The following is a 119,470-nucleotide window of genomic DNA, read 5'->3' as shown; positions in this document are numbered from 1 at the left end:
TGGGCCTTGGTGGTTCTGTGAAAGCTGTGATTTTCTCTTCTGCTTGGAGGTAAGTTTCAGCTTGCAGGTATAAGGTGAGACAGGATTTCAGAGCTTTTCAGTTCAATGTCTCATTCAGGGCAGCCTAACGTATGGCCCAGCCCATTCAGGTGCAGATATTCACCAGTTACATAAAGAAAAAGTGTTGTGAGTTCCTAGGAAAGATAGCTATGAGGAATGTCACCACCATCCGTCTGGTTGGTAGCCTCCTCAGTGTCTGTGTCTAAGAGAGTTTTTAGGACAGCCAGGATTTTTCATGAATCATTATGTGATGGTCCATGGGTCAGTGTAGAGTATGCAGAAAGGTTTACACCTATGGCATATGTCAAGCTTACTATACATATGTATCAAACTCAGGCATTTGACAGGACAGAGTCCAGTCTGTATTTCCTTCATGGCAGGCAGTGTATTTTATTGTAACAGAAAAGTTGGAAATGTCATTTAAGCTTTCTTTTTCCTCACACGTGTATCTACTGTTGACACTGAACCGTGGCCTGCGTGTGTGCTTCTGTGAGGAAAGAAGCTCTCAACCCTTTTATCCCATTTGCCTTTTTATCAGAGTGTATCCAGCTATTTCTTCAGCTAAATGCACTTGTTGCGTTTCCCCCAAATACTGGCAGAGTCCCCAGGCCGATAAAAGAAAACAGCACTCACAGCACTTAGGATGGCTTCCCAGAAGTTTAGGGACTCAGAGCACAAAATGCCTGGCACTTGAAATGCTTTGCAGTATTAGATACCCAGCATGCTATGGCTGCCTCTTTTTCCTTTGACTTGTGCCCCAAACCATCAATGATTTCTGTGGTTTTACTTCTAGCTGACCCTGGGACAAAAAGAAGAAAACCAGACCCTCGCCCTGGCGCTTTACCGCTCCACGCATCTGTTAAGCCGAGTCCTTCTGAGTCATACTGTGAAATCCAGATAGTCAGCTGTGGAGAACTAATTTCTTCCCCTTTCATGTAGAAGTGCCCTTGTGAGGATGCCATGGGACACTTCACACTTCCAAAGGCTAGTGCTTCCATCCGTCCTACTCGAAGGTACATAGCAGAGGCCAGGTTCCTCTGACGGATGCAAAAGTGTTCTCAGCCGGGTAACCTTACTGGCTGAAAAAGCTACTATGAGCAGTGGCACTTTGTTTCAAGTGCTCAGAAAAATACCATATTAAAAGTCAGAGGAAGATTGGAGTTTTTGTTGCTGAAGAGGTCTCAAAGGACTGACACAAATTGTTGCTTTATTTTTCTAAAACTCTTGCCAGTTTACTCCCTTCCCTGCACTCTCTGTCCCACCAAAGGATGGATGCTTTTGATGGCTGAGTTGTTATTCATCACTTCTACATAGCACTCATATCTTTGTTTCATAGTTCCTGTAGGGAGTCAAATCCAAAGCAGTTAAATTGGATTATGTGGTAGCAAACCATGTTTGTTGCACTTAGAAGAGAAAAAAAGGAGAATTACAAAAAATAATTATGTCCTTGCTACTTCATGATCTTTTCATCTTGAAGAAGCAAAAAAGAGCAAGTGAGAAGCACTTACTGGAACAAGGCAAGGGCCGGGTAGCCTTCATTTAAACAGCTGTCCAAGTCGACCAAGGAAATCTTGTCATGTTTCCTCTTGCCCCCTGATGGAAGCCATTCAATTCTGAAGGTGTTTCAGAGCCTTCTCTCAAAGTTAAACAGGCAAAATACTTCAGTGTTAAACAGCTATACTCTTTGCCATCAGCTTCTCAGAACAGAAAATTGCAACACTTTCACAGCACTGCCTTTTCTTGAACGTGAATGCCCTCATGAGTGTCATCTTCTTCGGCCTGTGTTGCATGCAGCACAGCAAAGCTAAGCTCTCCTTGGCAGGGACTGTCAATGAAACCCCGATGCCCATGAAGGCAATGACAGGCTTTGCTACTGGTGTCAACAAGTCCAGGATTTTATCCTATTTCCTTCTTACATAAGGCCCACTGGTACTAAAACAAATGTTAAAGAAGCTGTGGATCAATAGCTGGATCAGATTTTGTTCTAAAGGTACTAAAATATAACTTTTAGAGCCTATGTTTCTCCTTTTTCTTCAGATTAGTTTTTTCTTTTTTAAATAATTAATGTAAAATAAGTCTATATATTATAGTTTGCATATACATGGTCTAAAATGAGGCTATAGGTTTAGAATACCATAATGTTTTATGAATATGCAATCTGGTTCTCTTAGCTGGAATAGTCTTTGGCAAGACATTATTTCAGACATAGCTTGAACTCATAATACTCACCAAGCCCTTCTTGCTACTTACTTTGAAAAATACTGTTCAAGTGAGGGCCAGGTAATTTAAGCAATCCTTATCAGAGGACTAGCTAGATATAAAACCTCCAAGTTTTCAGTACATGAGTTAGTGACAGCTGGAATATCCCAAACAAGAAGAAATGCAAGCTTCATAGGAAACTTTTGCCATTATCTTAGCCAGTGGCCTTCTGGGACCAAATGCATTCTATTTATTTGCCCTAAGTTTTTGTGTCATTTGGTCTGCAAGCCAAATGCATTTGTGTTGCCTCTGTTCTAACCAAGATGCCTCTAACCACAAAAAGGAGTTGTGAAATTAGAAAGGACAGCTTTGGCTCTTCCTTGAAGCCTAAATTGTGGTCTTGAATAAATTACTGTGATGCTTAAAAGCATATGAAGTAACTCTGTGAGCCAGAAAGAAGAAAGGAAAATAAAGTATTCTCCTTCCTGGAAGTCTCCTAGCTCAGTAATAGGCTGAGCTGCAATATCTGTTGGCCATTTAGGTGCTAGTCCCATTAGATGAAGATTCTAACCAACTGAGCTCAATCTGAGATCACTAAGGTCTGGAGCTAGAAAAGCACCCCAGTACTTGAGCCCAGCCATTGATCAGTGAATAAAGGCACTGAGTTTTACCCTCTGCCCTCCCTGTGGTGTATGTAATTCATTCGCCAGGCCAGCAAGCTGGTTGATCTCAGCTGTTTTAAAAGGATACTACCGTCTTAAAGGGTTTAAATATAGAACATCTGGTGTTTAAAAAGAGGTGAGTGAATAACCATTTCAGGATTGCTTCTTATTCACAACAGCACTCTGACTTAAAAACCATTAGAAAGTAAGCAGTTTCTCCCTTTAATTTTTAATCTCCAGGTCATTGGCTTTAGGAAGGCAGGCTACGCCTATTCTTTCTGAAGTTGCTGGGAATGAGGCCACAGGCTCTCAGTGAAAGAAGAGCTGAGTCTGAAGAATTAAGTTCTTTCATATCTAATTCATAGCAGCTTGCTATTGATGAGACATGGATCTTAATGTGATTCTCCACCTCTCCCAGAAAATGGATCTGAATGGTTTGACTAGCACAGATGATGAATTTAATCGTATGCTATGGATAATGTAATTGTTGTGGATTTAATCTTTTTATCCTTTTGCCTGCATGTTGATCCTCATTATTAATTTTAATCCGTGGCAAAAGGATATGTGTGTTTATGACTTTTCCCAGAACACTGACATACATTTTTTCACCAGTAATTAATTTCTCTCTGCAGACTCAGTCTAATTATATCCAGCCTGAGCTCACCCTATTCATTGTGATCTAGAGTACCAGGAAACTCCTTTGGGGAAGTCTGAGATGTGGACTGGGCTTTATTCCTCGCCACAGCACTAACTTACTGAGTGATCTGATGTGAGGAGTCCCCAAAAGGGAAGATGAGCAATATGGATAGGAGTGGGTTACTCAGCTTAAGGGTCCCATCCTGAAGCCCATCACTGATTTGAAGGCAATCTTCATAGAAAACTAGTAGATTAAATAATTCTAAAATTGTGAATCATTAGTTTCTCCTCTGTCTTCAGAAAGGTTGTAACACAGGGAGCTAGAAATATCAGGAAAGGTGTGGCAAATTGATCTGCCCAAAGAAAGTTTGAGGAGGACAATTTCCTGAATTTACTGTAAGGGTAAGTTAGAGAACAGGATGAATTCAGTCCATGGCAAGAGAGAGAAGGTGCTCAGCATGTGCATATCTTTTTTTCCCTCAAGGACAGTGCCTGTCTTTAAGATTAGGAGCTGAATTCTGCAGGATATGCTAAGGAAGGCTAAATAGTTTCAGAAAATAGCTGAGATACTAAAGTCGTTACAGAAGATCTTAAAGGATGGTTATAGTCTAGAACCACATTCACTTGTCTTGTGCTCATCTTTTGCCACATAGTCTAATCCTTTCCTTCTTAGAATAAAGTATGTGTATTTCTTCATTTATAAAGCTAATGAGGTAAAAAAGTTGACCATGGCTGACCCACTGGCAGCAGTGGGAATGCTTTTCCACATTTAATGGTGAACTTAACAGTAAACAATAGATTAGACATAAATGTCATATATCTCAATATGCCTCGAAGGGCCCAAGGCTCTGTAGGATACTCTTCCAATTACCTGCATGGGGGGTCTGGCTCTGACAGTATGAGTAAATTGTAAACTGGTAAAACAACACAGTTCTCGTTTTCCTCATGAAGCTTCCCCTCGTGCATTTAACTGAAGACTGCTAGCAACAAGCAAATGGAGAGAAGACTTGAGTCCTCAGGAGGACGCTTAAATAACTGTGCCTTTATGTAAGGTATGGAAGAAGTTTAGGAATGCAATAAAATACTTAAAATTGCAAATGCCGTTCAAAATAAATGATAGTGATGATGATGCATTATTTAAACATTGCAGAAATGAAGGAGGAAAGACTCAAAGCCTTGGAAACTTTTACTGCTAACACAAAATATAGGCAACTAGGAATGCCTTCGTCTTATGTCCCAGTTACCATTCTTTCCTTTCTAATCATATTTCCCTATTTAAAAGAAAAAAAAAAGTTTCTGCCAGTCACAATGTCTTAGATGCTCGCAAAGGGCAAGACGGCCTAAAAGCAGAACAGTCAGTTATAACGGGGAAATACTGCAAGTGCCTACACGAGTCCTGTCGAATGCACTGCAGCTCAGCCTTTAAGATAAGCCAGACAACGCCACCATGGAGTTTGACACAGCGGTGGTAAGCTGGTGTAGTTTGGATTTTTTTGCAGGTAAGGGAAGAGATTGATTAGAAAAGCTGTATGAGCAAGTGATGCTAAAAACCAGAAGCCAGAAACTTTCAAATTCTGTAAGAACAAAATTCAGTTACGGATAGATCGCAGACCTCCCTTGTGGTCACCACAGCTGAATGAAGAGCAAGATGAATGTACATTCTGCCCAGAGAAATATATGTTAAAGTTTAATTAAAAGATATATCTGCAGATAGGCCAGGTGATGGGATAGGGGTTGAAAAAAAAATATGTGGTGATGTCTAGTCAGTTATCATTTTTTTTGGTGAAGTTATCTTCTTCCTGGGTTTACTTTGGAAGTAGTAGCTGTTGCTATCAATTTCCTTTCACTGGCAAAAGTGTGTGTAATATTTTCCAGCAGTTTCTCCCATATGGATAAATGGTTTACAATTCTTTTAAACTCAGAAATGACTGGTATCCCTCACCAGACAGATCATACGCTCTGTTAACAGTTTCAGAGGTGGTGGTGTTCCTCTCCATATTATAAAGACCAGCTGAGTCTATCAAACATCTGTTTTCTGCTTTATGATAGATATGTGATGATGTCATTAACCATAAAGGACAGTAAAATGCATAGTGTATTTCAGATGAGTGGGAACCTACCTCTTCAGCCAAAAAAAGTAGCTATGGGACACTAAGCTAATAAAATTTTTCTCACAATTAATCCATATAAGCACCATAATTCTGCATATCTTTCCAAACTGATATTTTTTTCAGATTTGTGCAGTGTGTTCGTACTAGAGGATATTAGAAATTTCCAAGGACTCCGTTATTTCTGGGATGTAGCTTTATGAAGTCACACGCAGCTTCTGCACCATGGGGCCATGGGGTCTGCTTGGAATGCAGATACCTTTGGGCAGCGTAATCACAGAAAGAAATATCTGACTCACTGCATTGCGTTCTTCCCCCCACCCCACGCCCTTTGGCTCTATGCTGTTGCTTGAGTTCAAGAACTGCTACTTTTTACCAGAGGTCAAAAAAAGTTGAAAGGTTTTAATTCAGATTCCTTTTGGATGCCTTGTGAGAAAACTGAGCTATTATTGCCCAGAGAGCAAAGCTAGTCGTCTGTCCAAAACATTGTCAAGGTTTGGTTGAAGATCTGTCGATACCCAAATCAATCCAAAGAGGATAGTTATTTTTCTCCTTTCCGTAAGCAGAAGAAAATGTTCAAAGCTCTTCTTCCAGTGGTCTCTAATCTCTGCAATCTGTAAACCTAAACAAATACATTCTTACAAACACCACATATGCTACCTGGTAGCCTGTGTACCAGCTTCATACGGCTGCAGATTATTTTAGAAAGTCTTACAGGTAACAGAGATCCACAGACTTTCCCAAATTGATTGTACCTGAAGCTAGGCCTGTGCAGAGAGACAGAAGTGATGAAAATTTTAAGTTTTAGTTTCAACCCTAAAAATAAAAAAAAAAAAAAAGAAAGAGAGAGAGAGAGACATGATTTGTCCTCTAAGCCAGGGGGAATTCATTAGATTCTTTTATCATTCATGCCTTTCTCACCTGATTTCACCCAGAGAAGTCTGGCATAACTAGTTATGGGCATAACTAAGATAGCTACATCTGAGAATTTTGGGAAAAGATAGTTGCAGCTCTTGCACTGCCTTACTGTTACAGAAAGTTTCTTTCAGTAATAAATATTTGGGCAGCAAATGAGCCCAGGATGAGAAACTTGCAACAGGAGGAAAGCAGCCTACTTCCATGAACTGAAGAATTAGCTAATCAAGTTTAAAAAGAGGCAATAATTTTAATTGAATGAAAAGGTACTGAGCATACTGTCATAGCATATTATCAGACAGTCAGCTTTGGATCACATACACACGCATGCGTGCACACACATGCACACAGAGAGGACTGGAACAGAGTCAAGCCTCAGCTATTCAGCAATACCATGATATCAAGACATGATACACAACTTGAAGAAAGCAAAGCCACAAGAAATACAAATGTATATAATGAGACTTTATAATTTTGGGGGATTTAATGTGCTTACATTTGCAAAAAGTCATTTTATGATTCATCTTATTTTCTATTGTAAAGGAAAAAGGCAGAGCTCCGTTTTCTTAAAATTGACTGTCTGACTACCCAGGGTGGATTATCTGATCACAAATGAGTTAACTCTATAATCTCCCTCATTAGGGCTGCTTAATTTCTTTATAAAAACTGATCATTTCTACCTTTCTAGTCATATGAAAATATCAAATATTTTCTCATAAGCACAGCAAATATTTTTCATTTAGTCTAGAGATCACAGCCGGTGATGTTTAAAGAATTGTACAGACTTACTTATGGCATGTATGGATAGCATATTAACTGTGGGTTGAACAGTAAACCACTCATACTGCTGGTTGCTGTAGGATTCAGTTATAGGAGCCCCACTGTCTGAAATGAGCATCTGTGGACCTATGGTGCTAAAAGAGCAGCAGTAAGTGATAGAAAAAGAAAACTACTGAAATTACTTGTGCAACTCTTCAGCAGGGTTCATCCTTCAGAGCCTCCCTCAGAGCTGCACTTGGCTTTGTGGACCTAGTTCCTACCTGCTAAAATTCCTTTTCAGCCAAAAACTGCTAAGAAATGCAATACTCTAAAACACTAAAATAATGTACGCAAATGCTTGTAAGCTGTCCATACGGGGTCACAGTGCTACTTCTCAGACTGCAGCTCTGCTGAGTACTAGCACTAATAATGATTTATGTGGTGCCACTGAGCCGTGTGACACTTCACAAACATGTCAGAAGACTGATTCCATCGTAAAGTCGGAAAAACTTCCTCGGTTTCACAAGTGGAGGTGGCGGGCCTCCAGGGGAGAGCAGTTCACCTGGAGGGTAGGTGCAGATCTGCTTGAGGACAAGACTCCACCAGCCAAGCTTTAATTTCACCTGGAATGAGACAAAAAGAATTTCAAGGATTTTCCTAGAACTAAAAGATTTTTCCATATGTCTATCTTAACTGAGCACTGAGAAATATAACATACAATCCTTTCAGTTGAAGAAGCAGGTCCAGTTATGAGAATAAAATCCATTAGCAGTGCAAAGTTGCTCAGCTTCCTTGTATCTCTGGCTGTAAACATTTTAGATGAACAGTGTGGAGAGCAAGCTGAGCCTGACAGGACTAATGACAGGAGTTTGGTAGAGGATGGGCCTTGGTCAGAGTAACAAGAAAGAGAACTACTTACAGAAAAACCAAACCAAAGTCTTCCACTTTTCTGAACACAGAGACTGGAAGTAACAGCAAAAGCCCTGGCAAAGGCTAAAGAGCTTATTACAAACATTTGTCTGCAAAAAAGAAATTTACTCAATACTACTGGCAAAGTACACACACACACACACACACACACACACACACTGCATTCAAGGTCAATATTATGCGTTTAATGTAACTACAGAACTAGTTAGACTGCAACTTTTTGTGCCTATAAAATGTTTGAAATTCATTCAGCTGGAAATTAACGGATAAAAGTTAAAGCATTAAAGAGAAACTTGATAAAATACTGAACAAGTCAATTTGGTTTTGGCTGACCTTTATTTTAGTAAAACATTTTCAAAATGAGAAGGTGTTTCAAATAACAAAATCAATCTTTTTTTTTGCTAAAAAACTCTATCTTCTTCATTTGGGCATTGTTTTTATCTGTTTTGGAAGGCAGGAAATTTAATGCAAATCAGTGCAAAAAAAAATCATTAAATCAGAATTCTGTGCTCTTTAACAGAAAACTGTTCTTCTGAAAGCTTTCCAGTTAATGCTTTACAGCAATTGTGAGAACCTTGTTAATTCAGACAACAAAAATAGCTGTTTTGGGAGGACAATACATGATGTGTAGATGCTGCTAAAGCAGCTCTGCATTCCCTCTGCCTCTCTGCGGCGGGGCCCTCTCCAGCCCCGCAGGTGTCCTGGAGCTGCCTTCAGTCAGGGCTGATCCAGCCCTGTGCTGGATCTGGCTCGTAGGTCCCGTGCGGTTCCCCGCCTTGACTCCTGCCATGGTCATTCCCCCTCTTTCCAGCCAGGGTGGTCTTTCCTCTCCCTCTTCTTTACTGGAAATGTTTTGCTTGGAAGGGAGAGATAATCCTTTTTCACACACAGATCCCTTCTCCTTTCCCAGGAAGTTTGTTCCTGAAATTTGCTTCCGTGATCCTGGTATTTGTGAATATTATAGATAAATAAAACACTGCTAAGGTTAAACCCAGGAAGAGCAGCAGCAGGGTTCCTAGGCTGTAATCATTCCCTTGCATGGATGTCATCTACTCCAGAGCGCCGCTCCTGCCCCTTTGGGCCCCTCAGTAAATCAGTGGGTCTCAGGGGCAGCCCAGGTCCCTGTCACTGCAATGAGGTACCTCTGCAGCGATGTCTCTTTCTTGCTCTAAGCCAGTGCCTGGCTCTCCCAACACCTGCAGAAACCCTTCCAGGCAGGTACGGCAGTGAACAAGGTGCGATGAAGCTCCTCTTCACAGCTCTTTGCTGCCTGCTGCGGGGGTAAAGCCACCCTCGGTCTGATTTGCCCGTTGACATGGTGCCACGGCTATAGGAAGCCCCAGACAGAAGCGCTCTGTGATACAGGGCTGTCCGAACTGCGAAGGGATGAGCAGCCGCACCGGATGTCAGTGTCAACAGGAAAAGCAGAAACACAGTGTGGAAAAGCATAACCAAGCACTCTGATTTATCAGAAGCCAGAAAATTATTTTCATTGCTGCCCCCTTTACACAGTCACTCCAGGGGTCCACTGGCGAGGAGATTCTCGTGTGAGTCACCTTCGCTTCTACTTTAAAGAACTGCCTGTGAGACGTTATAAAAGGTGAATTTTTGATATTTGTGTCATTCAACTAGCCATCTGTCTGCCTTGAATATGATACCTTTACACTTCTATTCCTCGGTGCTGAGAGTTTTAAAATTAATGTAGCTGTGACTCAGGCACTGCAATATAGGCACTAACTTCCATGCTGGCAGAAGCAAACTAGAGCTTCTATTTTTTCCTGTCCTCTTGACATCTGCAAACATTTTTTCAGACATAGTGAATTTTGGTCTCAAAGTGTAGTAACCATTACCTCTGACCGGAAACAGCTTCTGATAAATCCAGCTCAGTGAAAGGGCAACCAGTATTTTTTACAATTTATCTGGGGGAACTTTATGTTAAATCTGAAAACTATTGGAAACTATTAAAACTGAAGAAAGAGAGAGAGAAGAACTGCTCTTCAATCACCCTCTTGATGCTTTAAAAGTTATTTTTCTTCCTCCTCTTCTCTTGCAGGAGATTTAGAAAATTTGTAAGAATCAAAACTTTTTCCAGAGTTTGGATTTGCAATAGAAAATGAATATTTCTCACAGCAACCATACTGTTATGTAAAAAAAAGGAAATACTATTGTCTAAGAGGCATTTTTTAGAGCAAAAGTTCAGCATTGCTGAAAGTGTATAGTTTCAAGATGAAATGAAAATAACCATTGTATAGGGGGAAAGAAGTCTATCCAATTGATTGCAGTTATCTGAAACAGCAAAAGAAACAGTAAGGAGTATTGAACCATCTATATATATATGTACATGTATATATATGTATACATGGTAAATACTTTAATTACTGACACAGTGGTGTAATTTCTTTCTTAAAACTATCCTTTTACCACAGAACTCAAAAATGACTCGTATGATACAACATTTTTTAAAAGGCTCTAGAAAAAGTTACAGGTAACTTCCTCTGATGTTTTTGTAAAGAATGAAATTAATATATACGTATATAAGCATAATGTGAAATGCTCAAAAAGCAGATGGATCTGGCTTCGTTTAAATTGAATTTTCAAAACATATTTGACAAGATGCCCCACAGAAGTTAAGAAAAATTAAGAAGACTGGGCAGCTCTGGGGTTGGAGTAAAGGTCCTTATGTCGTTATAAACTTGGATGCAGCAGGAATGTGATATACATACACTGTGAAAAGTACTGTTTAAAAGTTTCTTAATCTGAATCTTGATCTGAAAAGGAGGTAAAAATCAAGGCAACAATATTTGCTGATAGTATGAGGTTATTCTGGGTGCTTAAACATTTCTACTACTACTTCTGCTTTGAAGAACTGCCGATACACTTTACAAGGCTGAATAGACAGGGCCTTAAATGGCAGGAGAAATTCAGTGTAGATAAAGTGATATTCACAGTGAAACCCAATCCTATCTTCACATATAAAATGATGGGCTCTTAGCTGGCTACTACCCCTTAGGACTGAGATTTATTGGTTATAACACCTAGCTCTGAAATGTCAACTCAGTGCTTCAAGGAGCATCAGAAAGCCAGTCAAATGTAAGAAATTATCACAAGGAAGTAGAAACCAAGATAATGTTAGCATATCCTTGCAGAAAACTGATTCAGCCTTCAGTGGGCTGCGTATCTGCTCTACTCTCTGTTTCTCCTCATGTCAAAAAGGATACAGGAGTCCTAGGGAATGATTCAGAGGGGAAATATGGTAAAAAATAGCACCAAACAATGAAGAACTCCTCAGTCTTAAAAAGAGAAGGAAGTGAAAAAGGTGTAAAAAACGAGTGGCAGGAAGAGAAGATGTAGTATCAGCCGGTTTCTTTTTTGCCTTATAAGAACTTGGGGGGAATCTGGTGGCACCCTTGGGGGTGGTGGCAGCTTTGAGTGAAGCTGATTCATCCCGCTGGCTACTTAAGCCTACCTGTGGCACAATGTTTTGAAAGTTAAAAAGTTTGCACGAGTTAAAAATGTGACTGGGCAAATTCACAGATGAAATGTGTCAAAGCCGTTCGATGAGAACACGCGCCCCCAGAAATCCCCGAGCCGCAGACTGGGGTGTGTGTGCCTTACGGAAAAGTACCACGGCTCGCTTTGCCTGTCCTTATACTCCTCCCTGGGTATCTGCTTTGGCCATTCTCAGCAAGAGGTTATCAGACTGAACTGAATTTTGTAATAATTCAGTCTTGCTGTCCTTTTTGGTCTTCTCTTTAGTGTTCAAACAATATTTATGTTCTTGTATAATACTGCTGCACGATAACAAAGCAACTTTTCCTCCAGATTGAAGTAAGTCTTTCAATTAGTGGTACATTTAAGAGTCACTTTGCCTTTGTAACAGTCAGTCGCTGCTGAGCATTGCACATTTTTTGCAAGCCCTGCGGGTAACCCTACTCGGTGACTGCATCCCGTGATGCACAGGCGCCATCTAGTCAGCTTCCCAAAAAGCTGCTCATCTAGCTGCATGCAAAGCATCGACGGACAGACCAATGCCCCTAAAACAAAGGGATGAAAGATACTTCTTACTTACTCCTCCAGACTATTATGCATCTACAGCTTTTTTCCCTCCCTGTATAAAAGGTCTGGGAAGTATATTCTGCAAATATTCACAACCACATCATAGTCACATTCTAGCTAATGGTGTTTAGATTTTTTTTTTCTTAATTTTGTCTACTTTATGTTTTCTGAATATGTGTGAAAATACAGGATGATTCTTTTCCTCAGTAACAGGACAAAGTTCAGCTGTGTCCAGCGAGCATCCTCTTCTTCATTGTCTTTCTTGAACTTCTGTTGTACTCGTAGGTCACATCAGGCCAGTTCTTCATTATCCCTAGGCTTCTGTTCATTCCTTTATTTAATATCTCCTCTATAAAGTCAGAGTTTTGTTTAAGTCTTTGACCCTACTTAAGACAAAAGGATGAGGGTTGCCTGACATTCAGCACTGTCCTGGTCTCTCTGCATGCTATTAGAGGCTGAACACTAGTAGAAACACCCTCAAGACTTTTCCCTTCCAGCTTTCAAAACTCTCTCTCAGCTCAAACTTTCTGTTTGAGGTTATGATAATTTATTATGCATTCTTTTGTAGGCTTTTTTCAGCTGTAGCAGAGACTGTTGGTCTAGACATAGGTGTACCATTGGTGAGCATCCATAAACTGAAAGGAATTCAAACAGCTCAGAGTTTTATATGGCTTTTTGCTCACAGAAGTCTTTTGAATCTTCAGGAAATACATGTGGGAAGTTCAGCACTGTGTATAAATATAAGTGTATTTGTGTGTGTGTGTGTGTGTGTATAATTCTTAATTCTTGTTAGTGTTGTGAGAGAGAAATCTTAAACATGGAAGAGTCTCACAGAATCTGTTCATCAAGACGCACTCCTTAGCACTGTGTGGTTATCTGGGCTCTACCCTGCAAAATCTCTTGATTTGGAGCAGAAAGAGATTGATTGTCAAGTTCTTCATCCACATTTCATTCATACCAACTTTTGGAAACTATCATACATGCTGAGGGTGCTAACATGTTAGTGAGAGACCGCTCTGCACAAGTGTTAAATTGCACTATCTTGCCTCACGGCTATATCAGTTTGTTTGCCTCGCTACCTGCAGAGCCCTGGTTGACAGCAACCTTAGTTACTGAAATGCTGTTGTGGAAATAAATGATACAGAACTGGAGACAAACAAAATAACTTCTTCCAAACCAATCCCATAGCCAATCAGTTATCCATTATTTCTAGGAACTCTTTCGGACCTTTTATGGAAAAGGTCCCTAGCAGGAGCTTCAGTTGTCAGATGAAAATGAGCAGCAACACACAGAGAAGTTGACCTACTACACTCAGGAAGAACATACTGCTCTCAGGAAAATAAGTCTCTGGTACCTCTTGAAAATTGCACAGATATGTCTTCTGTGTTAAAGCAAAGGAATATAGGTCTTACATGGATCATAGAATCACAGAATCATAGAATCAGTAAGGTTGGAAGGGACCTCTGGAGATCATCTAGTCCAACCTCCCTGCTCAGCAGGGTCACCTAGAGCATGTTAGACAGGGTTGCATCCAGGCAGGCCTTGAAGATCTCCAGAGAAGGAGACTCTACGACCTCTCCAGGCAACCTGTTCCAGTGCTCTGCCACTCTCACAGGGAAGAAATTCTCCCTCATGCTCAGGCAGAACTTCCTGTGCTTCAATTTCTGCCCGTTGCCTCTTGTCCTGTCACTAATAGATGCTATTCTATGAAAAATGAATTTTGTCTGTCATAATAACACCTTTCACTCAATGATTGAAAGGGAAACTGCTAAAGAAGGCATTCACACTACATAGGGTTCATTAAAATCCATCATAATTTGATATGCTTTATTGTATATTGTTATTATACTTTTCCTCCTTTTAAACATGATCTGGAAATTAGTATTCTCTATTTTGAGCCACAGAAATGTTGCTGGAAGAGAGATAACCCTTATGCTACCTCTTCATTTTGCCTCTGAGGACCATCCCCCAAACTGAAGAACAGAAGACACTGGAAGCTTTAAATGACTCTCCAAATTCATTTGAAATAATTTAAGCTCCCACCAGAATTTAGACAAGTCGTTGAGCTGCAGCATTCTCACCGTGCTTGTTTCCTGCAGCCCAGGGTACCGTATGGATCCCAGGGTACCTTCCTTTTTTTGTATGGCTGCATAGCAATTGATTGACAAACATTTGCATTTACAAAATCTGTTTCAGAGCTGGGCATGGAACTTGCCAAGGTACTGGCACTTTTCACTGCAAGTTTTCTCCTCAGTAAAATTCAGCACGATACAAGTTCTTCTCTTTTTTCATTCTTTGACTCTTCTAAATATCTAAAGCACTTGTGAGTATTCATTAGCTGAGAAGACACTGAGGTCAGGAAATGAGAAGTCTCTGTAACTGAGACTTGGCAAGTGAAACAAAGAAGGATGGCTTGTTTGACTACAAATCTCAAAGCTTGAATCTATTATTAATTTCATGCTTATATTCCAAAAGAATAGTTAAAAATACATTATTTTGCATAATTTTCTTGTTTTCTTCTGCTCCAGTAGAGAATGCAGTTTTTCAACCCTTTTTTGCAGGAAAACATCTCTTTTTCTCAGGCAGATTAAAATATTGCAGTTGCCTGGGTTTTCATAAGTCCCTAATTAGTATAATTGCTTTTGAGAGAAGTATTTAATTTTTTGAAGTATTTGTCTTGAAATATTTATCATGCTGCTCATCCAAGAAAAAGCCTGAAAAGGGGAAAACTCTATTTCATTGAATTAAGATAGTACAAGGAAGGAGCAAAAGCAAAGAAATCTGACAGTTTTTGATGCTTCAGTGAACTCTAAGGAAACAAACGAATCAATTAAGAGCCGGGCGAACACAAACTTATTTTTCTTTACCACTCAGTGTTTTTCACCTAGAAAAAATATCGGTCTGAGGTGAGTGGCAGCACTGTTAGATCTTCTAAGCTCTCCTCTGAGCTTTCTGCTAAGTTCAAGTGGATATTGGACTGACCAGTGTCACTAAGACATCCAGTCTAGACTGGGCCTCTGAGACTTATCATCAAATGCTAGGGATCTTAAGTCCCATATGAAACAGGAATTCCTGTATTCCACAATCAGGTCCATATCCTTCCTACAAAACACATAGGACACACTTTTTCCTGTGTGTTATGGCAATTGGTTATTTTTCCCTGGCTCAGAGATCTGAGGGAGCAGTTTGCAGGAGCAGATAAATCACAATAAGCAGGAAGTCTTATTTGGAACACCTCTTGTGGACAAAATGGTTCTGCACTGTATGTGCAGTAAATATGACCAGAACTGCAGACCCTGCTGTTCAGTACCATGCTTTTAAACTGGAGGAACCTGGGTATAACTGAGGAGAAAGCTTTACTTCACTTAGCAGGGTTCAATCCAAAAATATCAGCTCATGAGTGCTGAAGCTCTGTAAGACTGACTCATATTGTTATATGGGATCTCCTCCTTCCACAGGGAGCAGACTTATACTCTTCCCAAGGGGTGCTTGCTTGCAGTTTTCATCTCTGATTCAACATTTTTACATGTAAAAATCACCAATAACCCATCTATCTGTTTTCCAAGCTGATAGGGTGGCTTCTGATAACGAGCATCGTGACTCTGGCACTGGTTTCAGCATGTCTCAGCCGCTGTTACTCCCCAGTTAGCTTTCTTCAGCTGAAGTTCTGGAAAATTTACTTGAAAAGGGAACAGGAAGTTTTTGAAACCAAGGCCAAAGAGCATGCAACCAAGCTGGCAGAAAGAAATGTGAACTGCTTTTTTGAATCCACGGAGCCAACACCATTTCCGACTCCCAGCAGCGAGGACTGGCAGAAGATTTTGTTGCTGTATGCCTTCAGTGCCAAAGAGCAGCATTACAGCATGATACACAAGTACGCCAACGCTAAAGGCGACAGTGCCTGATTCAGTCTAGGAGATCAAAACTGCCCCGTTTTAAGGTTTGTGGATGAAACAAATGCAAGTGAGTGAGAGTGTTAATGACACAGATCCCTTGTAATGGTGGCAATCTCTTAACCTTAGTGATGCAAACACAGGGTCTCATTCTGTGCTCTTATTGAAATTAATGCAAATCATATGTAAAAGCTGGTAGTCATAAAGCTCACGAGGATGGGTTTGTTTTTAAATAAACTTTATTACTTCTTTACTTAAGTGCATTTAAATAAATATATAATTCATAATGGGAGTTTTTATATAAAGTTGTTCATTAAGAAAGAGACATGTATATAAGATAATAAACATTCACAGCAAAGATATCAGTACGGACTTTTCAAATTATTATCAAATACCTGAAAAGCATTTGGCAGCTGGGGTGATAAATGCATAGCTTCATACCTGGTGATATCTATAAGATAAAAAGGGAAGGAAATTTTGATCAGAGTTCAACTTAGTTTTTTAGATATGACTTAACATATATTTGACTTGAAAACATATTTTTCAGTGGAGCTTAGAAAATGTTCCAAACTAAAATATTTACTTTTTGTCAATCAGCTTTTCAAGGAACGGACCATGCCTTTTCAAATCTGGGAAACGATTTGCATTTTAGAACTACCTGCACATTTAATAAGGTGTTCTTTGGAAATAGTAAGAAATATTTTAGCTTATCATTGCTTATCATTTGGAATAGATAAGCAAAAAGATTCCAGACATTTTGCTTCTATGTATTCAGCAGCTTGCAACAGTGAAACTAAAAACTTCCTCTGTGGTAAATTCTCTTTTTGCAACATGCCTTCTGAACTAGCTCTACTGCTCAACTGCTCATTTCCTGTAACCCCAAAACTCTTCAAAGGGAAAAAAAAAAAAAAAAAAAAAAAAAAAAAAAAAAAAAAAAAGTAGGCATTTGAATGCTTTATTTAAGGAAAAGCAAACCAATATTAAAATTTGTGTGTCTGATTTATGTTGTTTTCTCATCTTACCTGACAAAAGCTTTTTAATACATAAACCATATTACACATAGGATTTTGGCCTGGCAACAATTCTTAACTTACCCCTGGATTTCCCTACTAAATAAACTATTTAACTTGCTCCAAAATGGAGCCTAATTCCAGATTAAAGTGTCTTGAGAAGTTAGGCTCATGCAAAAAATGGCAGTGTAGGTGAGGTTTATAGTAACAAATATTTCTAGCACAGCTACACATTTAAGGACACTACGTATCAGCAATCCATATTAGTAAACAATAGAAACTTAAGAAGGAGTGGACATTTCCTGCAATAGAACATCTAATTGTAAGAAATGAACATATTAGTTCGAATGAAAAATGGTAAATTTCAGTTTCTCTTTGAAATGCTTTCTTTAGAGAGCATTTTAGAGATGAGTCATAGATTGTGGTGTTAGGGCTCGCCTTCCAGTCTTTCTCTTCCAGAAAATCTTTTCCTTCAAAAAAGCAAACTCTCACTTGAAAATTATTCAGAGGGAATCCCATGAAGGTGTTTGTTATGGTCATTTTCTAAGAAGGATGTAAGAGAAGAGCCTATTTTATCTAGCTGGATATAATTAGCTTGGATGCTCCATTCTTACAATAAACTGAAACTATAGCATATATAAAGAAAAAAAAGTTTAGTACTATTTGTAGAAAAGAATGAAAAAAAAAGCATTTGTTTTGTCATGGAGTTGCTGTCTTGCTCAGTTTTCCTTTTCTTCCCAGAAGCTAGAGGTTAATAGAGTAACAAGCACCCGGGTTGTTTTCCCTGTCTCCAGGAAGCCCTGTTCACTTAGAAATGGCCCTTTTTGCCTCTCGTACTCAGGAGTTCGTTTGTTCATTGACCCCCAGAAGAAAAAAATAAATCTGCTCCGGAATGTCACACATTGGGAGAATACAATGTCCTGGCCCCGCTGGAATCAGTAGCAAAACGTTCCTTGACTCCGTGTGGGCGGGCTTTACCTTAGAAATATAATAAAAATCGCTCCGGAGAGACTGCAAGCACCAGTGAGCAAGCCATGCCTTACTTCACCCCCCTGAGGAGAAGCTGCAGTTCAAGCACTGTCAGAATTCACATTACTCAGCTCTACCTGGGAGGGGTTTGGCCACCTCCTGCTCGGAGCTGCAGCCACCAGGATGTCATTGCCAAAGCTGCCTTGGCTTTCCAGGAAAGGCACAGGCCTGACACTGCTAATCAACATAAATGAGCAGAGGCTTCAGAAGGTGCTATGGTGCATATTTCAACTTACCCACAATGACAGCAGTCTGTTTTCCACAGATAAAATGACTTTTAAATGACTTCTAGTAGAAGGAGAAAAATCGTACAGAGTAATCAGTAATTTGACTGGAAGAGACTTGCATTGTTCATATGAAAATAAATAAAAGAATCAAATCAGATTAGATTTTTAAATCAGATTCTAAACAAAATGACCTACAGGAAAAATAATTGCGTGGTGTGGTTTTGCTGTAAAGTGCGGCATTCAAAAATGTTATCAAATGATTTGATATGTCCTAAGGCAGTAAGAATAATGTTAACACATACATAAAGAAAACCTCTTCTGTCTATACCCTATTCAACTTTTGCTCTTCGTTTTAGTCCTTGCTGTGAAGAACACACATGGGGATGTATTATGTAACACTTAATTGGGGGAATAACGAAAGAGTTTGCTATCCGGCTTTCTCGTCACTCTTCTTTATTTCCGAGTGATTACAAATGCACAAGAAAACACCTGCCGAAGAGGACTGCCGAGGAAGTTGGTGAGCTCTCCGTTCGCTGGTGAGTGAGGCAGCTGCTCCAGACGTCTTCGCTCAGGGAGCAAGGTTTCAGGAACGACGGTTCGTTTCAGCTGGTTCTCTCTGACCAGTGATAGGAACAATTTCCATGGAGGAAGCTCTCTCTGCTGGATCACAAGGTGAAGGGGAAGGGGATCGCAGCTTTGTCGAGGACACCTCGCTTTCGTCTGTTCTGGGGAGCTCATCAGGCCATGCTCAAGCTCAACCAAAAGCTTGTGATTAGTTAGAGCGTGACAACACTGGCAGGGGATTTTTCTCTTTCTGTTTTGAAATATCCTTGTAGAAATTAAAACTGCTTCTCATGTGGGGAAGTGCAGCTTCCTGTCCCATGTCTGGTGCTACACAGCTCTGGCTGTGTGCTGTATGAAAGTGTAGAAAAAGTCCTTACAGATTGCAATGCAAGGATCAGGTAAGTCTTCGCGGAAGGAAAAGCTGTCAGGTTTTGCATGGCTTTGGCTTATTGGATGACTTCTCCCTCCTAATGATGTGGTCTTTCATGAACCTGCCCAGGGGCACATTATGTGAATGTACTACGATTTGATTAAAAAAAAAGGCGGGGGGGAACTAACACATCATCTTTGGAGACTCCTCAGAAGATCAAATTACTACCTTAAGAGGACTTTTGGGTAAGTTATATAGAGATACATGCCCATTTATGTATGAAGATATGAATACATATGTATATTACTTTTGTATGCAGTCATGTTTGATTTTTTTCCCACCATTATCCAACACTCATATCTTCTCCAAGTAATTACATTTATAATGAAAGAAATTTTTAAATGGAAACTTCAGCACACTTCAGAGTGCTCTGTTGCCTCTTTTGGTCCCTTACCTGACTGTTAGCCATCTTCAAAAGCTGGTCTGAAAGGTTTACATTGAAGAGAAGAAGTAATATGAAATAGACTTCTAGGAACATGCTACTAAATAAACCAAGCAGAAAAACGTATGTGTATAGCTTAGCTAATATCATCGACTAATGGTAATGTAGCTTGTGTCACTATTTTTTCTAACATTTATTGTCATTTTTCTGAGAACATCTCCTCTAACTTCCCCGTCCTTTGGCAGGCATCTATAGCATGAGCTGGAGTCCAGACGCAGTTCCAGAGGACACATTGTCTCCCAGGAGCAAACTGAGTAGCTTTCTGCAAGACACTCCTCTCCTGCAATTTTACTTTTTTACACTATTTACTTAAAGAGAGCAAGTAGTCTGAATGTTGCTAGGCTTTGCCTAAATCATACTCCGTTATATTATAGAATTCTGTAATTATTATTACAGCAGGTGTGCACAAAAATAAGGGCTACATATAATTATTATGTATTGTAAATACATATTACTTGTGAAATACATTTTCAAGTGTGTGAGAATCTCTGCCTTTTATAGTTTCCCCATAAATAAAAAAAAAACAGAGAGATTTTGCTGTGATGTTCTATACAGAGGTAAATGCTGCCTTTTCTCAAATGCAGGCTTTAATGGGTGGGTAATACCCTTCTGGTGACATGTTACCTAACATTTATTCATTTCTGCTTTTGAATACAGCAGACAAGCTGATCCAGTGTCAAGTGAAAATTAAAAAAAAATAATAATAAAAAGAAGAAGAAGAAGAAGAAGAAGAAGAAGAAGAAGAAGAAGAAGAAGAAGAAGAAAATGTCAGTGCATTGAGCATATCTGCCCAGCACAAAGGAGGGTGGCAGAGAGTCAAGGAGTGTCAGTTTGTCAGGACCAGATGCACAAAGGCAAAATGAGCACAAACCAGCCCCTAGTCTCACCCAGCAGCCTGATGTTGCTTCTTGGCCTGATCTCAGATCTATGCTAGCTTGACTGGCCCAGACATTTCTGCTTTGTGTTCACTTACATAGAGGAAGTATATCATTCAAAACTTACCACATCTAAGTAAAAGTAAAGATTTTACTGTGCTGTTTAATCTAAAAGCCTGGAACCTAAAGAAACATTTTTGATGTCTTATACTAAGCGCAACTGCAAATATTTTGCATTGAAGTTTAGAAAGGAGAAGCCTTATTCACACCAAAGCCAGCAGCAGTAAAGGCTCCAGGATGTCACTAATGGTCCTTGCTTTAAAAATATTGTGTATGCAGTTCTGATTTTGCTATGTAAGGCTTGTAGGCAGAGTGTGTTTAACAGACTTTGGATATACAGGAGTCAACCTACATGCACTGTGGTGCTTTAATGCTTTGTGGCTGGTAGGGACCTTTGTAGGAAATGTTGCAGAGTGTGAGCATATCTAACATAACAGAAGTTTAAGAGAACAATATTATACAAAACAAATATAGCATAGATTATTCATTCTCAATGCAATAAGAGGATTCAGTTGCTATATTCAGGGAGGGGGGAGAGAGAAAAAAAAAAGAAAAATGTTCATTACCTTGTAAAGGACCTTTTCATGGTCAGCCAAAGGTGCCACATGCCTATCATCTCTGTGAGCTTAGGCATAATCACCAAAAATCCCATTGAAGGCATACGGGTGTATGAAAGCAGGTCTACTTCCAAAAGAGTTAACTTGATGATAAGAAATGTTTAGGGAAACTTATTACATATTGTAATATGGTTCTTGTAATATGCTCCTTGTAACAAGGTGTAACATGCTGTAACTTGTTATTTTAACTTGTAACAGCAAGTTGGGCTGAGCCCAGAAAGGGCTGGGTAATGAATAACTTAGTTACTGTTTTGTAAAAAAAAAAGTCCTCTTAAATTTCTATTGCCCTATGCCACCACTGTATTTCACTATTAAGACAAAGAAAGGAAGAAAGATTATAGTTAGGATTATAAAGCTCTAGTGGGAATGGACCTTGCTGCCCCAAGGTAAGAGCTGCTCCTGGCTTAGCAGGACTAAGAACAAAGCAGACTGAGGGAAAAACAGGGGAAGAGCTCAAAAAATCACAACAATAAAATCAAAGTTAAATCTAGGCTTGAATAAATTAAATCAGTAGTTTGTATTTTAATCTGAAAAGAGGGTTTTGGCTCCCAGAGAACGAAAAAGTTCAGCTGGTGTTGTGGTAGAGTAGTGTGCTAGGAATTGGGACCTGGGTTTTCATCCCAGCCCTAACAAGATTTTGTATGTTACACTGTGGAAAACATTAAATCTTACTCTGTAACTCAGGTCTGCAGGAGGCTGCTATTTGTCTACATCTCAGGTATGTTGTGAAGAATAAAATCCACTATTAAGTGGGAGATATTGAACGGCTGGTTGCAAAGGTCAGGTAGAAACACACACAATTACCCAGAAGTTGGTTGAACATCAATCTCTGAGTTTTTATTTCAGTTTGCTTAGGTGAATTACAGATCTGCAGTGACTACATATTAATTATGCCATGCGTCAAGTCAGTTTGGTCATGAGACCAATGCCCTTGAAGACAACATGGAAGTGAGAATTGCAAAAAGGTTTAAGTTTGAAGCAATACAAATATCACCACGGCCATCAGCGTGCTGCAGCCTGACGCAGGTACAGTGCTGGGAAAGGCATTCCAGCCAAACTGCATTTGGGACCAGAAAGGCCCATAATAAACCAGTTCCTGCCATCAGTGAAATTTCCTCTCTTTTTGGTATCAAAGGGAAGAGCCTATTCAGTGTAAAGGACAATGAACAACAAACCACAATTTGTCAAAAACGATACCTCATAGTGAGAATCTGCATTTAGGTCTGAATTTACTATTCCTAACTACGAACAGCCAGGGGGAAAAAAGCATCTCTTGGCAACAAAGCTTTGAAACATTAACAACAAACAAAGTGGGAAAAGACTAGTCACATTTTGCTGGAAAAAAAAAAAAAAAAAAAAAAAAAAAAAAAAAGTGGGCCTCTGAATGGATATTTTGGATCCAGCATGCACACAAGACTGAGGTAAAACTGCTATTGAGATCAAGATCATGGTTATGTGAGAAGGAAGTAAAAGGATGAGGCCATTTTGATCTTTCATAGTGATGTCTGTATCATGATAATGAAGATTTTTCCCCTCTACTTTGTGTTTGCTTTCTGACTCTCTTCCCCTTTCAAATTTATGAATGATTGCAGCTGATTCGTTTTTACCCTGTGTAACTTCTTCAGAAACAAAAAGAGCTAAATATCCCTTGGCAAGAATTCCTCTTGATATTTCTTTCAGTTATTTCTTTTGTGCTTTTTGTCTTCAGTCTTCTTTAAAAATGTAATTCCAATTTCTGTCACAGCATCACCCTTCAGCTTGTCTTGGAGGAAGGTAACTTCTGCTGCTAACTGGACCTAGAAAGAATCACGACTGATCAGTTAAGCAGAGAAATGTTCAGTTTTCTTCCCAATCTTTAGTATAACTAGTTTTTTTTTTTTCTCTCTCTCTCTCTCTCACCACAAGAGGGGTCTCTTTCTCAAGTTTCATAAGAAAGAGATTTCTATTCTTTTTCATGCCTTTCCAAGCCAAAATAATAAAGAGGAAGTTTACGTACACAATAGAAATTGCATAATACGTTAATCTTCCCCATTGTGTTTTGCTTTGCTCTGGGAATTTAAATTACATACTTGATGATTCTGTGATCACAAAATTTCACATGGTCATATACTGATGCTTATTAATATATTTGTTAATTAGTCTTATATAAGCTACTACAATTTTTCAATTGATTTTCATAAATAACACACAGCTTTAATTTTTCTGAAACATAGAAAATGTGACAAATTAGATTTTCAACGGCAGAAGCACAGTGAAATAACAAATACAGTCTTTCAGAAAATGGCACAGAGGCTCTACAACTCAGTCACTTTCAAATGATGAACTTCATGTATTCTTTTGTAAGAGCCTTCAGTTTAAGAATAAAATATAGAATGCCTTTTGATACACTTCTGATGCTTTGTTTTTTAAAATTATACTCACCCAAACTTTATTTTACTTTATTTCATGAGATGTTCCAATTATATTGCTGTAACTTAAGAATATTATTTATCTTCATACATTTGGAAAGGAATAGGGATGGCTATTATTGGTATGCCTACACTGCTAAATGAAATAGGATCAGGGAGCAGCAAGAAAAGTCCAGTATGGGACCCCTGGCTTTCCACATCCCTGTTTTGACCCATTGCACCTAGCTCCTGCATACAAATCAGCTACTGAAGGACTCAAGTTGAAACAGTGTGGATGTGAACCAATTTGTGCTTCTTTACCTTAGGAGCCATGATCAGTCAGTCCTTGTTTAGAAGCACACACTAAATCTGAGAGATTAAATACTACTAAGTTTCCTACTTTTATCTAGGCAAGAGGTTTTGCGTTCCTGTGCCTCTGTGTATTAACAAAGAGAGGAGAAAACAGACGTGCATTTTCTTACCATCTCCAAGGCACCTCGAATCACCCCACAGAGGAGGTTACAGTAGCAAAGTGATGCTCGCTCTGCAGGGAGCTCCTCCACAAAGTCCACTAATGGGTTCTTATCCAGGATTAAAGAGAACTCATTTCCCGCGGCACTGCTGCAGCTCACCCTGGGGGTGACCCCAAGGTACATCTTGAAAGCAACCTGCCAAAGGATGAAACTCCGTCACTTGAATCTATTGTGTGCTCTAAGTAGAGTCACACATCCCTGCAACTGCTAGCATTCATATCAGGTCCATTACTATATTGCTGGAGACTTTGGTCACAGATCAAGAACTCCTGCAACGGGTGAATGTGTGTTTTTACTCTTATTTGCAACTGCAGTCAAAAAAAAAAAAAAAAAAAAAAAAAAAAAAAAAAAAAAAGTTTGTCAAGCTGGCAAACTTACTTGCTAATCTGCGTTTCTGATCCTACTGATTAATTTTACCACGAATCTGTAGCAAATTTTACCACGACTCTGTAGCATCCGCTTTGCTAGTGAAAGGGTCCCATGTGGGTTTGTTCACGCAGACAGTGACATCACCACTCTATCTAGACGGCGCGGCGCTAAAGCAGACAGGCTAGCAGCAGACCATTTTTCATCTGAAGGGCTCTCCCTTTATCCACAACCACAGACTGCTACAACACAGACAAAAGGGTCTTGAGTTTTACTTCTTTAACGAATATCAGACATGGATGGTTTCCAAACAATCCTGAAATTCTTTGTGAAGCAGAAAACTGCTATTGGTTACAGCTTTATGGCTCTGCTGACAGTGGGAGGTGAACGTGTATTTTCTCTTGTTGCTTTCAGATGTCCCTGCAGTGATGAAAACTTCAGGTATGGTTTGGTATTTCTCTTCGCCCCAGCTTTTGTTTTGCTAGTTATTGGATATTTCTTGAATAGCAAGACATGGAAACTCTTTACGGGTTGCTGGGTGAATCCCAGAAAAATATTCCCAAAAGGGAATATTTGCCATTTCTTTTATGTCTTTGGATATATCACTTTAAATGCTCTGGTAGCCCCGGTAATGTGGCTCTCTGTGGCTTTGCTCAACGGGACTTTCTACGAATGTGCCATGAGTGGCTTGAAAAATCCTGCCTACTTACATGCAGTTTGTCACAACAAATCTGTCAAGTGCTTTGAAGAGCTACACAGGGTAGCCTGTGGCAAAAGCACCTTGTCCTTTCCAGAGAGTGAGGAACTCAAACTAACTCTTCAAGCACAGTCTCAGGTAAGAAAAATTACTTAAGATCATCATATCATTTCACCTACTGCTCTGATAAATCTGTGAGAGATCCTAACATCAGATGCTAAACTAACACCACTGCTTTCACTTAAAGTTTTGGCATGATGCAGCTCTGCAAAACAAAGTCTATAAATCTTTTAGCTCCATTTGAGCTGTGACATAGCCCTGAGAAGTCCCACTGAAGTCACGACCACGAAGACCTAGTCCTTACCTTACCATTTGGTATGGACCAAAACCTAAAACTTTCTTCTATAATGAATGGAAAGAAATTTAAAGTACTGTGTTCTTTGAGGAAGCTGAATTAAGAAATGACACCCCATTAAAGGAGCCTGTTCTATTTTTAAAAAGTTGACATCAACGAGATTTAAATTATCTTGGAGACAGGAATGAAATCTTAGGTCACTAACAGTGGGAGAATGTTAGAAAATCAGATTTGTGTCACACAGCTTCTATAAATTGTTTATGTTTGCATTCCTCTCATCTCACATCATGAACTTGCTGATATCACTACTCCATGAAATATTTTCCTTCTGCCTGGAGAAAAGAAGAACCACTAAGCTAAAACAATCAGAGTATGCAAAGCTGAGACCATATTACCTTTTCCTGTATTGCTGTGTTAGTTTTATTCATTGCCTTGTAATGTAAGAAAACTTAGAGACAAAAACATCAAAACAAGGGGAAAAAATGAAAATCTACAGAAATGATGGAAAGATAATTGCCAGGTAACAGCAGAAATAAAAAATAACCTGTGGAGCCAGTAAGTTTTGGTCAGACAACTGCATCCATCTGGAACTGTTTCCAGCCCAGAACTCAGTTTTGTTTTCAAGTTCTCATGCAAATAGTACAATGCTGAAAAGGCTGGAATGCAGACAAATTTAATGGAATGTTTTCAAAAGCAAATAATAGACAGTTCTTAAGACTTTAAGTTGTATGTATAGGAAACAATGAAAGAAAAGGGACTCAGCTGATAGCATGAGAATAGATAGACCCATTCTCCAAGCTGAAAGAAGGTGAAAAGGTGTTAAAAGGGACCTTTTTAACAGGTCCTTTTTAACAGGCTAATTTTTCATGAAGCCTCTCTGTTTCACAGATCTCTCTGAGGAAACTTTTCCTCAGCTAAAAATGGATTTTTATTGCTTTTTGTTGTGGTTGTGAAGGTTTCGCTTTGTTTTGTTTTGTTTTGTAAATCAGAGAAGTTCATGAGAGGCAGGTTCTAGCTCTCCACATTATCACCATTAAAATAGTGCATGGGACATCTATTCCATTTCATACAGGGCTCTGAAATCTAGAAAGTTTGTTCCACACTGGCCTGGCCAGGTTGTGCTCACATTTCTGCTCTCCTGTGGGAGAACATCCCACAGTAGGAATCCCAATCTCATTTTTCCACAACCTGAGACATTGAAAGTAGGTTTTTCCTTTAAAATATTCCTTAAAAAAGTTTTGTCAAATGCTGCAGTGGCTACAAAATAGTTGAGAGATGCAGAAAAAGTGTTATCTCAGGATAAAGAAGCCACTCTCTGAAACCACTGCAACTGTTCTTAATCAGTGTTTAAATGAATTGGGTTCTATTGCAATGCCAACTTTTCAATGCACACATTATTTCTTATTTCTTTTACCCTCTGCTTCCAGCATGCTTAAAGGCCTGGACAAGAGGAAGATCTTTATATAGTTTTGACATAACATTTATTTTCTACGATAAAAGGCTGATTCATCATTTCAAAAAAAAGTTAACAGGAATAGTTTAGAATTCAGTGAATTTTCTGGGAAACAAATGAGAGGAAGCTTTTTTTTTAGTTTAAAACAATCATTTATATTCTGTTAGCTAATTAGTGCTATAATAGCTTCTTTATTTTAATTAAAAAGAAATCTGAAAGCAACACATCTCAAAAATTAAAATATAGATTGACCTGGGCCAAAAGGTACTTACTTTTTTTATGGTTTTCTGGTTTGTCACAATTCTGAATTTTGTGTTTTAATCCTAATTCTTGATGGTTAATATTATTTAATGTTTTCAAGAAACTAGTAATTGTGACAGCTTATTCTCCTATCTACCCAGTTTTCCCTTTCTGTAACAAATAAGTGAGGAATTCAAACACACTACATATTAGATCATTATATTTTTGCAATAAATGCTCATCAATTATCCCCTCTAAAGTGTTGAAGCATTATTCCTGTTCTCGGGTCTAGTATAACACTGCTAAGTCATTATATTTTTTGATGGATCATTTAGACTTTTTGTAGATTTTTTCTTGTGAGAAATTATATACAGTCTGTAGATTTGAGATCATCTGTTTAGTTCCTGCCTCTGCCATTGACTTTGTTCTGATCAAGTCTCTCCAGCTTTTGTCATCCAAATTCTCTTAGTTATAAAATAGGGTCATTTAAAATTGAGGCTGTCTGTGTCTTTCTGTGCAGCCTTTAATATAAGCCAACTTTTCCCGAGAGTTTTACTTTCCACTGTAAAAAACAACCGGCTTTCCCTCTCCTTGGAAAAAGGTATCAAAATGAGCAATATTGAGAAGTCTTGATCCTGACTTTTTCTGTTTTCTCTTCGGTCCAGATGTAGAAGCCCCATTAATACTTATGCATTAAGTATTATTCACCTGTAGTAGGACTCCGAGAAGAGCAGCAGGCCCTCTGAACAAAGAGCTATCACTTTGTTGGATGGTCCGATTTTAAGTGGCATTTTCACTGGCTCTGTTTCTTTTGTTTTCCCAGATTTTAGGCTGGTGTGTGATAGTTACCACTGCTATTCTGTCCCTGCTAACTACATGCTGTGCCAGCTGCCAGTCAAAAGTCAGCCACCTCCAGCTGAAGTTCTGGAGGACATACATGGAGAAAGAGAAGGAGCAAATGGAGCAGATTTTCCAGCTGTACGCCACCAAGCTGAGTGAACGAAACCTGAAGAGCTTTTTTGAGAACACGGAACCAGAAGCTGTTCCCCTGCCAGCTTTTCAGGCGTGGGAAGATGCTTCCCAGCTCTACTCTTTCAATAGCAGTGAACAACATTATAGCACAATTCATAGGTTAGTTGAGCAAGGCCAGAAGGAAATCAGTGAGGAAAGAGAGACAGTGCTGGACTTTGTAGACAGAAAGGAAACACCATAAACCACATCAATTTTCAGCTTTTTTATAATATCCTGCTAATGTAGCTTATTTCTAGATGTTTTAGTCTCTCTGGTTCACAATAGTCTTTTTTCTTGTTCACTGCAATTACACATTTGCTCCAAAAAGTAGTCATGAAGGTATTTTTCTGCATCAGTGAGAACAGGCTAGTCCTCAATGCCATCAAAAGCTCATGTTCTGTGAGCACTGGCTCTGTATCAGGAACTGATCCAAACAGGACAGCAATGATAGTAAAAAGGGCTGAACAGTGACTTCTGAGAGACGGATTTAACAACTTCCTATGTAAAACAGATAGCGTGCCTGTTCCATGTAAATCAAGAGAGTATCATAAAGTAATATCATTTTAAAATGCATGTATATAATAACAGATGTGTGGCTTTTTGACAGTCCACAGGAAGTAAAAGTTTTGCTTTCAAGTCATTTCTTATCGCATAGCGTTGAGTACTGCAGTCACTCAAGGTAACCGTGTGCCTTTGGTCTCCTGTTGCACCTATAACGCCACGGATGGTCACATCAATCAGCCCTGGCTTTCTAGTCCCTGACATGTTCACACACAATAGTTACCTCAATTGACAGTCAGGTGCCATGTAATTTCTTGGAGTGGGCAAATCTTACAGTCTTATAGGGTATAAAGAACTTGAGATTCCCAAATGGTTTAACATTTCCACGATTTTGAAAAAAAAAAAAAAAAAAAAAAGTCATTTTAAAACATAATTAGAGTAGTTGTTAATGCTTTGTTGCAAAAAGCGAAAATGTATCGCTAATATTTTGCCTCCACAGACTAGTTAGTACTGGCTTATTCCCAGCTTTTCAGTGGGAGAAAGTATAAAGCTCTCATTTTTGGTGGATTTTGGACATTGGGTGCAGCCTGTAGAACTGCAGAATACTGTTTGTACTGGGCCTGCAGCCAACATAAGACAGAGAGGCTGGAAGGAAATTCCACATTTTAAAACAACAAAAAAAATTTTTTTTCAGCAGGCTGATTTTATTTTTCTTAATATCTTTGGAAAGTTAGAATGTGGCAAGAGGAATTAATAGGCAAGGCATGTGAGAGGTCTGCAGAATCAGAATTTCTGATAAATATATTTTATCCCTGAGCTTTGTTTTACCTCATGCACTTGGAATGTGGATCTCACATGGTGTGTCCAGAAACATTGTATAAATGGAAGATGAAGTTTCTGCCAAGCTTCTTTCCCAGGGGTGACTGGCAGGCTTTTATGCAGCATTTTACCTCTTGTCTCTCTGAGTCTGGAAAGAATCACTTTTCTGCACATCTCAAATCAGATCCTTATCAATGAATTAATGTAATCTATGCAGCTGTTCTGTTTTCATGGCTCATACTCACTGTGCTCAGTGGAAGGAAAAATTTGCCTTCATTTGCAGTCCATTTACTCATTTTCTTTTAATAAAATACAAGAACTAATTCCACTATCTGCTTAGAATTTTCTTTCTGTTTTGAAAAACGTGGTCTTTAAGCAGATGTTATATTAATGTATTTTATACCAGCTGCCTCACTTTGCAGCACACTTAAAATACATTATCTTTTTATGTCCAATTTTATCTGCTGCAGCTGAAAGCACAGAGGCAACACCGTCAAAATGCAAGTCACAACAGCAGGCATGTTTGACACCATTAAGTCAGATCTGCAGGTGGTCACGTAATCAGACAATTTCACTTTACTAAATACTCATGATAGCAAATGGGAAGCTCTGCTTACACAATGGATTATGCAATCTTTTGAAAGGATGCTGTGCAGAAAAGCCCTTTACATAATGGGTTTTCCAATCTCATTCAGAAAACTATTCATAACCCAATCTATTAGTGTAGCAACTTCCTGTTCAGTTTGACTTCTTCTGTTTATATATTTTCTCCTGACATTCATATAGTCAGTTTTCACCTACTAGAATGTCTATTAAAAGAATAAATTGCAATACTTGAATTATCCCTGTTACAGGGGAAAGTATCTATCAGTAGCTTCCCAGATGGATCTGCTGTCTGCAGGCCTGGATAGGTGGTAATGCCACCGCCATAGTTCCTCACTTGCTTACTAGTGTGTCTCTGCAGCTCGCTGAGATCCAAGCAGGCATTAGGAGCACTCTCATGTGGTTTGTGATACACATGTCGTACTATGAATGGCAAATGAAAATGGCCATCTTGTGACGGAAGCAGCTCTGGGTTATGCCAAGCTCCAGAGGCTGTACCTGCATTTTGTATTTTTGTTACAGTTGGCCAAAATACAGAAATAGGCTCCAAGCTGACCCTGGCAGCATCAGCCATTCAGATGAGATCACTTAAGAACTGCCATAGAAGATAAGGATCTTTATCACACGCAGTTTAAAGGGAAAGAACAAACTGGGTTCAAGTCTTCCAAAGAAGAATCAGATACACGTTTCGACCTTAGGGCTGCTGAAAGAAAAGGCACATTACTGCTCTGCAGCCCAGCAACCAGGTATGCATTTTTCTCCAGAGGCTCCTCTCCTGCTACAATTAGCTAAGCTCCAGGATAAATATCCCTTCCCATTTGTCTGCTCTTCTCTTTCTTCCTGACAGATGCCCCAACACCTACTGCCCAGACTCACCTCACCTCCCTGGCAGGGAAGAGGAAACACAACACCTAACAGGATTTTCCTCTCCCCACTGCCGGGGCTGCTCTCCACTTCCTAGAGCTCTCTGCACCCTTTCTTCCACACTGACAGCATGGAAAACCAAAGGAATAGTAGCAGACACAAAAAGAAGGACACTCAGTATTCTAATGGTCTGATCAGGAAAGGCAGGAAGTAAGTGGGCTGACGCAGGGATGAGGACAGGGAAGATCTGCCTATCTGAGTCTTGTCTTCACCGTGCTGCAAGGCTGGGACCCAGAGGTGAAAGCCTTCATGAGGGAGGAGGGCAGAGGGATCAGACCACAGGCTTTTGGCAATCTCTTCTATCCCAGGAGAAAACTCCGTTTTGTGCACTTGAGCAGTCAGAAACATCTGAAATGGAGTGTTTGGCAACCTGGCCTTCTCTGTCATTGCAGAAGGGCAATACCTCCTCTCTTCATCCTTACCCCCAAGTCACTCTTAGACCCTAGCAGAAGCTGCTGGGCACATAGACAGGTCCTCCGGCCCAGACCAGCATTGTGCCCACAGGCCCCATGGCACAACGCAGAGCTCGTTTCTGCTTGGCAGGCTGAAGGCATGGCCCTTTTGTGCCCCTTCTCCCCCCAGGTCTGGTTCCTACCTTGAATGGCAGCTGCCCTGCATTACGTTATGTGCAGTAATATCTGCCTGGCATGAGCCCAAGTCCCTCACCAGCCCTTCTTTCCAGGGCCTTGGTAGTCTAGCTATATTTTTTTTTTTTTTTGCCAAAATGCTTGTGATTTAATACAACTGCACACCACTCCAGGAAAACATTTACAAAAACAGACAAAATAAACCCCAGTTTGACCCTACGTTTTCAACTAGAATCAGATTTTGGCAAATTTCATTCTGTCCTTCAAGCAGCTATCACTAAACCTGGTTTATATCAATGTATTGTTGACGCTATCCAAAACAAAGTGAGAAGAAAAAAAAGACCAGCAGAATCAACATTTCCTCTTGGAAAATTTAGATTTTGCACTAACTCTGATATCCACTAAATATATCAATGCATAAATAAACCAGAAACCAACCAGAATCCAATTTCCTCATTTAAATACTCTTCTTCTACTGTACAGCCACTGCTCCGTCAAACTCCAAGTCTTTGTTACAAAAGCAATAACTAGTTAAACATGCTAACTGCCCCTCATGTGTTTTCAATTGAGTTTCGGCTGTATGTTCCCTTACAACTCTTTCCAAATTCTATTGTTAAAATTTCCGGAGTAAAAGCAAACTTGCATGGAAACTGCAAAATCAGTGGCTTGTATGTAGTGCCTTGAAGGACCAAATTAAGACAAAATTGGAAAACAGTTAAGTGAAAATTGAGAAAGAAAAGACTCAGAGGAGTAAGTAACTTAAGCGATTACATAAGTAAGTAATTTAACGAACAGTTCAGAAATGATTTTTTTAAAACAACTTTTAAAAGCTGCTTCACACAACTTCTCTAAGGGTAAAACAAAGGTCTTTTCTTATTTCTTTTTGTCTGCCAAAGAGAGAGAAGTAAAATGAATAACAAGTTTTGAAAGTGCATCCATAAATCTCTCTGTCTCATTTCTATCTATATGAAATGAAAAAGAAAAAAAAAGAAAAGAATACCTATTTAGACACTTCTACAGGTCTGCCTTCAAAATGACACCTATATGAAGCAAAAAAGCGCTACTATATTTTCAAAAATTATGACTGCAACTCTATGGGATTACATCTTGCATAACATCAACCAAGAAATCCATGCATAGGTAGGAATTAAAAATGTACCATTTGTGCTTTGTCAAGCCTCACCCTGCAGACCATCTTTCTTAGGTAGCAAGACTAAAATTCACTAACGTTTTAATAGTGCTTAAATATAGTCTAGAACGATTGAAAAAGTTAGGAAGCCACTAGCTACTCAGTTCTGTATATACTACCATGGATTTTTCCTTTTCTTTTGCTTTCCAAAGGAACGCAGGTTCCCAGTTATATTTACAGGATGTTTGGCTTTAACTACTTTAACTGCTTAACTGCTTTAATTATTTTAACCTTTAAACTGACTTTACTCTCTACATTCACCCTTTAACAGATTTGTACCTAAGAAGAGTTAAGTATTCAAGCACTTTCTGCTTGCTGATAACCCTCCTAGCAAGCAGTTAAACAGTTCATCTAAAAAGTTGTGTAATTTTGAGCCAACAACTTTAACAGTGTATTTGCAGTTACTTGCTGGGTCATTTTATATATGGGTTTTTTGGTATCTGGCTCTGAAAAATGTGCTTAAAGACTACTTCAAAATTGTTTTGTAAAAGAAGTTTATAAATACTTTGCATATCACATTTTGCCCCCAAAAGGTTATACTGCTGCTACAGTATTCCTCTTAGTTTGCTAAAAATAGTCTACTCAAGGGACTGCATGCTTTAAAGGGTGTTCCAATCTTTCCAAATAATATTACTTCTCTCAAAAAATGTCTTTTTGAAGCACCCTTTTCCTTGCTTCCATGCTTCCACGGTTAACTTCTCACTGAATTTTGTTGTTGAACCTTCTCTATCGAGAATAGCAGTCCAGCTGTACTGCAGGATTGGTAAATAAGAAAACTGTGAGGATGCAGCTCTAGACCCAGCAAAACAGATACGTTTATAAAAACCCAGAGAAAACAAAGAACATATATTACCTGGAAAAGATGAATATAAAATGAACCAAAATGTGATTTTCATGCCTGATATCATTTCAAATGAGACAGTCTATTTTAACACAGTGATTGAAACACTGTTTGTCTTATATTTTCCATTTAGCTGTTCTCAGAATCTCAAATGGATCCTCTGCCCTGTCTTAGCTTCTTTAGAAGCCTTGCTACACATCACACTGATCCTGAGATACGTCACTCAGATTCAGAGACTGATCTGACATGCTTTATTTTAGGAATAATTTAGTTTTCACTCTTTCATGAGTTAATGGGTTCTGATTTGTTAATGTCACCTGCTCTGCTTTGAAACTCTGGCAAATTGTGGTATATATGTACATTTTGTGCTTGTGCATGTGCAGTGATTTAGTTTACAGCCTTATCAGCAATAGTTGATGAAAAGAGGTCCTTTCTCTAGTTCTATGACAGCTATCAGTTTCCCTATGACACAAATTTTTGAATGATAGCATCCGTTCTTCCATTTCAGTCAGATGTAACTTAGGAATTTCTGATACAGTTATCGTGAGCAGAGTCACACATTACCTGGTAACATTCATGTGCAATTTGCACTAGGATACATCTGTGCTACTAGCATATCACTAAGTTAATACACTAACCCAGTGTTTCCCTGTTGTGTAGTTAGTGGTTAAACATAATGTTTGCTTTTAGCTGCTGCTACTGGTAATTCTAAGCAATCAAAAAGCATGCCAGGCATACTTTTGTCTCCCAAAATGAGCAAATGGAAATGAATCTCCATTCAATTAAGGAAGAACTGATGCCCAGATCTCCACTTAGAGCAAATGACCGCTTAGCAAGTGGTTCTTTCTCCTAAAGTATGGTTAATTTTTGTCATCAGGAAAGGCCAGACACAGCTGACAACCAGCTTACCAGCTGAAGATCATTAAGGATAAAAGGGGTCATTCACAGCAGTCTGGGTATCAGAAATTCTGGGCTAACTGAATAGCTCTGAAGTATCATCTCCTTTACAGTGGAGCAGCAGTCTAAAGGGACTGGACACCCTGTAGACTTCTGTAACTACTTCTCTGGGAGGTCTGGTTTGCCCCAGGGGCAAAAATACATCTTTAAAAGCCTCCATATTGCCACTGAGCTTCCTCCTAGATCTTTACTGTCTGACTGTAGTGCAAAAGACCGTTCAGAAACAGATAATTTTCCACCAATGGCAGTGGAGAAGCATCCACATTGATTTTATCATTTTGATTTGTGGGTAGTGAGGATAATTTTGCTCTCACTTTCTTTTCTTAAAATTCCTCTCCTCTTCCATGGAGTCTTGCTTCCACACAAAATCCTGCAGCTTCTTCCTAACATTTTCCTTTTTAAGGTTAAATGTCGGTGAGAATTCAGAGGGCAGGAGTAAGAACATCAAAATTTTAGACTACAATAGGCAGTTAAGGCTTATGTTTTTTGGAGAGAAAAATCAAGGGAATGTTTGATTTTGAAGTCCGTTGATCATGGATCATTTTCTGTTGTTTGCCTCTGGCAGGAGTAGAAGAAAACAACTTAATCTGAAGCAAACAAAAAGAAAGTTTTTTACTCTTCTAACGGTAAAACATCTAACAGGCTACTAGGAAAGACTGTGAATTCTCTTTCACAGAAGAATTTTAAGATCAAGTTAGCAACTGACATTAAAATTATGTTAGGTCAGGGTTTAGCAGCCTCTCATCGGTTGTATCTCACTTTGAGTTTTTGTCCTCAACTCTTGTGTAAAAATAATACTCATGCAAACAAAGTCTGCTGTTCTGGTGACCATTTGTCTGCTGTTTGTCTGGTGACAAACTTACCACTGCAGGTTTAATAGACCTTATGCAAAATTTTTGACTTACTAAACATCACATTTTTTGTGCCCTGTTGAATGTTTTCCTTTCTAGCCTGGTATTTACCAATTATGCTACAGAGGCAGAAAGTGATGTCTCCTCTCTATAGCCATGCATCTGTGTGCTGTTAGTTGATGTAAAGTTATAGATATGAAAAAAGGCCATATTTAATGCAGTGGAAGTATGTGTGTGACTGTGGAGAACAGTTATTTTTGAAAGGCAATTACAATATAGCAGGAGATGTAGATTACAGAGTTTTGGAGCAAACTGATAAAATAAAGGGGGGAAAAGCTGAGACCACTGAAGGTGAGCAACCTCTAGAGAATATAAATCTCACTTACCTGTGCAATCATGTCTGCAGTTTCAGAATAACTGCGGCATTTTTTCACAGCTGAACGAGCTAAAAAATCTTCAATCAGCCTTATGCCAATGTCATACCCCCTAAAGGAAAACCAAAGAAAGTTAACATTTAGAATGGGGTATTTCTTCCTGCCTGTTGTCTCCCTAATCTGCTTCTTATGCTTTCTCAGCGAAACAGCTGCATGTTCCTGAATAAATAACTTCAAGGACGTTAGATTTCACTAGACTTGATTCTTATTTCTACCACATTTTGCAGTACAGGTAACCTGCTCTTCATGTAGTCATGTAAGAAATTGTACTTCTTTAAATTCTTCCTACTTAGCAAACATGATGTGAATGTTGATTATATATACTTTATCTATACATACATATATCTATATAGAGATATCTAAATATTAGATATTTTATATATAACATATATAATACATAAATATTATATAAATGAAGGCCAATTCATACTGTTTTATCACTAAAAGACTTAGCATAGGATTTTCTCCAATCCTAAGTGACTCTAGAGAGTTCATCTCATGCTGCCTCTAAAAAGGTGAATGAAAACAACTGTCCCTTCAAGTCACAGCATTCACCTCTGGGGTTGGCATGAAGTTTATCTAATCCTTGGCATCCTCACTGCAGAGCGCTAGTGCAAAGGAAACCCGTAGGAAATGGACTCACAGCTGGTCCCTGGTCCCTTTCACTTTATCCTCTTACCGATTTACTTTTTTTTTTTGACTCTTCCTCCACATTTTCCTCTTTGTCTTCTTTCTCTCTAACCTTTTCTCTCCCTTCACCTACTAATTTCAGAAAGAATCCAAAGGTTGCTAGTTAATATACAGTTTGTATTTTGCATTTAAAACAATACATTTTCTGAGAAATGAATGGACAATAAAAAAGATGAAAGCTAATGAAATTTTTCATAAAACTAATATTCATTGCTCACTCTCACACACTGACGTAGGTTAATAAATAAAAAGTGTAAACAATAGAAATGCTTATATTAAGGCAAACATTTTTTGAAAAAGGAAAAGTTTGAGATTGACACAAATGTAATGAAAGAATTTGAACCAATTCAGAAATGTTTTTATGGAATTTTTCATTTCCATCTAAGTGGATACTCTTAATCTCTGATTGTCAGATATCTTACATCCTCTGCAAAGCAGTCAATGGAAAGTTTCTCACTGATTTTGTTTTATATTTGATGACAAGAAGACAAAAAGTGATTGATGTCTAATGTGATGACAAGACAAAATGTGTTTCTGGCAGAGTGAGGTTCAAAATAACAGTGTATAATGCACCAGAAAACTATGAAATATTTATTTATTGCCTAAATATCAATATCAATAATGTCAGTAAATATATTCTAAGCAGTTAGCAACATATGTATTATTGATGTACCACACAGTATTTAGATCCTTTTTAATTTTTAGGCCTCAGATTTGCAAAGCCAAATGAATAATAGACTGAAAAGCAGCTATCTGGCAAGTATACAGTGGGGAAAAAAAATCTTCTCTCTACAGGTTATATATGTATGTACAAATATAGAGACAGCTCAGAATACTGTTCCCATCTGTCACAGGACTGATCTACAGAGCCAGTTCCCCAAGCCGGGCTGTTTTCATCTTCACAGAAGCAAGGTTGAAGTCATAGTACTCTAATGAAACTTATTTCATCACATCATCTTCTTTATCAAGAGAAAAGCAAGCAGAAATAACTTAAAGTGTTATAGAAATAGCTATAACAATAATACGAGGCACAAAAATTGTCTCCACATCTCTCAAAACTACTTTTTCCTAATTTCTGCCATAGTACCAGAAATAAACCCATATTTTTGGAAATGTATCATTTTTATCAGAGCTGAATGAGGGATTAATATCAAGTAACTACTTGAGGGATGTTGCCAATTTTCAATTTGTGAATAAATCACTTTTCTTTTTCCAAAATCAATGATTTTTTTTTCTAACTTCCACCAATAGGTTCTGAATTGTAGCTTATTTGCCATTTGTTATTCTAGCTTAGCTTTCAGTCTAATAGCAGAGTGTCTACTCTGTTCAGTGTGATTATTGTACATCACTTGGTATGTCTGACTTTCCTGAAAGTATGAACTCTCTCACTAAGCAGTTTGAAATTAGCTTCTGTCTGATTTTGTATGATACTATTTTTATATTGATAATACCTAGGAATCTCAGTCAGAATCACGTGATCCTATACACACAGGATCTTCCCTTTCCAAAGAGTTTGTCTGTATAAAAATCAGTTCTTAACTGATCATCCCTGCTGTTTCACTCTCTGCTGTATGCTATTTTTAAAGCTGAGAGGCCAGGGGGCTCCTAATCCAGGGGAAAAGTGAGCCACTGCCATAGGACAATTCAGAGTACCCAAGTCAGACTCCTGAATTACGCCCTCAGGGAAGGCTATTGACTACAGTGGGGCTCCCTTTGACTTGGCCACCTAAACCAAACCCCTAACATCTGATATTGTGACCACCAGCTAGCTGTCCAAGTCGCAAAAACACTATGAGGGGAAGCACCGGGAAGGAAGGCCACAAGGAAAGTGGACACCCAAGTGTGTATTAGCTAGAAAACACCCATGAGAAATAAAAAGTTTGAACAGTTTTAAATACTATAGAGATGAAGAAATAGAAAAGGAAAGTTGATATGGAAACTGAAAAAAGATGCATGGACATAGGAGATAGAATTTAAAATTTTATATTATTAATTAGCTTAACAAAGGATCAACAAGGAACAACTGTCAGCTATCAGAACAGTCCCCACACTCTTCTTAGGAGAATTGAAAAGTTAATTGCTGATTTCCTTTATTCATAAATAAATGTTACTCCCGTTGACAGAATATTGAATATTATTCTCATATTTTGTGCAGTCCTAAATAAAGTTCTGGAACTCAAAAAATAACAGACATAAAGCTGAAAGAGAATATGCAGTTGGATAAACAGCATTATGGGTGAAATTGAATGTTGTAATGCTGAGTAAATATAATACTTACATTCTGTCTAAACAGGTGTTGACATCTTCATCTTTTTCATAGTCCTTACACAGCTGTGCTACCAAAGCACCATAAGTGAGCACAAAAAGTTCTCTGCTCTGCCAGATAAAGGTGGAAATTGAGAATGAAACAAACTAGGATCAAACTCTTACCACACTTCTAAGCTGCTACTGTATTAAAAACAAATAAAAATACCTTTTACATTAATAAGAGATTTTTGTCCATGGACTTGTAACCACTGAAATCTTTAGTTCAAGTCTGACAGAACCTAATTTCATCATCACTTGAGTCTCTGTGCAGAGATTTTGCTTGTATGAAATACAATTTGCCATCATACAGCTACTTCAATCAGACAAATTTTGCAGTCCTATAACAATGCGTATGAATGCTGGATTGAAAAATGCCATCAAATGACTTTCTAGACCAATGGCAAGCATTTAGCTATGGGAAGAGTAACTGAGGTAATGAGCTATCAGTCCTTTTATAAGTTGAAAAATGTACACGGATAAATTCCAGTTGCTTCAAAAAGATATATGTGATTTGATTCAAATCATTAGCTGTTTCCCCCCAAAATACAAAGTAGACATAAAAAAATTAGTTCAGAACAGTAAAAAAAATTTACTATCATTCAGTGTAAGTGTGAAGAATAACACAGCAAGGAAAGCAGAAAAGAATCAATCCCATTAACATTTCTGTTTCTTTACAAATCTTTACAAATAACATGTCACTATCTATACAAACTCTCCAAATGCCTAGACAGTCTCATTGTGACATTATTTCCACTACATCTAAGTAAGCAAAAGTACACCTATTGCTAGTGTAGCCTGCTTTTAAAATGTCATTTCCTGTCAACCAACAGAAGGTAAATGTTTATTCATCCTGACATGAGTTGATTACTTAGATTTGGAAATACTAGTTTTTTTCAGAGGATTTATCTACACTGGGAAATGTGGTCACAATTAGCTAACATCATAATTAACATAACCTCAACTCATCCTTAGTGTAGATTCATTTTTCCTCCTTTCATTTAGTAAACAAGTCCATCTTCCCAGTGTAGGCTCAGGTATTCTTTGCTGACTGAGATTTATGGCCATCACTTGCTCACGGAGTATCTCTGCAGGCAGGTACAGCTAGCAGGGAGATGCTGACTGGTAAGTTAGCCTAAGTGATTAAACAGTGTCATCAAAACTGTAGTTTGTTTCCAACATGCTGCTGGACCTCGCTAACAGCCAAAGTTAACTAGAGCATTTATATCAACTGCTGCATCACTGGATTGCTGAACGTGGGACTGCCAGGAAACTGTGACGAACAGCTAGAGGAGAGCTGTTCCCCTACTGCCAATGGTCAAGCAGTAATCTTGACTGATGTGACTGAGAAGATCTGAGGAATGCAAAGAACTGCCCAGGCCTATCTGAATGTTTAGGATCTTGTGCAATATAACAAATACAATGCTTCAGAGTCTATTAGAAGAACGAGATGATTTTTCCCTAAGGGAATGATTCTAGTGTGTGTGTGTATACATATAGATAGATAGATAGATAGATGTTTGTGTGTGTGTGTGCGTACAATATATATTGTATATATGTTTATATTTAAGGAAAATATTTACTTCTGAAACTCTTAGCTACAAAACTGTAACACAGATATTTGCTGTATACCATGTGATGTGCAGAGACAGAGGATGAAATTGTAGGTAAATGCCAGTCCTACAATATAAAAAGAAGTATAGGGGGAAAATGACATGGGTACATGCAATTCCTTCTATGTCTTTTAATAAACAGTCAAAAGAAACACAATGTGATGCTATGAAATGTAAATGCAATTTAAAAAGAAATGTAAACCACGTTGGCAGGAATGATTTTCACAGTCCAGTCCAATGCAACACTTGCCCCCTGAAACCTAGACATCTAGGTCCAACATGGTCATCTAAGACAACGTCTATCAACAAAGAAGAAAGGAAGTGGCTGCAGAGGGTAATCAAGCCTATCAGACCAGCATCTGGTTTATGTGCCTCCTTGCAATGTCCTTCTCCTTTACTCGTAGTGAGAGAATAAGCAACAAAAAGCAGACTCCAAAAATTAAAGTAGCTAATATTAAATGGAATGAATCCCACACTTGGTCTGAATAACTAAACAAGACCGGCTAAACCTCATTTAGGTGCTTTTTAAACCATTCTTAAAAGATATTGCTTGAGTTGGTTAATGCAGAAGTTGTGGCTGGTACAGCTGCACTACATGAGTGAGACTGAAGGGATGGTAAAGATCACAGCTGCCTGCCCTGAGAGCAGGGTCGCATGGTGCTCTGTAGCACTGACAGCAATGGAAGAAGTCAAAGTCTCTTTACAGATCTCTTCACAAGTACCAGTCTGGGATCCTTAGCTGTTCACCAAGATGGAGGAAAGTCTTCTTTTCTCCCCCTGGGACAGGATCCTGCTTTATCACCTCCATAGCACTGCAGAATTGCCTGTCTTTAGTAGGAGTAGCAGTTAGCCCTAAAGGGATGGAGTATTTTGGCTCTCATTAAACTTCTTGGACACAAATTCAAGAAAATGAAACTTGCTTGTGGCAGGTGGGTAAATCAGAGGTCTTTTTTCAGTTTAGAATCTGTGGAAAACAATAATGGTAAACACCAATGATAGCAATAGAACAAATCACACAGGAAAGGAAAGAAGGACTTGGTAGAAAGACCTCCTCCTGCTCATTGCATCAAAGGTTTGGAATTTAAGAAATGCTCCCCTTTCAACAGGACACTATTAAATATGTTAACTAATTTAAGACCATTTCCTAAACTCTCCTTGGTGATAATTCCTATTTACAATAATATTGCACACTTGCCAAATTTTAGTTAACAAGATTTTGATGCAGTAAATTGATTTCACACAGGTTCTATTTTGTTTCAGTCGCAACAAAAAATACAATGGCGTAATAAGGCAAATGCCTTAGAGAAACCTAAGCATACTATATCAACATAATTATATTTATCAGTCACTCTTGCAATCCAATAAAAAATTAATTTATTTGACAAAATGTTATCCCCATAAACTCATGTGGATTGACATAAATTATAATACTTTTTTTTTTTTTTAATGTGGACACCTTTGTCCACTTTCCCCTTTTCAGGTATTGGCATAATATTAATTGACTTAAAGCCTCCTGGGAAATCTCCACTGCTCAAGCTGCTACCAAAAAGCTGCTACCAAAATTCTTACATCTGACAGGTGTAGGAATCCTGGTCTGGAGAACTCACAGTCCTGGCTGACCCTTGGCAAACACTGTGGCTAGGTGGGAGCATGAGTAGAAAAAGGACTGAACAGGCAGGGCATCCTGGGACAGACTGCTCCTGGTGAGGTACAAAGTGCACCCACCCTCTCCTGTTCCCAATGATGAGCACAGCATGTCCTATCCATCACATTCAGCAAGCTGTGCTTACTATCTCTGCCTCTGTCACTTTGTCACTTGAGCTTCCCACTGCCCTCTCCTCCAGCAGCCCGTATCACTCATCATTCACCCTCATGCTGCCTTCTGACCTGGATCATCATGAACGTAAGCTTAAAGTTGAGTTTCCATAGAACTGAAGCTTAGCTGATCACTTTAACCTTCTGTAAGGCCTTTTCTCACAGCTACTGACTTCACCAGACAGTTTCAGCCATACTTCATGGGAGCATACATATATCAACAGTCATATGTACTAATGAAGTCAGTGGCTGCATAGATGAGAGGACAGATGTTATAGCTGACCCACTAAGAAGGTGATGTAGGAGATGCAGAAGAGAATTGAAGATATAATGGGGAAAACAAATGGATAAACAGGATGTCATGTTGGCAAGTGATACAGAGTCCTCTGTGCAACTGCAGAATAGGATAGGCAGGAAGGGTGAGACTGCCCACATTGCGGTGGAGGCGTAAGACTGTGGGATGCTGTGATCTTGGTTAAGAGAGTGTATACAGTCTGAGGCCATAGTTACTTGTAAAAGAGTTTCATGAATCCTGCTGTTTGTTGAACTAACTATACCAGTGGACAGATTTATACCAAACTGACTTGTTATCCAGACCTCTGCATAACAGAGCAGGCTAGACAAACTGTGTTTGTTGATGAGAAAACTCTTAGTTTTAGAAATAAACAGCGAATGTCCTAAGCTATTGTGACACATAGTGCTCACTGAAAGAAACTCTGAAGTGCAAAGGAATGGCATCACATCCAAATGAGGTGACTCACTTCATGTTTCAAACCAGAATAAATCATCCACCTTTCTGGAAAAAGACGTTCACTTGTAAGATTAAAATGTCACAGGTTCCATGAGAAAAGGTAAAAGGTCAAATGTTCTTTGAATAGGATTTTACTATCTGAATTTGTCATATTTCAGATACCACAGCTAGAGAACAAGAAGGAGAATAAATGATAACTTTAACGGTACAAAATAAACTTTTTTATGATCATGCAGTTTAAGAAGTCCTCTTGGGAAATTCTTGTATACAGTGTATCTAGAACAACTACTAAAATTTTAGGAGAATATTAACATGAAGAAAAAGAAGAAAGTTTCGGTCCACATAACTTCTACTTGATATAATTCTCTGCTATGAGATCAATGGTCAAAGCCAACCTCCACAAATGACAGTTAAAGTTTACCACTGTTTCTCCAAGAATCAGATTTTGCCCTTAAAAGCCAGATTTATGATCCTGTGAAAGTGCACTGTGTAACATTAGAAGAATGAAGAAGCACCTCTGCTCATGCAACACAAACCCCCAGACAAGATATGGTGTGCTATCTTTGAGGCACACAGTGAGTACCCGGTATGCTGCAGCTGAACCATCTAATCCTGTAATTGCTCATGTTCTAGCAATGTGGTTGGCACAGCTTCATTTCCCCAAACCAGGAGCACAGTTCTGGCCTCACGATTCACGCTGAGAGCAGGACTACCTGAATATCATTTCATATCATCATCAAGGTAGCTAGAGAGATATCAAGGTTCCTAGAGCATATCTTAGTATTACTGCTCAGAATCTGACAGACTCCAGCTCCTATGGATAGTCTTCTTTTATGCACAGTTTTAAAACTGGCAGCTTGTTGGCAGCTCACTGTACCTATAAAGGTTGCCCTCCCTCTCATACTGAGAGAGTCATCCCCAGAATTTCTTAGTGAACTCTGGTTGCTTTCTATACTCTCAAGCTATTTTGAAATCATGACTGTATAAAACACATTAATTCAGTAACAGCTGATTCTAATTCCATGCATAATTTTAATTGCAAGTTATTAAAAGGTCTTACTATTTTGTGATTGTCTTGCTTTCTTCCTGGTGGTCGTGACATCTTGCTTTTGTAATGCTTGAAGCACTTGATTGGCCGTTTATATCTTTTCTTTCTCCAACAGTATGTTCTTCTCTCAGTTACTTTATTTCCTCCTTCCCTTCTCCAAAGTTTTCTCCTTTCTTCTCCTCTGCCTTTGCAGGAGATGTATTTGCTGCATTCTGTAATGCTGCTGATGCTCCTCCTACTCTCTACGTGCACTAAGCCCTTTGGAAGGAATTTGACTGGCAGCAGATTTGCCACCGAACATAACAGAAATAACTGCTCCATCCATAAGAATGGATTTTAATCAAATATACAGCAAACAGACACAGGAAGTCAAATTATGCAGCCCCAAGAGATCTGCAAGCCTTATACTTTAAGGGACAACAAATACACTTGATCGGTTGTGTCAGGCTTCGGCATTTGGAGAGTTAACAAAAGCTCCTTCACTGAAGAATAAAAACACAATTACAAGATATTGATGCAGCAGGTAATCAAAAAAAATATATCAACTTCAATTTTAAGGAGCTGCCAGCTGTGATAGATTTAGGTTGGTGAGTGGAAGCTACCTAGGTGTACAGGTCACAAGGCACTGCTATCACCATGTTTCTGGGAGTGCAAAGCTGGCAGGAAGATCTAGACTGTTCAAATTCCCAAAGGAATAAACTGTGTTCCTGCTACCACTGCCAGCTTTTGCAAATGGCACTTCCATTACTGATGTCTCTAATAGATCTTACATCATTGTTAAAACGATATAACCACTGCTTGTAAACATTGCTGCTACAAGCATCCAGGAAAGTTCAGATTACTTTTTCCAACTTCATTTTACATAAATTTGGCCTATTCTCTTAGCTTAGATTTGGCACAAATTTAGATCGTGGTTACTAGTAAATTTAGAAATGAATCAGGTAGCTCTCATTCCCTATAGGACCATCTCCACATACATTCCTATTTCATCCTCTGAAGAGAGGAAGAAGAATGTGGCCTCATCCGAATGCCACACTGTTACTAGATTTAAATTCATTATTAGAGTTAGTGTTAAGGTAAAATTGTAGCTAAATCATACTCCACACAAACAGAAAAGAGTAGATGCCCTTCATCTGGAATAAGGGGCATTAATTTACTTACAAAATACAGTAGTTTAAAGTTATGACACAAGACAACAACAAAAAAAAGAGAAATAAAAGGATTTGGGCCTTCCGCTGTGCAAAAGAGGCATCCTAACAGGTTTTATTTTACTTAAAATGACCTGGTATTGACAACTATACATAATAAGCTCTGCCATCTTTTTCTAGGCACTTTTCTGGCCCTGTAAAATCTGACTGCCTTCTATAAGTGAAGCTATTGTAGACACACACCATATCTAAATTTAAATAAATTACAAATTCAGTCATTAAAATTCTCCAGATAATTACTCACATTTGTAAATCAAGTCTGAGAGGGATTTGTTTCTCAGATTGTCTAAAGCTAGCCACAAGCACCAAACACATCTCTTATCGCAGGAGACATTCTATACTCTAGAAAAAAAAAAAAGGTACTGCATTATGTTTTAAAAAAAACAGCTCTAAAAGATTATCAGTAGCATAATTTATCTGCAGTGAAACTATCACAAAACACTTAAGGCTATCCATAAATGAGTACAGTTTTATTTATTCAGTTCTGAATATAGGGATTAATGACTTCAATCTGCATTATTAATATTACAATCATGAAGGAACATTGTGGACCAGAAGGCAAAATATGTAGTAAGAACACACCCATTTGGTTTGGAAAATACATATGTGCATATGTATATATCTATATATGTATATGTACGTAAATTCACAAATATAATGTGCTACATTTGATATTACGTACTATGTCTTTGCAAGGTTTGCACATGCTAGAGAAAATAAAACAGCAATGGTATGTCTGAATAAACTGGAAATTAAACGTTTCCAGTGAGGGATACAAGATGACAGTGGATTGAATCCATTTCTTAAGGAACAAAAGGAAATCACCTTCATAATTTTAACTGTTGCCTGACTTGCAGCCTCAGAAAAAGGGCAGAGGCGAGTACAGACTTTGTAGCCATTCTGAACTTTAATGTGGATTTCTCAGAGTAAATCTAAGGTAATTTGAATAGGGCACTGTGAGGAAACTCTCACTGCCCTGCTCCTTCCTTCCTGTCATGCTTGTCAGGATTTTAGTCTTCAGCCTCAAGAACTGTTGGTCTGGCACACTGCTTGAGCATCAGCCTAGAGCAGTTCTCTCCCTTCCCACAGAACTGAAAATAAATACAAGCAAAACATCTCTCTAGTTAAAAAGCATGCAAAATGATGTGCACCAGCACTCTGTCTCTTATAGGAGATTGATTATTATGGGAATGCTGAAACCTGTAGAGCTAAGGATATGATCATTTCAGTATCCCACTTTCTAAGGATTCGCACAAATATGAATATTCCAGAGCACAGTGCAATATAAAGGCTGCTAGTACATTTAGTGCCAAATACATTAACAGCTATTTGAGCTAAAATAAGAACACAGCATTTGCCACTGAAAAGGTGAGTGTCCAAATCAGTAAAACACAGGACTGGGCTTATGTTTCTTCTCTCTCTCTCTCTCTCTCTCTAACCTGATAGATCTTGATTCAAATATTTTATGTTAGAAAATGAAATTCTTTTGAACTGTAAGAACGTGATAGGGGTTTGAAGCTACTCATGATGAAAAGCTACTTTAACACAGGTCTCTCACATCCCAAATGACTGCTCTTAGTCTTTAGAGCTCAGCGTGGCTGCCTTTTTGGTTATGTTTCAAAATAAAGCTGTGCTATCGCATTCAAGAGAGTATTTTTGGATTAGGTGCCTACTTTCTGCTGTAATTCACTGAAAGCATCTAAAATCTTGTATAAATCCTTACAAATCACAGCTGAATTCTGAATTAAAAGTGGAAGTTAAAAAAAATCATTAATGGTTTCTTATTTTTCCCTTAAAATGAAGCTTATTGATGACATTCTCATCAGTGTTTGTCCTGATTTAGGCGGTAGGAATTGCTCCAGGCCAAAGAGACCAACAGAATGACTTGACAGCCTGAAGTCGACCTGTGATTAAGTAGAAGGCAGGATGTGGACGCTGCTTCTCTGAGCTCCCACAGGAACTCTATTGCGCAGGTAAATTCACAGCACACCCAACGTGCACAGGCAGACTTGGCATCCTCCAAAATATAACTGAAAATGCACCTAGAAGAGGCACAGCACATCTGCCTTTTGAACGCCAGTTTAGTGATGAAAGCACTCGAGCAGGACATGACAGACCTAGGTTCAACCTCCTCCAAATTTTACCCAGAGTAATCTTCAGATGAAAAGTAGAGGAATACTCCTCTCTTCCCCTCTTCCTTTTCCTGCCCAGTACATGTCAAAATCCTAACCATTTTCTGATCCAATAAACATCAGATTTCTCTCTATGCAGAGAACTAAGTACAGCTAGTGGATTAGTTCCACTAGCCAGGAGCTAGTTCTGCAGGAGAGCTGCAGAACACAGCTTCTTCCCATCAGTCACACCACATCTCTAGCAAAAAAGTGAGGAAAGAGATGAGAGAATTTTCACTGGATCTGATGGAGAAGGGAATTGAAATCAATTTCTCCCTTCTGCCACAGCTGCTTAAAAAGAAAACAACAAAAACCGCATACTTGTGTATGGGAGGACAGGAAGGAGTAATAAGTCTTCCATATTTTGAAAGAAAATGACAAACCTGTATCAGTTATTCAGAAAAGACATTTATTCTCAGAAAGACTTGCCAGCAGTGAATCCAAGCTGAGGGAGCCCTGCACCTCAGAGTAAAATGGCTAGAAAAAACATGGCTAAGGTTTGCCCATGTGTCACTATTTATGCTGGAGGGCAGCTATAAACTTCTCCTTGGTGAAGTGGCTGACTTCTTAGATTATGGTATTTGGATTGCATTTAATCCTAATTCTTCCGAGGCATTTTATAAGGAGACTAGATATTTACTCAAGACTCTGGGTTCCTCAGCAAAGGCAAGTATCTGAAAGTATTTAAAAGTTTGATGTACCCCCCAAGTTCTTTACCGGATCCAACCCTGTAATTCATTCTGTAATGGCATGACCCAGCAGGATTATTTACAGAACACAGAACAGCATGAAAGCAATGCCAAAAAGTGACAATGCAGCAGTGCAAAGTTGTTCTATTGATTGCATAAACTGCTTCACTCAACAGCCTTAGACCAACTATCAATATTTCAGTGTTGTACTTCTCTTCAGTTTCATATCTAATGTGTTTCTTGAGTAAGCAAATGATGTTTGGGAAAGCCTACCTCCCCTATAAACAAAATAAGATGTGAGTGCCCAAAGAGAGCTCAGCAGCAATCAACTGGGGATTTTAAAGTGAACTGAGGTACAACAGAAAACTCTTATAAAACACATTCTGAAGATAATTCTGTAATACCCAGATGCATTGGATCCACTTAATTAGAAGGAGGTAAATTTTTTCAAAATGTAATGCCACTAATACATTTAAAAAGTTATGGATGATCTGGTTTTACTGAAAGAAAATGAAGCTTCAAAATGGCAGCACATAGAGAGCGCTATGATTTTGTTGTGTGGTCCTACTCTGCTCAAACAAATGAGAAGTTATAACAGATGCCAGAGGAACAGTGGCAAAGGGATGCTGCATGTTTCAGCACATTTTGACATCATTTCTAGTTTTGCATAATGTTGTCGCTTAGTTTTGGGGGCCTCACTCATAGATTGTGTCTGAGGACAAGACAAGTAGGCGTGCTCCCTAAACAACGCACTGGAGGAATAGGGTCTTGCCTAGTAATGGACAAGGCAAGTATGTATATAACAGCTATGATAGTGTCACTGCTTCCCAAGTGGATAACGTGGATGCTAAAATTACCTTTTGTTCCCATCCTAAGTTATTATAAGCAACTCTTTTTGCAAAGGAAGAGAAGAGGCTGTACAATCAGACGCTATTATGTCATATAACCAAGTATGCACATGCTGAACAGATGGCTGGGAATACAATTTTCCTCACAGCCTTTCTGGATTTCTGTTATGTTATGAGTAAAAATGTTTATATTACAGTGAGATTTCTCATAACTTAAACATTTACAGTATTTGCATATTCAGCAACATATCTAACTGGGCTGCATGATGTACGGAAGTACTGGATAGCATGACCTTATACAGCATGCCTGGAGAAAACCATTTGGAGTGAAATGGTTTAAATTAACCTTTAATAATGGATTGATTTGTCAGAGATGCTGAGAGCCCAGATCATACATCTCAATCAACAGAAAACAGTTCTGAAAATGTTTAACTTAAACATTTCCATCTACCGCTCTGTCCACAGAATGGGATTGATGATAAACAAAAATCTTAAACATTTGGGTTACAAGCTATATAAATGCCAGTTATTATCATGAGTATGTTTAAAGTTGGCTTCACACTATAAAAAGTGAACAGCAGGTTATAAGTTATCCAAATAATCTTTCCTAAAGAAACAGCATACAGCAACATTTTACACTGTCAGGAAATCAAAAACATTAGCTTCTTGTTACCTGTAAATCACTGAGGTCTTAGTCACCTTTCTTTGTTGCCATCAGCTAACTACATCTCAGATTCCAGCATTCGGTGCTCAAACTGCCTCAAAAGGAAAACTGACATTAAAGGCAAATAGAATTAGGATTCCAAACCCTGTGCAGTTTATGGAGTTTATTCCATTTTTATGTTGAGATACTTTAAAATAAGCCTACTGATTGGGTTTTTTGTTTGCTTTTTTGTTTTTTATAATCAGTCCCCCTGCCAAAGCTTTGTTTTGTTATTTTTTATAAAGCACAACCAAAAGATTTTTTTTAGCATTTACTTTCTTCTGCAATCTTTCTTCTAGTCCCACAGCATGATTCTGCTAATTACCATTGATTAGAAAACAGCTGGCCAATTAACCCTAATAGGGAGCCAACAGTTTGACAGCACTGCATGTCCTCCAAAAGGTAGAGAGAATTCATCGTTAGTTTCAGGCAATTAGCAAGGGGTTGGCAAAGCTCATAATTGCCAAAAAGCTAAATGTTCCAGAACCACTGGGATAATTTATTGAATCAATTAAAAGTGATGATTGGATATTGGCAAGTAGATTTAAAGCTAGTAAACAAGGTTCTAGCTATTATGGAGTAGAGTCAGGAATTAGTTGAAGGAGAAAGGCTAGTAGGGCTGTTATTGTTTTGTTGTTTGTTCGGTTTTGTTTTTCTTTTTATTCTACTGGTGTCTGTTTATTTGAAATCTGATCTATTATTAATTGATAGTAGTTAAACATAACTAAAAGCTAGCATTGACTTGAAGCAAAAACATTCAGTAAAGTGTAAGGTCTAAAATGGCTTATCTTCCAAAGTGGCTAACTTTTCTAAAAGGCAGAGAGGTCATTGTCGCTAATGCTATAATTGCAATACTGACAATTGGTGGGCAGCAACTTTTCTCTTTTTTTACATTCAGCTGTCCCTGCCATGTTGGGCAGAACCTTATCTATGGGCTGGCTTTCCTAGGAGTTCCTGCACTGATCCTTCTGATTGTTGGTTATGCTCTTAATAACCAGACTTGGAGGCTAGTTACAGGCAAAAGATCTCCTCTTCAGCAAGAGGGTACACGTAATCACTTACTGCAGTGCAAACTGACCTGCTTCGTCTTGTGTAGCATCACTGGGAGAGCACTTGTTGCTCCAGTAACATGGCTAGCAGTCACCCTGATAAATGGCTCATTTTATGTGTGTGCTGTGAGTGAGTATGTCTCCATGTATTATTTTGGAAGTAATCCTAATATTACTGCTAGTGAGCGCAGAAAAATATTGGCTGCATTTCCTTGCAGTCAGTTAGTTCCTCCAGAGCTGAGTAGGGCAAGAGATGAAGTGATTCTCCTCCTCCGATACCAGTCACAAGTGAGTAGCTTATGTTACTTCTGTTGTGAAGATGTTGCCTGAGGATCTAATGAGAATTAGTGGACAAAGCATTAGGAAAAAAAATGGGATCTGCATCTTCTGTTTGGGGTGCCAAATCTTTGTGTGTTTTGAAGACTGGCTTGCTCCTGCAAGTGGAACTGAGCTTTAGATATAGTAAATTATTACATGCAGTTGTCCCATTTGTTACCTACTAGTGGAGGAAATGTTTTTCTTTGCACAGTATCTTGAAGTACCAGCAAGTAAGCCAAAAGGATGTTCAAGAACTGGGGAGGGGAATTAGGTTTCTTGATTCAAGAATAAGAAAAGTGACTAAGGGTCCCAGATTTTGAGGGTTCCACATTAGCCAAACCAAAATTTTGCTCTTTACGTTGACACTTGTTTTTAAAAGCTTATCTAGTAGGTAAATATTAGGGGGACTATTAAGCATTCACTTTAAAGAGAAATGGGTATAAACAGGCTACAGGTTAATTTGGGCTAGAAATTAGATGGCCTCTCTGTTAACAGACTTCCAATAATAGTTTTGGAAGCCAAATCCTGAACAAATTATACAACAGAACCTCCTTAAACTTCAAAGAAACACACTTTTTTTTTAATGCAGCTACCAGCAGTAGGCAAGGACTGGTTTTGATGACAACAGATCCTTACCAGACTTGCATCTTGTTAACCTTCTTACTCAGGAAAAAAGTAAAGATTTTTATACTCAAAATTTGTCACAGCAGGTATTTTCAGCTGTAATAAATGTACTGTGGTACAAGGGACTACATCAAGAAGCATTAATAGTAAAGTCTTTAATTTGTTGCTTTTCTTTTTGAAGGTGGCTGGCTGGCTTCTGATTGCTGTAGTAGTCATCACTGTTTTCCTGTCTTACTGCCTGGCAAGCTGTTTCTCCCCACTCAGCTTCCTTCATTTCAGATACTGGACCAAGTATGTCCACAATGAGCAGGAGCTCTTTGACGAAGCAATGGACCAGCACTCCAGGCTCTATGCCATGCAGCACGTGAGGAAGTTCTTTGGCTTTGCCCCAGGGGGCGAAAATGTGAAGGAAATCCGTATTCCATCCCTTAGAGAGTGGCAAGCCATTTCTGGACTGGCCTTTTTAAAACTAGTGGATGAGGAGCATTATGACTACAGCCTCCTCCATGACTGGGCACTCAAAGATTCTGTAAATGGAAAATACCTGAAGATTGATGTGATGAGAACTTGATTCTGAGATCTCTGAGAGCACCAACACCTTGCAGAAAGCAGGAATGTGTGTACCTCCATACTGGCTCTGGAACTTCTGATGCATTATTACACTGATACCTAAAGTTCATGAACAATTACATCCTGACAGTGTAGTGCTTTAGCATGTTTATAGCTCTCTTTCCTGATTGTCTGACTCCTGTAGGATGTGATGGTCTTATGTCTAAGCTAGGTTGGGCTGTGTCAGAAAGCAGAGCATTGCAGCCTAGTATGTCTGCAGAACAGATGAGTATGTGCCCAATCCCTGGGAGAGAAGGTTATTCCCTAAAAGCTTTTTCTCCTTCCTCTCATTAAAAATATTTTAAAAATAATAGGAAAACATTGACCCATCCTCTAAATGTGGTGAATGATTAGACGCTAGGAGTCTGATCCATTCCGTACAAAGAACAGATACAGAACTTTCTTAGTGACCCCTAGTGGAAAAGCCTTATTTCTTCCCCTTTTGCAACTCCACTGTACTGTGTAAATAAAATATACTGAGCTAACCACAAGCTGCATCTCTGTATACAACAGTACAGGGGAAACATACAGGGAAGCTTCTGCAACAAAGTCCAAGTCTGAATGTAGTGATGAGAGAACTCCCAGTTCAGTAAAGAGATAAAATGCCCACTGAGATGCACAGGACAGAGGGGTGCATAATATAACACATGTATGAACTTCACAGGTGGAAACCTGAATCTAAGTATTTTCTGGCTGAAAGCTGTAACAAGGTCAGTCTCCTGTTCCTTTATATTTCCTGCAAAAATTGACAGCTCCCACTTGTCCATGGATTGGCCTACTCCACAAACAGCAAATCAGAATTTTGCACTGTGCAGTAAAGTTTGTCTGTGAAAAGTGTGCAATTTATTCCTAACTGTTGTGCCACAAACATCACTGCAACTGAAAAGTTTTGATGGGTTTTATTTTGTGTGTGTGTGTGTTAACTCAGTATATTTATAAATGTGATCTTATGGCACCATATTCCCTCCACGTTATCTTTCTAGCATATGCTTTTAGTTCTAATGGAAGAAAAAAATGCATAATATAGTTTTTCCTAATACTTTCTATATTGCCTTCCTGCACATACAGTGTACACTGCAAACCTATATGCTAGATTATAGTATGCTATCTGTAGCTAAAAATGACCGGAGTCTTCAGGTGGGAGAAAAAAAAATATTTAGCACATGCTACTACAGAATGCAGGAGCAAGGCACATGTTAAAATGTAAGTCTTGCTGAGTACATTTGATCTTATTTTGAAAAGATTGTAAACAAAAGCAAGAGCCTTTTCAAACTCAAAATATGCATATTTTGAATAACTCGAATGACACTTGATACATGGGGATTTGTAAGTATGTGTTTTATGATGTATTTCATCTGAATCCTAAACTTTCCAGTAAGTAGAGCTGTACCTTTCGTGTGAATTGTGTGAATTGCTTTGGAAGCAAGTATTTGTGTCAGTAAAAACAATCTCTAATTTTCCTTTCAAATCTTTGTCGTTTTAAAAAATAAGACAGAACAGTATGTGTAATCTGAAAAGAAATGCAGCTGATTTATCTGAGAGTTCTAACAAAAAGGCTATGCTATCTTCTTGATATAGATGATAAAAGGTTATCTGTTGTCTTTACTTTTTGTGGGATTTTTTCCACTTCCTTCCTTTTTTACAGTCTCCCACTATTATAATGATGTAATACTTGTAGTTAAGAAAAAGCCTTTAACTTCCTTTTATTTCCTGTAACTTTTAAATACAACCTCATGTTTTCCTATTATTTCCCATAATTACTACTTGCCTTGTAATTTTTTTCTTTTAGTTATTTGTATTCATAATATTTTAAATAAAAGTGATCAGAAGTATTAGCTTTACCTGTCTTTGGGAAGTAAGCCTGCCAATATTCAAACAGACTACCACTTTCTCAATCTGTATCTTTTATTTATACCATGAAACACAGGTATAGTAGTAGACATGATTTGGTGCCTTTCCCCTTCACTCCTCTCCGATTCCCCCAAACGATGTCACGGAGTAAGGCACAGCTTTCGAAACAACTTGTGTTTACAGAAAACCAGTGAGGATGGTACTGAAGAGTCTGTGTCTGCTTAAATCCGGAGTCACCTTACCCGAAACCAATTTATAATTTAAGTTCACTCGCTGGAAGCGAAAGCGACTGTCTCCGCTTCCGCAAAAAAGCGGCTGCCCGAGCCCCGGGGCTGTGAACGCCCCTGAGGGAGGGGAGGGCTGCAGGCCGTGAGCGTCCCGAGCCGCCCCGCGCCCGCACACACAAGCACGGCGGCGCCCGGCCGCGAGCTCTGACGCCTCCCGCCCTGCTCGCCCGATCACGCTGTCTGCGCGACCTGCGGACCCCGCAGCCGCGTTTCAACCCCAGCCTCGACCACCAAATCATTTTCTTTTCCCGCCCGCATCCACCCAACATCTCCTCGCCGCCGCACCCAACGGCCCCCGCGGCGCGAGCCCGCGTCCCCGACAGCGCGCGTGCGCGCAGGCGGAGTGCGTCAGGGGGCGGGGTCAGCCTCAGCCCCGCCCCCTTCCCCGCCCCGAGGCGGGCCCGAACGCGCGAGGTCTCCCGCCCATCGCCGCGCTCCCGGCCCCCTTCTCAAGCCCAAAGGCATCTACCGCAGAGCGATCCACTGGCGGCGCGCGGGGGACGGCGCGAGGTCTGCCTAGCCGAGGCTCGAGCGAGCGGATCGGGGGTTGGCGGGGAGGGGAGCGTGTGCGCGTGCGCGCGCCGGGCCGCGCCGCGCCGCGCCGCGCCGGTTGTGAGCGGGGCGGGGCGGAGCGCGGGCGCTGCGCGGGGCGCGCGGCCCGTGGCCGTTGGCGGCGGGCGACGATGACTGACTACAGCGAGGAGCAGCGCAACGAGCTGGAGGCCCTGGAGTCCATCTACCCGGACTCCTTCACGGGTGAGCCGCGGCGGGGCGCCGCCCCTAGCCCGGCGCTGCCGGCTCCGCTCCGCCGCGCTCCGCCACCCGGCCCGGGCCGCGCGGCGAGCCGGTGCCCGGGCGGAGCGGGCAGGGCCCCGCTTCGCCTGCGCTCTGTCTGCCGGGGTTTGGCTGGGGCATCGCCTCGCTTCTGGCGGCGCAGGCTGAACTCCCTCTTCTTTCTCTTTTCTTTTGGTTTCTCCACAGAGGAGACTTTACGCTTTCTTTCCAGCTGTCATTGACCGCGGTTTCACCAAGTTCTTGTAGGTCTGGCATTGCTGTGTCTACGACGCTCGTTTAAATGGCTCTTAAGTCTGTGGCGCACCCGCGACACCCCGCCGCAGCCTCGGATTCCTGTGTCTTGAGCTGTGGCTGGGGCAAGGATAATCTTTAGAGAAACTCAGAAAACTCAGAAAAAAGTCGTCTTTAAGCAGGGATTCAGGAACTGGCTTCTGTGTCGACCAGTTTTCTTTTCTCATGGCTGCTTTTCACAGTTGCAAAGTGTGGGTTATTTCAGGATACTTAAAGATGCAGTTGACTCTGTAAGTGTACTGTCAGTATCTGCCTTATTCCAGAACAGGCCTATGATGAAAAAGCAAGTGTCACTTGTAGTATATTATATTGCTAAAACTTGCATGTGATGGATGGATTTGCTCTTCAGATTCTCAAGGGTTGCCTACATATACAGTCAAGGTATTATGGATATTTGCTATGCTCCCTAATCCACTGTGATTTATGGTGCTCAGCATCCAGTGAATTTAACAGTGAAAAAAAATTGTCTTGCATTTACTGCACAGTACCTAGTCTGCACTAAGTCCCATCGTCTCTTACTTAGCAGTAACTTAATTGCAAAGACTTTTACTACATAATTTGTCCACTGCTATCACCTAAAAATCTGCCTGGGTTCTTCAGTTTTATATTAAAGGCGTGTGAATTGATCACTGATGGCTAAGGATGCCGAGTCACTGATTGTAATATATTTTTGTACAACCTCCATTCCAATGTTTACTCAGTTACTGTTGATTCGTGCAGTGCTCTTGTGCCCAAAGAGGTAGGGATTAAAAAAAAAGATTGTTATAATACATTGGCAATTGGGCATGATTTGATTAATACTTTTAGGTCATACATACTAGATTACAAATAAACAGTTCTCAGCATGGATTTTGACAGTGATACAAAGCAGTCTTTATGCAAGGATGTGGTCCGCAGCCCAGAGTTGTGCAGTGAGATGCAGTCGTCTAGTCTGTGAAACTGTAGATCATAGGGCTCACTCCTTGTGTGGCCCTGCAGAATTATTACTTTCCACTTCTCTCTCTTCTAGCTGCCTAATTCATGAATTTTGTTCTGGTGTAGTACTTGGATAGTAAAAGAAAAGCCCTGATTTTGCTTTCCCTGGTGAAATGTGGTAGCTCATGGATTTAACTTTTGTATTGATTGTTTACAATCCCTCTTTCTTTTAGGTGGTTCCAGATCTGAATGGTAGACACTAGAAAGTGTTATGTATCACTTTTTGCTTTAAGAAGGGCTTGTTACTTTAATCTGTCCTAAATATAGAAATAGGTGCAAGTATACTATAGAATGCACTGGATACTTATCATACTTATCTAGTACAATCAAGTGAGTTATCCTGGGGGAGGGAGGGGAGGTTTGTACATATTCTATATCCTTACCTTTAATTTTATGTTAATTTGCACTATATTTATGTTTTGGAGAAACTTCCTGTGTATTGTTTATGCTATTATACAAAATACTCTAAGTGTCACATCATACAGAAAATAGTTGTTAATAGAAAAGTATTTATTAAATAAGAGGAAAAGGCCCTTAAGATTGTATTAAAAAGCTGTCTTGCCTCATTAGTCCTACAGAAATTCAGGTTTAATGAAGTGAAGTGGTTTTCTGTTTTAAGGAATCTCAATCAGAAGTGAAGTGGTTTTCTATTTTAAGGAATCTCTATCAATCAATCAGGAATCTCTATCAATCAATCTCTCTCTCTCTCTTTTCCCCCTCACACCCCAACAGTATTGTCAGAAAAGCCAACGACTTTCACAATCACTGTGACATCTGAAGCAGGAGAAAATGATGAAAGTAAGTTGATCGTGGCTTAAAATATATAGGAGGGAAGACTGTTCTGTAACTTCCAAAATTATAATCACTGTTTCAAAATATACTTCCGTATACCTGTGAACTATATTCTAAAGTATACCTCCATTTGAAATATCTTTTATTTATTATGTTTATGCTAAAGGGGACAGTGTATGTAATATATAGAGATAAAGATTCTGAACTAGTCTGTGATAAGGTGCTGCATGTACAGAAAGCTCTTTGTCATCAAGTGATGTATGTACTCAACATATCTTTTGCTTACAGACTGACTAATTGTAATTCACTGTGTCCTTATAACATTCTTGATTGGAGCCATCAGCACCCAGTGCTATATGGTAGAAAGGCTATATGGTACCCTGAAATACTTCTGGCAGTCTGGCTTGTCCAAATGTGCTTTAGCTCTTAGGACAGAAGACATATGTTCAAAATTTTAATCCTTTACACAAGCAAGTTCAGCTGGTAGCCGAACTCCATATGAACTTTGTAGTTCATTGTACACTCAGATGTGTATGTGCATGTATTTAGAATTGCCTCAGCTGGGATAGAGCTGAATAGCTGTGTACCAAGTTTCTGCATAAGCCTAGTTCTGTAATGAAGAATTTGCTATATCTCCACTTTAAGCCCTTTGAGGGACCCTGTGATCCAGCAGGCATTCCCCAGATGGTTCTGATGATCTATGATCGTTCTACAAAAAATATTTAAGCAGATCACTCCTTTAGTACAAATACTGTGGTCTGTGGGGTTGTGCTCTTTCTTGCTATTTGTTTTTAGATATGCTGAATCTCAGATTATTTACAGTGCAGCTTCAAAAAGAATAGTTGTCACTATCTCTGTAGTAGCTAACAGCCATATCAGTAAGTAATCCGGCAGTTTAATGTACAACAGCCATATAGGGGAACTGAATCTGTATATCACACTTGGGCAGATACTAGCTCCTAAGGGACAGTTTCTGATTGAAGGTTCCAAGTCCTTGTAAGTATTCGGTATCTTTGTACCTATTTCAAATAACTGTATGGTCTTTTTGTAAGCAAGCCTTGCTCCAGGTGAGTTTGAGAGCTACTGTTCTGAGTTGCTGTTAAAAAGAAGAAACTGCTACTGTCTGTCTTAAAGGAACAAGCCCTGCTCAGAACTGGTGTCTGTTTTGAGTAGACTGCTGGTCAGCCAGAGGTTTGAGTCCTGAACTGAAGGAAGTTTTCACTGTGGTATTCTGAGCAGGGTACATGAAGGGATGGAATATGATTCTTACTGACGTTGTTTCCTTTTTATCCTAGCATTGGGTGGCTTCATGTTGAGTGTGTTTTCCTTAGGCAGTTCTCTTCCCTACTTAATAACAATTACTAGATGTTGTGTACTTGTCATATGCTGTAGGTGAAGTCTTGCTACCTGACACAGTGGTTTCTACTCCAGCCAGGTGTCCAGAGTTAAAGTATTAATATGCTGAGGTTTTCTCTAGATCTGTTTGTTCACAGAATCACAGAATCAGTAAGGTTGGAAGGGACCTCTGGAGATCATCTAGTCCAACCTGCCAGCTCAGCAGGGTGACCTAGAGCATGTTAGACAGGGCTGCATCCAGATGGGCCTTGAAGATCTCCAGAGAAGGAGACTCCACAGCCTCTCTGGGCAACCTGGTCGAGTGCTCTGTCACTCTCACAGTGAAGAAATTCCCCTTCACGCTCAGGCGGAACTTCCTGTGCTTCAATTTCTGCCCATTGCCTCTTGTCCTGTCACAGGGGACAGCTGAAGAGAGTTTGTCCCCGTCCCCTTGACACCCTCCCTTCAGGTACTTGTACACATTGATAAGATCCCCCCTCAGCCTTCTCTCCCCCAGGCTGAAGAGGCCCAGCTCTCGCAGCTGTTCCTCATAGGGCAGGTGCTCCAGCCCTCTGATTCATCTTCATAGCCCTACACTGGACTCTCTCCAGCAGCTCCATGTCTCTCTTGTCCTGGGGAGCCCAGAACTGGACCCAGGACTTGAGATGAGGCCTCCCCAGGGCTGAGCAGAGGGGCAGGATCACCTCCCTCGACCTGCTGGCAACACTCTTCCCAAGGCACCCAAGGAGACCATTGGCTTTCTTGGCCACAAGGGTGCATTTGTGGCTCATGGTCAACTTGTCATCCACCAGCACTCCCAGGTCCTTCTCTGCAGAGCTGCTCTCCAGTAGGTCAGCCCCCAGCTTGTGCTGGTGCCTAGGGTTATTCCTCCCTAGGTGCAGGACTCTGCACTTGCCCTTGCTGAACCTCAGGAGGTTCCTCTCTGCCCAGCTCTCCAGCCTGTCAGGTCTCTCTGAATGGCACCACAGCCCCCTGGTGTGTCAGCCACTCCTCCCAGCTTAGTAGCATCAGCAAACTTGCTGAGGAGGCACTCTGCCCCCTCGTCCAGGTCACTGATGAAGAAGTTGAACAGGATGGGACCCAGTCCTGAGCCCTGGGGAACTCCACTAGCCACAGGCCTCCAACTAGACTTCATGCCACTGATGACGACCGTCTGAGCTCTGCCTTTCAGCCAGTTCTCAATCCACCTCACTGTCCACCCGTCTAACCCACACTTCCTGAGCTTACCTAGGAGGATGTCATAGGAGACAGTGTCAGAAGCCTTGCTGAAGTCAAGGTACACAATATCCACTGCTCTCCCCTCACCTACCCAGCCAGTCATGCCATCATAGAAGGCTCTCAGATTGGTCAAGCAGGATTTCCCCTTGGTGAATCCATGCTGGCTATTCCTGATCGCCTTCTTCTCCTCCATATGTCTGGAGATGACATCCAGAATGAGCTGTTCCATCAGCTTTCCAGGGATGGAGATGAGGGTGACCGGCCTATAGCTGCCTGGGTCCTCCTTCTTGCCCTTCTTGAAGACTGGAGGGACATTGGCTTTCTTCCGGTCCTCAGGCATCTCTCCAGTTCTCCAGGACCTTTCAAAGATGATGGAGAGCGGCCTGGCAACAACATCCTGCAGCTCCCTCAGTACCTGTGGGTGCATCCCATCCGGGCCCATGGATTTGTGGATGTCTAGCCTGCCCAGAAGGTCTCTAATCCTTTCCTCCTCAACCAAAGGAAAGTCTTCCCTTCTCCAGACTTTCTCCCTCACATCCAGGCTTTGGGATTCCTGGGGGCTGCCCTTAGCAGTGAAGACTGAAGCGAAGAAGGCATTCAGTAATTCTGCCTTCTCTGTATCCCTTGTCACCAGTGCTCCCGCCCCATTCAGTAGCGGGCCCACATTTTGCCTAGTCCTCTTCTTGCTGCTGATGTATTTGGAGAAGCCCTTCCTGTTGTCCCTGACATCCCTTGCCAGACTCAATTCCAGCTGCGCCTTAGCCTTCCTCACAGCATCTCTGCATACCCTGACCTCATTCCTATAATTCTCCCAAGTAGCCTGTCCCCTCTTCCGCAGTCTGTGTACTTCTTCTGTCTGAATTTGGCCAAGAGCTCCTTGCTCACCCATGGAGGTCTCCTGCCCCTTTTGCTGCCCTTCTTACTCAGAGGGACGCACTGCTCTTGAGTTTGGAGGAAGTTGATGTTTGAATATTAGCCATCTCTCCTGGACCCCCCTTCCTTCTAGGGCCTTAACCCATGAAATTCCTCCAAGCAGCTCTCTGAAGAGCCCAAATTCTGCTCTCCTGAAGTCCAGGGTTGCAGTCCTGCTTGCTGCCTTACTTCTTTCCTGCAGGATCCTGAACTCCCACCATCTCATGGTCACTGCAGCCAAGGCTGCCCCCAACCTTCACATCTCTAACCAGTCCCTCTCTGTTGGTAAGGACAAGGTCCAGCAGGACACCCTTCCTTGCTGGACACCCTTCCTTATAGGCTCCTCCACTATTTGTGACAAGAAGTTACCATCAGTGCATTGCAGGAGTCTCCTGGACTGCTTGTGCCTTGCTGTGTAGTCCCTCCACCAGATGTCAGGGTGGTTGAACCCTGACAGGGCATGTGATCATGGGGCTACTTCCAGCTGTCTACAGAAGGCCTCATCAACTTTCTCTTCCTGTTTGGGTGGCCTGTAGTAGACACCCACAACAGTGTCCCCCATGCTAGCCTGCCCTTTGATCTTTACCCATAAGCTCTCAACTGCCTCCTCCTCCTCCACTCCTAGGCAGAGCTCAATGCATTCCAGTTGCTTTCTCACATAAATAGCAACTCTACCACCTCGCCTTCCTGGCCTGTCTTTCCTAAAAAGCATGTAGACATCCATGACAGCATTCCAGTCATGTGAGCTATCCCACCATGTCTCTGTGACTGCAATGAGATCATGGCCCTGCGATCACACACAGATCTCCAGCTCTTCCTGTTTGTTCCCCATGCTGCATGCATTGGTGTACAGGCATTTCAGCTGTTAGGACTCTGCTTCTTTTTTTCCAGTTTTAAGTGGGCTGAGGGATGAAAAGAGATTATTGCTCAAGGACCCATCACACCACATAAAATTTTCCACATTTTGTAAAGTCCTTTCAGACATGAATACTTGATAACTGTAAAGTTCACCCTTCCATAAACAATCTCAATTTCTCACTGTTGTTGCATCATGTTTAAATCAGTTCATGTAGTTTTAACTTCTGTGTAAGATGACTGTTCCTTTAAGACTTTTTTTTTCTATTTTAAAATCTTTTGTTTGTTATTAGGCTGCTGATGCAATAGAAAAATAAACATAGTTAAAATTATGAAGTTATCATAAAAATATGTTTTTTTTTGTCCTGTAGCTGTCCAGACAACTCTTAAGTTTACCTATAGAGAAAAATACCCTGATGAAACGCCACTTTATGAAATTGTCTCCCAGGAGAATCTTGAAGATAATGATGTCACAAATATAATAAAACTACTAGAACAACAGGTAAGGAAAATTGAGTATCTTGGTTCTTCCTGATATCACTTCACATTTCATTGTCCAAGGTTTATCTTTCTAGTCCATTGTTTACTGAAGTATGTCCTACTGATTTGAAATATATTCCCTGCTATAGAGGTCACTTTGATTTTTGAGCTTGGTAAGTAACATTCAAATTACAGGTCTGTTTTTGGAATTATGATAAATAGTGCATTATTGTATCTTTAGCATTTTTTTTGTTAATATCCTATATGAACACTTCAATGTGAAATGACTCCACAGAATTACAGAATGGTGACTGGGTTGGAAGGTATCTCTGGAGATCATCTGGTCCAACCCTCCTGCTAAATCAGGATCAGCTGGAGCATATTGTCTGGCACCATGTTGAGTTGGGTTTTGAATATTCCCAAAGATGGAGAATCCACAACATCTCTGGCAACTTGTGTCAGTGTTGAACCACCCTCCCAACAAAAAAGTGTTTTCTTGTGTTTCATTGCCTCTCATCTTGTCACTGGGCACCACTGAGAAGTCTGACACCACCCTCTTTACATCCTCCCTTCAGATACTTACACACACATCAGATCCCCTCTAAGTCTTCTCCAGGCTGAACAGTCCCAGCTCTCTCAGCTGTCTTCATATGAGAGGTGCTCCAGCTCTTTAATCATCTTTGCAGGACTCACTCCGATAAATCCATGGTTTCGGATTTTTTATTTATTTATTTATTTTTATTGGTGAGCCCAGCATCAGAGACAGCACTCCAGATGTGGCCTCACCAGTGCTTCTGTCCGCAGAGGGGAATTATCACCTTCCTCAACCTACTAGCAACACTCCGCCTAATGCAGTACTGTTGACCCTTTTTTGCTGCAAGAGCATATTGCTGGCCCATGGTCAAACTTGTCCACCTCAAGGTACTTCTCTGCAAAGCTGCTTTCTGGCTGGTCAGCCCCCAGCCTGCAGTGGTGCCTGGGCTTATTCCTCCCTAGGTACAGGACCATGCACTTACCTTTGTTGAACTTCATGAGGTTCTTCTCTGCCCATATCTCCAGCCTGTTGAGGTCTCTCTAAATGGCAGCACAGTGTTCTGGTGTATCAGCCACTCTTCCCAGTTTTGTATCATCAACAGACTTGCTGAGAGTACATTCAGCCTGAACATCCAGGTCATTAATGAAGAGGTTAAACAGTGTTGGCACTAGTGTCAACCAGTGGGGCACACCACTAGTGACAGTAGTTGAAACCCAGCAGTTCAGCCAGCTTCCAGTCCACCTTTCTGACCACGTATCTAGCCATATTTTGTCAGCTTCTCTGAGGATGTTATGGGAGACGGTGTCAAGAGCCTTACTGAAGTCAAGATAAACAACATGCACTTCTTTCCCTTCATCCACCAAGACAATCTTCTCATTATAGAAGGTTATCAGGTTGGTTAAGCGTGATTTCCTCATTGTAAATCTATAATGACTGCTCCCAATCGCCTTTTTGTCCTTCATGTGTTTAGAAATAGTATCCAGAATTAGTTGCTCCATCACCGTCCCGGGGATCAAAGTAAGGCTAACTGGCCTGTAATTTCCCATGTCCTCTTGAAGATAGGAGTGAGATTTGCTTTATTCCAGTTTTCCTTTGGAAGCATGAGATAAACAAAATGGTGATAATTCAGGGCTCATAGATACAATGATGAAGTGGAAGAGCTCTAAGGCTACCCTTCTTTTTTAGTTCTAGCTTAACATGAATTCATTCAACTGTTATGGTATTTGTGGAAATAGGCTACTTTAATTTTGTTCAGACAGAATTAAAAATACTACTTCAACCTTTTTTTTCTTCCTCCCCACCAAAGAGTTATGTTACTGGAAAGATCTTTCAGTTATTGGGACTGGTGACTGCCTTGTGAGGGAATGCGCAGGAAACACCTGTTTGGTTTCAGGAATTATTTACAATTCCTGACTTCTGTTCTGTTCTACAGATATGTTTCTTCTTTTGGATTTATAATGCTCTCTGTAATCTTCCTTCCAACAACTGATTTTTTTTCCTTTCCATGGGAAACTGTCCCACTTCAAAAGAACATGTATATGGGATTAAAGAGTAAGTCATTCAAAAGAAGAGAGACTCTGAGTGTCAGCTGTCTCTAAGACCTATGGTATTCAGATCTTGCAGTTGTAATCCTACTGTAGACTTTGTTTTATTTGTGGAAAAAGCCTCCCTGAAATCTAGAAGATGTTGATAAACTGAACACAGAGATCATTGTTAGTGCTTTGCTGCCCACCTATTTCAGGCTCATTTTGATTGAGATTTGACAGTGAGTGTTTGAAACTGGTGCAGAGTGCCTCAGTTGTGTTATTTACGTTGGCACAGCATCGTGCTTTCCGAACAGATGTATGTATTCAGTTACTGAAGGCTTGAGGTTTTACTTCTATTTAAGGTTCCCTTTATGTTTCAGGCAGAAGAAAATTTGGGAATGGTAATGATCTTTACTCTAGTCTCAGCTGTACAGGAGAAATTAAATGAAATAGTGGATCAAATAAAAACACGAAGAGAAGAAGAAAAGAAACAGAAAGAACGAGAAGTAGAAGAAGAAGAAAAAGTATGTAAAGTACTCTTTTCAACTAAAAATTTCCCACATTTTTACTGCACAAGTTTGATGCAAGAGCAGTTCTCAGTTGCACTGAGAGAGGAACAACTAGCCCAAAGTTGATCTAATTAGAACTTGAGAACTTGAAGATTCTTTAGAGTACTTTAGTGAGTTTTTAAGAGTAAAAACTAATATGTGTGTGTGTGTGTATATATTTTACACACATATATATATATATATATGTATATATATGGATATGTATATATATATATGGATATGTATGAGTATGAAGAGAATGCTCATCGTTGTATGTAGCTTTGCCAGTTGATTGCATTTCTGGCCTTGATATATATATTTTTTTTTGTTTTCTTTAGCAACGTTTTCATGGTACTCCTGTTACAATTGAGAATTTTCTAAATTGGAAAGCAAAGTTTGATGCAGAACTCCTAGAAATAAAAAGAAAAAAAATGAAAGAAGAAGAACAAGCAGGAAAAAATAAATTAAGTGGTAAGACTTAGAATTCTTCCTTAAGTTTTTGCAATGCTATCAAACTATAATGACAAGTCTAAAATTACTTTCACACTGAAATATGATAGTAGTAAATACATTTTAATGCAGTATTAGATTATTGACCTTATGTCTCAGACTGAAGTCTTGAATGCTGATGTTAGGCTAAGTATAAAGCAGCCAGATTGAAGATTTCTACTGAAATCATTAAGATTCCCAAACTGTGAGTAAGCTTCTGTACTGATTTTTTGCCAGACATTGTACCACTTTGACTTGCTGCTGCAGCTATTGTCCTGGCAGAAATAGTTGGGAATCGTTAAGCAACAGAGCCTACTTCACACTTTGGCCTTTATTGCTTTAGCAACAGGGCACTGGATCATACAGTGAATGCAAATTATTCTAATGCCTTTTCTTTTGAGAACCTGCATATAAGAATAAATCCTGGGCAGTATTCCCCAGACTTGCCACAGCATAGCTTTGGCTATGGCTCTCTTGTGACCTTGGATCCATTTTTAACCTACTCGAGAAACTAACTTTTACTTGAGAAAGATGAACTTACATGATCATTGTCACTGTTATCTCCTCCCTTATCGCAATAGTTTTTGAAACCTGTGGCCAGTTTTGATCAAATTTGACAGAGAGAAATCTTATAGATGGTAAGTTGCCACTAGTTTCATAAAAGGCTGTACAAGTTGAAGGAGACATTTGATACCGCTCTGAAGGAAATTCATTCAGGCATCTACAAAGATCAGATGGTGGAAATCAGGCTTCCTCTAGTTTTTGTGCTCTTAAAATTATTGTTAGCATGCTAGATCTATTTATAAGAATCTAGTTTATAGAATCTCTCCCTTCTTTCACCTGGATGCAACCCTGTCTAACATGCTCTAGGTGACCCTGCTGAGCAGGGAGGTTGGACTAGATGATCTCCAGAGGTCCCTTCCAAGCTTACTGATTCAATGATTCTGCAAAATTAGAAATGGACTTAATCTCAGATGTTATCTGTGCAACCCCAGTAGAAGTAAAAAATGTTGCATAAGTTTTACTATGCCAGTCTTGTTGGCAGGGGCTTGCATAAGTGATGCAGATGCATACTATTACTACTTTGAAAATAGATAATTTATTTGAAAAAGTTGTGAGCATTTCCTCCCCCGCCTCCCATTAGAAAGGCTTCACTTTACCTTTTGTGATGTTTTCTTGCACAGGTGTAAGATCCTGTTTGGGCTGACTTGTTTTTGGATGAGGAGCATGTAGAGAATGTAGAGGGGGGAATTAGCTTCCTTTTCATTCCCCACAAAGCATTTCTTATGGAATGCAGGCCAGAGTATTAGGCCTGAAAAAGTACTGTGGGGTAGTACAGTGTAAACTTTCCCACCCTGTTATTAAAACCTTAATAACGTTAAAGTGACTCGCTACAAAGAACAGTGATTCATCTCACTGAGGAGGGCCTATTCATATGGAAGAATGCTGGGTGAACAATCCTAAATGAGAATGGGGAACTTAGAGAAATGAGCAGCTTTTTTTATTTTTATTTTTAAAAAAAAAGGTTATTTGAAAAAACTAAAATGCATGCACTAACTCTTGTTTTCTTAGGTGGGCATATTAGTTATTTCAAAATCCTTCTTGCTAATTTATTTTTCAATTTGTAATTTCTAGGAAAACAGCTATTTGAGATGGATCACAATCTGGACACATCTGACATCCAGTTCTTGGAGGAAGGTAAATATGTGTTTGTTTCCACTACTGAAAGACAATGGTTTAAAATAGGTCAAAATTCCTAAGCAAAATTTGTGTTACAGTTCTGTTTTATAATCTTACCTTGATAGTATCGATAGTAAGTTTGGAAGATTCTGGTTCAAGTACTGTTTTGAAGATTGAACAAAAGTGATTAAAATTAACTCCAATTTTCTTTTCAAGATCCTAAAGCATATTTATTTTCAGTTTTAAGTTGACGGTATTATTATATACTAATATAATAATATCAAATGACATCTATATTTATATATAGTATTTCTCTTGCTTCTATTCAGGTGTTTAGATTGGAAATAAAAATAAAAATGTGGTTTTGTAATAGTCAGACTTCTTGTCACCTATTTCAGTCATAGATCTTAACGTTCTACTTTTTTCTTGGAGTCTCAACACCAGTAATAAACATCTTACAGGTCTAATTAAATTTTATTTACATATGTGCAACTCAGCTTTTCTTTGTGATTTTATTTGACTGTTATCTTACTGAGAAAATTGCCCTGGTCTCAGTTAAAAACTTTACAAGCCTGGGCTAAAAACTGTTAAACTTGGAAAATTTGTTGGAGAGGAATCAAAATAATCCACTCATAATCACATGCTTAATTCATTTTCTGTACTGCTTTAGTACCCTAGTTTAAAAGAATGATTTTGTGTTAAGCCAATTGTTTCATGTCTCTATATATCTACTGCTGTTGTCAAATACACGTGCAGAAAGAGCCTAGAATTAATTCTGTGTGTAACAATTAAAACATAATGTGAAGTTAGTTTGTCATGAACATTAGTGAATATAAACCAGAAGAAGTAACAGTGTCTTTTTGTTTGGGACAGGGGGTGGGAAAGAGGAGTTTGCAGAGGTTTTGAGGTTTTTATTTGTTTGTTTTTTGACTACAGAATGTAATTAAGCTCATTCTTCTCCAAAATATTCAAAATGAAGATGGCCTGTTCATTTAATCTTTAGCTTATTCTAGGGAGGAACAGATCTCTATATTTTGGTTTTGTGCATGTGTTTTTCATATAATGACTTGGATTTAATGTGTTAACTTTAATGCTGTTACTAATATGTTAACTCTAATCGTGTTGCTATCAGTAATAAAACTCCTGGGTTTTTTGCTGGTTTACATTCTAGCATAAATGCAACAGATTAGTAATTGCAATTTAGTGTAATAAGTAATTTGCAGCTGAAATGGCATAATGACATTATCTTTTAGATGGAAACGGTTTTAACATATCTTTCAAAAACTGCACAAAAACACTTTTTCAGAGGCCAGAAGATGTCGCTGTTTTCATGCACAAATTGAATGACAATAACCCTCAAATTTGCTCTTGCTTTATTTTCATCTATTTCTGAAGAAAATGTGAAAGCATGCAGAGCTTCAGCTCACTTCTAAAACTTTCAGCCTCAATAGAAGCCTGAAAACTCTTTTTTTTTTGAAATATTAATGCTTGTCTTCAATAGCTTTCTGCCCTTCAAATTTGCTTATAAAGAAAATACTTTTTAAAGAATAATTCTATCTGTTCTAGTGTTTCTTAGGTGTTCACTTGTATACACTTATATAAATGACTCTTGTATTCAGAACTTTTTCAGGAAACTTGCTTTAAGAATACATTAAAATTCATTTGTTTGCATACTTAAGTAAGTAAGTAGATGAGTGTATGGAAAACTCTTTCTTTCCTAAGAATTGAACAATACAAACAGAATTCAGTGTATGCAAGAGGTTTGAAAAAATGAAATTAGAGGTTAAGCAAGATTGGAGAGACTTAAAATACTGTAGCAGGAGAGAAGTCTTGAAAGACAAAGAAAAGCACAGCATATGTCTAATGTTGTTCTCTTCTGAGCTAGCCAGATGTTCTTGAGTATTGTTGCTCCAGTAGTTAGAGCCTTGAACATTTAATCGTATTGAATGCCTTCATTATTATGTAATGGTTACAATATACATTTTTCTATTAATGTTGGACTATATAATGTTATTTGACATTTAAACATTAAGGTGTTAATTTTAGAAAGCTGGAGAGAAAGATGTGTACACACAGACACATAAAATATGTATATTATAGTACATAAAGCTTTTAAAAACCATGAAAGTGTTTCTTTGATTATGGTAGTTGCAACTATTCCAAATTTGAGGTCTTGAGCTCTCACTTTGAAAATGGGTAGGAGAAAGGATTTCTGTTTCTGGGGACTACAAATGTTAACTTGTCTTTTTCTAGTGGATACTGAGGTCCTATGTCACGCTTCTCCTTACTGGGTTTTTGGAAAGTGAGGAAAAAGCTTCATTAGCTGTAAAAATACAAAATACAGTTCTTTTTCCATATTCACTGAATATATAAAAAGCCCAAAAGTTAACAATTCCTGCATTGAAGAATAACTATAGAACAGTATTGTGTTTTTTGTTGTTCAGGTATTTTGTTCTCCTGCTTGTATGGAAAACAAGTTATTTTCTTTTCCTTGCAGCTGGAAACAGCGTGGAGGTTGATGAATCTTTATTCCAAGAAATGGATGATTTAGAGTTGGAAGATGAAGAGGATGACCCTGACTACAACCCTGTTAATTTAGATAGTGATTAGTCTTTTTTTGGAACTGGATGTATCATCAGTATGGACATGTAAGGAAGAGAGGCAGGCAGGAAAGCCACAGCATCTGTGGTTGTACCTAGAGTACATTGCTTTTCTTTCTTTTTCTTTGGAGAAAAAAAAACAAAATATTTTAAATCCAGGAGAATGGTCTTCTGATGATTTTCATCATAAATAAATTGACTTTAATATTTCAAATGAAAATTTTGAGGCACGCTGATCTATCTGAAAATACATACTTGTATTTCCTGTTCTTTATTTTTTCCTTTCCACTTAAGTAACTGTCCCTTGAAGGGACATGACAACAAGCAAGATGGAAACATATCAGAGCAAGCACTAAACACACCTGCACTTGAAGACTGAGCAGCTATTCTGCTATCTTCCACTTAGGATATACCACCTAGGATATGGGCAGTTTCAGTGAATAAAAGGGATCACAAAATATGCAGTTACTCCCTCTTCCCAGTGGAATTCTATACTGCTTCAAGAAATGGTCAGTTCTAGGGCCTCAATCTGTCAGATTCATGAGTAGCCGTAAGTAGGCAGCACTAGTCACCTTTTAATAAGGCACAGCCTTCCAAAATTAAATGGAAACTATTTGCATATTACTAGAGTAAAATCTCTGCCATGGTAAGGGTAATAGTTTCAAAACCAATAGTTCAATTTTGTAAGGGAAAAAATCTGAATGAGACAAAGTCTTCTTAAAGAGTTTGGTTGAAGTCTTCTTAAAGAGTTTGGTTGATGTGTGTACAAAGAGTTTTTTATTTGTTTTTCTCTTTTGGAACTTATGCATCAATTAATTCTGATGCAAAAAAAAATACAAAAATTAATTTGCTTTTGGCTTTAATAAGACTTTGTCTGAGAACAGAAGTGTGAATACGCTATCAGTGGAGTGCGTGACTCATATTATTAGCCAGTGAAAGTGAAAATTCAGAATATAATATCAAGATTTATAGAGTGCTTATAAGTTTAAATGTTGTTTTAGAAGTTGTTTAGAAGCATGTTGTTGGCAGCCTGTGAACGTCTTAGTGTGACATACAGTAAAGGTGCAAATCAACTTGTGATTGCTAACCACTCTACAGAGTTACTTGTGGAGCTAATAGCTGATGTTAGACTCCTCCCACTCTTGGAACCTGCAAAAATCAAGCCTTGCAAGAACTGCATTGGTGACTGCACAGGCTATGTTTGGGAGTACAATGACACATCAGCCAGAAGGATGATAATATGGAGGAAGGTTTCAAAAAACCCCTCTCCAACTAGAGAACCAGCAGGCACATCAGCAGTGGGAAAAACTGTGTGCTGAAGTTTAAAATGCATTACTAAGGTTGCCTTAAGTGCTTAGCATTGAACCTTTGAAAACAGAGTTGCACTAGAGCATCACAGTGCTTCAGGGAAAACAACTTTATGAACTTTAATATTTGGAATTCCCATATTCAAGGTGACAACTTTCATCCCAGAAATAATTTAAGGATGTGTAACTTTTCTTTTTCTTCTCACATAGCTCTGAAAATCGTCCACTTAGAATTATCACATTTAATGTTTCAGTAGCCTTTTCTTTGTATTAAAGAGGAATAAACATGAGTTTTAAGTAGATGAAGTAAGTGTTGAAGTAGCCTGTAAATAGTTTTATCAATTAGCCAGATGTCCCTTTGTTTCTATCCTCCTCTATTCAGTCTTTTTAATTTTGGCTACTAAGAACTTCAGACAAGAACTGAGGTTTCAACGGTACTGTTGTATGTTTACAGAGCAATAAACAGGATCTCTGCTCCAGCAGAGCAACATGCATATGTTTAAAAACTTGTGAGCTAATGTGAGATGAAATATGACTTTTTCAAAGTTATGGTTGGAGTGCAAGTTTTAGGGTGCCTCTATGCAGCTTCTTATTTAATTGCTAGTCCACTTTAAAATGCTGTTCAGCACTGAATTGTAATTTTCATTTGCCAAGTCTTAATTCAGTGGCACAAAAAACCCTTGACTTCTAAGGTTGCTTAGCATCATCATCCATGCATCTTTAAATGTGGCATTTTTTTCATAAAAGCAGTGAGTATGGATTGAATCTAGGAATACTGTATAGTCTGCAAGAGATATGGTAATCTGAGAAAATTTTGAAAATGTGTCACTTCTTAAGCATCCTCTGAATAGAAAAAATGGTTATGTCTCACTGTGGGTACTTCTAGATTAGTGAGGTTTTTCCCTTCTGTTGTCAGCTTAGTATATCTATTGATTTTTCATGTAGAGAGTGTGCAACTTGAAAAAGCTAAAGCAATGTCAAAGGAGTGAAAACATGAAAATGTTTCTTTTCATTATTGTGAAGAACTTGCACCTGGTATTTCAAAGTGGAGGAAATAATAGGAGTTGAAGTGACAAAATATTGCTTAAAAAGTCCATTCTTCTAAGCCTTTAAAACAGGGCTCTGATTCAGTATGAACTTCTGAATGACTTCAAGAATGACTTTAATGAGTTTTAGACTTTTTGGGGTTTTATTAGTGATTACCAGCTGTGAAATAAAGGGGAACTTGACTGAAAGTGGACTTGACTCCATTTACGTGTTTTAGTTGGCTGAAATGGATGGAGAGAGGAGCTTATTCTATTTGGTGGAAGAGGTTTAGATGAGATATTTAAAATTTACTTAGTCACTTTGGCTTAGACTGAAGAAATAACTTTGATGGAATTTTTATGGTTCAAAATCGTGATGTTGACAAACTTGTTTGTACCCTCCTTTTAACTCTGTGAGCCTAAAACTTAAAATATGGTGTGTTTAGGGAGATTATTAGGAGTTGCCTCACTGCCCTATGACCAGAACTACTTTAATCTTGATCATGATGAGCATTTTGACTAAGTTCTATTAAATTCCAAAGGGTGGTGCCTACCAGATCAGGATGCTGCAGGAATGCAAACTCAGGACACACCTGACAGACTGCAAGGACTAGGAGATGTGCAGAAATGCAATTATGAATGCCACCTGCTTTCAAACAAACAAAACCTGCTGGCAGAATGCCCCTCTCCTTTAAACGGTCAATGCCTAGAGGGCTTTGGCCAAGAATTGGGAACTTAAAGTACAATTCCTTTGGGATAGTCAACTTCAGGCTTTCTCCCAGGAGACTCTTAACCGGCAGGCTACAATGTGTCCCAGGTATCTCTACTTTAAACTGCATGGATGTTGAAAGAAATTTGAATTTTGGACCAGACGGGAGACTCTGCCTGGATCCAAGATCCTCAGATACTAGATGCTGAGGGAAAGAAGTGTCATGTGACTGCTCTGAGCCTTGTGCCGCAGAATCCAAGAGGCGCTAAAGTACCTTTTTTAAATTGTCCCTTCAGTGCTTTGCAGCTGGGCTCTTTGGACAAATAATCCTATGCACCAGCATTGGCTGGGGGCTGACCTACTGGAAAGCAGCGCTGCTCGAAGGAGCCAGGAATTCTGGTAGACGACAAGTTGACCCTGAGCCACAAATGCACCCTTGTGGCCAAGAAGGCCAATGGTCTGCTGGGGTGCATTAGGAAGAGTGTTGCCAGCAGGTTGAGGGAGGTGATCCTGCCCCTCCACTCAGCCCTGGGGAGGCCTCATCTCGAGTACTGCGTCCCCTTCTGGGCTTGCCAGCACAAGAGAGACGTGGAGCTACTGGAGAGAGTCCAGCTAAGGGCTATGAAGATGATGAGAGGACTGGAGCAAGGCTGCCGAGAGCTGGGCCTCTTTAGCCTGGAGAAGAGAAGAGCGAGAGGGGATCTTGTCAGTGTCTACAAATAGCTTAAGGGAGGGTGTCAAGAGGATGGGGCCAGAATTTCTTGAGTAATGCCCAGTGACAGGACAACAGGCAGCGGGCACAAACCGAGACACACAAAGTTCCACCTGAATATGAGGAAAAACTTCCTTACTGTGAGAGTGGCAGAGCACTGGCACGAGTTGCCCAGAGAGGTTGTGGAGTCTCCTTCTCTAGAGATCCTCAGAACTCACCTGGATGTGATCCTGTCTAACATGCTCGAGGTGACCCTGCTTGAGCAGGGAGGTTGCACTAGATGACTTTGAGAGGTCCCTTCCAACCTTACCCATTCTGTGATTTCAAGTAATTGCACGTACTGCCTTGAGCTCGATGCTACTTTCTGTACCAAATGCAGGCATAATTTTCTGTGACTCACAGTGTTACCTGAGGGCCATATAGTGACATACAGTACATAGCATGAGATTTTTATTATTTTATTGCTGCGGTTGTGTTGAGGTTTAACTGGGGCTTTTTATTGTTACAATGGGACTTGTAGATATAGCCTGCCACTGGAAGAAGAGCAAAGATCAAGGACCTGCTTGTAATCGCTAGTTCTGCCATTTGTGCTTAAAGCAAACTCAGCAAAAGGCATATATTAAGCTTCTGACTTTGAACTAGTTTTACCTTTTCTGTGGCCAATGTAAATGTGTACAAGTGGAAGAGGTCACTGGCGCCCTTTGGGAAGTTCAGACTCGCATGTCTAGGGTTATAGTGATTACACAGGTCATGCAAGTTTGTATTGTAATTTATTTATTTTCTTTATATGAGGGCTATCAAGTTCCCAGAAGGAAAGATGATCTGGTTGTACCGCTGAGCGACATAAAAGAATTCTTCTTACAGGTTGATTATACAAGGTCTCCTTCGTCTAACAGAAGCAGCTATCGTTATGACACTGCTGTGCGTGAATATTTCTGTCCAGAAAGAAAAGAGCTACAATGTATCAGAAGGCTGAAACAGCTGGACTGCAAAGGAGAGGACATGATGGCTGATGCCGAGCCAGGATGTGAACGCTCGGGAAATTTGCTGTTTTTCAGACAGTTTATGGGAAAAGCAAGGTAGATGCTTGTGTCAAGTGGAAACGATGGTTTGGGATGTTATTAAAGTTAGAAATTACGTCCTCCGCTGGCTCACTTGTTAGGACACTGATTCAGCAGCAGATGACAGCATTCCACTCTAGTGTGAGGGTGTGGACCTCACCGCTGGAGGCAAGGATGAGTGTTCAACTCTTGCCTTTCTTCCCAGCGGCTGCAGTTGGTATCTGGGAAAAAAGCTGAGGAAGAAACGTTTTGTTCCAAACAATCACCTTTCCCTGTGCCCTCCAGACTCAGAGGCAGAGGCAATAAACGCTCAGCATCGACCGTAGCGTGCCTTGTGTTTGTATACCTGTCCTTGCCAGGGCTCCAGACGGTGGTCTTGCCTTGCCTTTATGGTATGAAGATTAACTAAAGTAGCCTGTAAAACTACAAGCAGGAAACTAGTGTACCTGAGTTGTTTCCTTGGGCACGTTGTGTTTTGTGAATGAGCTGACATAATTTCTATCTCTGTAACATAGCTGGAAATCAATGTGTTTTGCTTTTCCAGAAATTTGGATATGTCCATCTGCTGTAAGCACCAAAGGATGATGAAACCAGCCTACATTTCATCATTAATATCCCAGATGAACTTGATGGGCAGATTCTTCATTCTCTCTTTCAGAACTTCGTCAACTCTTTCGCTCTGTGCTACTGTCATCATGTTTTTCCAGTCTCCAACAGTGCCTGAGGAAAGGGGCAGTAAAGGGAGGTGAGATGTAGGATGCATACCTGTCGAGAAAGGCTGCCTGCAAGCAGTGAGTGCTCTTCAGGGGAAGCAGTTCCTGGCTTCCTCAGTGTCTCCCTTATTGCTGGTCTGCTGAATGAGGCTCTGTTTTTCTGACAGCACGCTTCCAAATCTAGGTGCTGTAAATAAAATGCACCATAGACCTATACCTCTGCCTCCTCACAAACTTATTCAACTCATTGGTTCTGAATTTTAATGATTTCTTGGTAATCAAATAATAGCCAGGGGTGTATTTAAAGTAACACCTTTTGTTTTGCTGCGTGTACAGCACTCGCTTTAAATCCTAAAAGGTGTTATCCTACACTGAGCAGGAGAAAGTCTTGGCAATGTCCAGGGATGAAGTTTACGGACTCTGTCAATGGTTGGTCGAGAAGGTCTGCGTTCACACTGTTAAGGCAACTTCTGCCTTGAAAAGTAGGAACCAGTATGTCTGTGAAGAAGATTTATGAGCTAGCACTGTTTGCCACCTTAAACAGCCTCTCCTGGTATACTCACAGTGCAGAAATCAAATTCACTGTCCTGCCCAGACAGAAACTCCCTAGGAGGTCCTGAAACCGGCATCTTCTTCTGTTTGGGAGAGGCTCTCCTCTCCAGCGTAAGCTGTCTACCATTTAGCTAATTGCTCATAACCATGTCAGTCCTCCAGTAGGTAGGGATCATATTACTCCTGACACAGTACAACCCTCAGGTCATCACAGGACTGGGATGATTTGTGTTGCAATCAGCAAAATGGTGCTTTTTTAATTTCCCTAGGAAAAATATCTTAACATTGCTGATGCCCTGGCAAGAGAACTGCTCTGATAAGTTTAATTGCCACTAACCTGAACTCTTCCCCTGGAAAGAGGACTTTCCAGCTGAGACCGGAAACCCTAGGTTCATCTCAAGCCAAGAGACAGGAGATGAAATACTTCCACTTTACCTTTGCGTAGAAAGTGACCTTTCTTTTGCCCTTTATTTTCGTCTGTTATGTTCTCATAGTTTGCCCTGGGATCTTTCCTCATGTTCTCAAACGTAGCCTGTCTCACAACGCTTTCCACTTCGTTTTCACTCAGGGTCTTGCCTACGAAGTTGCAAATCTTCAGCACGGCACCTCTGAGATCCTGCAATTAAGGTTACTTTGAAATTGTCTTGATGATACCAAGAAGCAAATAGGAGAACAAAAGACACAAATGTGAGTGCAAATCAGTTTTGTGAGAGAGCAGTCTTGCCTCATTTGAGCGATCAAGAGCAGTGCTGCCTGAGACGGGAATTTTGCATTCTGCTCCCCGCACCGCAAACTCCGTGTGCATCTGACATTAGGTCGCCTGGCGAAGTCATTCCTGGAGCAGAGTCTGTGACTGGAAAGAAGGGACTTAACCTGCAGAGCTTTTGTCCGACCTGCCGCCCAGCTAAGGGCTCGACTCTCCTGTGAGCAAGCCCAGGCTGCAGTCTGAGCAACTAGTGCACATTATCTGGGCTGTGCTGCTGTGCCCAGGCCTTTCCTGGGGGGGAGAAGGGGAGACACTTTGGAGAAATGGGGAGTCACACAAAGGCTCCGTCCGCCACTGGCCGGAAACTTGTGGTCAGCAGTTTGAGAGCTCCTCAGGTAAGCTCAGAGCTGCCTCTTAAGCACTTCTCTCCTTCAGTGGGACTGTCCTCAGGAGCTTAAAATTCCCATTGAAGGTTCTTGTACAAACCTCGTCCCGTGTTGTTTCAGAAAGGGTTTTGGCATGCTAGTCAAGCAGACTTCTGTCATACTGCCAAGTGCTTTAGCTAACACTTTCATAGTCTCGCCAAGACCTCGCACCAGTGAGACAAAGGACTTTATCTCCTCAGTAATCTCATCAATTTGCATCTACTCCGCAACCGGGATTAAGCATTTTTCAATATGAACCGTTGTCACAGAGGCCGGTCTGAAAAGGCACTCGGCATAGGAAGAGAATATTTTGAATACAGAGATATCAACTGACCTCACCTTTTTCATTTCTTCGTAGGAAAGGAAGAGTATATTGAAATCCTCTGCATGGCTGTGCCAGCCTATAACGTGATCCAGCCATGAACTGGCAAGAACTTACCAAGGGAGAGAAGAATAAAAAAATAAATAAATAAAAGACAGAGAAAGAGTAAAATTTTCAATGTTGTCTTGGCCCCTCCAGTACTTTTGAGGACAGAACTGTAAGATGGCAACACAGTAGAATGTAAATCTTGGTGCTTATTTATTACCCACTATATACTTTTAGGTCTTGGGAAAGGTTGGTTTTAGATGATACTTTCAGATATTCTGAGGAATTTTTCTGATATTCTGATACGTGCTCTCAGTCTTTGGGTGACAATCCTCCGTGCTGATGAGGCAAAACCACTCTAGTCTCTGGTAATCTGGACTAGCTCCAGCAGAAGACTACTCCTCTGTCCTCGCTGTATGATGACCCTCCTCACCGTTCGCTCCAGCTAACCAAACGTGGAAAGTGTTAAAGCTATTCAATCGTAATGGTTATATTCTGAGTCCGTATCTAATTCAGATAAAATGAGCACCTTGCACCTTGCACCTTGCTGGGGAGCAGCAAAGCCCTGACTATGCCGCCTACCCCCTTCAGACCCTGCTTACAAGCAGCAAACTGCGTCAAGCTCAAACCGCCCCTGCAGCTTGGGGTTCAGGTTTAAGCACGGCAGAGGAGTGTGGGTAGTTGATGTTAGCTGATCTAACTAATCTCCATTCAGACTGAGGTCAGGCAACGAGACTTGGGGTTCTTAGCAGAAAAGATATCTTACCTTTGCCAGCTAAAAATCTCTCCACAAAAAGGTTGAAATCTGATACCTCCTCCAGTGTGGCTACGATTTTGGAAAAGTGGAAGTAAGAAACCAAAACATCCTTAGGGTTCCTGGTAACATAAATAACCTGCAAGAAGAAAAGGAACACTAGTCCCAAGTGTATTAGAGGGCTCCGTTACCCTGACCGTCAGTGTGGTTTTCTGTGACTGTCCTCACATTTCTCACTATAAAATGTGTGAAAACAATTTGAAGATGAGAAACATGTTAAGTAAACTCCAGATAATGTGACACCGTCATTTTGTTTGCAGTTATTGGTGTTTCCTTTTGAAGTGCTTTAGTGCCCAAGGCTAGCTGTCTTCATGGGATGAGGGTTACAGGTGTCAGTGCTGTCGTTCATCTGGGCAAGGCAGACACTCGTGGAAAAACAACGCTAGGAAACTGTTTTAACTTTCTTGTAATTTGATTGAGTTGATTCAGCCTCAAATTTGTTCGTAAAGTCACTACAAAATGAACACGGACTTGTTGAAAATTACAGCTTTTGTGTAGTGCTGGCCTCCTCAGGGAGGCTGTGAAGCAGGTGCCAGAGGCAACATGCAGGCAGATTTTGAACAACAGGTAAGGGGAAGCCCCAGCACCAGAAAACGAGGACCTATTATGGACAGAGCTTCTTCTGGCTCCCGCTGACTTCTGACCACAGGAGAGCTGCTGCCTCAGGCAGAGTCAAGGTACCACCAGTTGGACGGGTAGCCTCCTGCCTCCTGACCGGCAGCACCTCCCTGATCCTGATAAGTTTCTGCTTCTTAATGCTGTCTATTTAGGAAGAGAAAATAAAGCCGGACACACCACCCTTATGAAGTTAGGGATGCTTGCAAGGAGAGACTGAAGAACTGTGCTCTCGGGTTGGGCTTCCAGGTGAGTAAAATTACCACTTTAGAGTCCTCATTAGCTGAAAGCAATCTAATTATCTTCAGCAAAACCAGAACCATTATTTCCATGGTATTATTTCCACGTACATCGACAGGGACTTCTAAAGGTATTATAAGGGAGCTCTGGAAACTCCTAACGCCCCAGGAAGCTCTGCAGGAGAAATAACAACCGAAGGGCGAAAAGTCACTGGGAGTGCCTTAAGAAAAGTAACAGAAGTTTCTTGGCATGGCCTACTTTGCCAGGGAGCAAAGTAAGAGTTTGCTATGAGGCTGTGAAGCAGTTCTCCATGTGTTATTAGAGCTAAACATGCATACCATACCTCTTTGGACTGTCCCCTATGCCCTTTGATTTGTGAGTGCGCCTTGGTGTAAGAGCCTGGTCACATCAGGCTCTACGGAGGGGGGCTTCCTTGTTTTTTGATTTTGTTTCCTCCCGTGGCAGTTCTGGTGTGGTTCTCAAGGGAGAGGCCCATTCAGAAAGTCCCCTGCACTGAGGAACAAGCAAGGGCAGTTCTCACATTCCTTCTCTGCCTGCTGTAGTCCTGGGCTAGCCGTGTTGTCAGTGCGGGAGACTTTTTATTTTCAGACTGGTAAGTGCACCCGCATCAGACATTTTCACAAGGATGAAACTAGTACAAGCCTTTGGCTGTGGAAGAGCCTTTGGAGATGCATTGCTGCACCACGTCGTCTCCCAACAGTGTTAGGGCTAGGAGGTAAGACACGAGGCAAGACAAGAAGCGGGGTCGTGAAGGTCCCTGATCTCCCAAAAGATTCAAAGCAGATGATACTTGTACAAAGACAAGGGAAACATACAGCGGGGAGAGGCTGGGTTTGGACCCTTTTGCTGGGACAAATGGTTGTGATTGATTGCTCTCATGTAAATTGTAAAAATCACATCACTTACCCGTGCTCTTTTGTTTCTCAGGTCTCTTGGAGTTAAGTAGTAAGGCAGGTGGGTGGCAAAAAGACGAGGCGAAGGAAAAGCTGAGTAATCCTTCTTTTGTACATTGTATTCCAGCCAGGGGATTCTCTCCATGATATCTATATTTTCTGTTCCATTACGGTGGCCTTCGTGAAATATAAGGCTCAAAATATTCTGAGTCCACACAGTTCCTGAGAAGGAAACCTTTTTATTTAAACCTTGCTTGTTTTTCATTTATTTACTTGTTTACCTTAAGATAGTAAACAGTCGTGAGATATACTGCAGACAGTATAGTCATGCATACAGCCTGTTCTGCGGCTGGTTGCTTTTGGTTTGTTTTGCTTTTTTCCTTTGGAGACACTTTCTTTCTTACCTGATTTTGGATAAGTAGCTATAAATATATCGCTGTCTCTGATTTCAAACGTCTCCAGGGAATCTATGTACTCAGGGGTAGCTATATTTGCTCCAAAATAAAATCCTTTGTGGCTGAATACATATTCTTTTGAGGGTTCCATTGTTAATTTGTTGTCTCTTACAAAGGGATAACCTGCAAGACAAAAACATAAAGCCATGCCTTTTTCTTGTGCTGTCACCTCACCCCCAAAAAGAGTAATTCAAGCAAAAAGTTCAGTGCCAGTGGATTTCAGCAAAATAAAATTCAGCAGAATTCTCGGAGAACTATACACCAAAATTTAGCTTTCAGATAACCACAAGAACATCGCCTAGGATACATTTCTCATGAGAAAAAAAGAGGTATAGAGCATGACCCTTTACTCATATACAAGTGTTGGCTACCTGCATTTAAAAACTGATTTTTTTAATCTGGAATTTTATTCACGTTTCTGTCCCCTGCCTGCCCCCTTTTCCAGGTAGGGATGATGGTTCATGCATTCGCCGCGCCTGCAGCCGTGGTCAGTGCTTCACCGTGTGGATATCACCACGGCTCCGATTTGCTGAAACAGCTGCTTGCACAAGATCTGTGAGCCAAGTGATCCGAACCAACCAAGGCAAGCAGTACCTGGAAACCAGGTCACTGATTCAATCGCCTTGTTAGCATTTCTTTCTCTCCACATTATGCTCCGCTTCCCCTCTGCCTCCCTAGCCTGTGAGCCCCCTTGGGCGCATGGTGCAGGCAAAATACGCTGAGCTAGCAAAGCTCTTGTTTAAAACGCAACGCTGCCCTTGAACCGGCGGGCCCGAGGGACGTAACCTCCAGCTTGGACGCAGCCGAGGATCGCCAGCGGCATTGGCACAATTCGATAGCTGCAGGCAGAAGCTGTTTACAGAGACAGTGGGACACGAGTGGGAGCACGGCACTCTGGCTGGCGGGGCAGGAGGAGCAGCTGCTAATGGGGCTCGTGGTGGTACTGAAGTTGCCCCCAAAGCATGCAGCTCCAGCCCCACACTTACCCCGATTGGTGCAACATCTGCACAGCCCCCACTGCTTACCGCCCCACTTGCCCCAAAAAAGCAGAGAAGACAAGTTCACAGTGAGTGGAAGGGCCAGGAGTTGTGAGAAGCCAAAAGAAGGCACATTCAGCGCACACAGAAACCTTTTTGCCCTTGCTCAGCCAAAAAAAAGGAGCTTCTATATCACTTTGGAACAAAGGTTATTGCACTGTGAGTTGTTCACAGCTATACCAGTGTAACATGAAAAAGCATACCCAAAATACATCATGAAAAGTAGCCTACCTTCGCTGCCCCGAAAGCCTGTTCATGAGGAGCGCATGTGAAGTTGGAGGGGGACATTCACATATGCTCTTACCTGCCAGCCATGCATCGCAGAAGGCCCTTCCTTCCAAGCCCTCTATCTGCACGTAACCTCCCCAATCCACGGTGACCACACACTTTTGCTCTGCTTAGTTAACTCTCTCGCAGCTATGACTCCGATTTGTTTGCTGAGTGATACAGCACAGCAGCCCGATCAATGCTCTGATTTCCATAGCAGCAATGAGAGACCTGGTCCCGTTCAGCCTGCCCGGAAGCCCAGAGCAGTTGTAGCCCCTTGTTCTCTGGTACTCCTTCTGGCAGAACACTTCAAAATGCTTCACATAAGAGATCTCTACACAATTACTCTCATTTTTCTGAAAGGGGAGTATAGCATCGCTTAGCTCACAGGCCTGCAGCTCCAATGATTTCAGACATACTTACCCGCTCCGCTCTGCTCTTGCTGCCCTCAGAGATGTGTACTACCACTTCCCAGTTCAGCAGCTATGAATGAGTCCAGGAACGTCTGAGCAGTCACCTTTCCTTTTAACTAAGGGATGTACCAGCTGACATCATGCTGTTGGCTGTCTTTCAACACTTGCTTATCTTCAGCTCAGACAAAGGTTAGAGAACTAATAAAATTCTTGAAAAAAATGAAACAGTCCAATATTGTGTTGATGAACCTTTGTGGAACAGGTGCCCAAATAGATCTGACCTCCAGGCTGTGTTTTACAGCAGTCCCAAGGAATAGCCTGAACACATTACAAAGTGGCAGATCCGACTGCTCGGATCTGGTCTCGTCCAGGAGCATAGAATGAGCTACTTCAATCAATCACATGCATGTGTTCACATCAAGTGTTTTTCTGTGTTTTCTAGGTGTCAAGTGTTTCTCTAACTGAATTAAAATCATACCTGAGATACTTCTCCCTGATACCTGCATGCTGATCACATCACAGAGCAGAACATTTTGTTCCCCAGTTCTGAGTTGGGTTTGCAAAGAATTACTTTTCGTACTACCAGATCAGGGCTACTAATGTGTTATATCTAAACCAGTTGCAGAAATAACTGTAGCCCTGCCACAGGTTCCTATCCCCTTTCTCCCTATCTTCTGCTCTTCATAAAATGTTAAACTCAAAACATGCTGAGTTCACACAGTCTCCAGAAGAAAATAACAGCACCTGAAAACTAGCACCTGAAAACCTTGTAAGAAGGTTTTTTGTTGTTTATGAGTAATAGTATGTCACAGACACATCCCTTAACAGGTTCTGCTGGTTTCAGATTATATAATTCAAAGTGCATGTTTAAAGGCTAAAGGTGATGAACAGTAGATGGTTTCCTCTTTGCTCTTGAGGGGGGCTTTTACTGTGTGCTCTTCTACCTACACAGCAGCTCCTTTTAGCTTCTGTATACACATATTAAGCCTTATCAGAATATCAGTATTTGGCAAGACGATGGAATCATCCTAGTTGTAGGTCACTTTTTGTCCCAGTTTCACAACAAAGTTCTCCTGTCAGCTGCAGTCTCACTTCAGCAAGACAGTTATATACCTAGAGCTCCTAACCATTACCTAAAGGTTTTCCACAGTTGCAATTACCAGCAGAACAAAAGTTTTTAAAAAAGTTAATGCTGGACAGAGGTAAGCAATGAACACGACTACGCACCTGGCTACGCTAAGGGCATAGCATTGTGTTAGCCTGAGTAAGCCAGTAGGAAGGTTCTGGCAGTGCTGCAGCTGTTTCCACAGTGCTTGTCACTCACATATCAACTTGACTGGAACTAGCAACATTTTCCCAGTCCCTCCAGGGTTCAGAGTCTCCCAACGCTGGAACTATACCCCAGAGGGCTACCCTCCTCCAGGAATGACATGGCATAAAACTGCTCTCTGACACCCAGCGCAGTCATTTCTTTGGCGGCTGAGGGTTGGAGGCAACTGCTAGGCATGTTTAGGTGCCCAATTGCTGGACCCTAGGATTTGGGGAGTCAGAGGAAATGAAGAGAAGTCCCTCTTAGGGTATATGCACTTTATTCCCATTCATACTTCATCCATACTGATCTTCACATTTCTACTACAAATTTCTGTGTTCCAGTCATAGGATCCTTTAACTGGAGGAAACAGGTTCCCTTGCTTTTAATGCTGGGATTTACCAGAAAGCATCTCAGAAACATTTAAAGATGGAAGTTACTGGGTTTTGGCTCTCTGTTGAGGGTCACCTTTGCTATGAACTTTTTGCCTGTTCTTACCTTAATCCTCTCCCCCTGGGAATCAAAGCGAATGCCACGTTCATCCTTGTGTGTGCACCAGCCTCTCAGATGATCAGACCAAGAGCTTCCCACCACTGTTAGCAGAATGAGGATGGCAAAATAAAGTATCTAACAGTTTGTACAATTATTTCTCGTGTTTTTTAATTGGGTTACGTGAACTTGTAAATGGTTGGATGGAAATCATCAAGCAGCTTATCTCACGGTGATTCTGCACTATCAAGGGGAAAGGTTAAGACTGTTTTTCTATGTATTACATCACACATCAGATGTTATACCTTAATCTAAAGATAATCTGAAACACAGCCCTCTCCCGTCTCTAACCTATATATAATATATAACTAAACATTAAGCTATTCACTTCAGGAAGCTGGAGAGAAAGATGTACACACTCACATACACACGATATAGCATATATATGGTGCATAATGTTTTTTAATAACTTGAAATTCAAATTTTGGACCAGACGGGAGACTCTGCCTGGATCCAAGATCCTCAGATACTAGATGCTGAGGGAAAGAAGCGTCATGTGACTGCTCTGAGCCTTGTGCTGCAGAATCCAAGAGGCGCTAAAGTACCTTTTTTAAATTGTCCCTTCAGTGCTTTGCAGCTGGGCTCTTTGGACAAATAATCCTATGCACCAGCATTGGCTGGGGGCTGACCTACTGGAAAGCAGCGCTGCTCGAAGGAGCCAGGAATTCTGGTAGACGACAAGTTGACCCTGAGCCACAAATGCACCCTTGTGGCCAAGAAGGCCAATGGTCTGCTGGGGTGCATTAGGAAGAGTGTTGCCAGCAGGTTGAGGGAGGTGATCCTGCCCCTCCACTCAGCCCTGGGGAGGCCTCATCTCGAGTACTGCGTCCCCTTCTGGGCTTGCCAGCACAAGAGAGACGTGGAGCTACTGGAGAGAGTCCAGCTAAGGGCTATGAAGATGATGAGAGGACTGGAGCAAGGCTGCCGAGAGCTGGGCCTCTTTAGCCTGGAGAAGAGAAGAGCGAGAGGGGATCTTGTCAGTGTCTACAAATAGCTTAAGGGAGGGTGTCAAGAGGATGGGGCCAGAATTTCTTGAGTAATGCCCAGTGACAGGACAACAGGCAGCGGGCACAAACCGAGACACACAAAGTTCCACCTGAATATGAGGAAAAACTTCCTTACTGTGAGAGTGGCAGAGCACTGGCACGAGTTGCCCAGAGAGGTTGTGGAGTCTCCTTCTCTAGAGATCCTCAGAACTCACCTGGATGTGATCCTGTCTAACATGCTCGAGGTGACCCTGCTTGAGCAGGGAGGTTGCACTAGATGACTTTGAGAGGTCCCTTCCAACCTTACCCATTCTGTGATTTCAAGTAATTGCACGTACTGCCTTGAGCTCGATGCCACTTTCTGTACCAAATGCAGGCATAATTTTCTGTGACTCACAGTGTTACCTGAGGGCCATATAGTGACATACAGTACATAGCATGAGATTTTTATTATTTTATTGCTGCGGTTGTGTTGAGGTTTAACTGGGGCTTTTTATTGTTACAATGGGACTTATAGATATAGCCTGCCACTGGAAGAAGAGCAAAGATCAAGGACCTGCTTGTAATCGCTAGTTCTGCCATTTGTGCTTAAAGCAAACTCAGCAAAAGGCATATATTAAGCTTCTGACTTTGAACTAGTTTTACCTTTTCTGTGGCCAATGTAAATGTGTACAAGTGGAAGAGGTCACTGGCGCCCTTTGGGAAGTTCAGACTCGCATGTCTAGGGTTATAGTGATTACACAGGTCATGCAAGTTTGTATTGTAATTTATTTATTTTCTTTATATGAGGGCTATCAAGTTCCCAGAAGGAAAGATGATCTGGTTGTACCGCTGAGCGACATAAAAGAATTCTTCTTACAGGTTGATTATACAAGGTCTCCTTCGTCTAACAGAAGCAGCTATCGTTATGACACTGCTGTGCGTGAATATTTCTGTCCAGAAAGAAAAGAGCTACAATGTATCAGAAGGCTGAAACAGCTGGACTGCAAAGGAGAGGACATGATGGCTGATGCCGAGCCAGGATGTGAACGCTCGGGAAATTTGCTGTTTTTCAGACAGTTTATGGGAAAAGCAAGGTAGATGCTTGTGTCAAGTGGAAACGATGGTTTGGGATGTTATTAAAGTTAGAAATTACGTCCTCCGCTGGCTCACTTGTTAGGACACTGATTCAGCAGCAGATGACAGCATTCCACTCTAGTGTGAGGGTGTGGACCTCACCGCTGGAGGCAAGGATGAGTGTTCAACTCTTGCCTTTCTTCCCAGCGGCTGCAGTTGGTATCTGGGAAAAAAGCTGAGGAAGAAACGTTTTGTTCCAAACAATCACCTTTCCCTGTGCCCTCCAGACTCAGAGGCAGAGGCAATAAACGCTCAGCATCGACCGTAGCGTGCCTTGTGTTTGTATACCTGTCCTTGCCAGGGCTCCAGACGGTGGTCTTGCCTTGCCTTTATGGTATGAAGATTAACTAAAGTAGCCTGTAAAACTACAAGCAGGAAACTAGTGTACCTGAGTTGTTTCCTTGGGCACGTTGTGTTTTGTGAATGAGCTGACATAATTTCTATCTCTGTAACATAGCTGGAAATCAATGTGTTTTGCTTTTCCAGAAATTTGGATATGTCCATCTGCTGTAAGCACCAAAGGATGATGAAACCAGCCTACATTTCATCATTAATATCCCAGATGAACTTGATGGGCAGAGTCTTCATTCTCTCTTTCAGAACTTCGTCAACCCTTTCGCTCTGTGCTACTGTCATCATGTTTTTCCAGTCTCCAACAGTGCCTGAGGAAAGGGGCAGTAAAGGGAGGTGAGATGTAGGATGCATACCTGTCGAGAAAGGCTGCCTGCAAGCAGTGAGTGCTCTTCAGGGGAAGCAGTTCCTGGCTTCCTCAGTGTCTCCCTTATTGCTGGTCTGCTGAATGAGGCTCTGTTTTTCTGACAGCACGCTTCCAAATCTAGGTGCTGTAAATAAAATGCACCATAGACCTATACCTCTGCCTCCTCACAAACTTATTCAACTCATTGGTTCTGAATTTTAATGATTTCTTGGTAATCAAATAATAGCCAGGGGTGTATTTAAAGTAACACCTTTTGTTTTGCTGCGTGTACAGCACTCGCTTTAAATCCTAAAAGGTGTTATCCTACACTGAGCAGGAGAAAGTCTTGGCAATGTCCAGGGATGAAGTTTACGGACTCTGTCAATGGTTGGTCGAGAAGGTCTGCGTTCACACTGTTAAGGCAACTTCTGCCTTGAAAAGTAGGAACCAGTATGTCTGTGAAGAAGATTTATGAGCTAGCACTGTTTGCCACCTTAAACAGCCTCTCCTGGTATACTCACAGTGCAGAAATCAAATTCACTGTCCTGCCCAGACAGAAACTCCCTAGGAGGTCCTGAAACCGGCATCTTCTTCTGTTTGGGAGAGGCTCTCCTCTCCAGCGTAAGCTGTCTACCATTTAGCTAATTGCTCATAACCATGTCAGTCCTCCAGTAGGTAGGGATCATATTACTCCTGACACAGTACAACCCTCAGGTCATCACAGGACTGGGATGATTTGTGTTGCAATCAGCAAAATGGTGCTTTTTTAATTTCCCTAGGAAAAATATCTTAACATTGCTGATGCCCTGGCAAGAGAACTGCTCTGATAAGTTTAATTGCCACTAACCTGAACTCTTCCCCTGGAAAGAGGACTTTCCAGCTGAGACCGGAAACCCTAGGTTCATCTCAAGCCAAGAGACAGGAGATGAAATACTTCCACTTTACCTTTGCGTAGAAAGTGACCTTTATTTTGCCCTCTGAGGTATTCTGCTAGGTTCTCATAGTTTGCCCTGGGATCTTTCCTCATGTTCTCAAACGTAGCCTGTCTCACAACGCTTTCCACTTCGTTTTCACTCAGGGTCTTGCCTACGAAGTTGCAAATCTTCAGCACGGCACCTCTGAGATCCTGCAATTAAGGTTTCTTTGAAATTGTCTTGATGATACCAAGAAGCAAATAGGAGAACAAAAGACACAAATGTGAGTGCAAATCAGTTTTGTGAGAGAGCAGTCTTGCCTCATTTGAGCGATCAAGAGCAGTGCTGCCTGAGACGGGAATTTTGCATTCTGCTCCCCGCACCGCAAACTCCGTGTGCATCTGACATTAGGTCGCCTGGCGAAGTCATTCCTGGAGCAGAGTCTGTGACTGGAAAGAAGGGACTTAACCTGCAGAGCTTTTGTCCGACCTGCCGCCCAGCTAAGGGCTCGACTCTCCTGTGAGCAAGCCCAGGCTGCAGTCTGAGCAACTAGTGCACATTATCTGGGCTGTGCTGCTGTGCCCAGGCCTTTCCTGGGGGGGAGAAGGGGAGACACTTTGGAGAAATGGGGAGTCACACAAAGGCTCCGTCCGCCACTGGCCGGAAACTTGTGGTCAGCAGTTTGAGAGCTCCTCAGGTAAGCTCAGAGCTGCCTCTTAAGCACTTCTCTCCTTCAGTGGGACTGTCCTCAGGAGCTTAAAATTCCCATTGAAGGTTCTTGTACAAACCTCGTCCCGTGTTGTTTCAGAAAGGGTTTTGGCATGCTAGTCAAGCAGACTTCTGTCATACTGCCAAGTGCTTTAGCTAACACTTTCATAGTCTCGCCAAGACCTCGCACCAGTGAGACAAAGGACTTTATCTCCTCAGTAATCTCATCAATTTGCATCTACTCCGCAACCGGGATTAAGCATTTTTCAATATGAACCGTTGTCACAGAGGCCGGTCTGAAAAGGCACTCGGCATAGGAAGAGAATATTTTGAATACAGAGATATCAACTGACCTCACCTTTTTCATTTCTTCGTAGGAAAGGAAGAGTATATTGAAATCCTCTGCATGGCTGTGCCAGCCTATAACGTGATCCAGCCATGAACTGGCAAGAACTTACCAAGGGAGAGAAGAATAAAAAAATAAATAAATAAAAGACAGAGAAAGAGTAAAATTTTCAATGTTGTCTTGGCCCCTCCAGTACTTTTGAGGACAGAACTGTAAGATGGCAACACAGTAGAATGTAAATCTTGGTGCTTATTTATTACCCACTATATACTTTTAGGTCTTGGGAAAGGTTGGTTTTAGATGATACTTTCAGATATTCTGAGGAATTTTTCTGATATTCTGATACGTGCTCTCAGTCTTTGGGTGACAATCCTCCGTGCTGATGAGGCAAAACCACTCTAGTCTCTGGTAATCTGGACTAGCTCCAGCAGAAGACTACTCCTCTGTCCTCGCTGTATGATGACCCTCCTCACCGTTCGCTCCAGCTAACCAAACGTGGAAAGTGTTAAAGCTATTCAATCGTAATGGTTATATTCTGAGTCCGTATCTAATTCAGATAAAATGAGCACCTTGCACCTTGCACCTTGCTGGGGAGCAGCAAAGCCCTGACTATGCCGCCTACCCCCTTCAGACCCTGCTTACAAGCAGCAAACTGTGTCAAGCTCAAACCGCCCCTGCAGCTTGGGGTTCAGGTTTAAGCACGGCAGAGGAGTGTGGGTAGTTGATGTTAGCTGATCTAACTAATCTCCATTCAGACTGAGGTCAGGCAACGAGACTTGGGGTTCTTAGCAGAAAAGATATCTTACCTTTGCCAGCTAAAAATCTCTCCACAAAAAGGTTGAAATCTGATACCTCCTCCAGTGTGGCTACGATTTTGGAAAAGTGGAAGTAAGAAACCAAAACATCCTTAGGGTTCCTGGTAACATAAATAACCTGCAAGAAGAAAAGGAACACTAGTCCCAAGTGTATTAGAGGGCTCCGTTACCCTGACCGTCAGTGTGGTTTTCTGTGACTGTCCTCACATTTCTCACTATAAAATGTGTGAAAACAATTTGAAGATGAGAAACATGTTAAGTAAACTCCAGATAATGTGACACCGTCATTTTGTTTGCAGTTATTGGTGTTTCCTTTTGAAGTGCTTTAGTGCCCAAGGCTAGCTGTCTTCATGGGATGAGGGTTACAGGTGTCAGTGCTGTCGTTCATCTGGGCAAGGCAGACACTCGTGGAAAAACAACGCTAGGAAACTGTTTTAACTTTCTTGTAATTTGATTGAGTTGATTCAGCCTCAAATTTGTTCGTAAAGTCACTACAAAATGAACACGGACTTGTTGAAAATTACAGCTTTTGTGTAGTGCTGGCCTCCTCAGGGAGGCTGTGAAGCAGGTGCCAGAGGCAACATGCAGGCAGATTTTGAACAACAGGTAAGGGGAAGCCCCAGCACCAGAAAACGAGGACCTATTATGGACAGAGCTTCTTCTGGCTCCCGCTGACTTCTGACCACAGGAGAGCTGCTGCCTCAGGCAGAGTCAAGGTACCACCAGTTGGACGGGTAGCCTCCTGCCTCCTGACCGGCAGCACCTCCCTGATCCTGATAAGTTTCTGCTTCTTAATGCTGTCTATTTAGGAAGAGAAAATAAAGCCGGACACACCACCCTTATGAAGTTAGGGATGCTTGCAAGGAGAGACTGAAGAACTGTGCTCTCGGGTTGGGCTTCCAGGTGAGTAAAATTACCACTTTAGAGTCCTCATTAGCTGAAAGCAATCTAATTATCTTCAGCAAAACCAGAACCATTATTTCCATGGTATTATTTCCACGTACATCGACAGGGACTTCTAAAGGTATTATAAGGGAGCTCTGGAAACTCCTAACGCCCCAGGAAGCTCTGCAGGAGAAATAACAACCGAAGGGCGAAAAGTCACTGGGAGTGCCTTAAGAAAAGTAACAGAAGTTTCTTGGCATGGCCTACTTTGCCAGGGAGCAAAGTAAGAGTTTGCTATGAGGCTGTGAAGCAGTTCTCCATGTGTTATTAGAGCTAAACATGCATACCATACCTCTTTGGACTGTCCCCTATGCCCTTTGATTTGTGAGTGCGCCTTGGTGTAAGAGCCTGGTCACATCAGGCTCTACGGAGGGGGGCTTCCTTGTTTTTTGATTTTGTTTCCTCCCGTGGCAGTTCTGGTGTGGTTCTCAAGGGAGAGGCCCATTCAGAAAGTCCCCTGCACTGAGGAACAAGCAAGGGCAGTTCTCACATTCCTTCTCTGCCTGCTGTAGTCCTGGGCTAGCCGTGTTGTCAGTGCGGGAGACTTTTTATTTTCAGACTGGTAAGTGCACCCGCATCAGACATTTTCACAAGGATGAAACTAGTACAAGCCTTTGGCTGTGGAAGAGCCTTTGGAGATGCATTGCTGCACCACGTCGTCTCCCAACAGTGTTAGGGCTAGGAGGTAAGACACGAGGCAAGACAAGAAGCGGGGTCGTGAAGGTCCCTGATCTCCCAAAAGATTCAAAGCAGATGATATTTGTACAAAGACAAGGGAAACATACAGCGGGGAGAGGCTGGGTTTGGACCCTTTTGCTGGGACAAATGGTTGTGATTGATTGCTCTCATGTAAATTGTAAAAATCACATCACTTACCCGTGCTCTTTTGTTTCTCAGGTCTCTTGGAGTTAAGTAGTAAGGCAGGTGGGTGGCAAAAAGACGAGGCGAAGGAAAAGCTGAGTAATCCTTCTTTTGTACATTGTATTCCAGCCAGGGGATTCTCTCCATGATATCTATATTTTCTGTTCCATTACGGTGGCCTTCGTGAAATATAAGGCTCAAAATATTCTGAGTCCACACAGTTCCTGAGAAGGAAACCTTTTTATTTAAACCTTGCTTGTTTTTCATTTATTTACTTGTTTACCTTAAGATAGTAAACAGTCGTGAGATATACTGCAGACAGTATAGTCATGCATACAGCCTGTTCTGCGGCTGGTTGCTTTTGGTTTGTTTTGCTTTTTTCCTTTGGAGACACTTTCTTTCTTACCTGATTTTGGATAAGTAGCTATAAATATATCGCTGTCTCTGATTTCAAACGTCTCCAGGGAATCTATGTACTCAGGGGTAGCTATATTTGCTCCAAAATAAAATCCTTTGTGGCTGAATACATATTCTTTTGAGGGTTCCATTGTTAATTTGTTGTCTCTTACAAAGGGATAACCTGCAAGACAAAAACATAAAGCCATGCCTTTTTCTTGTGCTGTCACCTCACCCCCAAAAAGAGTAATTCAAGCAAAAAGTTCAGTGCCAGTGGATTTCAGCAAAATAAAATTCAGCAGAATTCTCGGAGAACTATACACCAAAATTTAGCTTTCAGATAATCACAAGAACATCGCCCAGGATACATTTCTCATGAGAAAAAAAGAGGTATAGAGCATGACCCTTTACTCATATACAAGTGTTGGCTACCTGCATTTAAAAACTGATTTTTTTAATCTGGAATTTTATTCACGTTTCTGTCCCCTGCCTGCCCCCTTTTCCAGGTAGGGATGATGGTTCATGCATTCGCCGCGCCTGCAGCCGTGGTCAGTGCTTCACCATGTGGATATCACCACGGCTCCGATTTGCTGAAACAGCTGCTTGCACAAGACCTGTGAGCCAAGTGATCCGAACCAACCAAGGCAAGCAGTACCTGGAAACCAGGTCACTGATTCAATCGCCTTGTTAGCATTTCTTTCTCTCCACATTATGCTCTGCTTCCCCTCTGCCTCCCTAGCCTGTGAGCCCCCTTGGGCGCATGGTGCAGGCAAAATACGCTGAGCTAGCAAAGCTCTTGTTTAAAACGCAACGCTGCCCTTGAACCGGCGGGCCCGAGGGACGTAACCTCCAGCTTGGACGCAGCCGAGGATCGCCAGCGGCATTGGCACAATTCGATAGCTGCAGGCAGAAGCTGTTTACAGAGACAGTGGGACACGAGTGGGAGCACGGCACTCTGGCTGGCGGGGCAGGAGGAGCAGCTGCTAATGGGGCTCGCGGTGGTACTGAAGTTGCCCCCAAAGCATGCAGCTCCAGCCCCACACTTACCCCGATTGGTGCAACATCTGCACAGCCCCCACTGCTTACCGCCCCACTTGCCCCAAAAAAGCAGAGAAGACAAGTTCACAGTGAGTGGAAGGGCCAGGAGTTGTGAGAAGCCAAAAGAAGGCACATTCAGCGCACACAGAAACCTTTTTGCCCTTGCTCAGCCAAAAAAAAGGAGCTTCTATATCACTTTGGAACAAAGGTTATTGCACTGTGAGTTGTTCACAGCTATACCAGTGTAACATGAAAAAGCATACCCAAAATACATCATGAAAAGTAGCCTACCTTCGCTGCCCCGAAAGCCTGTTCATGAGGAGCGCATGTGAAGTTGGAGGGGGACATTCACATATGCTCTTACCTGCCAGCCATGCATCGCAGAAGGCCCTTCCTTCCAAGCCCTCTATCTGCACGTAACCTCCCCAATCCACGGTGACCACACACTTTTGCTCTGCTTAGTTAACTCTCTCGCAGCTATGACTCCGATTTGTTTGCTGAGTGATACAGCACAGCAGCCCGATCAATGCTCTGATTTCCATAGCAGCAATGAGAGACCTGGTCCCGTTCAGCCTGCCCGGAAGCCCAGAGCAGTTGTAGCCCCTTGTTCTCTGGTACTCCTTCTGGCAGAACACTTCAAAATGCTTCACATAAGAGATCTCTACACAATTACTCTCATTTTTCTGAAAGGGGAGTATAGCATCGCTTAGCTCACAGGCCTGCAGCTCCAATGATTTCAGACATACTTACCCGCTCCGCACTGCTCTTGCTGCCCTCAGAGATGTGTACTACCACTTCCCAGTTCAGCAGCTATGAATGAGTCCAGGAACGTCTGAGCAGTCACCTTTCCTTTTAACTAAGGGATGTACCAGCTGACATCATGCTGTTGGCTGTCTTTCAACACTTGCTTATCTTCAGCTCAGACAAAGGTTAGAGAACTAATAAAATTCTTGAAAAAAATGAAAGAGTCCAATATTGTGTTGATGAACCTTTGTGGAACAGGTGCCCAAATAGATCTGGCCTCCAGGCTGTGTTTTACAGCAGTCCCAAGGAATAGCCTGAACACATTACAAAGTGGCAGATCCGACTGCTCGGATCTGGTCTCGTCCAGGAGCATAGAATGAGCTACTTCAATCAATCACATGCATGTGTTCACATCAAGTGTTTTTCTGTGTTTTCTAGGTGTCAAGTGTTTCTCTAACTGAATTAAAATCATACCTGAGATACTTCTCCCTGATACCTGCATGCTGATCACATCACAGAGCAGAACATTTTGTTCCCCAGTTCTGAGTTGGGTTTGCAAAGAATTACTTTTCGTACTACCAGATCAGGGCTACTAATGTGTTATATCTAAACCAGTTGCAGAAATAACTGTAGCCCTGCCACAGGTTCCTATCCCCTTTCTCCCTATCTTCTGCTCTTCATAAAATGTTAAACTCAAAACATGCTGAGTTCACACAGTCTCCAGAAGAAAATAACAGCACCTGAAAACTAGCACCTGAAAACCTTGTAAGAAGGTTTTTTGTTGTTTATGAGTAATAGTATGTCACAGACACATCCCTTAACAGGTTCTGCTGGTTTCAGATTATATAATTCAAAGTGCATGTTTAAAGGCTAAAGGTGATGAACAGTAGATGGTTTCCTCTTTGCTCTTGAGGGGGGCTTTTACTGTGTGCTCTTCTACCTACACAGCAGCTCCTTTTAGCTTCTGTATACACTTATTAAGCCTTATCAGAATATCAGTATTTGGCAAGACGATGGAATCATCCTAGTTGTAGGTCACTTTTTGTCCCAGTTTCACAACAAAGTTCTCCTGTCAGCTGCAGTCTCACTTCAGCAAGACAGTTATATACCTAGAGCTCCTAACCATTACCTAAAGGTTTTCCACAGTTGCAATTACCAGCAGAACAAAAGTTTTTAAAAAAGTTAATGCTGGACAGAGGTAAGCAATGAACACGACTACGCACCTGGCTACGCTAAGGGCATAGCATTGTGTTAGCCTGAGTAAGCCAGTAGGAAGGTTCTGGCAGTGCTGCAGCTGTTTCCACAGTGCTTGTCACTCACATATCAACTTGACTGGAACTAGCAACATTTTCCCAGTCCCTCCAGGGTTCAGAGTCTCCCAACGCTGGAACTATACCCCAGAGGGCTACCCTCCTCCAGGAATGACATGGCATAAAACTGCTCTCTGACACCCAGCGCAGTCATTTCTTTGGCGGCTGAGGGTTGGAGGCAACTGCTAGGCATGTTTAGGTGCCCAATTGCTGGACCCTAGGATTTGGGGAGTCAGAGGAAATGAAGAGAAGTCCCTCTTAGGGTATATGCACTTTATTCCCATTCATACTTCATCCATACTGATCTTCACATTTCTACTACAAATTTCTGTGTTCCAGTCATAGGATCCTTTAACTGGAGGAAACAGGTTCCCTTGCTTTTAATGCTGGGATTTACCAGAAAGCATCTCAGAAACATTTAAAGATGGAAGTTACTGGGTTTTGGCTCTCTGTTGAGGGTCACCTTTGCTATGAACTTTTTGCCTGTTCTTACCTTAATCCTCTCCCCCTGGGAATCAAAGCGAATGCCACGTTCATCCTTGTGTGTGCACCAGCCTCTCAGATGATCAGACCAAGAGCTTCCCACCACTGTTAGCAGAATGAGGATGGCAAAATAAAGTATCTAACAGTTTGTACAATTATTTCTCGTGTTTTTTAATTGGGTTACGTGAACTTGTAAATGGTTGGATGGAAATCATCAAGCAGCTTATCTCACGGTGATTCTGCACTATCAAGGGGAAAGGTTAAGACTGTTTTTCTATGTATTACATCACACATCAGATGTTATACCTTAATCTAAAGATAATCTGAAACACAGCCCTCTCCCGTCTCTAACCTATATATAATATATAACTAAACATTAAGCTATTCACTTCAGGAAGCTGGAGAGAAAGATGTACACACTCACATACACACGATATAGCATATATATGGTGCATAATGTTTTTTAATAACTTGAAATTCAAATTTTGGACCAGACGGGAGACTCTGCCTGGATCCAAGATCCTCAGATACTAGATGCTGAGGGAAAGAAGCGTCATGTGACTGCTCTGAGCCTTGTGCTGCAGAATCCAAGAGGCGCTAAAGTACCTTTTTTAAATTGTCCCTTCAGTGCTTTGCAGCTGGGCTCTTTGGACAAATAATCCTATGCACCAGCATTGGCTGGGGGCTGACCTACTGGAAAGCAGCGCTGCTCGAAGGAGCCAGGAATTCTGGTAGACGACAAGTTGACCCTGAGCCACAAATGCACCCTTGTGGCCAAGAAGGCCAATGGTCTGCTGGGGTGCATTAGGAAGAGTGTTGCCAGCAGGTTGAGGGAGGTGATCCTGCCCCTCCACTCAGCCCTGGGGAGGCCTCATCTCGAGTACTGAGTCCCCTTCTGGGCTTGCCAGCACAAGAGAGACGTGGAGCTACTGGAGAGAGTCCAGCTAAGGGCTATGAAGATGATGAGAGGACTGGAGCAAGGCTGCCGAGAGCTGGGCCTCTTTAGCCTGGAGAAGAGAAGAGCGAGAGGGGATCTTGTCAGTGTCTACAAATAGCTTAAGGGAGGGTGTCAAGAGGATGGGGCCAGAATTTCTTGAGTAATGCCCAGTGACAGGACAACAGGCAGCGGGCACAAACCGAGACACACAAAGTTCCACCTGAATATGAGGAAAAACTTCCTTACTGTGAGAGTGGCAGAGCACTGGCACGAGTTGCCCAGAGAGGTTGTGGAGTCTCCTTCTCTAGAGATCCTCAGAACTCACCTGGATGTGATCCTGTCTAACATGCTCGAGGTGACCCTGCTTGAGCAGGGAGGTTGCACTAGATGACTTTGAGAGGTCCCTTCCAACCTTACCCATTCTGTGATTTCAAGTAATTGCACGTACTGCCTTGAGCTCGATGCTACTTTCTGTACCAAATGCAGGCATAATTTTCTGTGACTCACAGTGTTACCTGAGGGCCATATAGTGACATACAGTACATAGCATGAGATTTTTATTATTTTATTGCTGCCGTTGTGTTGAGGTTTAACTGGGGCTTTTTATTGTTACAATGGGACTTATAGATATAGCCTGCCACTGGAAGAAGAGCAAAGATCAAGGACCTGCTTGTAATCGCTAGTTCTGCCATTTGTGCTTAAAGCAAACTCAGCAAAAGGCATATATTAAGCTTCTGACTTTGAACTAGTTTTACCTTTTCTGTGGCCAATGTAAATGTGTACAAGTGGAAGAGGTCACTGGCGCCCTTTGGGAAGTTCAGACTCGCATGTCTAGGGGTATAGTGATTACACAGGTCATGCAAGTTTGTATTGTAATTTATTTATTTTCTTTATATGAGGGCTATCAAGTTCCCAGAAGGAAAGATGATCTGGTTGTACCGTTGAGCGACATAAAAGAATTCTTCTTACAGGTTGATTATACAAGGTCTCCTTCGTCTAACAGAAGCAGCTATCGTTATGACACTGCTATGCGTGAATATTTCTGTCCAGAAAGAAAAGAGCTACAATGTATCAGAAGGCTGAAACAGCTGGACTGCAAAGGAGAGGACATGATGGCTGATGCCGAGCCAGGATGTGAACGCTCGGGAAATTTGCTGTTTTTCAGACAGTTTATGGGAAAAGCAAGGTAGATGCTTGTGTCAAGTGGAAACGATGGTTTGGGATGTTATTAAAGTTAGAAATTACGTCCTCCGCTGGCTCACTTGTTAGGACACTGATTCAGCAGCAGATGACAGCATTCCACTCTAGTGTGAGGGTGTGGACCTCACCGCTGGAGGCAAGGATGAGTGTTCAACTCTTGCCTTTCTTCCCAGCGGCTGCAGTTGGTATCTGGGAAAAAAGCTGAGGAAGAAACGTTTTGTTCCAAACAATCACCTTTCCCTGTGCCCTCCAGACTCAGAGGCAGAGGCAATAAACGCTCAGCATCGACCGTAGCGTGCCTTGTGTTTGTATACCTGTCCTTGCCAGGGCTCCAGACGGTGGTCTTGCCTTGCCTTTATGGTATGAAGATTAACTAAAGTAGCCTGTAAAACTACAAGCAGGAAACTAGTGTACCTGAGTTGTTTCCTTGGGCATGTTGTGTTTTGTGAATGAGCTGACATAATTTCTATCTCTGTAACATAGCTGGAAATCAATGTGTTTTGCTTTTCCAGAAATTTGGATATGTCCATCTGCTGTAAGCACCAAAGGATGATGAAACCAGCCTACATTTCATCATTAATATCCCAGATGAACTTGATGGGCAGAGTCTTCATTCTCTCTTTCAGAACTTCGTCAACCCTTTCGCTCTGTGCTACTGTCATCATGTTTTTCCAGTCTCCAACAGTGCCTGAGGAAAGGGGCAGTAAAGGGAGGTGAGATGTAGGATGCATACCTGTCGAGAAAGGCTGCCTGCAAGCAGTGAGTGCTCTTTAGGGGAAGCAGTTCCTGGCTTTCTCAGTGTCTCCCTTATTGCTGGTCTGCTGAATGAGGCTCTGTTTTTCTGACAGCACGCTTCCAAATCTAGGTGCTGTAAATAAAATGCACCATAGACCTATACCTCTGCCTCCTCACAAACTTATTCAACTCATTGGTTCTGAATTTTAATGATTTCTTGGTAATCAAATAATAGCCAGGGGTGTATTTAAAGTAACACCTTTTGTTTTGCTGCGTGTACAGCACTCGCTTTAAATCCTAAAAGGTGTTATCCTACACTGAGCAGGAGAAAGTCTTGGCAATGTCCAGGGATGAAGTTTACGGACTCTGTCAATGGTTGGTCGAGAAGGTCTGCGTTCACACTGTTAAGGCAACTTCTGCCTTGAAAAGTAGGAACCAGTATGTCTGTGAAGAAGATTTATGAGCTAGCACTGTTTGCCACCTTAAACAGCCTCTCCTGGTATACTCACAGTGCAGAAATCAAATTCACTGTCCTGCCCAGACAGAAACTCCCTAGGAGGTCCTGAAACCGGCATCTTCTTCTGTTTGGGAGAGGCTCTCCTCTCCAGCGTAAGCTGTCTACCATTTAGCTAATTGCTCATAACCATGTCAGTCCTCCAGTAGGTAGGGATCATATTACTCCTGACACAGTACAACCCTCAGGTCATCACAGGACTGGGATGATTTGTGTTGCAATCAGCAAAATGGTGCTTTTTTAATTTCCCTAGGAAAAATATCTTAACATTGCTGATGCCCTGGCAAGAGAACTGCTCTGATAAGTTTAATTGCCACTAACCTGAACTCTTCCCCTGGAAAGAGGACTTTCCAGCTGAGACCGGAAACCCTAGGTTCATCTCAAGCCAAGAGACAGGAGATGAAATACTTCCACTTTACCTTTGCGTAGAAAGTGACCTTTCTTTTGCCCTCTGAGGTATTCTGGTAGGTTCTCATAGTTTGCCCTGGGATCTTTCCTCATGTTCTCAAACGTAGCCTGTCTCACAACGCTTTCCACTTCGTTTTCACTCAGGGTCTTGCCTACGAAGTTGCAGATCTTCAGCACGGCACCTCTGAGATCCTGCAATTAAGGTTACTTTGAAATTGTCTTGATGATACCAAGAAGCAAATAGGAGAACAAAAGACACAAATGTGAGTGCAAATCAGTTTTGTGAGAGAGCAGTCTTGCCTCATTTGAGCGATCAAGAGCAGTGCTGCCTGAGACGGGAATTTTGCATTCTGCTCCCCGCACCGCAAACTCCGTGTGCATCTGACATTAGGTCGCCTGGCGAAGTCATTCCTGGAGCAGAGTCTGTGACTGGAAAGAAGGGACTTAACCTGCAGAGCTTTTGTCCGACCTGCCGCCCAGCTAAGGGCTCGACTCTCCTGTGAGCAAGCCCAGGCTGCAGTCTGAGCAACTAGTGCACATTATCTGGGCTGTGCTGCTGTGCCCAGGCCTTTCCTGGGGGGGAGAAGGGGAGACACTTTGGAGAAATGGGGAGTCACACAAAGGCTCCGTCCGCCACTGGCCGGAAACTTGTGGTCAGCAGTTTGAGAGCTCCTCAGGTAAGCTCAGAGCTGCCTCTTAAGCACTTCTCTCCTTCAGTGGGACTGTCCTCAGGAGCTTAAAATTCCCATTGAAGGTTCTTGTACAAACCTCGTCCCGTGTTGTTTCAGAAAGGGTTTTGGCATGCTAGTCAAGCAGACTTCTGTCATACTGCCAAGTGCTTTAGCTAACACTTTCATAGTCTCGCCAAGACCTCGCACCGGTGAGACAAAGGACTTTATCTCCTCAGTAATCTCATCAATTTGCATCTACTCCGCAACCGGGATTAAGCATTTTTCAATATGAACCGTTGTCACAGAGGCCGGTCTGAAAAGGCACTCGGCATAGGAAGAGAATATTTTGAATACAGAGATATCAACTGACCTCACCTTTTTCATTTCTTCGTAGGAAAGGAAGAGTATATTGAAATCCTCTGCATGGCTGTGCCAGCCTATAACGTGATCCAGCCATGAACTGGCAAGAACTTACCAAGGGAGAGAAGAATAAAAAAATAAATAAATAAAAGACAGAGAAAGAGTAAAATTTTCAATGTTGTCTTGGCCCCTCCAGTACTTTTGAGGACAGAACTGTAAGATGGCAACACAGTAGAATGTAAATCTTGGTGCTTATTTATTACCCACTATATACTTTTAGGTCTTGGGAAAGGTTGGTTTTAGATGATACTTTCAGATATTCTGAGGAATTTTTCTGATATTCTGATACGTGCTCTCAGTCTTTGGGTGACAATCCTCCGTGCTGATGAGGCAAAACCACTCTAGTCTCTGGTAATCTGGACTAGCTCCAGCAGAAGACTACTCCTCTGTCCTCGCTGTATGATGACCCTCCTCACCGTTCGCTCCAGCTAACCAAACGTGGAAAGTGTTAAAGCTATTCAATCGTAATGGTTATATTCTGAGTCCGTATCTAATTCAGATAAAATGAGCACCTTGCACCTTGCACCTTGCTGGGGAGCAGCAAAGCCCTGACTATGCCGCCTACCCCCTTCAGACCCTGCTTACAAGCAGCAAACTGCGTCAAGCTCAAACCGCCCCTGCAGCTTGGGGTTCAGGTTTAAGCACGGCAGAGGAGTGTGGGTAGTTGATGTTAGCTGATCTAACTAATCTCCATTCAGACTGAGGTCAGGCAACGAGACTTGGGGTTCTTAGCAGAAAAGATATCTTACCTTTGCCAGCTAAAAATCTCTCCACAAAAAGGTTGAAATCTGATACCTCCTCTAGTGTGGCTACGATTTTGGAAAAGTGGAAGTAAGAAACCAAAACATCCTTAGGGTTCCTGGTAACATAAATAACCTGCAAGAAGAAAAGGAACACTAGTCCCAAGTGTATTAGAGGGCTCCGTTACCCTGACCGTCAGTGTGGTTTTCTGTGACTGTCCTCACATTTCTCACTATAAAATGTGTGAAAACAATTTGAAGATGAGAAACATGTTAAGTAAACTCCAGATAATGTGACACCGTCATTTTGTTTGCAGTTATTGGTGTTTCCTTTTGAAGTGCTTTAGTGCCCAAGGCTAGCTGTCTTCATGGGATGAGGGTTACAGGTGTCAGTGCTGTCGTTCATCTGGGCAAGGCAGACACTCGTGGAAAAACAACGCTAGGAAACTGTTTTAACTTTCTTGTAATTTGATTGAGTTGATTCAGCCTCAAATTTGTTCGTAAAGTCACTACAAAATGAACACGGACTTGTTGAAAATTACAGCTTTTGTGTAGTGCTGGCCTCCTCAGGGAGGCTGTGAAGCAGGTGCCAGAGGCAACATGCAGGCAGATTTTGAACAACAGGTAAGGGGAAGCCCCAGCACCAGAAAACGAGGACCTATTATGGACAGAGCTTCTTCTGGCTCCCGCTGACTTCTGACCACAGGAGAGCTGCTGCCTCAGGCAGAGTCAAGGTACCACCAGTTGGACGGGTAGCCTCCTGCCTCCTGACCGGCAGCACCTCCCTGATCCTGATAAGTTTCTGCTTCTTAACGCTGTCTATTTAGGAAGAGAAAATAAAGCCGGACACACCACCCTTATGAAGTTAGGGATGCTTGCAAGGAGAGACTGAAGAACTGTGCTCTCGGGTTGGGCTTCCAGGTGAGTAAAATTACCACTTTAGAGTCCTCATTAGCTGAAAGCAATCTAATTATCTTCAGCAAAACCAGAACCATTATTTCCATGGTATTATTTCCACGTACATCGACAGGGACTTCTAAAGGTATTATAAGGGAGCTCTGGAAACTCCTAACGCCCCAGGAAGCTCTGCAGGAGAAATAACAACCGAAGGGCGAAAAGTCACTGGGAGTGCCTTAAGAAAAGTAACAGAAGTTTCTTGGCATGGCCTACTTTGCCAGGGAGCAAAGTAAGAGTTTGCTATGAGGCTGTGAAGCAGTTCTCCATGTGTTATTAGAGCTAAACATGCATACCATACCTCTTTGGACTGTCCCCTATGCCCTTTGATTTGTGAGTGCGCCTTGGTGTAAGAGCCTGGTCACATCAGGCTCTACGGAGGGGGGCTTCCTTGTTTTTTGATTTTGTTTCCTCCCGTGGCAGTTCTGGTGTGGTTCTCAAGGGAGAGGCCCATTCAGAAAGTCCCCTGCACTGAGGAACAAGCAAGGGCAGTTCTCACATTCCTTCTCTGCCTGCTGTAGTCCTGGGCTAGCCGTGTTGTCAGTGCGGGAGACTTTTTATTTTCAGACTGGTAAGTGCACCCGCATCAGACATTTTCACAAGGATGAAACTAGTACAAGCCTTTGGCTGTGGAAGAGCCTTTGGAGATGCATTGCTGCACCACGTCGTCTCCCAACAGTGTTAGGGCTAGGAGGTAAGACACGAGGCAAGACAAGAAGCGGGGTCGTGAAGGTCCCTGATCTCCCAAAAGATTCAAAGCAGATGATACTTGTACAAAGACAAGGGAAACATACAGCGGGGAGAGGCTGGGTTTGGACCCTTTTGCTGGGACAAATGGTTGTGATTGATTGCTCTCATGTAAATTGTAAAAATCACATCACTTACCCGTGCTCTTTTGTTTCTCAGGTCTCTTGGAGTTAAGTAGTAAGGCAGGTGGGTGGCAAAAAGACGAGGCGAAGGAAAAGCTGAGTAATCCTTCTTTTGTATATTGTATTCCAGCCAGGGGATTCTCTCCATGATATCTATATTTTCTGTTCCATTACGGTGGCCTTCGTGAAATATAAGGCTCAAAATATTCTGAGTCCACACAGTTCCTGAGAAGGAAACCTTTTTATTTAAACCTTGCTTGTTTTTCATTTATTTACTTGTTTACCTTAAGATAGTAAACAGTCGTGAGATATACTGCAGACAGTATAGTCATGCATACAGCCTGTTCTGCGGCTGGTTGCTTTTGGTTTGTTTTGCTTTTTTCCCTTGGAGACACTTTCTTTCTTACCTGATTTTGGATAAGTAGCTATAAATATATCGCTGTCTCTGATTTCAAACGTCTCCAGGGAATCTATGTACTCAGGGGTAGCTATATTTGCTCCAAAATAAAATCCTTTGTGGCTGAATACATATTCTTTTGAGGGTTCCATTGTTAATTTGTTGTCTCTTACAAAGGGATAACCTGCAAGACAAAAACATAAAGCCATGCCTTTTTCTTGTGCTGTCACCTCACCCCCAAAAAGAGTAATTCAAGCAAAAAGTTCAGTGCCAGTGGATTTCAGCAAAATAAAATTCAGCAGAATTCTCGGAGAACTATACACCAAAATTTAGCTTTCAGATAACCACAAGAACATCGCCCAGGATACATTTCTCATGAGAAAAAAAGAGGTATAGAGCATGACCCTTTACTCATATACAAGTGTTGGCTACCTGCATTTAAAAACTGATTTTTTTAATCTGGAATTTTATTCACGTTTCTGTCCCCTGCCTGCCCCCTTTTCCAGGTAGGGATGATGGTTCATGCATTCGCCGCGCCTGCAGCCGTGGTCAGTGCTTCACCGTGTGGATATCACCACGGCTCCGATTTGCTGAAACAGCTGCTTGCACAAGACCTGTGAGCCAAGTGATCCGAACCAACCAAGGCAAGCAGTACCTGGAAACCAGGTCACTGATTCAATCGCCTTGTTAGCATTTCTTTCTCTCCACATTATGCTCTGCTTCCCCTCTGCCTCCCTAGCCTGTGAGCCCCCTTGGGCGCATGGTGCAGGCAAAATACGCTGAGCTAGCAAAGCTCTTGTTTAAAACGCAACGCTGCCCTTGAACCGGCGGGCCCGAGGGACGTAACCTCCAGCTTGGACGCAGCCGAGGATCGCCAGCGGCATTGGCACAATTCGATAGCTGCAGGCAGAAGCTGTTTACAGAGACAGTGGGACACGAGTGGGAGCACGGCACTCTGGCTGGCGGGGCAGGAGGAGCAGCTGCTAATGGGGCTCGTGGTGGTACTGAAGTTGCCCCCAAAGCATGCAGCTCCAGCCCCACACTTACCCCGACTGGTGCAACATCTGCACAGCCCCCACTGCTTACCGCCCCACTTGCCCCAAAAAAGCAGAGAAGACAAGTTCACAGTGAGTGGAAGGGCCAGGAGTTGTGAGAAGCCAAAAGAAGGCACATTCAGCTCACACAGAAACCTTTTTGCCCTTGCTCAGCCAAAAAAAAGGAGCTTCTATATCACTTTGGAACAAAGGTTATTGCACTGTGAGATGTTTACAGCTATACCAGTGTAACATGAAAAAGCATACCCAAAATACATCATGAAAAGTAGCCTACCTTCGCTGCCCCGAAAGCCTGTTCATGAGGAGCGCATGTGAAGTTGGAGGGGGACATTCACATATGCTCTTACCTGCCAGCCATGCATCGCAGAAGGCCCTTCCTTTCAAGCCCTCTGTCTGCACGTAACCTCCCCAATCCACGGTGACCACACACTTTTGCTCTGCTTAGTTAACTCTCTCACAGCTATGACTCCGATTTGTTTGCTGAGTGATATAGAACAGCAGCCTGATCAATGCTCTGATTTCCATAGCAGCAATCATAGAATCACAGAATTGGTATGGTTAGAAGGGACTTCTGGAGATCATCTAGTGCAACCTCCCTGCTCAGCAGGGTCACCTAGAGCATGTTAGACAGGGTTGCATCCAGGCGGGCCTGGAAGATCTCCAGAGAAGGAGACTCCACAACCTCTCTGGGCAACCTGGTCCAGGGCTCCGTCACTCTCACAGGGACGAAAATCCCCCTCACTGGGAAAGAGGCCCAGCTCTTGCAGCCGTTCCTCATAGGGCAGGTTCTCCAGCCCTCTGATCATCTTCGTAGCCCTACACTGGACTCTCTCTAGTAGCTCCATGTCTCTCTTGTACTGGGCAGCCCAGAATGAGAGGCCCGGTCCTGTTCAGCCTGCCCGGAAGCCCAGAGCAGTTGTAGCCCCTTGTTCTCTGGTACTCCTTCTGGCAGAACACTTCAAAATGCTTCACATAAGAGATCTCTACACAATTACTCTCATTTTTCTGAAAGGGGAGTATAGCATCGCTTAGCTCACAGGCCTGCAGCTCCAATGATTTCAGACATACTTACCCGCTCCGCACTGCTCTTGCTGCCCTCAGAGATGTGTACTACCACTTCCCAGTTCAGCAGCTATGAATGAGTCCAGGAACGTCTGAGCAGTCACCTTTCCTTTTAACTAAGGGATGTACCAGCTGACATCATGCTGTTGGCTGTCTTTCAACACTTGCTTATCTTCAGCTCAGACAAAGGTTAGAGAACTAATAAAATTCTTGAAAAAAATGAAAGAGTCCAATATTGTGTTGATGAACCTTTGTGGAACAGGTGCCCAAATAGATCTGACCTCCAGGCTGTGTTTTACAGCAGTCCCAAGGAATAGCCTGAACACATTACAAAGTGGCAGATCCGACTGCTCGGATCTGGTCTCGTCCAGGAGCATAGAATGAGCTACTTCAATTAACCACATGCATGTGTTCACGTCAAGTGTTTTTCTGTGTTTTCTAGGTGTCAAGTGTTTCTCTAACTGAATTAAAATCATACCTGAGATACTTCTCCCTGATACCTGCATGCTGATCACATCACAGAGCAGAACATTTTGTTCCCCAGTTCTGAGTTGTGTTTTGAGAAGGATTACTTTTTAACTTGGATCAATACCCCAGGAAGACCCCAAACTTGCACAACAGATCAGTTAGATGGGACAGAGTATGAATGAGCCAGAGTAGAAAAGGAGTAAAAGGAGTAGAGCTGGGTTTTTGTTGTTGTTGTTTTGGGGGGTTCCAGCACAGATGAAAGCCTTAGGGCTAAAAATAAGTATGTTCTGTCTTTGCTCCTGTCACCCATCTCTTTTGTATTTTGTAATTTAATACCTATTTTAAATGTTATATGATAATGAAAGGCAACATATGTTGATCCTGAAAGTTGATTTTCAAGTCTCAACTGCATTGTTCTGGGGAATCCAAAGTGTAACAAGTATGGTCTCACATTAGCTTCGTCAAATAGCTGGAGAGCCAATACAGAGTTAGTTATGGCAGGAAGCAATATTTTCCAGTGGAAAGAAATAGCCTGTAAACTATATGACCTTTGGACACACAGTTGGGAAAACATCTAAATCTCCAGGATCTTCTAAAATGGCAACATCCTAAAGTCAGGATTTGCCCCTGCTTGTCAGTATGAATCTCAATCAAAGTCTATCTGCAGTTAATTGAGCATATTTTCCATTTGTGTTATCTTTTCAGGACAATAGCCCATTACAACATTAATAATTAATGTTGGGATCCAAATATCCAGATTTTTGCACTATCCATTTGTCTGTTTTTATGAGGATAGACTGTCTTTTGTTTTAGCTTCTCCCTTTTTTTTCCCCAACCTCAGTGTCTTTACAAGTGTCTAGTAGATGTACTGTGATTTTGATGATGTGCTACCATACGATGATGTGCCATTAACCTTTGCTGTTCTTAACCACTTCTGATTGTCTACTCTAGAACTTTCAAACCCAGACATTTCTGTTCATACTAATCTTAATTTTTCTTTTACAAACCTCTACAGTGCTAGGGATTTGGTGTTCCTAAAAATAAGTCATAGAGTTCCTTACACAGACATTAGCCAAAGGCAGGTCTCCTGCCTACCTGTACTGTAACATTAATGTGTAAAGTAAATGCCTAAATTAAGCACATGGAATCCCAAACTAGGTTTCATGTATTACTGCAAAATACATTCAACAAGGCATAGCAAAAAGCTAGACCACTTGAAGCTAGACCACTTCAACAGTCAGTTTAGGTATCTACGCAATAACAGATTGTTCCTCCACTATTGAGAAAAAAAGAAAAATGTTTGTAACAAGTTCCTTTATTTTCTATATGTTTCAGGTACTATTCTGCACCAGTAACATCTAGTATTTACTCTAACTGCATGAATCCATGCCAAAGATACATAATGTCTGAGTTTACTAGAGAAGCTTCTCAGAAGTTAGTGCTTTCCAAGGGCCATAGGCAGTGCAAAAGGCTCCCTGTAATCCATCTATGTTCTCATGAATCCTGTGTCTGCTCATTCTAACTTTGTTTCTGTGTGTTCTGCATTGTCTCTCCCCTCTTTCTTTCACTCCTGTAATTCACAGTTTAATGTGTTTTATATGTGTGTCTTGTATCCCAAATTTAGCAAAGTGGTAGGGTGATTTTAGGCTGCATCTAGATTACATGTCATACATATGTACATTTTTTATCCAAATCTGTTTTACAAGGTCTTTATCTTGCATTACACTCATGTCATTGCCACAGGATAAACCACTCTGGCAGCTTCTTCTCCATTTTTGAGAGAAAATAAGTGAGAAAGGGAGTTTGCCTATTGGAAATGAGCAGGAATACTTTGGAGACTTAGGAAGATTACTCTTCATGTGTCTTACCTTGTGCTAGAAATAAAACAAGTTTTAATAATCCATCTGTATCTTTACCCTTAGCTTACCAAATTGAAAGAACTCTACAGCCAGGTTTCTCTTTTATAGAGGAAGTATTTGAAATACCGTCATTGTTAGCACTATTGGAGAACATGCAAGTTTTATTGCAAGTAAATGGACGTAGAAGTGTGGTTTCCATGTTGAACAGTATGAACTATTCAACATATAAATGGTAATTCTACTACAGAGAATTAAGGGCAAAACTAAAACAAAGTATTTTATCTCATTTACTATTCAGAGTAATTTAGCAATATTATAAAAACATGCACCATAACCGACCTCACAGTTCTTTGAGGAGTTATAGTTCATTATCGAAATGTATTAAATTTTAAAAGCATTGCCAAAATTATTGCCAATATTATATATTTTGCGCTATTTTTGCTTTTCACAAGCCATACACTACACGCTACATGTAGGGCATACTACATATTCCCCTGAATAACCAGGTCCTTGTAGCCAGTTCTCAGAGTAACACTCTAAGTAACTACTCACAGTACTTTCTGATCGTGTCAAAAACCTTTTAACTTTGCCTACCATTGTTCTGAAGGTTAAATATCAATTACTGATTAGAAGTTTGTATAAGTTCTGAAAAATATGTGAGAGAAGTAGAGACTGAATGAAAAGAATGAAGATTTATTCTTTGCTTATCCCTGATTCATATCAATGAACAGTTTAAAACAGGAGATTTTACTTTTATTCTGCCTTCCTATAAAATCTGGTTAGAGTAAGCAGAAACAGTAGCTAGAATAACTCTATTACTCTCTGAGGAAAAAGCTACATGTGGGCTTTAGTCCTTGATGGCCTTGTTATATAGTTCACTCCCAAATGTATGAATATTGAAATTTAACATTTATTTCCTTTTGATTGTCATATTTTATGCTGCAGAAAAACATACAGCATGAAACTGAAGCCTGAGAAGTTTTGGAAAAGAATACGGGGACACTGTCAAAGCCAAACAAATCAAAATGTATGTGCTGTACAGTGGAAATACCATGCTGGCAGTAGGGTGGTATGGGAAAGGGAAATGTTGCCAAGGCAAAGTGTATGGGAGGACGGGGCTAATTTTCCTCAGCGAAAGATACAGAATGGTGAATCAAATTATAAATTCTCCACTATTACATGCATTACTTGTACATTTTAATTTGCTACATGCTACACACTACATGAAGCTACCTGAGCTGCAGTTGCAAACATGTTGTGATTTTTAGCATATAGACACACAAATGATAACCCTCAGGCAAAAGTATTGAAGAGTAGGGCCCATCACTTCCTCCAAACTCAAGAGCAGTGCGTCCCTCTGAGTAAGAAGGGCAGCAAAAGGGGCAGGAGACCTCCATGGGTGAGCAAGGAGCTCTTGGCCAAATTCAGACAGAAGAAGAAAGTACACAGACTGCGGAAGAGGGGACAGGCTACTTGGGAGAATTATAGGAATGAGGTCAGGGTATGCAGAGATGCTGTGAGGAAGGCTAAGGCGCAGCTGGAATTGAGTCTGGCAAGGAATGTCAGGAAGGGCTTCTCCAAATACATCAGCAGCAAGAGGAGGACTAGGCAAAATGTGGGCCCGCTACTGAATGGGGCGGGAGCACTGGTGACAAGGGATACAGAGAAGGCAGAATTACTGAATGCCTTCTTCGCTTCAGTCTTCACTGCTGAGGGCAGCCCCCAGGAATCCCAAAGCCTGGACATGAGGGAGAAAGTCCAGAGAAGGGAAGACTTTCCTTTGGTTGAGGAGGAAAGGATTAGAGACCTTCTGGGCAGGCTAGACATCCACAAATCCATGGGCCCGGATGGGATGCACCCACAGGTACTGAGGGAGCTGGAGGATGTTGTTGCCAGGCCGCTCTCCATCATCTTTGAAAGGTCCTGGAGAACTGGAGAGGTGTCTGAGGACCGGAAGAAAGCCAATGTCCCTCCAGTCTTCAAGAAGGGCAAGAAGGAGGACCCAGGCAGCTATAGGCCGGTCACCCTCACCTCCATCCCTGGAAAGCTGATGGAACAGCTCATTCTGGATGTCATCTCCAGACATATGGAGGATCAGGAATAGCCAGCATGGATTCACCAAGGGGAAATCCTGCTTGACCAATCTGAGAGCCTTCTATGATGGAGTGACTGGGTGGGTAGATGAGGGGAGAGCAGTGGATGTTGTGTACCTTGACTTCAACAAGGCTTCTGACACTGTCTCCTATGACATCCTCCTAGGAAAGCTCAGGAAGTGTGGGTTAGACGAGTGGACAGTGAGGTGGATTGAGAGCTGGCTGAAAGGCAGAGCTCAGACGGTCGTCATCAGTGGCGTGGAGTCCAGCTGGAGGCCTGTGGCTAGTGGAGTCCCCCAGGGCTCAGGACTGGGTCCCATCCTGTTCAACTTCTTCATCAGTGACCTGGATGAGGGGACAGAGTGCCTCCTCAGCAAGTTTGCTGATGCTACCAAGCTGGGAGGAGTGGCTGACACACCTGAGGGCTGTGGTGCCATTCAGAGAGACCTGGACAGGCTGGAGAGCTGGGCAGAGAGGAACCTCCTGAGGTTCAGCAAGGGCAAGTGCAGAGTCCTGCACCTAGGGAGGAATAACCCTTGGCACCAGTACAAGCTGGGGGCTGACCTGCTGGAGAGCAGCTCTGCAGAGAAGGACCTGGGAGTGCTGGTGGATGACAAGTTGACCATGAGCCAGCAATGTGCCCTTGTGGCTAAGAAGGCCAGTGGTCTCGTGGGGTACATTGGGAAGAGTGTTGCCAGCAGGTCGAGGGAGGTGATTCTGCCCCTCTGTGAGTCTGCAATAAATCACGATTAAGAGATAAGGCTGCTTCTCCCTTAACCTTGCAAAGTAAATATGCTTTGCCTTTCCAAGTTGCACTTTTTCAGCAGAAGAAAGAGAGAAGCTTGCCTGTGCTTTCAAGACTCAAACCATTTGTTTCTTCCCACCTCTTTTATCTCATTCAGCACTAAGGATTTCTAACTGACCTTCATGTCATCTTATATCACCATTTTGTGATATTCCTCATCATGCCTAGGAGAAATTCCTTTGAAATATCTACAGAAAAAAATCATTTGTCTTGTTTAAATCCTTTCTTCAGACAATCCTATGCCATGATACCCACAACCCCCTTGCCGACAGATGTGCAGCCATTGCTGTGATCATTGTCTATCCTGCTGACTACTACTGTTTCCTTATTTCCATTTTCTCTGTGATATGGCTACATCCATCTATTGTCCTTTGTTTTATTGTAAATGCCTTTAATCCTCTGTGTGTGCAGTTTTAATTACACTGTCCCTGCTGGCCAGTTTGGGCTTTTAGGCTTTACTTCAATACAAATTCTCTCTCTCTCTCTCTCTCTTTTTTTTTTCTTTTTTTGTCATTCATTCATAGAAATCTAGAAACATCAGTAGCAAATGTTAATAGAACAATGTGAACTTTAAGACATTCATTCTTCCGTAATCCTATAGGTAAAACAAATACATACACGCGGCTCTACTGACCAAAGGTAAAAGCAACAGCACATAAGATACTGTTGTGATTCCAAGAGGCAGGACTCATATGGAGATGTAAAATATAGAAAATGATGCGGTGTCAGTCATTCTATTCATATGATTAGAATAAAAACAGGTTAAGAAAGAAATCAAATAAATGTTGATATATAGGCATATCAAGAAAGTTTTTCAATAAAATCAATAGCTGGTTCTCAGACTGACTCACCTTCATTTAGGGTTGTGCTTGAAGTTCCCAGGCAATATCTGAAAGCTACATAAAGGAAAAAAAAGGACAAACAGGAGCAGCCTTACATAGGTTTCATGATTAAACCTATGTGTAGATTACAGCTTTTCCTATGAGGCTTTGTGCAGGTTTGACTAATTTCCCTACATCATTTTTGTAAGTCTCTTTCGATCTGAGATAACAGACAGCATTGCACCACTATCAACACATAGTTAGGTGCGTCTCAGTTGCTGCTATAGTTTTGGCACATCTGATTACAAAAGTATCAGTAAACTCAACAATTTTTCCGTAAGGAAGAAAAATAGTCCTTCCAGTCAGAATCTGTGTATAGAGTAATCTTTACCTTGACTGAACTATGAGTTTCCCATAACAAATAGAAGGGAAAAAAGAAATAGAAATAATATATTAATGTACAAACAAGTGCATTTTTAGTGGGATGCAAGTTTCATAAATCAAATAAGACAGCAGCAGTGAATTACTGCCTGAAAGGACTTTGAGCTTTTACTCACCCATACAAGATCACCCATACAAGATCACAAAGTAGAATTCATCATAAGACATATAAAATATGAAAATTATAAAATATATTACACATATTTATACATACACTTCCATTTACTTTTCACCTCTTCTATCTTTTACATCCTTTCCCTTTCTCATTTCCACAATTTCCTTTCTCTTTTATAGCCTTTTTCCCTTCTCTTCCTCCTGAAAGGAGGCACTTGAGGAAAATTAACAGGGGCTGTAAGAGAAGAGCTAATGTAAATTGTTAGCCTCTACTCTCCAGGAGCTGCAGAGCATAAATGATCCATTCTCATATCCATTTGCTCTTTGAGAAATCCCAGTTTCCGCCTGCTGAAGAAAGTAGAGATAGTGGCAAGAGATTTCCAGCTTATTGCAAACTTTTCTAGACATCTCTCTGCTTTATGTTTTGCAATATAGTGTTTTTTTGAAGAAGATGAGGAGAAGGAAAGGAAGTGGGAAAGTCAAAGAGTGTTCTGCAGATAAAAATAAGGGAGAAGGAACTAAAAAATGGTTAAAAGGTTTTTAAATTTTTTATTTTTTTTAATTTGGATTTTTTATTCTGGTATATACAGGGGTTATTTATTCAGTTTTAAACTATTTTAATAAGTTGATATGCAGAGTGTCACATTTCAGGCATTTATCGACAGTAATAGATGTGCTGAATGAAAAGAAGGAAATGGGATGAGGGAGTATTTGCATACTGATACTCTGTCGCTTCTTCAAGCACGAACTTTAGTATATTTCCTCTCCTATTTATTTAGCACAATTATAATATTTAGCACAATAATTTTCCACAGTAATAACTGCTTTGCTTAATTGACAGTGGATAAAACCTTATCTTTGCTATAAAACCTTATCTTTGCTAACTGAATTCTGTTCAGGAAATTCTCCAGATGTGATAACTTCTCTAAGTTAATTATAATTTTTGAAAAATAAATAGAGGAGACTAAACCATCCTTAAATTTTCTGTAGACACAACTAATGTGCAATTCTTTTTTTTCACTCATGGAAAATATATTACCCCAAGACATTATTTGAATATAATTAAAACCAGACAAAAATTCCTTATAAGGATGAATTTATCACTTCAGATGCTAGAAAAGGCAGAGACTAAGGCTGATTCTATGATGACATTGCAGCATAATGAAAGCTGATGTATGAACCTTGACAGCTTTTAAATACTTCCCAACTGGAACATAAGGTATTTCAGGATTTGCTGCTACTTAAGAATACACATGGTATGAAAAATACTGGTTTAGGGCTCAAATGGCAGTGGTTCCTCATACTAACAGCTTTTGCAAAAATTCTTCACTCTCCAGAATCTGACTACCATTAAAAAAAAATATTATTAATTGCTGTGGTTGAATAGAAAATTCAGTATAATCTATACAGCGTTATCTGAAAGTTGTCTGCATATGAAAACTATCCTGAAACAGCTATTCCCAAATAACTACTCTGAATTTACTACTCATAACGCGTTTCATGTTTTCAGGCTCTCTTTCTGGTAAGAATGACTGCTCCCATGTTGATTTATCCCAGTTTGCAAATGGATTACACTGGCAGTGAACATTGGTGTTGGGCATTGCTGAATAGCTATGTGTATGTGGAATTGACACCGTTCTGCCTTATGTTCACCTTTTACTAGTTATATTCCATGTATAAGCAAACCCTCCAGGGACAGCAGAACTGCATTGCAGTCTGCTTGGTTCTATTCATGGTACGTCCGTTCAGGTTTCCGAGTAGTTTCTGTTAACATTTAAACACTTTCAGACCAGCTTATAAATAGAAACATGGCAGAAATGGATATGCAATTGTGTATCAGCAAGCTCCGACTCTTGGCCACATAGATTTGCTGACATGGATTTGCTCACACACTTTGAGTAACACAAGATAGCCCTATTAGGGAAGACAAGATTGACCATTTAGACACTTTTCAATAAAGAGAAATAAGTGAGGACCACATATTCACTTTGGATTTAGCACTGTACATTAAAAAAGGTATTTTAGGCTGGCTGTATATGTGAGGAAGCAACACTGAAAGATACAGCTTTGATGTCTCAATTTCACAGGTTATCTTCAAATGAGTTCTCTGAGTCAGAGAAGGGATTAAAACCCAGGAATACTTGGCTCCTCGATCTATAACTCTTTGTTTCTCAGATCTACTTTTCATGATTATTAATTTCTTTTAGGTATGTAATAAATACTGTTTCTGATCCAACTGCAGAGTAGTCTATTATGCCTGATTATTAATCCTTCAAATAAAAACAATTTCCTAGTTCTCAAATTGTGTTTTTCAAACTCTGGAACAAAAAATAAGGTAGACTGGCACAAAGTAGGTGAAATAAGTAAACTAAATATATCAGTATTGTACATGTAACCAGAAAACACGGTGTGTTGCAACAGTATCAGTTTTATTATGATGTCCCCCACTATAAATCAAGGCCAAAATATTTTGTTGCCAAACCGTTCTTTGCCAAAGAAAACAGGTTGTGCTAATATTTTCAAGACTTTGATATTAAAGGTAATTAACCTGCTACAGATCTGGAGCAAAGAAATAATGTTCACATTAAAGTCTCTTTATTTTTTTAATATTCTAGTATGTTTTTAAAGTATTTATAAAATCGTATGTAAGATAAACTAAAGATAAATGGGCATTTTGGCTAAAAATCTCAGTGTTTTGGTACACAGAGAATGTTGACAGTGTTTCCAAGAAGAAAAGAACATATTTTTGAAATCCTGGCAAGACTAATTTTCATGATTATCACCTAAAGCTTTTTTGACAGTTAGGTAACTGCATATAAAGAATTATCAGCTTCAGCACTTGAAGCAGAGAAGATTTATCAAGCCTTTCAATAATCACTGGCTGTGCCATGCACACGGTAGGTTCCCAGACACATCTTCACTGCTTTCTTCCGAAAATGCAGTTTGAAGAAGAGTGGTTAGGACCCCAGAAATGGCAAGTTTCTGTGATTTGCTTCTGATTAAAAATCTCCTTCTATTGACCTGCTATCTGTTAAGAGAAAAATGAATCAAAATCATTTTTGGAATGTGATTAATATGCTGTTAATATTTCCATCCAAGTGCTCAGGGTCTTGTGACCCCGTGCCATCCAAATACTCGGGGGCTTGTGAGTTGATGCAGATAGGATCCAGTTGTTTCTCTAAAGCAATTATTTGCAAAGAAGATACAAAGTCCAGTTTCTGTGACGCCAGTGGAATCTGCCAGTAAGAGGCAATGTCCCTTATATGGTTATTTCAGTCAGTTTTGAGCCCAAATGCATTCATTCCCTCTCTCAGGACAAACTTTCAGCAGCAATGAGGCTATCATAATTTTTGCTTGATTTTCTGCAGTATTTTTTCACTTACTTGTTTAGCTGCTGCTGAATCACATTTGGGGCTTGTATATACAACTACCAAAGATACAAAGGTAGGTTTAAGAGTGTGTAGATGAACAAATGGAAAAGAGGTTCAAAAGGTTTAAAAGATACAGTAAAAAAAATCTGGTGCCAAAATAGCTTTGAAGATGTGCTCTGTTTCCATTTGAAAGTATACTAGCGCTAGAGCTGAATCAGGGCTAATGACTGGTGGCCACAGGAACTGTCATTGCAAGAGCCTTGCAAAGGCATCTTCACCTGGATCAGGTAAGACTACCCAAACTACTGTTCTGCTCACTTATAATCCAGCTGCCCCATGGTCCTACACAATCACTCCCACATATGCACGATCCACCGCTATCAATTATCTTAAACAATATACAAACACCTCCTAACTATGTACAAAAGAATTGTCTTAAGTGACCATTTCTGTACCTGCAAGAACAGTATCTGCTATTTAAAATATCTTATTCAGACACAGCTGGCCAATTCTGCAGCAGGGACTGCCTGAGGGAGTTTCTCTAAAAAAGCCTAATTCTACACCCAGGACATTAAATAACATGCTGAAACATACACCCTGGTCTAGGCACAGCAGGAGCTGCCTGCGGGAAACATCAGGGCGTACCAAGACTCCCAGCTAGAAAGCTCCTGCACGGTTAGTCAACGGCTTTGCCTTGCAGGTACCTAGGGGCTCAGCCAGCACCTCCTGCCAGGCCCCACACCCCATCCCATGCTGACCCGCTCCTTCAATTCAGTGCATCTGTCTGTTGTCTCATCCATGCAGACTTGAGCCGGGGAACTCCTGTTCCTGGACCACTCAGGGAAATTAATGGCTTATGTGCCCTGGGAGAGCACACAAAGTCACAGTCCTGACTTTCAGTTGCAGCCTTAATCGCTCACTGAGTCCTGTAGCTCTTAAAACCCTCGAAGAGCTCTCATTAGGATCTGAAGACACAAAACCTTTTGGAACAGAGGGTGAAAATCTGTTTGGAACACCAATGAATTTTGAGATGAGGCATCAGAAGCCAGCCAGGTTTAGCACGAGAGTTTTAAGCACTCTGAACCCTGTTGTGTGGTTGAGGACAGGCTTCCTTTCCACATCCCGAAAGTGGGTGAGACCTGTGATCAGCAACACTTTGCTGCTGTGGCACATGATCTTGGGACCCCATTCCAGGCCCACCATACATTCGGCTCTCACGTCACAGTTCTCCCAAAGATTAGCTATCTTTACAGGAACCTAGCAAAGTACCCTGAGTCCCCAGCTGCCACCTTTACATTACGTGAAAGCGCAGGCCACACAAACTAACCATAACAGTGCAGCTTCAAGGCAAGCCAGCATCCAGGTCATTGTGGGCCACCTTGCCCACAACATAGGGCATATTGTCTTCTCATCCAATAGTTTGGGCTAGGTTGTCAATTGCCTGCATCACTTTACATTTATCTACCTGGGGTTTTTTTTCTCCCATTTTATTAACCAGTTTTTCGCTCCCATTAGTCCCCCTCCCCAAAGCCTTCATAGTCTGCTCTCATCCTTACAAAATGAAATAACTTTTATGTAGTCTTGCGTGCTCACTTTTCAGGTCATTTCTTCATTATGTTGAACAGAAGCAATCTCAGCACAGAATCCCACAGCACTTCCATTACGCACTATAGAAAGGTTGGGTAGGGGGTATGGCGGCACCATTATTCTGCTATTTTCTGCATATAAGACATCACATAGAGCCCATGAGGCAGACAGCCACATTACTCTGTCAGTAAACAATGTGAAACATACTTAAGTGTTTTGTCTATCTCTTTTTTAGCTGACGAGATAATTTTTCTCAGTCATACCATTCACTCATGTGACAGATGTGTCATTTAGCTTTAGAAAATAAAACCTATTAATGATCCACAGTATAGACCAGATCAGTATTTTTTCTCAGTGCAGAGGGGTTACCCAAAACTTTTATTAAAAAACAAAGTAAAAGACAAGTGTTAAGCCTTTGTAAACTAGGAAACATTGGTTTTAAAGTTACTCAGCTTTAATTCTTCTCCCTTTCAAACATATAGCCTGAGTACATAACTGCCTGACATTTTCCCCATTCAGCACCTGTCTCCTGCAGAATACACAGTATATGATAAGGAAATAATCAGGGTTGTGTAAAGAATGGAGCTGTGCCTACCAGCTCATTGGCTAAATAAATGAGGGGCGTGCAGTAAATAAGGCGAAGTAGTTGAGCGTAAGTACAGGAAGTACTGATACTGGAGAACTGGAGAGGTGCCTGAGGTCTGGAAGAAAGCCAATGTCCCTCCAGTCTTCAAGAAGGGCAAGAAGGAGGACCCAGGCAGCTATAGGCCGGTCACCCTCACCTCCATCCCTGGAAAGCTGATGGAACAGCTCATTCTGGATGTCATCTCCAGACATATGGAGGAAAAGAAGGTGATCAGGAATAGCCAGCATGGATTCACCAAGGGGAAATCCTGCTTAACCAATCTGAGAGCCTTCTATGATGGAGTGACTGGGTGGGTAGATGAGGGGAAAGCAGTGGACGTTGTGTACCTTGACTTCAGCAAGGCTTCTGACACTGTCTCCTATGACATCCTCCTAGGTAAGCTCAGGAAGTGTGGGTTAGACGAGTGGACAGTGAGGTGGATTGAGAGCTGGCTGAAAGGCAGAGCTCAGACGGTCGTCATCAGTGGTGTGGAGTCCAGCTGGAGGCCTGTGGCTAGTGGAGTTCCCCAGGGCTCAGGACTGGGTCCCATCCTGTTCAACTTCTTCATCAGTGACCTGGACGAGGGGACAGAGTGCCTCCTCAGCAAGTTTGCTGATGCTACCAAGCTGGGAGGAGTGGCTGACACACCTGAGGGCTGTGGTGCCATTCAGAGAGACCTGGACAGGCTGGAGAGCTGGGCAGAGAGGAACCTCCTGAGGTTCAGCAAGGGCAAGTGCAGAGTCCTGCATCTAGGGAGGAATAACCCTAGGCACCAGCACAAGCTGGGGGCTGACCTGCTGGAGAGCAGCTCTGCAGAGAAGGACCTGGGAGTGCTGGTGGATGATAAGTTGACCATGAGCCAGCAATGTGCCCTTGTGGCCAAGAAGGCCAACGGTATCCTGGGGTGCATTGGGAAGAGTGTTGCCAGCAGGTCGAGGGAGGTGATGCTGCTCCTCTACTCAGCCCTGCTTGAGGCCTCATCTCAAGTCCTGTGTCCAGGTCTGGGCTCCCCAGGACAAGAGAGACATGGAGCTCCTGGAGAGAGTCCAGCGTAGGGCTACAAAGATGATCAGAGGGCTGGAGCATCTGCCCTGTGAGGAACGGCTGCGAGAGCTGGGCCTGTTTAGCCTGGGGAAGAGAAGACTGAGGTGGGATCTTATCAGTGTGTACAAGTACCTGAAGGGAGGGTGTCAAGGAGATGGGGACAAACTCTTTTCAGTTGTCCCGTGTGACAGGACAAGAGGCAATGGGCAGAAATTGAAGCACAGGAAGTTCCGCCTGATCGTGAGGGGGAATTTCTTCCCTGTGAGGGTGACAGAGCCCTGGCACAGGTTGCCCAGAGAGGCTGTGGAGTCTCCTTCTCTGGAGATCTTCCAGGCCCGCCTGGATGCAACCCTGTCGAACATGTTGTAGGTGACCCTGCTGAGCGGGGAGGTTGGACTAGATGATCTCCAGAGGTCCCTTCCAACCTTACTGATTCTGTGATTCTATGATTCTAAGTATGAATCTGTAGTCAGAAAGCTGAAATACCTTCTGTACTAAAGAAAAATGAATTTCTGTCTTGAGCACAATGTTCCTTACTAATGCTGGATCAGTCTCTTAAACCAGCATTGCCACAGCCATTCATTAACTAGATGTTCTTTATTTTCTGAGTGCCCATCATGAGATATCTAATAAACCCCTCAGAAATGCTGAGTATCACAATGGTAGTTAGAATTGACTAGAACTACATTTTGAACTTATGAAACACTATAAAAATATTTTATTGCATCAAAGATCACAGCAGCAATTCCCATTACAGAGGCCAAAATATTTTTGAGTGAGACTGCAAGACAAGGAAAAAAATCAGCTGTTCATGCTAGAGTATTAATGCCAAAAAATTGAAAGAAAGTTTGTAAAATTGTAAAATTGCACCAAAAACAGTA

At 41.3% G+C, this 119,470-nt stretch overlaps 8 protein-coding genes across 9 annotated transcripts; 4 read left to right on the top strand and 4 right to left on the bottom strand.

The window, feature by feature from the left end:
• The first annotated feature begins 5,004 nt into the window (after positions 1-5,004).
• On the top strand, positions 5,005-16,310 carry LOC134138872 (calcium homeostasis modulator protein 6-like). Its single transcript, XM_062573071.1, has 2 exons — positions 5,005-5,025; positions 15,892-16,310. The coding sequence occupies exons 1-2, from the start codon at positions 5,005-5,007 to the stop codon at positions 16,228-16,230; spliced, it is 360 nt and encodes a 119-aa protein (XP_062429055.1). The 3' UTR covers positions 16,231-16,310.
• A 6,512-nt stretch (positions 16,311-22,822) lies between these two features.
• TRAPPC3L (trafficking protein particle complex subunit 3L) lies at positions 22,823-45,298 on the bottom strand. Its single transcript, XM_062573070.1, is given in 7 exon segments — positions 22,823-23,268; positions 24,342-24,527; positions 36,173-36,272; positions 39,189-39,286; positions 44,454-44,626; positions 44,629-44,683; positions 45,284-45,298. Coding segments are annotated over 7 exon segments (747 nt in total). The 3' UTR covers positions 22,823-23,148.
• On the top strand, positions 24,927-30,162 carry CALHM5 (calcium homeostasis modulator family member 5). Of its 2 annotated transcripts, XM_062570953.1 has the most exons (3): positions 25,150-25,199; positions 25,475-25,593; positions 28,327-30,162. In XM_062570953.1, the coding sequence occupies exons 1-3, from the start codon at positions 25,187-25,189 to the stop codon at positions 28,714-28,716; spliced, it is 522 nt and encodes a 173-aa protein (XP_062426937.1). In that variant the 5' UTR covers positions 25,150-25,186; the 3' UTR covers positions 28,717-30,162. The 2 variants fall into 2 exon arrangements, with proteins under 2 accessions (XP_062426936.1, XP_062426937.1); XM_062570952.1 differs by having other exon boundaries at positions 24,927-25,593.
• Positions 45,299-50,839: 5,541 nt separating the features above from the next.
• CALHM4 (calcium homeostasis modulator family member 4) lies at positions 50,840-52,622 on the top strand. The gene is made up of 2 exons (XM_062570951.1): positions 50,840-51,397; positions 52,233-52,622. The coding sequence occupies exons 1-2, from the start codon at positions 50,840-50,842 to the stop codon at positions 52,620-52,622; spliced, it is 948 nt and encodes a 315-aa protein (XP_062426935.1).
• Positions 52,623-55,399: 2,777 nt separating this feature from the next.
• On the top strand, positions 55,400-70,070 carry RWDD1 (RWD domain containing 1). The gene is made up of 7 exons (XM_062570950.1): positions 55,400-55,554; positions 57,592-57,657; positions 62,364-62,494; positions 64,914-65,057; positions 65,420-65,552; positions 67,206-67,268; positions 69,748-70,070. The coding sequence occupies exons 1-7, from the start codon at positions 55,482-55,484 to the stop codon at positions 69,858-69,860; spliced, it is 723 nt and encodes a 240-aa protein (XP_062426934.1). The 5' UTR covers positions 55,400-55,481; the 3' UTR covers positions 69,861-70,070.
• A 5,189-nt stretch (positions 70,071-75,259) lies between these two features.
• LOC134137845 (amine sulfotransferase-like) lies at positions 75,260-80,571 on the bottom strand. Its single transcript, XM_062570948.1, has 6 exons — positions 80,415-80,571; positions 80,024-80,232; positions 78,194-78,320; positions 77,400-77,494; positions 76,365-76,545; positions 75,260-75,384 (listed from the first exon to the last, which is right to left on the bottom strand). Exons 1-6 carry the CDS (start codon positions 80,554-80,556, stop codon positions 75,260-75,262), a joined length of 879 nt encoding a protein of 292 aa, XP_062426932.1. The 5' UTR covers positions 80,557-80,571.
• Positions 80,572-86,679: 6,108 nt separating this feature from the next.
• On the bottom strand, positions 86,680-91,991 carry LOC134137844 (amine sulfotransferase-like). Its single transcript, XM_062570947.1, has 6 exons — positions 91,835-91,991; positions 91,444-91,652; positions 89,614-89,740; positions 88,820-88,914; positions 87,785-87,965; positions 86,680-86,804 (listed from the first exon to the last, which is right to left on the bottom strand). Exons 1-6 carry the CDS (start codon positions 91,974-91,976, stop codon positions 86,680-86,682), a joined length of 879 nt encoding a protein of 292 aa, XP_062426931.1. The 5' UTR covers positions 91,977-91,991.
• A 6,108-nt stretch (positions 91,992-98,099) lies between these two features.
• Positions 98,100-103,411, bottom strand: LOC134137843 (amine sulfotransferase-like). Its single transcript, XM_062570946.1, has 6 exons — positions 103,255-103,411; positions 102,864-103,072; positions 101,034-101,160; positions 100,240-100,334; positions 99,205-99,385; positions 98,100-98,224 (listed from the first exon to the last, which is right to left on the bottom strand). Exons 1-6 carry the CDS (start codon positions 103,394-103,396, stop codon positions 98,100-98,102), a joined length of 879 nt encoding a protein of 292 aa, XP_062426930.1. The 5' UTR covers positions 103,397-103,411.
• Between the last annotated feature and the right edge of the window lie 16,059 nt (positions 103,412-119,470).

Source organism: Rhea pennata, chromosome 3 (assembly GCF_028389875.1).
Source record: "Rhea pennata isolate bPtePen1 chromosome 3, bPtePen1.pri, whole genome shotgun sequence".
Classification (NCBI taxonomy): Eukaryota; Metazoa; Chordata; class Aves; order Rheiformes; family Rheidae; genus Rhea; species Rhea pennata.
The sequence above is the reverse complement of the archived record's forward strand: the minus strand, read 5'-3'. Positions and strand labels throughout refer to the sequence as shown.

Bases quoted from the DNA above. Each gene is read 5' to 3' on its own strand.
- LOC134138872 (XM_062573071.1), top strand. From the start codon at position 5,005: ATGGAGTTTGACACAGCGGTG. The intron at 5,026-15,891 runs GTAAGCTGGTGT...CTGTTTTCCAAG, and splicing joins TGGAGTTTGACACAGCGGTG to CTGATAGGGTGGCTTCTGAT.
- CALHM5 (XM_062570952.1), top strand. From the start codon at position 25,054: ATGGATGGTTTCCAAACAATCCTGAAATTCTTTGTGAAGCAGAAAACT. The intron at 25,594-28,326 runs GTAAGAAAAATT...TTGTTTTCCCAG, and splicing joins CTCTTCAAGCACAGTCTCAG to ATTTTAGGCTGGTGTGTGAT.
- CALHM4 (XM_062570951.1), top strand. From the start codon at position 50,840: ATGGCTTATCTTCCAAAGTGGCTAACTTTTCTAAAAGGCAGAGAGGTC. The intron at 51,398-52,232 runs GTGAGTAGCTTA...TTCTTTTTGAAG, and splicing joins TCCTCCGATACCAGTCACAA to GTGGCTGGCTGGCTTCTGAT.
- RWDD1 (XM_062570950.1), top strand. From the start codon at position 55,482: ATGACTGACTACAGCGAGGAGCAGCGCAACGAGCTGGAGGCCCTGGAG. The intron at 62,495-64,913 runs GTAAGGAAAATT...TTTATGTTTCAG, and splicing joins TAAAACTACTAGAACAACAG to GCAGAAGAAAATTTGGGAAT. The intron at 67,269-69,747 runs GTAAATATGTGT...TTTTCCTTGCAG, and splicing joins CATCCAGTTCTTGGAGGAAG to CTGGAAACAGCGTGGAGGTT.
- LOC134137845 (XM_062570948.1), bottom strand. From the start codon at position 80,556: ATGGAACCCTCAAAAGAATATGTATTCAGCCACAAAGGATTTTATTTT. The intron at 80,233-80,414 runs GTAAGAAAGAAA...TTTCCTTCTCAG, and splicing joins AGCTACTTATCCAAAATCAG to GAACTGTGTGGACTCAGAAT. The intron at 78,321-80,023 runs GTAAGTGATGTG...TTCTTCTTGCAG, and splicing joins TGAGAAACAAAAGAGCACGG to GTTATTTATGTTACCAGGAA.
- LOC134137844 (XM_062570947.1), bottom strand. From the start codon at position 91,976: ATGGAACCCTCAAAAGAATATGTATTCAGCCACAAAGGATTTTATTTT. The intron at 91,653-91,834 runs GTAAGAAAGAAA...TTTCCTTCTCAG, and splicing joins AGCTACTTATCCAAAATCAG to GAACTGTGTGGACTCAGAAT. The intron at 88,915-89,613 runs GTAAGATATCTT...TCCCTTGGTAAG, and splicing joins GAGATTTTTAGCTGGCAAAG to TTCTTGCCAGTTCATGGCTG.
- LOC134137843 (XM_062570946.1), bottom strand. From the start codon at position 103,396: ATGGAACCCTCAAAAGAATATGTATTCAGCCACAAAGGATTTTATTTT. The intron at 103,073-103,254 runs GTAAGAAAGAAA...TTTCCTTCTCAG, and splicing joins AGCTACTTATCCAAAATCAG to GAACTGTGTGGACTCAGAAT. The intron at 98,225-99,204 runs GTAAAGTGGAAG...CCCTTTCCTCAG, and splicing joins AGGTCACTTTCTACGCAAAG to GCACTGTTGGAGACTGGAAA.